The sequence below is a fragment of the Uranotaenia lowii genome, chromosome 3, assembly GCF_029784155.1.
Source record: "Uranotaenia lowii strain MFRU-FL chromosome 3, ASM2978415v1, whole genome shotgun sequence".
NCBI classification, from domain to species: domain Eukaryota; kingdom Metazoa; phylum Arthropoda; class Insecta; order Diptera; family Culicidae; genus Uranotaenia; species Uranotaenia lowii.
In genome coordinates, this window is record NC_073693.1 from 192,374,348 (window position 1) to 192,501,174 (window position 126,827).

Below are 126,827 nucleotides of genomic sequence, written 5' to 3' on the forward strand. Positions count from 1 at the left end.
AACGAGCGCATGGGCCGTGATAGAACATACCCATAAAAAACATACCATTGCGAGTTCGGTATAATTTTTTAGCATTAAATCATAGTTTAGATTCTCCTCTATCGATGTGTCAGAAAATATTGTCTTATTCGTTTTTCTCTGCTTGGTGACACCTTATTGAAAGTGTTTTAAAATTTAGATCGAAATGAAGAAAAACCTAAATTGTGGAATTATCACCACATAGGAGCATTTTAACGAAAAATTCATACTTGCCATGACCAATCACTGCATTTAGAATAAATTGGTAATATTTTGCAGGCTTAAAATGTTTCAGATTCTTAAAAACAAGGGTGGCGCGTATTAGCCACATGGGGCGTTATATGAACTTTTCCCCTATCTCATTTCGCTTCACCCGGATTTTGTGTCCACATCGAATACAAAAGAATGGTTGGGCGCGGGTTTTATTTTTTCATTACGGGCGCTTTATCAACTTGACTCTGTTCACTGTCTTCTTATCGTGTTGCGGAAATGGCGCTTTGGGGAAATATCACAAATCCGATGGCAAACAGAAGCCCCCACACCCAGCTTAGACGGGAACGACGAGAAACGCTGAAAAGTAAAATGAAATGGATTTAGAAAAGCTGTGTCAAACCCAATTTTCATCGTCATTCTATCTAATGCAAAGCATGGTCCTAGCGCGTTTGGAACTGTAAATTGTTTGCTCAACATCCCATGAATGAAGCTTTAAAAGTTAAATGAGTCATTGGCTTATTATTCCATGGTTGAGGTTTGGTTTTTTCGTATTTTTTAGCCACTCTTTCTTCGTAGATTTTCTTTTTTCTGTGCTTCAATGCTTGTTTTTGATTCTTCCTTATGTTCTCACTTCCTTTTTCGAGATTTCCTGCAATATGTCTTACCCAGACGACATGCAATTTTCACTTATAGATCTTGATAACACCTACGGGAATTCCACCGGCAGCCAGAATCATTTAGTATAACGAGTCGTTGAAGCATTTTGTCACCATTATGGAAAATTACTTTGCTCGCAAAAGTTTCACCTGCTGTTTCTCAGCTCGGGATCATGCAGTATGCAGCACTGAGAGCCCGCCAGCAGCGATAAAGTGCTCCATTTTCTAATTACCTTAAAGGCTTATGTACACAGCTGGAATGTAAAATAAATTATTAATGTGTCCCTGGATCCCATCGGCAAAAGAAGTTTCCAGGGCTCACTCACTGTCCAGGACCAAGGATATTTTTTCCTCATGAACCAACCATTGGCATCTTGGTCTAGCAGTGTATAATTCCTTGCACAGAGCATCAAGAAAGGTCGCCTCATGGTTCATATCTTCCCACCCTCCATGCTGAATGAATGGAACAAAAGGCTCGAGTCGAGTGAAAGTTTAATTTTGTCCCGACGCTCGTGGAAGCAAAGCATTTATTCGGTCTTGTCTAGCAAACATCCTCCGGGCTTCTCATCGAGATTTCTCCTCCACCACAGTGTTTTAATAAGCTTATATCAGAAACCTGCCACAGGTTCGAAAGCTCGCCCCAAGAAACAACAGGGAGTAACCATTATCACATCAAAGGGCTCCTTGAGGATTAATACTTTGGATATAACGGCTTCGAAATTTATGAGCACCTGGCAAAACAGCTCCAAACTATGTATACTGGAAGCTTGTCGGAACTAAGACCCTGGAGCCAACGATGAGTGGAAAATTCGCCTCGGTGCAGCAATGAAAGTTTAATTTTCCACTGGTTATGCTGCGGTCGGTCGCTTAATCCAGTTTTCATGACTCAAAATATGTAGGAGCTCCGGTGGAAACGGATTAGCAAAAAATAGCGAAGTTTTTCGTTTATTTTAAGCAGTTGTTTGCATAACATTCGGGTTTTTTTTTCTCTTTCAAAACTATTTTGAATACAGTTCACGTGCATCAACCACCAGTCTGTTCAATGTTTTGCATTTAATTACAATCCCTTAATGGTTTTTGACAGCATATTGTTTGTGGATGCTTGGGGACTCTTTTTTTTATTGACGTTGAATTACGTTTTAAGCTGCTAATTGGAATTTTCTTACGAGATTCTCATCAAGATCTGATTCACTTTGAAAGATATCTCATCCAGGGTACCACGCAACCAGATATTATTTGTATGGCTCGTCTATGATGTACAAACTCGCAAAAATCTTCATAGAAAGTTTTTAGATCAAACGAATGGTTTTAAAATTCACGCATTTTTCAAGTATGGTAGCTTGAGAATGGGAGAAGTATAAAAATAAAGAATACAATTGAAAAAAGATGCCTAGCCAAGTTTTTCAAATAATTCCAAGTAAAGAAAGCGAACATATCAATAAAAAGAAATATTGGGTTAAATTATAACTGCTATAGTGAAATACGATGCAGTTACGAAGGGTACAGTAATTGATCGAATTAACTCAATTTTATCAATTTTGTCAAATTTGTTAATTTTTTCAACTTTATAAATTTTTGTCAATTCTGCCAATTTTGTCAATTGTGTCAATTTTTTCAATTTAACAATTTTTGAAATTTGGTTATTTTTTCGATTTTGCCAATATAAACAATTTAATCAAATTTGACAATTTTCATCAATTTTGTCAGTTTTGAGATTTGAACATTTTTGTCATTTTGACATTTTGTTATTTTTTTTATTCCTGTAATTTTTATCATTTTTGTCATTTTTGTCATTTTTGTCATTTTTGTCATTTTTGTCATTTTTGTCGTTTTTGTCATTTTTGTCATTTTTGTCATTTTTGTCATTTTTGTCATTTTTGTCATTTTTGTCATTTTTGTCATTTTTGTCATTTTTGTCTTTTTGTCATTCTTGTCATTTTTGTCATTTTTGTCATTTTTGTCATTTTTGTCATTTTTGTCATTTTTGTCATTTTTGTCATTTTTGTCATTTTTGTCATTTTTGTCATTTTTGTCATTTTTGTCATTTTTGTCATTTTTGTCATTTTTGTCATTTTTGTCATTTTTGTCATTTTTGTCATTTTTGTCATTTTTGTCATTTTTGTCATTTTTGTCATTTTTGTCATTTTTGTCATTTTTGTCATTTTTGTCATTTTTGTCATTTTTGTCATTTTTGTCATTTTTGTCATTTTTGTCATTTTTGTCATTTTTGTCATTTTTGTCATTTTTGTCATTTTTGTCATTTTTGTCATTTTTGTCATTTTTGTCATTTTTGTCATTTTTGTCATTTTTGTCATTTTTGTCATTTTTGTCATTTTTGTCATTTTTGTCATTTTTGTCATTTTTGTCATTTTTGTCATTTTTGTCATTTTTGTCATTTTTGTCATTTTTGTCATTTTTGTCATTTTTGTCATTTTTGTCATTTTTGTCATTTTTGTCATTTTTGTCATTTTTGTCATTTTTGTCATTTTTGTCATTTTTGTCATTTTTGTCATTTTTGTCATTTTTGTCATTTTTGTCATTTTTGTCATTTTTGTCATTTTTGTCATTTTTGTCATTTTTGTCATTTTTGTCATTTTTGTCATTTTTGTCATTTTTGTCATTTTTGTCATTTTTGTCATTTTTGTCATTTTTGTCATTTTTGTCATTTTTGTCATTTTTGTCATTTTTGTCATTTTTGTCATTTTTGTCATTTTTGTCATTTTTGTCATTTTTGTCATTTTTGTCATTTTTGTCATTTTTGTCATTTTTGTCATTTTTGTCATTTTTGTCATTTTTGTCATTTTTGTCGTTTTTGTCATTTTTGTCATTTTTGTCATTTTTATCATTTTTTGTCAATTTTTCCAATTTTACTACCCCAAATGATCACTGCTTTATGGCTCAAAAATATTCACACGTTTCGATGATAATATTTACTTAAGTAGTTAAGAAACAACACGTATGTAAGGTGATTGAATTCGATTTCTAACGAACATGAAAACCAATAAGACCGAATTTAATCTTGCAATAAAACCATTTTCAATTTAAAAAGTTTTTTTTCGATAAAAAATAAAATCCGTTTTTTTTTTATCAACAACTAAAAACAAATTAAATTAAAAGCGGCATCACCAGCAAACGAAACAACTTTTCCAATGACCGGCCTTTTTTAGTTTCTTTGCTAGTTTAAGATTTGGACTGTGCAAATCCAAAACAGAAATGCTAAATTTTCCCCGGATTGAAAAATTTCCGCTGGTGATCCATTTCTTTTTTTTTTGCTTCCCTACAGAATCGACGAGAATTTTTGCACAAGCTAGGTCCTAGGAGCACAAACTCAACTCGTTCCACACCTTGGAAAGCTTTAGCGAGCATAGCTTTTGACGGGCATTTGGCAGCTGTTATTCAGAACGGTAATATATCTTTCAATCAAACTGATCTGGCATATGCAGGTTTGAGGAATCTATATAGTTGAATGTTAAACCTGAAAATTCATCTTTTCTTGGATACTAAAGCTGTTAAAACGTTGATCCGTGGTTTAGACGAAGGAGAAAAAAAATTGAGATTGATATATTTTTGCCTATTTTTGGTTTATTGAAGCATTTTATCGATGATTCAATCGAGAGTAATAAAACATTTTCTTTCGAAAAGTTGAACACTTTGGCAGTGTGGGGAATTCTGTCCTCCAACTATTGCAAAGTTGTAAAGTTTTTTCAACTACACTCGATGGAATTCTGATTGCCTGTAAATCATCTTATACATATTTTACCTTAAAATATTCGACAAAGTTGTTTAGCAGAAACATTGAAAGTTGGCATAAAAAACGTAAGATGTTTAAATTACTTAGAAAATAAGAGGAAATATGATGATTTTTTTTCAAAACAAAATAATTTAATATGCCGTACAAACCAAAAAGCTATAATTTATTAAAAAAAACGTTGTCTGTATGTAGGTATATTTGTATGTATATATCCATCCAACGACCTCCTGAGCTGGCAGATATGTTATACTAAAAAGCCAATAGCCAACCTTGCTTGATTAACATTGTTCAATTGCGAATGCTGGTGGTGTTAGCTCTTTTGAAAATCTAGTATCCCATTTCAGAATATCAGGTGCACATACCGATGCCACTTTCATTGCCAGTTAGCCCCTCCCAATAAATCCAACCCTCGTAACCAAATGGGTTATATGAGTATGATTACCCAGATTCAAAATGAATAAATGAAAAAAAAAATTAATTTCTCATTATATAATATTGGCACCCTAATATTTCCAATGGAAGGAGGACGTCGATAGTTTATGAATTGAATCATTAATCATTTTTATAATCTTATTGATGATATACACTAGGGCCTTTTTTTACGCGGTTTGATTTTACTCAGTTTTACTAACACGGCTTCTTTTTACGCGATTTTTTGCCATGGATATGATTCTGCTATACGGATTTCGCGAATCAACACGTTTTTTGAGCGAAAATATTCCAAGTCCTATACGATAACAACGGAATTCATACCGCGTAAAAAAAACCTTAGTGTATTGTATGTATATTTTTTGGGCCCTGCTCGTCTTGTTCCTACTGGATTGGCAGCGAACACCTGTTTTGCAAGACAGTCGTCTGGCATTCTTGCAACATGTGCTGCCCAGCGTATCCGGTCAGCCTTCTGGATACTGAGTTCGCCGTAGAGTCGCGCGATCTCGTGTGTCATCCTTCGCCACCACACTCCGTTCTCCTGCACGCCACCAAACTTACTTACTCAATGTTCCCGCGCCGATCCTCCGGTGCATAGGGCCGTGGTAAAAGACCTCCACTGTTGACGATCCGGAGCCAGCGTCCTCACTTGGTCCCAACCAAGATTCTCGTCAACAGTTCGGATTTCAGCGGCTAGGCTTCGCCCCCACGAGTTTCTGGGTCTGCCTCTTCTTCGATGACCTTCTGGATTCCAATCTAGCGCCTCTCTGCAAATCTCGTTTTCATCTTTTCGCAGCGTGTGCCCAATTTAACTCCACTTACGTTCCCGAATCTCGATTTCTAGGGCCCTGTGATGACACCGGCGATGTAGTTCCTCATTTGAGATCCAGTTGCCAGGCCACTAAGCGCCGATGATATTCCGCAGGCAGCGGTTTACACCAAGTTTCACACCCGTACAGCAATACGGATTTGACGTTTGAGTTGAAGATTCGGATTTTCGTTCGTAGAGAGATCTGGCGTGACCGCCATATGTTTCGGAGACTCGCAAATGCAAAACGGGCCTTTCTGATCCGGGTTTCAATGTCTTTCTTGGTACCACCATCAGGCGTTGTCTGGCTACCAAGATACTGGAAGCACTCCACTTTCTCAACCTGTTTTCCAGCTACCATGAAACTGGAGGGACTTCCTGTGTTGATCTCCATCGACTTGGTCTTTTCGACATTGACCTTGAAACCTGCTGCCTTGGAGCTTTCGATGAGGTCGTCGCGTTTGCTCTGCATATCCGGTTGTGTTTGGGTGAGCAAAACATTATCGTCAGCCAGGTCAAGGTCGTTCAGTTGCTCCATTGTTGGAGGATTCCACGGCAATCCTCGGTTCGGTGCACAGTCGATCGATCCAGTCATAATCTCATCCATTTCGATGAGGAAAAGTAGCGATGATAAGATACATCCCTGTCTCACTCCAGCAGTTACCGGGATTGGATCGGACAAGACACCGTCGTGCAAGACCTTGTACGAAAATGCCTCGTACTGTGCTTCGATGAGATGGTATAGTTTCTCTGGGACTCCTCGTCGCCTTAGAGCCGCCCAGATGTTTTCATGGTTATGTCGGTCGTATGCTTTTTCGAAATCAACGAACACCAGCAGAAGAGAGTCCTGGAATACGTTGATTTGTTTCAGTATGATTCGTAGCATTGTGATGTGGTCCACACATGATCGTCCGGATCGGAATCCAGCTTGTTGCCGTAGGAGTGTAGCGTCGATTTTCTCCTGTATCCTGTTCAAGATCACTTGGCAGAGTACTTTGAGGGTTGTACAGATCAACGTTATGCCTCGCCAATTACCGCACTCTGTCAGGTCTCCTTTCTTCGGGACATTTACGACCTTACCTTTCCACAAACTTTACCGACAGTACCATGACACGTCGTGATAAAAGCATTCTTGATTCTACACCAATGTTCTTCGACTGTTCCGTCTGTCGGCAGCTCCGAGGCTCGGGATTCTAGCTGTTCAACGTATGCCCTTTTCACCTCTGGATTCTCCAACCGGTGGACGTCGTATCGACACCCGACTTTCTCCTCGCGCAGCTGGACACGCGCAACTCTTAGTCAGATGCAATGTCTGCGCTTCGTTTGTTGCGGACATCAAAAAGGCTCCTCCTCCATTTTCGGCTGAAGCAGATGTGGTCAATTTGATTTTCTGTTCTACAAACAGCTCTCCGTTTCCGCTCATCTGTCCTGATAGTCGGAGCCAATTTATGGGTTGGGTTTGGCTCTTTCTCCTGCAAATCGGCAACGTCGGTTAGCGCATAACACTGGGCCATTGTAAGGTTTCTAACCCGTGTTCTAAATCTGGCTACGGTAATTCTTTTGTTTATCGGTTCCCATCTTATTAGGGCCGCATGGTCCTGCTGGCTTAATAGGAAACCAAATCTTCGTTCCCGAGTAGCGTGTTCTCCTCGTATGCCTCGTTTGTGTTCTCCAGCGTCAGCCCAACGGACTTCGCTCTGTCCCAGAATTTCAAGCTTGAGGCGGCTAGCTCCTAGCTTCTCTAGCAAGTTGAACCAGCTTGTTTTGTTGGGCAAGGGTTAAAATGCTTTAAGTTCCAAATCATGTCCGTGTTTTCATGCTAAAAGTCGTCGCCAAAGTTCCAGGTCGGTCATTTCTTTCGAAATCCGTAACAATTTTATAAATCGGGAGCAGTAGGTCGTTAGCCTAAGGTCCCTATTCCGAAATGGGGCTGCCATCTTGGACTTAGCTGGTGAGAGCCGCATTTCATAATTTAAGCCGCTCGCTGCGAGACAAATGCTGATTGAGCCGCCCCTGACCTGAGGAACAGATGCGTGCGGCCACCTTTTCAGTCTGCATGCGAACAAAGCATCCACCGGTGTTGGGTACTCGCATCCCAGCCGGCACCACGGGGATAATCATCATGGATAAGTTTTGAACCGAAACGAAGCTTTTTAGACCCCAGCGTTTGAGAAATTCAAAAATGACTCCAAATCGACTCAGTCTAATGCACATTCCTAGACATTATTCATGCGTATTCTTCAATCGTGGGGAAAGCCTTGGAGAGGATATGTAGAGCAGACGGCCACGCCGGGCCTCGACAACGATCAATAACTGAAAGTATACTTACTTAACTGGAACGCGGGAGCTCAGAGACTTCCTCAGGTGCGGTTGCACCCAAGGTTACTGATCTTCGTTCAAAACGATTTTTTACCCCCATCCTAGTCTATATTCATTACAAACGACGCTTTTCAGCATTGAACGCATACCTAGTTTGTTTTTCTTCCCCTCTTTAGTGACCAGTTATTTTCTAAGTTTCTATCGGTAACCATTATAATTCGCTCCTAATGAGTACATTGCGCGTAGACGGCGTCGAATTATTCGACATCTAAAGCATGGATCACTACAAATCTGGACGCACTATTTATTTTACCATAGTGCTCCTAGTTGTCGGATCTGGAATGTTTTGGCAGCACTTTGTAGAGGAATGTTTCTTCTACCCGTGCTGAAAATTTCATTACGATTCGTTTTGTTTCAAAAAAGTTACACGTGATGGAAACCGCGAGATGAAAATAAATTTTGAACACCCACGTCAAAATCCCGACGTGGTCGGGTTCAAAAATCGCGGAATCGTTAAAAATGGTCAAATTAACCGTGTGTAGCATTCTCAAACGTTTCCGTGAGATGCGTACTATAGATCGGCAGGTTCATACCAAGCGTCATAGTGAAATTAAGGACCGGAAACTGCATTTGAAGGTGTTGAGAACGATCAAGGAAAACACAGGGTAGTCGGACTATGACATTGCCAAGAAATTCAACGCCGACCGGTGCACCGTCAGCAGAATTCGTCTACTCGAAGGAATACGATCCTATCGGACCAGTAATCAACCAAACCGAAGCAGAATTTAGTAGCCAAAGGACGTGCCCGCAAGTTATACAAGAAGATTCCAACGAAGTTCGACGGATGCATCCTCATGGATGACGAAACGTACGTGAAGATGGATTTTGGGCAGCTTTCTGGCCAAAAATTATGTAAAGCCACTGCAGTGGTGCACTGCACTGGTCATTGTGATGTCCCCGGCAACTTCAAATTCGTTTTTGCTGATAAGTTTGCAAGAAAGTGTTTGATCTGGCAAGGTATTTGCAGCTGCGAACGAAAAATTCCGGTTTTTGTGAAAAACAAGACCATGGACTCCGAAATTTACAAGGAGGAATGCCTGAAAAACTTTTTTTTTCGTACATTAGATCTTACAAAGGACTAGTTCAGTTTTCGCCAGATTTGGCAAGCTGCCACTACAGCTAGGAGGTTCTACAGTGGTATTGGGCCAACGGGTGGATTTTGTCGAAAAGGACATCAACCCACCCAACTGCCCTCAATTCCGCTCTATCGAAAAATTTTGGGCAATTGTCAAGCAGAAGATGAAGAAGAATGGTAGGACGACTCGGAAAGCAACAGAGATGAAGAGATTGTGGAACAAAATGGCCGCTGAGGTCAGCGAATAGGGTGTTCAAACTATAATAAGTGATACTCAACCAAAAGTTCGAAAATTCATCAAAACAACATCGGAATAATTTTTTTATTATTTTTTCTTTAAAGTGCAATAAAAACCCTACATTTCAAGTACAAAACATTTTTATTTCGTTTATATAGCTCCGAGATAGACCCGTTTTAATGCGTCCAAATTTGTAGTGATCCATGCTTTACTCGACTCGCTGAATCAAAACGATTTAAAGGCGTGCCCAAAAACCAAATCTATGCCAATATTGGCTTATTCTCCTCTCAATTTGTGTAAATTATTCCTTAAATGTATGAGTCCGGGCATGAGTCAACAGCATCCTCATCAACTCGCGAACGAATTGATTCAGTGGCGAAGCGAATGGTTGCTGGAGTAAAGAGTGACTGAAAATCGAGAGGAGAAAATCAACAAGGAACGCTAGGCATCATAAACAGAACGAAAAATCAGCGTACTTAGTTCACTAAGACGGCAGTTCGATTGAAAGTAGTCTTGAAAGATTTTACCGCGGCCCTGAGCCCACCAAAGTTGGGAGATCGAGCGGGAATAAATTTGAAGTTGGTCCCTTCCGTGCAAGTTTCGAATATCACTCCGGTTTGAAATTGTTGGCTTCGGAGTAGTCGCTGAAGTTCTGCTATTTCACGTCTGGCCCCGAAAAAATTTCTTCCGTTGTCACTCATAATTAAGACTGGTTTACCACGTCGACCAATGAACCTTTTTAAGATACAGACCCCGTTCGTTTTTGGCAACATTCGATTTTGGCAACATTCGATTTTGGCAACATCCGATTTTGGCACATGTGCCAAAATCGAACGGTTTTCAGAATCAACATTACCTTTTAGTTTTCGTTATAACAGGACCAATTGAATTAAGACAAACACCATAAATACGTTTTTATATTCTGAAATGGTGATAAAATGTAACAATAAAATCAGAAGTTTTTTAAAAAATGTATAAAGTACTCAAAAATGACAAAAATATGAAAAATTCAAAAAGTTGAAAAACAAATTCAAGCAAAAGACTGAAAATAACAAAAAACAACAAAAATATGATGAAGAATGTCAAAAACAGCCAATATGACAAATGAAAACAAACATTATTAACACAACAAGAAAAGTGGAAAATGTTTTAAAAACATCAAGAAAAAAATTAAAAAATGACTGAAAATGGTCAAAATAGACCAAAAATAACGTGTTTGATAATAATAACAGTTATTTTGTAAAAATAACTGAACACAAAGTTGAGAAAAAAAAACCGTTCGATTTTGGCAACATTCGATTTTGGCAACACAAAATGTACGGGCGTGTTGCCAAAATCGAACGGGGTCTGTACCAACAAACGCTCATGTGGTGAGGCACACAAAAACCGACACAAAGCATTTTATGGGGGAACTTCGACGATGAGGATAAATGATCAAGAAAGGGCCACAGTAGTCTACGTCCACCTTCTTAAATGAAGGTGCAGGATTCACTCGATCAGGTGGCATAGCGGCCATCAATTGTTCCATCACCTTAGGCTTGACTAGGAAGCACTGAACGCAACTATGGATGATTTTTCGGGCAAACTCACGAAGGCTCGTATCCCAATACTTCCCGCGGACTCTGGCAATCAGGAGTTGTTGCCTAACGTGATACAGAAACTCGTGGTAGTGCTGGATGATCATGATCGAATAAGGTCGATCATAATCGAGTATGATGGGGTGCTTGCGATTTTCAGAAACTGGTGCGTTAGCCAACCGACCGCCGACACGTCTTATACCATCGGCTTAATGAGGATTCAAACTGGTAATGCTGGAGATGCTTCTCACTTCTTGGGAATGAGACAGATCCTTGAGTTCTTGGAAAACTTTCAGTTTGAGACAATTGCTGATAGAGGAGGCGTTGACTAAAGAAGTGAAATGTCGAAAATTTTCTTCCCAAATGATTCCAAAATTTATCCGTAAAACTCTAATAAAAAATTTCTTCGTTAAAATTCAGTGACTTTTGATGTGTTAACCTTAAGTGAAGTGATGATAAGTTAAAATTTACGAACGGATAAGTTTTATCCAGAAAGTTTTTCAAGAGATGGGACTGGGCTGGACCCTCGGACCAGTTTTGGGCGATTCATCATCGAGACAGGTTTTGGCTTCGGGAAGGATCCGGATCCATTTAAAGCTAAGTGTTTTTCTTTATTTCTTCGACTTAGTTGCTTAGTTGTTAATTAAACAAGTATTATTGCTATTTTGAAATTTTTGACGGCAAATTTCTCAGCAAACTTGAAAGCCGTCTCAGCTAAATTCACCAAAAGTTTCTTTAAAATGTTATGCAAAACTTATTTTAAAATAGCATTTATTCAGGAGCTTTTGAAGAAAATGCATAAACAGTTGCAAATATACTTTTTGATAAGCATCGACATTTTATTTTCTTTCGTTAGAATAGTTCAATAACGGTTATTGTAAACATAAAATTCAAACCTTTGGTAAATATTTTTATTATTGATTTGAATTAAAACGATTTTCTTGCGTTTGTAGATTTCGGTTACATTAACAGTTGCTGTTGATATGCTGTGGGATATTTGAGAATCTTTTGATATAATAACATGTAGTGTAAAGAACCTTTCCGGTTCGACCGCGGATGATGCAGCTTTTCCAGGGAAACCTCTCAATTACTTAAACTACATCTGGAAAAAATGAATGAAAATGAACTCTTGGTTTTTTTTTGTAATTTTTATTGAAGCTGCTAATACTTGAGGTTTTAAGGAGCCAAACTCGTTGTGTATGTTTACAATTGTGTGCTTAGGTCGAGATCGTCACTTTTTGGAGGGAACAGGAAATTGATAGGAATATTCCCACCTAACCTTCACAACCCTGTTTCATGTAGGACTTTTTTGTTTAAATTAAAAATATTTAAAATTCGATGTACTAAAAATTGAATAGAAAAATTAGATTTAAAAATGTGTCATCTAGTTAAATTCAGAGCAATAATTTTACGATGAGCATTTTGAATTGATGAACTTTTTTTAAGGGATGGTTTTGTTGATATCATTTTTTTTTTTAATTTATTATTCACTCATTCATCACCGCTAAACTTGTTGCAATTTAGGATAGATTTTTGACACATAGATATAAACAAATTAAAAAGAAGGTAAATCTTCGAATTGATATTTCACTGGATATTACGGTTATACTATAGGCTTATTTTTTTACAAATTTATGTTGGAGAAAGATAGTAGGAATGTTCATGAAAAATGGGCACTTAGTGATAGTAGTTATTTTTTGTCATCATTACACTAAACAACCTCATGCCCCCGTATTAACTGAAAGCGTCGAATAGGAGCTAATAGGAGTAAGGAAAATAATTTTTATGGTTCACCGTAACACTTGTCAAAAGTGTCTCCCAATTAATCCCTTTTACCCAGTCCCAACCAAAATTAATTTGCTAGGATGCAGAGGTAACCTCGGTCCTAATGCACAAAATAAATCTTTCATCCCTTTCTTTCATCCAATCTATCCATTGACTACTAGGACGTGGCCGGCGCCGTTATTGACGTTCAAAGAGAGAGCATTAGTTTTGTGCAGTGTGAATGAGTTGCTAATCCCAAGCACCATTCATTTGACCTCTGAACAAAATTGATGGCCTCGGTCATTCACGGAGTAGCAACCATTGGCGATGTGGAACTTGTTCTACTGAGCCACACCAGCGATCGTGGAACTCGAACTGATTGTAATCATAATTTGATTTTTAAGGAAGTAATCCATTTTCTATAACTATGCATTTCGGGTTTAACGGTTTAAAGTGGATGTGAGTAGTTAATCAAGCTAAGCTAAGCTAAGCTAAAACTTTCAGTTTGAGACAATTTGACCAAAACTTTTGAAGCCAATCAAAGGAAATATTACCTCGATTTTTCTCGTAAATGAACGTAAAATAAAGTCATATATCCATATACATTATTTAATGCATATTTATGCACCTGAAATTTGATAATGATCCTTTTCGTATTGTTATTGATTTGGTGGTGCGCACTTATGTTGAAGTGATAAAGTTAAAAAAGCTCCGTTAAAGTGGATTCATACTGAAATGTACCGCAAAAGCAAAATTTGTTCAACCCTAGAGGAGTGGACTGATTCTTTACAATAAAAATGTTGACAAAGGACAGGATGTCGTAATTCTATGCTGAACTTGCGTCTTGTATCGATCGCTCCAACTTTTTTGTTAGAAAGATCCACTTGTATTTTCCTGTAAAGTTCCAGAAGAAGAAATTGGTCTCTTGGCTACAAAGTATTAGATGTGATAGGAGATTTGTTGATGCCCAAACATTTTGGGGAAGTACCAGCACCAGCATCTGCTTGTTATGATTCCACGAAAGTGACTCTTTGTTCCGGCGATTAAGGAGAGCAATTTCGAAAACTGGGAAGGTCTTCAAAACGAGCAGGATCTTTATAAAAGTTGAAAAATAAATCTTTTCGGCCAATATTTAGTACGAGATGCATAAAAATCAAATTTGGTAGGTACTAGTTGAATGTTCTAAACATTTCAATTTATTCTTGGATTAAACAACAAAATTTTGCATATACCTATCTTTTGAAGCATTTTTTTAAATGACATTTTTAAAGGCAAACATTTATTGAACTCGATTTTCTTACATTTAACTCAATATAAACTTAACTCAAATTAAAAGAATATCTCTAGTATCCTTAGGTTCTATTTAATTAAGTCTTCTTTATCTTGAATGACAGAATACAAAATAAAAACATTGAATCGAAACTGGCAACAACAAAAAATTCAAATGTTTACAATGCCGCAATGAGGCCACTGTAAAAGTGCAGATTGCTTTTCCTCTCCGGAAAACCGCTTTTTATTTGGCCCAGCTGGTTCCGGTTATGTTTTCATGCCTTCCTTACTTGCTCGCTAGCATTTTATCAAACTGTAGACACGGAAATCCTTCCGCCTGCGATAATAAAAACAAAAATACATCCTTTTGGGACTTACCTTCCAATAAAAAAGACGCGAAAAAAAACAAGCCGCTCGGAGTCGTTGAGAGCGGAAAAATCTACATAATGTGAAGGTGTTGAGTGCAGGGAAAAGTACGGATGAAATGCTGTCTTTGGGGGAAAGCGTGAAAAACGATGAAAACATTTGCGTTTTTTAGGACGACCAAATCCCGCTGGCCCGAATCAACAAATTAAAATGTAAATTAATCAGAACAACATTAAAGGGTGCTGGATGGAAGATTCTAAAGATTAAATCGAATGAAAAAATGCAGTAATTAGTTAAATCAATCGTCAAATCTAATGTTCTTAATTCGACTTGGTACATTTTGTACCGGAAAAATTCCAAATTTTCGAAGGTATATTTAAGGGAAACATGAGACATCAAAGAATGAAAGAATATTAGTCGTAAATATCATGATTTTTTCGAAAAAGATACAAAGAGCTCGATTTGTCTATAGACATTTTTGACAGAAAAAAATCCAAAAAGGCTAGAATTACTGCAATTGGTGCTTTTTGCGTTATGACATCAGAAATATATCTTAAACTATGAATTTTCAACGTTTTCTTATGATTTTTCATTAAAACAAAGTTTGTTGCTGAAAATCGCATGTTTTTGTAAATTAAATAATAACTCTTAAAACCAATAATTTTTCTGACTACGTCAGTTTGATGTCCCATCACCCTTAAAACTTTTGATGTACAAATGGTATGATTATGTGTGAACATTAAGTTTTTAGAAGCCATAGAAGTTGAAAAGTGTTGCATTATGCCCCAGTTGACGGTACCTAATATCTAACGACAAATTAAGTTTGGTAGGTGATTAAATATCTAACAAAATATGAACGAGCTCAATACTGTTCTCTGATTTTTTTTACTTTCCCCATGAATGGAACAATTTCAAAACTAAACCAGCACCCGTCCAGGGCAGCGAAGCTTAGCTATTTTAGACAAACGCTAAGCAACTCTCTTATGAATATGCAAATTGAATATTCGTGCCGGAAGGTTCCGAACCGAAAGTACCGACGAAATTATCTGCCAGACTTGTCCGGGTAGCAAGTGTAGCCATGTAGATTTTCCAGAAAAAAGGGAAACGACGGTAGAAACCTCACGTTCCTGCTGCTGACAAATTTGCAAATCGATGGGAGAAGATGAAATTTGACGTTGTTTGCATATTTGGTTCTTCTCCTAAGTTAAATGCTTCTCAGTGGCAGGAATCGATTGGCTGGTACAGAACTAATTGACCAGGATGGCAACACATGTTCAGGAACAGATCAACAAATATTGGAATTGGAATGTCCGAGGCTGGAATATATTTTTATGTCCAGATGAATTCACACCAACTTAAGTGAATAGAGATCGCATCAACCATAGACAAAATAAATTTATTAAGCTTGATTTCTTTTCTATTAAATAATATTTCAGGCTATTTAAAGAGTGTGTAAAGTAGAGAACCATGCGTGCCATATTTTTTTTTACAAATGTATTGTACATACCGCACACCATATATGTTTCTAAAGAAAATGTAATTTTTCCAATCGAGAAATGATCCTACTCCCCGAGCAGACTTGTATGCCAAATTATACCTAATTTTGTCTATCATCTTTCAAATTCTCTCAAAAAAAAAGGCTGGCTTAACGAAGAATCAAAAAAAATCAGTGAAAACAAAAATAAGCAAAACTGTTTAATTAGCATATAGAAAATTAGATTCAAATTTGGATCGTTCACCACTTACATTCTGGCAAAATGACACAAAATTTTACCCAAAAGGCATGATAGCAAAATTTAGCATAATTTGCTCTCAATTCGATATAAATTCAAACACCTTAATAATCCTGATTTTTCGCCGCAGAAACATTAGATACTAAACCAAGCTATCATTTTGATCTCATTTTTTCTAGCCTATTAAGTGAATGAAACCTAAAAGAGGCCTGATTTAACTGTTTTTGAAAATTCAAGACCTAATCGTACTATCAATTGGATATTAATGCTTTACTTTGATATTGGATTGTCACCGAATTTCAGCATTTTGATACTTAAATGAAACCTTTGGCACCGAAAAAAATACAACATTACATAATGCTACCATATTGGCATTGATAGCTCAGTTTGGTTACTGTTTGCTATTGATTTAGAAATCAAAGTCTGCTTGGGTCTTCTTTTTGTGAAATTTCACGGTATGAACTCTTTTTTTTGTTGCAAGACATTTTATCAGAGAAATGAATACATTTCTTCCAATGCATTTAGTTTCTGCTCTAACATCTTCAATTTATTGGGGAATGGGGATACCTGATTCCTTTTCTTATTTCATCATATCTTTTTAGAAAAATTCTACAGATCGCCGAGTTTCGCATTTTCTGGCAGCGTGTAATTTCAAGTTTCTATGCTGCAAAAGTAAGATCGATACATGAACCCGTAGATGAACTAGAAGCGTTTTCGTGGAACTAAAAAAATAATCATATTTTGAAAGTTGACCCGAGCAGACTGTTATGGCAAAACTATAGCAAATTGTGCTATCACGCCCTGAGAGCCAAGTTTTTTTTACATTTTGCTTGAGGTGGTACACAGCAAAAATGAGAGCCTAAATTTTCATACATGGTTTGCAAAGTGATACCAAGTTGAGCTAAAACTGAGACCCTAACTCCACCTCATTTTTTGAGAGCTTGGACAGCATAATTATGCCAATATAAGGTATCACATAACTTTCAATTATAGCAAATTTTGGAATCATTATGCTTTCAAAGCTTTCAGAAAACAAATTTGGAATTGTTTCTCTATTCGTGTTTAAAATTTTGTTATTATTTTTGCTGTGTCTACCATCTTAAGTCATCGGAATTTAGAGCAAAATTCAGGGCGTGATAGCAATATTTGATCGCTTTTTTCTAAAATTTAAATGTATCGTAGATTGGACAAATAAAGACATGAAATTATGTCTGATCAAACCAGCCATTAAATTCAAATAAAAATATTTTTATCTCAGTCTCAAAACTTTTTTGATTTTTGTTACAACAGTCCTTCTTACATAATAAATATTCCAAGTTAAAATAATTGTTTTGAAACTAATGAAAAAGCTGAAAGTTATCAATCTTCTCAGAATTGGTTTTCTGATTTGTTCCAACAGTATAAAGAAAAGTATAAAAGGTTCTGTGGAGAATTCCATAAAACGCCTGAATTTATATTATCCACATGATGTCAAACATAGTTCATGAAGAAGAAAGTCAGATAACACAGATGCCACCAATCGTATGTTTTTAATTTACTTCCTGATAAAATGTGAAAAAAACTGCTTAATCAACTTTCAGTTAATTATTTTTTTCATACGCTGCCGTCAGAGTTTAGTACGATTTGATCATTTTCTATCGACATATTTCAATTTAACCTGTTTCCCGCTCCGTCCCGTTGCGCGCGCGGAGCAAAACGTTTTGAAACGAAAAAACAAACTGTGATGCCAGCTTTACATTATTGCGAATATTTAACAAAAATAAAATTAATATGCTGTAAGTATTTGCACAAATAAGTCAGAATAAATTATCAAAAAGTAAGGAAAATTTCGAATGAAAAGCTGTATTATATCGAATTCAAATAGCTTATTTTTAAACATAAGCCATCAAAACAAAGGAGCGTATGACACAAAACCTTTGTATTCAGATTTAGTCTTCGAATAAAAAAGATAGAAAAATAAAATTCAAAAGATCTAAAATTTTCACCAATTGTGTTTGAAATATAAAAACCCTTTTTGCAACACAACCTCAAAATTCATTATTTTTCACTTGAAGAACTTAATTGTGAGAATTCACATTCAATCAAGGGGATCCAAAGAAATAACATATTAAGTAATAACACCTAATTATAAGTTTGTTAGCGGGAGCGTGTGAAAGAAGACAGATTCATTTTGAAGCTGGATTACCAGGTGTCCAGATTTGTCTGGAAAACACAGACTTTTGATCCTTCGTTCAGATATTGGTCAGACACGGATTTTGCCCTGATTTTTGCTCAGAGTGCCCAGATTTTACAGACTTTCAAAATTGAGTGATGAAATCGTATCGGATATGATCCGTCAAAGCCAGATTATACTAGAAACCTCGCTTGTATGCCTTGGTTTTTCACCAATCATTTATTAAAAATATTTTTTTTTAATTAGATCGGCATCACGGAGAAAAAAGTATATTATTTCCAGCAATAATCTACATATATTCAATCATATATCTGTTTTCTAGAACATTTGATCTATGTAAGACATTCCACTTTCGAGATATAGCTCAGAAATCAAGTATTCCCAGGAATCAAGTGTCCTCATTAGACCAGTTCACTTTTCGGCTTTTTTCGCCGTCAAAGCCGGACTCATATGGGCTGTTTCTCATCCATTTTCAAGTATTTCTGCCAAATTTGAGATCTATTGAACTAATCTCTGTTCTGCGCAATGAGTTTTTGTGACAAAAGTTCATTTTTTTGAATTTTTTTTATGAGAGCTCTAGCAAGCCCCTGTTAATATAAAACGATAATTTTAAGATGCATTGTGGTTGATTTTTGTAGCATATTTATGGATCTGTTTTAGATAATCGTTAAAAACAAACCATTATAATTTTTTAAATTTTATCGTTTTTTTTAATCGACTATGTAAAACAGATTCATAAATATGCTAATATCTACCACAATGCATCTTAAAAATTATTGTTTTATATTAACAGGGGCTTGCTATAGCTCTCATAAGAAAATTTAAAAGAAAAATTGACTTTTTCTCAAAACCTCATTGCGCAGAGTAGAGAATGGTTCAATAGATCTCAAATTTGGCAGAAATACTTGAAAATGCATGAGAAACAACCCATACGAGTCCGGCTTTGATCGGCGAAAAAAGTCGAAAAGTGAACTAGTCTAATCCTCATTCTCCCCTATTCATTCATTGCACGATACTTAGGTTTTCCTTCCTTTGTTGCATTCTCTAAACCATGGGTGGCCAACATTTTCAACAGTCGGGCCAAATTTTGGAAATGCGATAGACTGGCGGGCCACACCACCAATTTTTTTTTCATTTTTCGAGCAAATAATTTCAGATGTCGCTACTAAATCGGCAGCGCTGCCCAAAAAATGGAAGATCAGTTATTCATTTGCGAACCAAGTTTTTAAGAAATTTATTTTAAATTAACTAATTCAAAAGTTAACCAGACCTCCTCATTGATAGTTTCAAAACTGAACTAACTTCAACAATTCAAAATGCAGTTTCAAATGAAATGCATACTATAAAATCGGATTTTCAAACAGGCTATAGAAACATCCCAAAAATTCTCGCCTTCAAAATTTGACACTATTCAAACAGATTTCAAAAATTTAAAGTAGGGAATGAAATTCTAATATATGAGGTGATTGAACTAAAAAAACGCAATTTTTTTTTTGAAGATGATGAAAAGTTTGAGAGAAACAAGAGAATCAATGTTTCAAGCGTAAATTTCATGATTTTTTCGAAAAATTCATTGATTCTCATGTATCCTTAATCTTTTCGTCATATTCGAGAAGTTGTTTTTTTTAAGAAATTTTGAGAGCGATGTTTTATTTTTTTTTTTCAATTTGCGCCAGTTCAAAAGTCATGATTTAAATAATAAATTTCAAAAAATTATCAAAGAATAACGGCACATTTTTAACATGTAGATATGCCTATAACAGAATAATTGTTTTAACAGGAGAATAAAAACGAAAATTTTTAATTGTTTCGAACTTTTGCGAAATTATCTTCGATATGGGAACAATTTTATTATCCGACGGGTTTGTTACAAGGACAAGGGTCCTAAATTTTCCATAGGATTACAAAATTTGTGTATTTATGCGACTTTAAAATACAGACTTTTTTGCAGATTTCATTTTTTTCTGAGGCGTTTGAAATAATATTTTTTCGCCAAAAAAAAATAAAATCCACATTATTTTGTAATTTTTCAATGTATATTATAACATGGCACATCAAAACGCAGTGAATTTCAATAGCTTTTTAAATAAAATATTAAAAAAAAAAGTTTGTTTCGAAATATCATTAATAAGCTGCAAAAACTATCAAATAGTACCTTCTGAAAAAATGAGAAAATTTAAAAATTTGGTAAACATCTGGAAATACTCTACGCAAATTGTCATGTAGTGGATGTATCTATTTTGTCGTTATATTTACAGTAAATATTTCATTGATTTCAATGGAAGCTGACAAATGAAGTGTATTCTCTCATCTAAAATGCCCAAAATTCTAAACTTTGACAAATAAGTTGTTTAAGTCGTATATAAACCAATTATATACCAATCAAACTAGCTTTTATTGCTTCAAGAATAATGGTAGGTAAGTGATAATAAAATAAAAAAAAAACATCACAATACACATCTGTTAATCGAAATTACAGTTCATGTATGAAATATTAGAAAATTTAAAAATATACAGGTTTTTCCTAATTTTAATTCGAATTCTTGAATGATTGGTACAGATTTTGATAAATTTCATCTCCAAATGGTACAGAAACCAAGAAAAAACCTCAACTCTTAAATAGAGCTTATACCACATGTAAAATTTTGGAAAAAGCTTCGCGGGCCATAAAAAGACAGCCGCGGGCCATGGTTTGGCCACCCCTGCTCTAAACGATGGATAGCAATGGCATCACAAATCGATTTCAATCAGAACTTTCGAAAAAAACAAGAAACTAATAAAAAGAACCAAATTGCATGTTACCCCCAGTGTTTGGCATCGCTAACTGAAAGATTAGTGCCGCTAATTAAATCACTAACGCATTCAAAGCTAGCGATCGCTAAACAAAACCGCTAAATATGCTGAAAAAGTTATCGCTTCAAGCTTAAAGCGCTAAACGCTTATCGCTAACTGTTTACCAACAATAATGTAAAACGAAAAATTGTGTGTATATATATTTTTTCATATTAAATCAGGTTTTACGGTACACATTCTACTATCCATTTATAAACATTAGGGTCACTAAATCCAAACAGTAGGCTTAGACCTAAACTCGACCAAAGCAACAGCACTGCACATTGTACAATTTTCAACTCGACTTTTTTAAGGACTTTTAAGGATTGGGCCAAAGCTCATGAGATTTGGACCCAAATTGAGGCAGTTCTAAAGCGTTTTACAGTTAATGTAACAAGTGTGTGGTTGCCAGGTTTTTCTCCAGATTTCATCTTGGCCCAATTTTTGTATGTATTAGATTTTTATCAGTGACACTCATTAATGCCACAAATTCGAGTCGAGACTAAAGTCAGTGATTTCATAAATGTGTACGTGAACAACACTTTCAAACTTATTACCAGAAAACATTAAATAATATCCATTCAAAAAAGCCATTGTTCAAAGGCAAAATGAATTGATAACAGCATTTGACAATTCATTGTTCGGCAAAAAGAATATGTACTTCTATCAGTAATTTTTCGTGAGTTTTTAACAAATACATGAGAGATAACAGTCTTCAATTAGCGGAACCATAAATAAGCGGAGCGCTATCGTGATCAAAATTTAGCGGTAAAATTAAATCGCTAACAAAAAATTAGCGGACTTATTAGCGAATAGCGATTTAGCGCTTTTGTGCCGAACACTGGTTACCCCGAAACCAACCTCATATACAAACTGCATAAATCGTTGATCGTTGAAATTAAGATTTAGATACCCGCAAGCCAGGATAGGGATTTTCAAGTTTTTCGTGTAATCGGAGGTTTCACTAATCCGAGGTAGCCCTTCCTCCAACTGCCTTTGATAAACGGGATTATACTGTATTCGGAAAGTCCAATAGCGAAACTCCCTCTTATCACGTCCAGCAAAACTAATCATGCTTTGAGATAATTATGGTTGTTTTGCCTCTCTCACGATGTAAAAATTACCAATTTTTCAAGGATTCAAATTTTTCATTTTTCAGGATTCAAACGAGCGTATGATTTTGTTACAATCATGTTCAACTGAAACAATTGTCTATCATTTGCCAGAGTGGTATATGCTTTATCCTCACAACTTGTTGCACAACAATAAATTGATTTTACAGAAACACGACTCAATTCCAAGAAAAAAATATTTTCAATTCTATAGAGCTATTTCATCAACACTGTAATATCGATGCCTGAGACCTTTTGCAAATTGGCAATCAATTGTTTTGTCTAGCATAAGAAAAAAAAACTTTGTTGGGCAGATTTCAATCCCAAATCATTATCGATTTGAATTGGTGTTTTTGGATTGACCATTAGGGTGTGTCGAATTGCAACTTTTTATTTGAATTCCATAAACCCTGTAGTCTAAATAGTTTCTTTTACACACCCATAGAAGAGGTTGCAAAAATCCAATGCCTATTTAGCACATCTCTGTGCCGATAATGCGCTGAAATGTGCACTGTGCCGAAGATGATATCTAGAGTTTCTTTTGATTAGGTCGCATGAGCCACCTGATGTGTTTTGATAAAATCACTGTTGAAGTTTAGAAACACATTTTTAATTCTGGTATTTTTAAAATCACTGAAAATGGTCTGAAATTTCTCTATACGATTCAGAAATGAATAAAGAAGTGCTACTGTATTCGACATGGCCGTTGGTTCAGTTATTTTCACTGAAGATGTTTTTATGACCTTTTGAATCTCCTACTTGGCGCTAACGTCGTTTTGCAACCGCATAAATTTTATCAGAAAACTTAATCGTATTTACCTGAAATTTCGTTATTGTCTTCGAAATGCTTGTAGAACTGAAATTTATCACAAGAGGAATCAGTAGTGGTATGTAAAGGTGTCCGTTTAGTGATTTCTGGAATCGGTGCTGTAGGGGACAGTTCATAAAGAACGTTTAAGAAGCCTGGGACATTGTTGACTACTTGCTGTGACTCCGATAACTGTGCAGACATTTTCCAATGCTATCATAGCTAATTTGGCTGTTTCTGTTAGGAAAAAAAAGAAGATGATATTTAGCCCAATTCAAAGATCCTTTTATTAAACTTACCTAGCAATGTTTTGATGTCATCTGTTTTATTGGCATAGCTAAAACCACTAGAACTAACAATTTCTTTCAACTACTAAACCTTTTAACATTTCTACTGAATTATTTTCAAAGAAAATACATTTGGTCGCAAGAACCAAAATGCCGAACTGTTGGTTTTAAGACCTTTGTTTTGCACGATAGTTCCGTGCAGTGCAAAACGTCGCAAAAACCAAAATGCACTTAAAAACAAAAAACTCATCATACGTCCTAAATTAAAATCAATTTGGTAAAGTTATTCATTGATCAAATGAAACCAAATTCTTACAAAACAAAGAACTCATATTTATCGATAGTTTGCAGTAGATTACTCGGTTTTTTTTATATTGGTTCATACGACGTAATCAAAAAAAAACTCTAGATATGTTTGAAAAACCGTAACTGGCATAAGGACTCGGCTCCCAACCAAAATGATGACCACTACATTCAAGCAAAACAAGAAAAACATTTTATGGGATTTCGTTCCTATTGGATAATTCATCCCAGAAACAAGAAAATAAAAATATAAACCATAGCGCCCGGTAGGGAGAATCGAACTCAAATCACTAACTAAATGATCTTGCCAGACCGACATCTTAACCAGTGTACTATTTGAGCTTCATGCAGGAAGAGGGATATTTGTCATAGGCATTCTGCCGCCGATCAATCACAAAAGAAACGCACGACAGTGGCTTCCCGGCGTTTGGCCTCCTTTCAAGGTATTCATTTGTCTTGCGATGGAAACGGGAAAGAGAACGGGAGTGGAGGAAACGGGAAACCCATTGAATGAGAACTGTGCTTTGCTTACTGCCTGCTATTACATACACACGCTACATATACACAGCTGCTTAAGCCGGGCAGCTTGGCCGGTGCTTGTTTGCCGGTGAATTGAAGGAATATATTCTTGTTGCTTTTGCTACATACACACGCACAGCTTAGCCGTGGATGTTTGCCGGCGAATTGAATTGAAGGAATGTTTTTTTTGTTGTTGCTTTTACTGCATACACACGCACAGCTCGGCCGTGGTTGTTTGCCTGTGGATTGAAGGGATTGAATTAGAAGGATGTTTTTGTTGTTGCTTTTGCTACGTTCACACGCACAGTGCTCGGTTCGCTGGCTGCCTGGTGTTGGCCGGTATTTATTTCCATCCTTCTTCGTCTTGTGATGCGATAGGGAGGGACGTGAAAGCGTTTTTATTTTGTTTCTTTCAGACATACGCAATTCGGTTAACTTGGGAGATTAATGCCGGTGGGAGCAAATCGAATCAGCACCGATCGTGTTATCTTCTTGTACCAATGACGCTATGTAATTGACTACACGCCATTGGCACAGAGGCTGAATTTTGGGTGCAGTCAAATCAAATGACAGAATTTTTGCATAATTTTAAAATCAGGTTTAGGTATCCGGATTTTGATTTGAAAATTTGTATTGAAAAAACCAACGCGATAATTTAATTAAAAAATGCCCCTTTTTCTGTTTTTTCGCGAATATTTTGTTTTCACGCGGTGCAAATGAAGTTTTAATAAATGGAGCTTCCTGGAAAGTTCTCTGGCTACAATTTTGCCGAAGACTGCAAAGAAGTAGGAGTAGCGAAAAAATAGTTATAGTGCTGCCAATAGAGCATACTTTTTGCATGAAAAAAACTAGCAAAACTGACAGGTTTTCCCGCGCTTTAGAGGTAAGTCGCTTGGTATAGACTTTATTGGGAACAAAGTAAAATACCGTGCGTTCAATCCAACTAAGGTATTGATCCATTCTACTATATTGAAAATGGTTTACTGCACTGTCATGTAAGTCTTTCTCGGCGAAAGTTTAAATTTATGTTGCGAGACGTGTACAGAAAGTGCTGTTTACGAGCAAATGGATTAAATGGTCAAGTGAACATAAAACTAGACATACATATATGACAAACAAAAACTTAGATCCAATTTCCTAACCGGTACAGTACCGAACATTTATTTAAAAATCTTAAAAATTCTGTCGTTCGTTTTGACCCAAAAGAAAACTTTATTGGTTGCAGAGTTTTTGAAATTCGAGAAATGTTGCATTTCGACACACCCTATTGACCATGCCATGGAGGGCAAATAATCTGAAGCTAATTAACCAATTTTGTTCCCAATTATATTTGCAAGCTCGAGGTTTAATTAGCGTGTACAGTCGACTCAAATTAAGTATTTGTTAGATTCAATTGAAATCTTTTTGGGTCGCCTTGTTTGGTGCATGTTTCATGGCTGGTTCTCGTAGCAAGAGAGGTTATTGCTTGAAGCTAATATTCGCTTTGGGATGGTAATGAAAAATTCACGGTTATCGCTGTCATTCCGGGGTACCTTTTATAATTAGCACAAACTAATTCTGGAATCGTATTTCCAAACATAGCAGAAGCGCTGTTACAACATTTCGACCACTCCTTACTCTTGTATTTGTAATTAAATAACCCAATGGAATAAACAATCCTCGGTCTTCTTCCTTCGTCACTAGAAGCTATTGGTTTTTATAAATGTTTCATACTCGAAATCGGCTGATGATTCTATGACTGTTGTTCAGAAACTTTCCCCAGCATATTAGAAAGTAGGTACCTAGTCTAAATATAATCCATGAAATGCAACTTGATTCACAGCGAAAGTTGAAGCATTAATTTTGCCATTACCACGAAAAACAGTTTGCAACGATGACACGATTCACATCAACGCTAATTCGAAGCTCGTTTTTGTCGGTGCTTGATGAGACTTTGAATTTCCGTAGGGCCACAAGAACCGTTTACCAAAATGATAATGATGCGGATGGTTAAAGTACACTGAAACAAAAAATGTGATATTTTCTTAAATGTTTAGATAAATTAATTCTCATCCTTTAAATTTTTAATATAAGAATTGAATAAATCTCAACCAAAACAGTTCAAACCAAAAATATAAAAACAAGTTTTACTTTTGATCCAAATATTCAAATAGCTTCAAACATTGAGTTTTTCAGGAAAAGTAATCAATGTACTATGACACAGTAACTGGATAACCCATTTAAGGGTCCGGTGTCGATTGTCCGACGCATAGGGCCAAAAACGAGGTGCTGTTAACTGAGATTTCTTTTGTCAACAAGAAATTTTTTCACATAATCATCAAAAACTAAGTCTGAAGAATAAACATCTGAAAACTCCCGTTTGGAAGCCTATTTGTTGACTTTCAAAAAGGCAAAATTTGGTTTGCTTTCAAAAAATAAATGCGGTTAGTAAAAAGGTTTTTTTTATCAAAATCTTTAAATATCTATTTTTTTAAAGCTCGTAAACAAACGCCTATCCTGATAAAGTTTGAGCATTTAGAAGCAAACAGATTGTTTCATGTGAAAGTTCATCTATTTTTTTTATGTATACTAGCTGATCCCGTACGAACTTCGCGAACAATGTTAAAATTTTTGTCAGATTGGATGTAAAATAATAATAAAATCTAAATATTTCTAACACTGAAGAAAAATACTTTCGTTTTAAAAGAATCTTTATTGAAAAACATGGAAAACAGTTTACAGGTATTAAAAACTGTAGAATTAGTTATTTATGATTATGTAGAACAATTTCAAGTTTAGCTTACGGTACCTTATTTTACAGTCAAAAAATAAATTTTCTCATTAAGCTACCGAACAAACTAGAAAGATTATTGGAAAACATAAAAACCTAGCTGGTAGCTACTTGTGTGTAATTGATCTATCGATAGCTATCCTGAACAGAAATAAGAACCAAATCTATCATTTGTCTTAAAAATTATATCGGTTCAAAATCTTTTTCGGTCTTTCTTACCATTTGCATACTTGTTTTACATTAAAGATATCGTATAAAATTGTTCAGATATTAACATATTTCATCAAATCGTTCGCCCCTTCCGAAATCCATTACCTACTAAGCATTTTCATTAAGGGTAAACATTCCCGCAACACATTTTTCCGTGTAAAAGGTTTTCATCCAAGTGCTCCGATTGCCGTTAGCTGCAGGTCATAAGACAGTGATTGTTTTGCACAAATTGAGCACCAAACACCGACAACAAACCACGACGTCATAACCACATGAAAGAAGCAGAGACCTAATCGCTGCAAGGTGTATTAAGAATTTCCTGTTTCCCGGGCTTCTGGGCTTTTTAAAACATCAACAGGCTAACTAAACTGTTGTTAGATCCTCGTTTATTATCTAATGACATTCATTTATGCTATTTTCTAAATTTTAGTCACGATTGATTCTGATTTTCAATTTTTTTTCTGGAAGCTTTTCTTAATGAATTAAAAATGACAAAGTCATTTGAAAGTCCTAAAATGGCGTGAATATATCCGACTCAGTTGTGTGAATCTGAACAACCCTGAAGCAAGAAATAAAATAAAATGCAGGAAACCAAGGAGGTCTGAGTTTCAAATTTTCGAGGATGCAAAGCTAAGTATTCAGTTCTTATCTTATTTATTTTTTAATGCCATTTTTCCAAGTAATATTCTCAAATCTTGAAAAGCAATCAATGTGTCTGTTATACTTTAAAATTTCCTATATAATGAAAGATTTGAACTTAAAAAAAGTTGGGATTGTTTTAAACTCCCAATTTCTATGTATGATTTTTTAAATTACGTATTTTTATCACTTTTGTGAAAAAATACAATCCACAAACAAGTGCACTAAATATTTAGAAATCTGCGCAAGGTTATGAAGTGCCTTTTGACTTTTTTTGATTTTTGCACATTTATTTTCCGTTATGTTAGGTGTTATGATTTTCCGACTATCTGTTTTGTAAATGGTTAACTTGATGACATAATAACTTTTTGACTTTTTAGTTTTCTGGCCTTCTGCCTTACAAATATTTGAAGTTCTGGTAGAGTTGGTCATAACAACATTAAATAAAGTCGGATTTATTGTGGATGGCCGCGGTAATTTTGTACCCAGGTTTCCGAAGAAACCAAAAAAGGTTTACAGAGTTTAAATTATATACATATGCATATTTGGTAAGAATATTCCAGGTTGATGTGATCAAATTTGTAATCTTCTTCTCGATTTTCGGTTGATTTTTCTCGGTGATTTTGAAATAACTTCCATTTAGTTTACGTTTCGGTTTACTTTATTAAAAATTTTCAACCATCTTCAGAACTGTTTAAATAACGGAAAAAAAATTACTTATCAATTAAAAAATTTAAAAAAATTATCTTCTTACACTAAAGCTATTATACGCCTGCTGGGGCAATCAAATTTTAATTTTCGCAGTCACTGTTGTTGCTGCTGCTGCCGCTAACTGTCGACGCTACTATTGTTTTCCGCCTGACTTCCGCGTCGTCTTTTTCTCGTAGCTTTTTCCACAGACCGTTGTAGACACTTGAGATACCTTTGGTATCCTGTTGGATGTTTACCGCTCGATTCTCTCGCATTTTGATGTGTAATTTTTCGGCTATCCGTCGGTGGGTCGTGTTGGTAATTCTCTCCAATATTCTCGTTTTAGAGAAACCAAAAACATGACCAGGACCGTTGTCTAAAGCGTGTTGCGCCAACCCCGTGGATTTTTGTTTTAGGCGTACGTTATTCTCGTGCTGCTTGATGCGTTTGAATAATGTTTGAGAAGTTTGTCCAATGTACTCGTTACCGCAAGAGCATGAGATGGCGTACACGACATTCGTTTGTTGCATTAACGGTATTGGATCCTTGAGCTTCGTGAAGATGTTCGACTTAATTTTATCACACGGCTTGGGAGCAGCAACCAGATTGTATCTCCGCAAGATTTTGGCAACTTTTTCAGTCAAACGTGGTATGTACGGGAGCGATACGAAGCGACTGCCGTCCGGTTTATGTTCTTTGTTTTCCAAAGTGTTGAACATCAGATGTACTCTTTTTTGTATTATGTTGTCGACCATATTTTGCGGATAGTTGTTTTTCTTGAGAATTGACTTTACTGTTACTATGCTGTTTTTCTGTTTTTAGCATCGGACAGTTTTAACGCACGATCAATAAGCGCAAATGCTGTATTGGATTTGTGCGTATATGGGCTTTCAGAAAAGAAATCTAAATAGCGCCCATCCGGTTGCTTAGGGAACCAAGACTTTTCAATCTTCTCCCCTGTTCTGTGCAAAGTCATATCAAGAAAGCGGATTTTCGCATCATTCTCCCTCTCGATGGTGAATTTCAGGCTCGTGTGTGCGGAGTTAAATGTATCGAAAATTGTGTCCACATCTTCTTCCCGTGCAACGATGAAGCAATAATCGACATAGCGCCTGTATATCGAGATGTGAACATTCTTCTTCTTAAGTTTTTCAATACGCCATCCGTGTACGCCATCTCATGCTCTTGCGGTAACGAGTACATTGGACAAACTTCTCAAACATTATTCAAACGCATCAAGCAGCACGAGAATAACGTACGCCTAAAACAAAAATCCACGGGGTTGGCGCAACACGCTTTAGACAACGGTCCTGGTCGTGTTTTTGGTTTCTCTAAAACGAGAATATTGGAGAGAATTACCAACACGACCCACCGACACACAGGGGAAAATGATGTAAAAAGGTGATCAAAATTGTTTACGCCAAAACGGAGCGTTTTAGACCCATAGTGTCTTCGGGACATTTTACCTACATTTAAAGCACTTTAAAATGAGCTTTTGAAAAAAATGATTAAATCACCTAGCGCACAGTGGTCCAAAATGCGAAAAACGTGATCGTTGCTTATAACTTTTTTAGGTCACATTTTAGCATATCGGTGTCTTCGGAGAAGTTTGTCAGTAAAATCAGCTCTATAATAAAAAACTATTATTTTTTTGATTAATCCCCCTACAAGTGAGATAAAATTTCTAACTTCTTTGTTATAGGGTTTAGCTCTTTGATGTCTTCGACAAACTTGTTAAAAATCAAATTTTCTACAACTTTGTCTCAGATGTCAAGTTTCTAAAATAATTATTATCCGAGATATCGGCCAAATAAGAAACTTAACCTCTAAAAATCAGTTTTTTAATAATAACTTTTTTCAGTAAATTTTAAGTTTAATAAAATGTTCCACAAAGTTGTTTTTCTGACTAAAATACACCGCTTTGTTTAATATTTTAAGTTTGTAAAATGTGATACTGCAGAGCTATGTTAAAAAGATTACCGAAAATAGGGCTGTTTCACGCTTTATTTTACAAACACCGGGCAACATCGGGCAGCCCGCTTTAGATGCAAAATAAAGCCGAAGATTTCGTCTACAAGATGCAGGTACAATTGTCAGTATCCACTTGTATCCAAGCAAGATACATCAATTTTACTTTTCCATGTTTGCATTAAAAACAACGATTTCTATGAAAGCATATACAGCGCATTCTACTAGGTACGTGTGTTTTCTTCTAGCTTTTCCCTGCGCGATGTCAGAAGCAAAGGTTTGGAAGCGCATTTGTATTATTAGCATCTCCAGCTTGTAGAGGATATCTATTTCAATTGAACACACAATAACCTGTACCTACTAATGCGCTTCCAAACCTTTGCTTCTGACATCGCGCAGGGAAAAGCTAGAAGAAAACACACGTACCTAGTAGAATGCGCTGTATATGCTTTCATAGAAATCGTTGTTTTTAATGCAAACATGGAAAAGTAAAATTGATGTATCTCGCTTGGATACAAGTGGATACTGACAATTGTACCTGCATCTTGTAGACGAAATCTTCGACTTTATTTTGCATCTAAAGCGGGCTGCCCGATGTTGCCCGGTGTTTGTAAAATAAAGCGTGAAACAGCCCTATTTTCGGTAATCTTTTTAACATAGCTCTGCAGTATCACATTTTACAAACTTAAAATACTAAACAAAGCGGTGTATTTTAGTCAGAAAAACAACTTTGTGGAACATTTTATTAAATTTAAAATTTACTGAAAAAAGTTATTATTAAAAAACTGATTTTTAGAGGTTTAGTTTCTTATTTGGCCGATATCTCGGATAATAATTATTTTAGAAACTTGACACCTGAGACAAAGTTGTAGAAAATTTGATTTTTAACTAGTTTGTCGAAGACATCAAAGAGCTAAAACCTATAACAAAGAAGTTAGAAATTTAATCTCACTTGTAGGGGGATTAATCAGAAAAATAATAGTTTTTTATTATAGAGCTGATTTTACTGACAAACTTCTCCGAAGACACCGATATGCTAAAATGTGACCTAAAAAAGTTATAAGCAACGATCACGTTTTTCGCATTTTGGACCACTGTGTAGCGGTGAGATAGAAAAATTATTTTTTGTATTTTTCATTTTAGAGCACTTATGTCTTCGGCAAGTTTTTAGATTGTAAAAAATGTAGCAATTTTGCTCAAGACGTCAACATCGTAGAAGCTAACCCAAAAAAGTTAGAAGGGTTCAAAATAAAAAAAAAAATTTCTATCAAAATTTTCAGTATTTTAACGATATCTTTTCAGGTCGAGCTTATTCAAGCAAGATATGTTCGAAAGAGTTTTGAGTCACTTAAAATCGAACAGTTTTGTGGAACACACTTAATAAAAATATTCAGACTGAAACGAGTTAGATCGGAAAAACTATGAAAAAATAGCTGTTTTCGAACACCTGTATCTTTCTAGTTCGGTTGAGTTCGGTTCATTTTTTGGTTGCATTAGAATCAGGCAGGTTTCAACGTTATAAAAACATGGAGTTTACAATGTTAAGTTGTTTATTTTGTAGCTTAATAATTGATTAAAGTTAGCTATTTTCAAGGAATCTAGAGGAAATATTTATAGCATTTAAAATTAGCTAACCGAAAAACAAACTCGTCAAGTATATTGTATTCTAAGCGAAATGGTAGATGGTAAGGTTCGTCAATGGAGGCTTAAAAACGTCATACGCGAGCGGGAGAATGATTTGGCTAAAGTTTCACCAAAATAAAAACGGTTGCTAATTGTCAGTTTAAATAAACTTGGAACTTGTCCTCTAGATTCATTGAAAATAGCTAACTTTAATCAATTATTAAGCTACAAAATAAACAACTTAACATTGTAAACTCCATGTTTTTATAACGTTGAAACCTGCCTAATTCTAATGCAACCAAAAAATGAACCGAACTCAACCGAACTAGAAAGATACAGGTGTTCGAAAACAGCTATTTTTTCATAGTTTTTCCCATCTAACTCGTTTCAGTCTGAATATTTTTATTAAGTGTGTTCCACAAAACTGTTCGATTTTAAGTGACTCAAAACTCTTTCGAACATATTTCGACCTGAAAAGATATCGTTAAAATACTGAAAATTTTGATAGAAAAATATTTTTTTATTTTGAACCCTTCTAACTTTTTTGGGTTAGCTTCTACGATGTTAACGTCTTCAACAAAATTGCTACATTTTTTACAATCTAAAAACTTGCCGAAGACATAAGTGCTCTAAAATGAAAAATACAAAACATAATTTTTCTATCTCACTGCTAGGTGATTTAATCATTTTTTTCAAAAGCTCATTTTAAAGTGCTTTAAATGTAGGTAAAATGTCCCGAAGACACTATGGGTCTAAAACGCTCCGTTTTGGCGTAAACAATTTTGATCACCTTTTTACATCGTTTTCCCCTGTGTGCGACGGATAGCCGAAAAATTACACATCAAAATGCGAGAGAATCGAGCGGTAAACATCCAACAGGATACCAAAGGTATCTCAAGTGTCTACAACGGTCTGTGGAAAAAGCTACGAGAAAAAGACGACGCGGAAGTCAGGCGGAAAACAATATTATGTGTATAGCACCAAACCGAATAGCGACAGTAGGACTAGCGACGCTTTTTTACTAGCGAAATTCCTGTCATTCACAGATTTGTTTTTCTTTTTTCAGTCCAGTAGGCGATTTTGATGAAGTACTCGAACATTGTTTATGTTATTTACTGTACATTTTCCTTAGGTGATCAATCGCATGCTTCAAGTCTCCTAGGAAACTTGCGCTGCGTCGTTATTATTTTCAACGTCGCGACGTATGAGACGTGTCGCTAGTAGGCAAAGCTGCTATGATTATTAGCGCTCATATTTTGGATTTTTTTCTGCATGCAGAATAGTAGCGTCGACAGTTAGCGGCAGCAGCAGCAACAACAGTGACTACGAAAATTAAAATTTGATTGCCCCAGCAGGCGTATAATAGCTTTAGTGTAAGAAGATATTTTTTTTAAATTTTTTAATTGATAAGTAATTTTTTTCCGTTATTTAAACAGTTCTGAAGATAGTTGAAAATTTTTAATAAAGTAAACCGAAACGTAAACTAAATGGAAGTTATTTCAAAATCACCGAGAAAAATCAACCGAAAATCGAGAAGATAAAAGGAACGGTGACCGAAACCCAGTGTATGCAATTTGTAATCTTACCTTTCTTCTTAAAATATTTTGCAATGTACATTATCAAACTAATTGAAGGTTAGGTAAGTTACAGAATTATCGTATTCCTCACTATTTTAATGAGTCTAATTAAAAGCCATATTTGGACTTAGGAGCACAGGTTTTAATATAGTGGTTTATCACTTACCAAGGTGATTTCCTTGCCACAATACCCTTACCCCTTGACACTCAGCATGAGATTTGTGGAGGGATGGCGTACAGCCGGTCTCCGCAAAACAAATCATCACATGTGCTGCACTTCCCTTTCTCTTATCGACTACACGGACTTGGCCGGCGTCCTTATTGGTTCTTATTGAAGTCGGAAGAGATTGTGTAGCTTGTTCCCAGCTCCTTTCATTTGGTTCATTATGCAATGTTGATTATTTCGAACCAATCACGGACCGTAGTTGATAACAAGCTCAAGCTCAAGCTCATACAAAATGAACGATTTTCTCGGCATCAATACCATATTGGAAGAAGTTATCACGCAGAAAACACAATTTGTTCACGAAAATTTGCAAGTCGTGTTGGAGAATGGTCGAAAAATCTATTTGAATCATCGATGAGTTGAGATACGTCATGTTTGGGATCAAAAGGCCAATCATTTTTGGTACCTTTTGAGGCGGAGTAGAATTTCGTTTCTGAAATCAGGTTACAGGTTTCCTACACAATGTCTGCAAACTTTCTGATCCTAAAAGATTTCTAACTTTAAGCATGAGTTTAACTTGGTTTAGATTTTTTAAATCATTAACATGGGCCCTAATGGCCACTTCTATTTATTTTTTAACAGTTTCTTTGGGAAGAAATTCAACGTTATGAGTGCACGAAAGGCTTTAATGTTTAATAATATGACATTTTCCAACTCAACGATGTTCCAAATGGATTGTTCAACCATTCTGCCATGTCCTGCAACTTTTCGTGTAGATATTGGGGTTTTCTCGAGGTAACTTTTCCTAATATGGTATTGAAGCCTAGAAAATCGCTCATTTCGTACGAGAGTAAATCTCCAAAGAAATTTTTTAAGCACGTTAAGAATTATCTGAAAAACAAAAATTTTCAGAAAAAATTGGAGAACTGGAAATAGCAGTTAAGCAGATCTGAGGGTGTACTCTATTCTAAAGTTGCCAGAAATTTTCAGCACGTAACCGGGCCGGGAAAATACCAGCAATTTGATATAAAAACCGAAATTGTCGACCAAAAATCCGGGCAATATCTGGGCAAATTTTGTCAAAACCCAAAAATTACTCAACAAAAATCAAAATAAAAAAAATTTAAAATAATTTTTTGCTTCAAAATTTATCGACAGATTTTAAAACGTATTTTAGGCTTCAATTTATGATTATTTTTGTAAAACTTACTCACAAAAAACTAGTTTTTCAATGAAATTCAGGCACCCGGGCCGAGTCGGACTGTTTCCAAATTTCCACGAATCCACTAATTGCACTAAATAAACCCGGATAAAACCGGGCAATCTGGCAACCTTACTCTATCCATAGTGTCCAATCTTTTGATTGTTGTTGCTATTTTCCTACTAAATCTGATGATAAAAATTAAAATGGGCCTGACACATTTGTTAATAAATTTTTCCATGAAATGGCTTCTAGAAACTTAATGTCAACAGATAATCTTATCGCTTGTAGATCACAAGTTTTAAGGTTTATGAGACATCAAATTGACGTAGTAAGAAAAATTATTGGTTTCATGAGTTATTTTATAATTTACAAAAACATGCGAATTTCAACTTACTAAGAAAAAAGGGTAAGTTGCAACATCTTTTGATTTGAATGAAAAATCAAATGAAAACGTTTGAAAATTTATAGTATTTTGGTATATTTGTGATGTCATAACGCATAAAGCACTAATTGCAATAATTTTTTGGTTTTGGTCAAATTAAATTATACATGTTTTCTGTCAAAAATGTTTTTAAAGAAAAAGCATAAGGATGCTGTATACATTTTGGGGTAAAAACAAAAAATTCTACTAGCTGAGATAATAAAAAATAATGTTTGGACGAATTAAATTTTGAAATTTAAACACGCCTAATGCGAAACAATTATTCTCCAGCAGCATATGGAAACGAGATTAAAAAGGGAAATCTATTAAAATATTCAAATATTCACCGACAGTGTTGGCATGAGATAAAAAAGCAATATAACGTTTGTAGGTGATATTATTAAGCCAATCCATCATACTGGGGAAAGTTTTTTTACGGCATCGAAAAATGATAAAATTTGTAAAATAAATTTATTATTCAATTTTTTTTAAAATTATTCTATGAGATTCCAAAATTAAAAAAAAAAAAACTATCACAGTGAGAAACTGTGTAATCATCATTTTATTACTATCATATGATAATTTTATTACATTAAATAAAAATAAAAATTGAATAAGTTTTGTGGTATACAAATTCTGCCTCTAACCCTGCTGTTGTATGATGCCCCGTTTGACGGTACCTTTTATGAGTTCGAATATAAATCCGGGAGCTAAGCAAATGATCACTTTTTTGTTCCTTTGAAAACCCGTAAAGACTTTTACCCATTTAACCTAATTTTACGGGTTTCACCCGATAATCTAAAATGAATGTGTGTGGGGAAGTTTTGCTCCCATGAATCACAATTCAAAGCAGATCGAGGTCATTTCCGTTATTTTTTGGTAAGTTATTGGAAGCTAATTTATGCAAACATACAAATAAATTAGTTTCGATTACAGATGCAGGGACTAATCTAATCGCGCTAACGGATGCAACGACGGCTATCTTGCGATTGGACATTCTAGAAATTATGATAGTTTAACTCGAGGAAACCTTGACCATGGAAGTTGGAATTGTTATTTTGCTGAACCACATAATGACTTTATGATAGCAAGTTGAAAATTTCTTTCAACTGTCATTGCTAAACAGTAAAACAGTAAAATTAGAAAAACTTCCATTAGTCCATTAAGTAAACTTCCAGCCAAAATGCATTCCAAGATTCTTGAGGCCACTTGATCGAATTTCCTGCCCAGTTTGAATCGAAGTGAAAAGTATGAGTCCCCTATCTAATGCAACCAACCTTTGCCAGCCGAGGTCGCACCGAAATTTACAACACTTGAGAACGTCATCCAATACAGTATTTTATTCGGCGTCGTCCCCTGCGAGAAACTTTTTGTCCTACACCGCCAGTATAAAATGAAACAGATTTTATCGGATTAGGTTCGCCTGCATGAACTTGGAGCTGTCTTTTTCAACTTCTATTTTTCTTCTTCTATACATTCACTTTCTGCCACTGACATCTTCTGTGTTTGCGAAGCTCTTGTGTCCACGCCACGTTTTCTGCTGGCAGACGCAAATTTCTTCATTTCGTCTTTCGCCCGAGGGTAAACTTCTTTCATCCAGGATTTGATCAAAAGTGAGGTCACAAAATCACAGCTTTTCATTGATAAAGTTTTTTTTTATTCCTTGCTGGAAAAATTACGAGCTTTCATTTTATGTTGGAATAATGCGATTTGAAACAATTTTTTACGATCAGTTCATTCGTGTCCACTTCGATAACACCCCCAGATAAAGTAGACTTAAGGAGAGTATAAATTCAATGAAAGTTGAAAATTTCCAGCATGTGAACTGATGCTTGACACATTTCAGAACAGGAAAAATTGACCACTGGAGTCTGCTTCTGCTACCAGCAAACCGTTTAACGACCTATAAATTTGATTGAATGTCCTATGATGGGTAATTAGGAAATGAATTTGGAAATGAAAATGGAATAGAAAGTTCTTCGAATCGTTTTTGATCTGGTAGCTATTTGTATAAGAATTGCCATTTGTATACATTCTGAGGATAGAAAAGGGATGAATCATCCGCGAGAATGAAAATCCCGGAAAAAAGAAGAACAACAACCCGATCAGGATGGAAAAACTAAATTATATCAAAATGAGATATTTTTATACTATTTTATTTATTTATTTAATGTCTTCGAAGGATAATTTCGCACAGACTTATTGAGCTAAAAATTGTCTTAACCTATTTTTATACATTTGTTTTGAAATGCCAAAATCAAAAATGCTGGCACACTCACTGAAGTAACGGCTGCACGTGTCCATTGGGTTGAAATATCCATACGTTGTTCGGTGAGCGGGAATCCAAAGGAGCTGTTGAGTTCGAAGTGGGCGTGTAGGAGCAAATAGATGGACATTTTGTAACAACTCACTATTTTCGATGTTGCCGCTCAGAATGTCATATGTGAAAAGACACTGTAAGAATTTCCTTCTACGGGACAGCGTTTCTAAGTGTATAAGGTTACATCGGTGTTCGTAAGGTGTTGCGATTTCTGGATTCCATCCTAATTGCCGTAGAGCGAAGCGAATAAAGGCTCGCTGGACACCTTCGATGGATTGGCTAAGAGTTGATTGATACGGGGCCCAAACAGGAGCTGCGTACTCGAGAATGCTTCTGACAATCGAGCAATAAAGAGCTTTGTAAGCATAAATATCGTTGAAATGAACAGTGTTTCGACGAAGAAAGCCAAGCATTGCGTACGCCTTTGCGATTGTGGTGGCAACGTGTGTGTGGAATCTCATCCGACTGTCAAAAATTACACCTAGGTCCTTAATTGTGTCGACCCTTTCCAAAGAGCAATCATTCATGACGTAATTATGGAGAAGCAAGTTGCGTGATCTTGAGAAACTCACTAGTTTACACTTTTCCACATTCACCAACATCCCGTTCAACTTGCACCACCTTAGAACAGCGTCTAGATCATTCTGCAGTAAAATACAGTCAAGTGGTGTCGTGATTTGGCGAAAAAGCTTTAAATCGTCTGCGTAAAATAGCTTTTGTGAGGTCAGCTGATAGCACAAATCGTTCACGAACATGATAAATATAAGTGGCCCAAGATGACTACCTTGGGGAACACCAGAAGGTATCACGAAGTTCACAGAACAGACGGAGTTTACTCGGACGTAAGCTGAGCGGGAGTTTAGATACGACTCCAGCCACTTAATAATCCATTCAGGGAGTCCCAAGTGTCTGAGTTTCTCTATCACAAGTTTATGAGGCACTCGGTCAAATGCTTTAGAGAAATCTATGTAAGCTACGTCAACTTGTTGACGTCTTTCGAGCTTTGGCAAAACGAGATTAGTGAATGACATCAAATTGGAGGTGGTTGACCGTTTTCTCATAAATCCGTGTTGAGCATCGTCAATTAATTGTTTAGCGGATGGGTAAACAGCATTGTACACTAAAATCTCCAGAACTTTTGCTAAACAGTTGAGGATCGAGATTGGCCGATAGTTTTCTATACAATGTGTGCTGCCGCTTTTATGTACTGGTGTAATCGACGCCGTTTTCCAAACTAGCGGGAATGTTCCGGAAGACAGAGATAAATTAAAAATCCTAGTAAGAGGCATCGCTATAGCAGATGCACAATTTTTAAAAAACAACGGTGGCAGATTATCAGGTCCTGGTCCTTTGGAGGAGTTCACTGCAGTCAGTGCATTGTAGACATCAACAACAGATAAAACAAGTGGAGGCATGTTTACGCTGTATGACGGTAAAGATGCTGCAGACGGAGGGAGAAGTCCATTATCATTATGGAAGACCGATCGAAAAAATTCAGCGAACAAATTTGCGCAATCCGTGAGACATTCTGCGGTTTTTTTCCTATCTAAATGAGTTATTATTCAGTACTCGTAGGATGTTAAAATATCTTGAATTATACCAAAAAATCTTTTAAGTTTCTCCAATCCAAATTATATCCTATTCTGATTGACAGACTTGAATGGGGTTGAGCTCATTTTCAATTATCAAGATTTTTTTCGGATTGTCGTAAAATAAAATGATAATATCTTATTTTGACGTAATTTCTTTTGAATTTTAAGTGATGGGTCAAGTGAATTCACTTAAGTGCCGGTCAAGGGAATTACACTATGACGCTCAAGTGAAATTTATTTGAATTTCTAAGTAAGGACTTGAGGGATGTTCTACACACTCCTGAACTCCGTGATAAATCAAACGAACTTTTTTTCCCACCGGTTGGTTCGTTTCCGGATCCGATAGTTGTCCCATTTCGAAAAGATCACGTATAACGTTTCTGGTCATATGAACAAAGCCTTATCTCTAGGGTTTTTTAATAAAAGAACATTTATAGAACACCACTTCGATTTCAAATACTTACATTACACTTTCGCCACAAATTTATTGATTGGAAAATTCCATCTTTATCTCAAGGCAGATCGGTTACTGCGGATAGTGCGGATCACATTACGTTTAACACAATCTACCGCCAAAATCGCCTAGTAAAGAATTGGGAAAATCCAAAACCAGCATCAGCTTTAAACGCTGCTCTTTAGAATTAGCCATTTCGAACTCTGAAAATAAACACAATTACAACTCGACATTAACTTGAAATTCAAGTGATGGGGAAGTGGATATTTTTCTCACTTCAAATTCAAGTGACGACTAAAGTGAATGTGGATGAATTCACTTGAAATTTAAGTGACTGCCAAGTGAAATGTATATGTCTAACTTGAAGAAAATCACTGGATCATTGTTTTTAAGAGAAAAATCATATGTATTTATTTCAAGAGTGAATTTGGGTTCAGTGTAGAGTTCTAACTTATGAATTTTTCTTTAAACCTTTAAATCCAATTAAAGTTCAATTGTATACTTCGCATGAAGAAGAAACTTGAAGATTTTAATATTTTTACAAAAGCAAAATAATTGTAACTGCTTCGGCAAAGAAAAGATTTAAACTAACAAATTATAAAGAAATAAATTTTCATAAAATTATTAAGCTTTTTTAAGACATTCCCTAGATTTAGCTTATCATTTCCAAAATCCAGAAGTATGAAGTAAAATTCAACTAAAATTTATGTCGTCGAAAATTTCAATCTTCAAAAACTATGAACATGAAAACTGGTAGAATATTCATGTCATTAAGCGAACGTGTCTTTAGAATTTTATGCATCTGAAAAATTCTTAAATCTCATTTTATGTCAAGTGTGATTCTTCAGTATTGTGTGTTCAATTGAATGGAAAATGCAGGTGCTGCTGCGTGACCAGTATAATTCTGTAATAATGTGATTTTTTAGCCTTTATAGAAAATTCGTGACAAATAGTAAAGTAAAAGTACACTTTAACTGACAAAATCAGGTCAAGGACACTTTTTAAGTTTCAAATAAAAAATTAATAAAAATAAAATATCGGTGATTAACTCTTAATCAAAAATGATAAAAAAAAATTATGTCCGTTACCGAATCTTTGATCAAAATTTGCGTACTTTTGGTAAATATTGATGGACGCATCACACTTGAAGTTTTAAAAGTGTTCAAGATTCAAAGGTTCACATTTTTATTTTCAATACATACAATATAATTATAAAAAACTGATTTGGGGTCAAGTAAGTTATTGATAACAATTATTTAGCCTGTGATCAAGATTTCATATAGATTTTCAAAATTGAAATTTTAATTCATTCTGAATGCTGATTCGAGTTTGAAAATTTTTTTAACTTAAATTTGTAATTCTGAATTCTTAGTTTTGGAATTTTGTATTTGAATTTCATGTATCTATTTATTTTTTTAACCTGTTATTTATTTAATAAGCTTTCCAGAATATTTCTAAACGTATCCAGGCAGGGCAAATCCGGGCATTGGGTTTCTAAATTTTAAACTCAAAACCGGGTGATGTCCGGGCAAATCCAGCAAAAATCTAGGATTAAAAAAAAGTCAAAAGAAAAGTTGATGAATAAACAAACGAACATTTTTTACCAAAGCACATCATCAGCGTTCAAATCTTATTTCACAATTCAAGCCTTTCTCCTCGATATCTGGACTACCGGACTAGACCTGGCATCTTCCAATTTTTTCTTTGAAAATCTGGGCAGGCCCCGGGTAAATCGGACAATCTGTAATGCTTATGAAGTATCAATATTCAGATACATTAAAGTTGTCGTTTTCAATGCAAATAAATATGATAGGATTGAGGTAGTTTATCCAATATTTTTAAGTTTTTACGCGTCAAAGCTGTAAATATTTTTCGAATTAAGATTTTGGAAATTTCAACTGATTAATTTTCATAGAGGAGAGAAACGTTATTGCAGTGCTTAAAATATAAAATTTGATGAGGTTGTTTGATAAGAAAACAGATACTGTTTAAGAACAACTTTTTTTGTAAATGATAAACTATGATTTTCCTGTGTTTTTGTTGGATTAGTTCAAAAATATACACACGTTTTTTGGGAATAAATCATAGTTTGATTTAAGTTCTGTTGTTTTAGAACAACAGTTATTTTTTGAATTTACGTTAAATGATAAATGAAATCTTGATCTCAAAGCTGATGCTTAGAAAAAAAAGATATTTTGCCATTTGGTCCATCAAAAATCGCTTGAGCACCATTTTAAAGATATTTTATTAAAAATATATAGGTATAATATTAGCACAGTGAACTAAAGAGCCGCAACTTTACATCAAAAGAGCCTTATGCGGCTCGCGAGCCGCATGTTGCCGACCTATGGTCCAACTGAATAATAAAAAGGCCTGACTTCATTTCTGCAAGGTAAAAATGCTGCCCACCGGTAAAATAAACAGAATACAGAAATATTTGAACCCCCAGTGTGTGGAGATATTTTGAAAAATTTCGCAGTTGACAGCTCAACGAACTCTTTAGTGGGCACTTGGTAGGTGTCCAGACAGAAAATTTTCGTTGAAAAGTCGCCTGGATGTTCCGGAGATAAACAAGGAAAAAAAATAGAAATTTTATGTCTAGCAATTGCCATGGCTGACGATCTGTGAAAGCTGCAAATCAGTCAATGTTACAACACGATAGACACAAAGAATACTAAGAATAATTCCTCCAAATGCGATCGTTTGGAATAGAGTAATTACGCAAAAACGGGGTTAAAGTGATAAAGAGTCATATATGTTTTTTTTTACCGAAGCTGAACTATCTGCTAAAATTGTCGTAACGGTGGAAGAAATGGCCGTAACGTTTGATGTTACCACTTTCCACTGTGCAGAAAATGATTAGAAATGTTCGATGAAAAGTTCGAGAATAAATCAGAACAGCAAACATATATTTTTCTTGTATTTTTTCAAAAAGTTAAAAAAAAATACTGCAAAATAATTGTTTATGCAACAAATTGCAAAAAAATGAATTTTCAGCATTAGTAATTTTATCCAACAAGGCTTACTGGGTTGGATACTGGGACAAGTAATTTATAAAAAAAATATCCGCGAAAAACAATTTATTTTACCTTGAATAACGGTTTGCAGTTTTCAATTCATAATTAACATATAGTGTAAAAAATCAGCACGATTTGACACTGTTTTGAGAATTGTTTCGAAAAGCACAAACATTAGTTGCAAAAACATAGATGTAACAGATTTGTAAATTATTTCGTTTCTAAGGAATCAAAAATGAATTGCGATTCTAAATGGTACAAACCTAAGATGAGAATACCAAATACAACTGAATATTGTGTTTTACATAAATCGGAAAAAATCATATTGCTTTCAATTATTCTCTTGAAAAAAAAAATTACTTTTTTGTGCGATAATTTCTCAGAGCATTCCAACTATCAACTAAAATTTAAAGCTCAAATGTAGAATCGATAAAAATAATTTGTAATCTGTAAGTTCTGTAAGTAACATAAAATCAATGTCAAAAAGATTTGCTCTTCCGAAGGAAATTCCTAAAAACCCACTTCAACCATCCTGGGAAGAGTTGAGTTTTTCTGTGGTTTGGTCTTTTCGAAGTATAAGGGCTTATTGCTGAGTTGTTACGTGGCCGTTTGGTTTGAAGATTTTGCAAACGCACTTAGATAAAATCCCACGAGACGCAACAACGATGGTTCTGTTTCGGATCTTTGTCTTTTCACTTGAGTGGCCGTCCCTCTTCAATCAGAAAAACAAATAATATTTAGTCTCAGAAGAAAATTGGAAGGAAAATTATTTTCCAAGATGAACTAGCTGCTTACTCAGGACCCCAGAAACGGACAAAAGCGCCAACAGTGTACGTTTTTCCATACCTTTCCTCCTTCGTTTCTTTTTGTCCACAAATAACAGACACGTACCTAGTTGTATTATTTTTGTATTTGCTTTGGAATTCGAGTGCTATTGAGACTGTTTGTAAAGGCTCGGTATCGATGTTGTGCTGCCGAGTGTTCTTACTTCCTATTCCCTTTTTGGGACGTGGGGATCCTTCAGACGGCAATTGCCATCGGCATGTCGTAAAAGTACACCTCCTCGTACGATTCTTGAAGAGCCTTCCGCATTTCCTGGGAGTGGTTCCAGTCACGAGTTTCACATATAACTTTCACCTGTAGGCGAGGTGCAAGAATACAGACAATTAGTAGAGAGAAAATTCAAATCATTGAACCATCACCAATTTAATCTATGTTCTACATTGTATCTCAGGGGCAAGAGCAGAAAGATGAAATTGTAATTATTGGGAATGTTCCGTTAACGCGATACGGTTGCAGAGATAAATAAGTAACTTTATCACAACGGGATGTACCCGGGAGGATGCATCATGTGGTCACGTCTGCACATCGACTGACGATTTTCATCTATTTTCCCATTAGTTTTATCATTCGCATCTGCTGCGGAGGTTCTGGCTTGCCAATATCCTTTCGCTCCAAACTCACATTTTACGTTAAGGGAAACGGACAAGACGACCTTTCAACGAGGTCAATGAAAAAAAAAAAAACTATATTTAGATTCAATTTTTGACAAAAAACCAACATGAAATGGATAATTGCGTTTGAAGTATAAATAAGAATGTTCAAAAGCTGTCATATTAAAGGGGATTTCCTTCAAGTGGAACGTTCGCTTGTCTATGTTTCCCCGTGTTCATATCGTGTATCGGGAGCAAACCAAGTTTTAACGCGCTTACCTCAACAGTGTGCACATCCCGGATGAAAGCACGTTCATGCATTATATCTTTAATGGAAACGCCAAGTTGCGCCAGCAAATTGCACAGCTTCGCAACGCCACCGGGGCCATCGCTGACGCGTACCGTAAATCTGTGAATGGGAAACGGAAATCAATGAGTGATACTTGCTTGCTAGGAGGAGTGAAGGTGCTTCCTAACCAGTGCATCCCAATGACATTTTAAGACGCGAGGTCAAACTGTAATTTTTCTTTCTATTTTGTGGCCAAAGCAATCCTATTGATCTTTTTGCGTATACATGGAGCTTAATTTTGTTTAACAAAATATGCATAAATGAAATGGGAAAAATTTACCTCACTATATGTAGGGAAGAGTGGGGATACTTGATCCCCTTTTCTTATTTTCACCATATCTTTTTGGAAAAATTTAGCAACTCGCCGTCTTTGACATTTTCTGACAGCTTGTAACTTCAAGTTTCTATGCTTCAAAAATTAGAACGATACTTGAACTCGTAGATGAACTAGAAGCATTTTCGTGGGAGTAAAAAAATTGCGATTTTTCAGAAGTTAGGGGAGACTTGATCCCCTATTGAAAGAGACTTGATCTTTTATTCAGTAAGCCCTTATCCTTGTATAAAAATCAAACAAAACCCCAAGATAGAATGTTAATTGACTATTTTGGTCATGTTTGTTCTCATTTCACAATTTATAGCAGACATAAGAAGAAAATTCTATAACTTTGTCTCAACGCTAAAAACATTGCATACTTAAAGGCGCTATTTTTCATAATTATGAGAAAATTAATTATTTTTGCTCTTTTCTTCATACAATTGTTTGATAAATATTAGTCTTTGGATAAATATTAGTAATCTCGTAATCAGCACTCATAACGATCAATTCAGAAGAAGAATATGCCGTTTGGAAGGGGATCAATTGTACCCATAATCAACATTTTAGAAAACTTTTTCTGAAAAAAGTTGAGATTTTTCCATTGCTTTGAAAATATGGCATTATGAACTTCATTTTACGCTCGAACGATTGATACATTGGAACAAATATTTTTTTCTTAATTTTCCCATGTTAGGAACATTTTAAAGTGATGGAAAAAGATCTTCAAGTTACATTTTGTGAAATTTTTCAAACAAAGTTCAATCACTCAAACAATTATTTTGTTAAAAAAATTTAAACTACAAGCATTGTTATTTTGCTCATTTTGGCACATTTTTCTAGAACATTTGATCTTTGTAAGACATTACAGTTTCGAGATATAACTAAGGAATCAAGTATCCCCAGGGATCAAGTATCCTCATTCTCCCCTATTTGTTTGAGCATTTCATTTATTTTTCTTCAATTGTTGATGAGGTCGGAAAGCTTTGTTCGATATTGATCTAGGAGATGAATCGTTTATGACCTTTCATTTATCCTGAGAATTAATAAGTATTTAAAATGGATGCATCGAATTTTCAGCTCAACAACAACATAATTCTTAATGTTACAAGTTCGAACTACCAAAACTTTCTCAAAAACATAATTTATCTTGATCTTTCACGCCATTTACGGTTAAAAAGAGAAAAAGTTTGAAATGATTGGTCGGTTGATTTGAAATAAAAAAAAAAATACTGCCAGGGTGCGTGTTGCAGATAAAAAATGAAAGCAGTTCTTTATCTTAACTTAAAGTAATTTTGATTTTGTCAGTAAAATTGTTTTTAAAAATCATAAAATAATCATGAAAGTAAATGTATTCTATACAGAACAGAATTATTTGAGGCTAGGTTTAAGGGGAACGGATATTGTTACAAGTTTTGAAAATACCTTAAATACCGCTAATTAAGAAAAAGGGCTTAACAAAAAGTATTATTTTTAACACATAAAAGTAACTCAGTATCATTGAACTGATCAATTACAGAACAAAATCAAAATGTCATGGTTGGTTGGCAGTTGGTTGTTTATCAATTCGAGTCTTACAGGTATAAAGGGTATGGAATGGTTTATTAAAAGCATTACATATTACCCGATTTTATCCGGGCTTGTCCGGATTTTCAAAGAAGAAATGAGAAAAGCCCGGTCATGCCCGTTTGCCCGGATATCGAAGAAAAAAGCTCGGATATTTCCCGGATTTATCTACTATACTACCAAAATCTGACTAGCAAAAAATTATGTTGACTATTTTTCCTAAATTACCTAACTACCGAGTAGAGATGTACCGAATATTCGGTTGGCCGAATATTCGGCACCGAATACCGCCTAAAAACCGTTAAGCCGAATATTCGGCTCAACGAATAGTTGAGCTGAGTATTCGGCCGAATATTTATTTTTAAAATTTATACAACAACAGATTTGTCAATTTTTTTTAATAAATTTGGATAAATAACAAAATATTCCAAAGTAATATTAAAAAATCTAAATAACCATCAAAAACTTATGGTTTCAGTAAAATATCTTTGTTGTATCCGGTTATTTTTCACTGTAGATCATACAGAAGAAGTATCACTTCATCCTTTGGTCATCGTTTGTTCCGGATTTTCTTGATATATACAGACTTGCCCATAAATCAAATAAGGAATTTAAAATAAGCCAAATCTGTACGTGATGCCCAGGTATTGTTAAAAGCTACCCGGACTTTACCCGGGTTCTAAATCAAATAAAAAACTCAAATTTCTCTTAGAAATTTTTTAAATTTTATGTTCAAGAACGACTTTAAAATTAACATAAATATTCGTTGAATCCTTAAATACAATTTTAACGCTGCTGTGATTCAATGAAAGCTATACATTTTATGTGATTTTAGTACCTTGTATGTTTTAAAATATTGCCTAGATTTTGTTAAGACCCCCCCCCCCCTTTTTTACAATTTTATTCAAAAATTATCCGGAATTGCCCGACCGTGTGGATGCATGTGGTTGAAAATATGGTATGCGTAAGATCGTTGTTTTAAACAACTGTTTTAAAGATGCATCATATTCATCTATTTCTATATCAAATAAGCAATTTCAAGTTCATTGGCACCTGTTCCGACATATTTTGTCCAATATTTCACAGAAACCCAATCTATTTGATGATAACCACCCTAAAAGCGACAAGTCATCTGATGTCCTTTCAGTTAAACAGATGACTCAGTAAAATTTTGAAAATCAGAGACCCCTACTTGAGAAAGACCTTTTATTTCATCATCTGGAAATATTATCTGGTTGAAGTTAATCGGCTCAAAAACATGAGGGGCATTAAAATGGAAGGAATAGAAGGAAATTGAAATAATCGCTTATGTTTTTTCATTAAAAATGCAATAGAATATTCGACCGAATATTCGGCCGAATATTCGTTTGGCCGAATAGTTGAAAAGGTCACTATTCGGTATTCGGCCGTTCGCCGAATACCACTATTCGGTACATCTCTACTACCGAGGCTAAGGAACTTAACTTTCAGTACTTTTTCGGTGGTAATTTGTATACACTTCAGCAATTTTTTTCCTAAATTTTGGAACAAATTAACACTGAGCCATATGAAGTTTTAGTTAACATTAGTCAACAAATAACTTAGATATTTCAACGTACATGAATAGTAAATTTTGTGCATATTTTTAGAATAGTTGTCGTATTTTCCCAAACCCGCCTTTAAAGGGGGTTTATGTTTCATCTTTCCCTCCTAACCAGAAGTGCGAAGAGATCTTTACATGTAGCATGCAGCGCACGACTTTTAGCCGATTCTAACAGACCGACGTCAGCCACGAAAGAATCGTCTTGCAAAGTTGCAAACTGATTCTTTCTCCCTTATGTGCAGAACGTCGAACGTGTCTGCAAGTAAAAGTCAACCGCGTAACACTTTCCCGGTTTGGGGATCGAACCCAACCTTTTTGGTAAGAATCGAACACGCTACCATATGAAAACACCTAGATGTTGTTCTAACCCAAACTAAAACTCGAAGAAATGATATAATTTTATAGCATACCTGCAGGGGCATCCGCCCAGCCAGACAGCCAACCAGCCGGTATGTGATTTAAGTCCCTTACAACGTACATATAAATCATTTTTGCGACTTTCAAGATCATTAATGAGAACATATTGTTCACTAATGAAAATAGGGCAACTCAAGTCACATACATCGTACATATTAATCACTTTTGCAACTTTCAAGATAAAAAATGAGTACATTAAGTTCACTCAAGGAAATTGGACAGTTGATTCTCTTTGTCAGCCAATATGTAACTCTCAAAGCCTTCATTTAAGTGAATATGTGACTTTTCGTTGTTGGGAATATTACGATTCGAGTTTCTGGAAATATTAAAATAATTTATTCTCCTTTCATGACATCAAAGTTGTTAGTTTTATAGCGTAACAGTCAATAAGAATTGTTGCTAAATAATAGAAAAATATTTAGTGTATACTCAAAAAATTCGAAAGTGTTGCCTGAAAACGCTACACAAACTGATGTTCCATTTCTGCAAGCTTCATTAACAGTGAAGCATACATGATTTTGGCGAAATAAGAAACCCAGAAAAAAAAATTAAATTCCTTTGATAATTTTTGCCCCTGGAGTTAGGCTCCATTACACTGTGGTCCAGAACGGAACTTTATCGTGATAAATTAATTACGAAGATACTATAAGAGATATTCAAACGATGTCTTCAGCAGAAATGCTCATCAACCATGCGCTTTAATAATCTTAAATCAATTATTAGGGCGTGTTATTTTTGAATGATTTACACAAAAAATCTTTTTCCTGTGAATAGATAGAGCCAAACTATTTTCATTCAACTAAATGTGAATCGAAGAGACACTTTGTAAATCTCGCTTCCATGTGCTGGAATATGAATGTTTTGCATCACGCATTTGCCAACATCGAAATTTCATTCATCTATACTTTTATTTTTATGATTTCAGCTAGTTGAATTTTTTGTAGTATTTTTTTTAACACCTAAATGTATGCAGGATCGATACGTTCAGAAAAAATGCAAAAATTAGTTTCAACAGATCCAAAAATTAATGCAATTGGTGTTTTTATGCGTCATTATTTTATGGCATCAAAAGTTTATCAAATACTATAAATTTATGTACGTTTTCTTTAGATTAACGACTAATTTTGTTGTAAGTTACCCCTTTTTCTATACAGTGAAAATCGCATGTTTTTTAAGTTCATTGTGATGCTAAAATAAGCGAAACACGCGTTTACTCTTATAACTGACTATATAATAAGAACGTTCAATCAGTTACCAGCTGGCCAGGTGTATACACAGATGTCGGAATACCTGTAAGTAAAATAGCCCACCCGATTAGCTTGTACATACATACTTAAATACATCAACACACGCAGTACATTAACTCCGTAACCGATCATACGACGCCATAAAGTCTAGGTAAATTTTAAGAAACTGCGGTGAATCCGTGCACCCATGTTGGATAATCAACATGCATACATTCAGTAGTGGTAAAAAATACTTGCGATTTTTTGTAATAATAATAAGTTCACAATCTAAATCAAATAGAGGAATAATAGAGTTGAATATGACGGAAATATTACGAAAATGGTACGAAAACTGTCCCGGTTCACATGATTTTACGGTACTATTAAACTTATTTGTTAATCATGAGAAGTTAAATGTAGATAGGTTGAACACAAAGAAAAACATCTTTCGAAGCCATATTTTAAGGAATTGAGGGAATGCACCATTTGACGCTGAAGCTTTTTATGAATATTTTCATCACCTATTATTTTTTTCTTTTGTTTTTTTTTTTAGTTCTGAATAAGCGCATGGGGTTTTAGTTCAATTACATGAATTAAAGAAATTTTGTACTACTGTTCCAAAGAACATTAGTCGTTGGTCATTCAAAGCTTAACATTTTTCTTAATGAATCTTTGAAAATCAACATGATAGTTTTTTATACGACATGGATAAGCGAACGTTCAAGTGTATAAGTACTGAGTAGGCATACCTATTTGAATAGAAAAGCATGCATATGCTTGACAGTTTTTCATTTTCAATCGCATTGTTTTAAATTTTGAAGAAGAGGAACAGGTTGGTTTTGTTGTTGTTATAAATTATAAAAAATGAAAAACATTCATTGACAAGATAGTAATTCTAGTGTAGAATACGACATTGTTATTGAGTGATTTAAGTTGTTTTTTTTTACTTGAATTGTAACTTTTAGTAAGCATTTTTTAAGGAAAATAGGAGAATAGGATGCTCAGAATCAGATCACACCAGTCAAAAGTGTCTCCAGATCACATCCTTTTACCAACTTCCCAGAAAAAAAATTATTTGCTAGGATGCAGAGGTGTCCTCGGTCCTAAAGCACGACTATTTTCTTTCATCCCTTTCTCTCTTTTCCAAACTGTCTATTGACTACGAGGACGTGGCCGGCGCCGTTATTGATGATTAAAGAGAGAGCATCAGTTTTGGGCATTGTGAATGTGCTGTCAGTCCCAGACACTATTCATTTGACCTTTGAACAAAATTGGTGGCCTCGGTCAATCACGGAGTAGCAACCATTGGCGATATGGAATTCGTTCTACTGAGCCACGCCTGCGATCATTTGATTCGAAATGCATTTGATTGAATATCATTGTTTAAACAATAACGAGTTAAAAAGCATACTGAGGAATTTCAATGGAATTGTTCAATGTGTATTTATTACTAAAAAAAATAATTATAAAGCATTTCGGGTTCAATGTTTAAAGGTGAATGTGAGAAGTCAATCAAGCTAAGCTAAAATTTTAGGTTAAAAAATTATGGTGCGCCCTACACACCAAAATAAACTCAAATTGGTATTTTCTCTAAAAAATTCACAGAAGCCAAGTTTTATAATTACAAACAACTTCTGTTCTACGAAAAACTTTATACGTAAAGAAACTTATTTTACAAATTTTTATAAAATAAGATAACCACATGAGGCTAAAAAAATTGACTTTAAGTACTTTAACGATTTCAGTACACATTCCAACCGCTGTTTCATGAATCTTTAAACATTTTAAGTCTGACTCATAGTTATACATTTATAGAATTTCTGTTAAAATTGTTCCACAAAAAACTCAAATATTTCAACTGATTTTTCCAAATTTTGTCGCTGTTCTTCAATTCCGCCTTTAGTTGGGCATTATGTTTCATCTCTTTCACTTAACTTAAGATGTTTTTCATGTTGTTAATTTTTTTAGCTGTAGGACTGAAGCTTTGGACTACTGCTTGTCAAACAGTTTCCATCAGTCGATGCGTGAATGCAGTTATCAATCAAATCATCTCATATTTTACACTGACGCTGGTTGACCCAAAATGTTACAAAGGATCATATTGGATCTAAACGCCAATTTTTGCAGTAGTCTAATGGACCTTCTTACCCTGCTGATGCATCTTATTCTTCCCTAAATCTTTTTTTTTCTGTTCGAAAATTTTACCACAATCAAACCCCTGTGTGCAATTTTTTTGAACTATTCAATTCATTTGGGCGCCCCTGGGATTGCTCTATGAACAAGAAGATTTTCCGATTTACCTCTGAAGTCGACCTTCTGCGGCCATGCCTCGTTCCAAGCAGCGGCCAAACATTGTGGTGTCGATGTTTCCTCCGCACACGAGTAGCACGACTCTATTATTGAGAATGAAATAAAAGAATTTAATTATCTGAGCTAGCGGAATGTTGTTCATTGGTCATTGAATTTCTAAAACCGACCTTTTCCCTTTGAACTCGTCCAGATGCCCGGCCAGGATGGCGGCCAAACCGGAAGCACCGGCACCTTCCACAACGCATTTCTCCAGCTCGACCAGTCGAAGAATGGCAAGGGCAATCCACTCTTCTTTCACCACTATCATCTTGTCCAGAAGAGGAACAGTAGTGGCAAAGGCATTGTAGCCAACCTGGGGCACTGCCAAGCCATCGGCCAAGGTTTCCTTGTTCGGAACGTAGATGGGAGCTTTGTTCTCCAGTGCCTTTGAAAAACTAGGACACTTTTCCGATTCCACACCCTGAAATTTGACACAAGGCAAACATGCAGCAGAATTGCAGCACAGCACAGCACATATATGCAAAAAAGGAGAAAGGATGGGGCTAGATTAGTGATTTTGTCGTTTCAAACGTTCAAACGAGCCGTACGATGTTGTTGGAAACATAACGGATCACTCACAATGATTTTCGTCTGGGGGCTGAGATTTTTTATGGCCGTCGCGACGCCCGCAATAAGGCCTCCACCTCCGACCGGAACGACGACGGCATCGATATTGCTCACTTGTTCCACGATTTCCAGTCCAATAGTGCCCTGGCCGGCCATGATGTGCGGATGATCGTAGCCGTTGATGTACGTCAATCCGGTATCGTGCGCCATTTTCAGCGCAATCTTTTTTGCTGCTCCCATGTCCGAACCCTGTAAAAATCGAAGCAAAAACAAACTGTTTGATAGGATTTCTCGAAGCTCGCATCAACTACTACACATTCCGTGGACCGACCGTACCGGAATCATTTCCGCTTATTAGTATTTGCATGATTCGTTAGATTAATGAATGAGCAAAGAAGCATCCTGTTCTGGCGAAATCCATTGATTCAGTGTTCATGATTATATGCACTAGGCGTAGCTAAACAAAAAAAAAAGCTTTCAATGTGGTGCCTTTCTATACATTTTTGTTAGAAATGGAAAAAAAAGAAAACATCTGGCAAGGCAGAATCAAAAGATCCTATTTTCGGAGTATTGCAGGCAACACGTATGAATGTGAGTTAAATTTTTGAAGTACAGTTTGATATACAGTTTGATATACCATGAAAACGCGGGTTTCAGTGGTGGAATAGAGTTATCTTTATTCATGTTTCGTCAGTCCAGTCATTACATAACTACACTTTTGGTTTGCAATTGCTTTTGCCGCACTCTCAACTTATCATATTCCCTATCCGGAAGAGAATGCACATATGCGGTGACGACGCGAAAACTTCAAGTTTTTGTGAATCGCTGCCTGCGGAACATCATCCGCGCTTGGTGGCCTGGCAACTGGATCTCAAACGTTGAACTTCATCGCCGGTGTCATCAAAAGGCGCTTGAAATCGAGATTCGGGAACGTAAGTGGAGATGAAAACGAGATTTGCAGAGAGGCGCTTGACTGGAATCCAGATGGGCATCGAAGAAGAGGCTGGCCCAAAAGCCGGCGGCGAAGTCTAGCCGCTGAAATCCGCACAGTTGACGAGAACCTTGGCTGGCAGCAAGTGAAGACGCTGGCTCCGGATCGCCAGCAGTGGAGATCTTTTATCTCAGCCCTATGCGCCGGTCAATCGGCGCTGGACCCTTAGGTAGGTAGGTAGGAAGACAATTCATTCCTGAATGAGTAAATAAAAAACTACTCATTTCTCATTTCACCTCTTATCAAGAGTGATCGATTTATTGTTCCATTGCGAATCGATCAATGTGGAGCAAAGCCAACTCAATCTGTAATTAGCAGTTACACTGCAGTGTTGGCAGGTGATAATGAGTAGTGACCTCATTTTACTCATTGAGGAATGAGTAGTTTTCCGGTTAGCGAGCCCTGGTGTGTAAAAGTTAGAAATAGTTATCGCTTTTCAAGAAAGTAGTTATTTAAGGACACGATAATGATTACGAATAAATATGAACTCTATTCCACCACCGAAACCTGCGTTGAATCTTTCTTTTCAACATTTCCGAATGTTGACGAGTTCAAAATATTAACTCAGGAGCAGAATTATAGGTCATTAGTTTTCCCGGATTGTCTAAAGATTTCGACAGTTATTCCTGTTTTGAAGGCTGGCGATTCGATTGACGTCAATAACTATCGTGCTATCTAAACCTTGCGCGATTTCAGTAGGGGGGAGTGGGGATACTTGATCCCCTTTTCTTATTTTCACCATATCTTTTTGGAAAAATTTAGCAACTCGCAGTCTTTGACATTTTCTGACAGCTTGTAACTTCAAGTTTATATGCTCCAAAAATTAGAACGATAATTTAACCCGTTGATGAACTAGAAGCATTTTCGTGGGAGTAAAAAAATTGAGATTTTTCTGAAATTAGGGGAGACTTGATCCCCTATTGAAGGAGACTTGATCTTTTATTAAGGAAGCCCTAATCCTTGTATAAAAATCAAACAAAACCCCAAGATAGAGTGTTAATTGACTATTTTGGTCATGTTTGTTCTAATTTCACAATTTATAGCAGACATAAGAAGAAAATTCTATAACTTTGTCTCAACGCTAAAAACATTGCATATTTAAAGGCGCTATTTTATATAATTAAGAGAAAATTAATTATTTTTGCTCTTTACTTCAGACAATTGTTTGATAAATATTAGTTTTTGGATAAATATAAGTAATTTCGTAATCAGCAATCATAACGATCCATTCAGAAGAAGAATATGCCGTTTGGAAGAGGGATCAATTGTACCCAACTCTAGGGGATCAATTGTACCTATAATCAACATTTTAGAAAACTTTTTCTGAAAAAAAAGTTGAAAGTTTTCCATTACTTTGAAAATATGGCATTATGAAGTTCATTTTTGCTCGAACGATTGATACATTGGAACAAATATTTTTTTTCATAATTTTACCATGTAAGGAACATTTTAAAGTGATGAAAAAAGATCTTCAAGTTACATTTTGTGAAAGTTTTCTAACAAAGTTCAATTACTCAAAAAATTGTTTTGTTAAAAATTTTTAAACTGCAAGCATTGTTATTTTGCTCATTTTGGCACATTTTTCTAGAACATTTGATCTTTGTAAGACATTCCAGTTTCGAGATATAGCTAAGGAATCAAGTAACCCAAGGAATCAAGTATCCTCATTCTTCCCTAAAGTTTTCTTGTTAGAAGAATTGTAGAATATATTCATCGGAACAATATACTCTGTAGAGAGCATTGTGAGTTTAGATCAGGTTCGAGCTTTTAAATTGCCATCTCAGAATAAGTTGACTCCATCGCATATAAAAATGAGTCGAAAAATATTGTTAGTGCATTAGTTTTGGATCCCAGAACAGCCTTCGAGATCCTAGCTGATGACATATAATTGTCGAAATTGTATAAATACGGAATAAGAGGAACAGCTAATAATATCGATCGTAGTTACCGTAAAACGGGGTAACATTAATTACCAGGGTATTTTTGATCAACATGAAATTTTTCCACATAATCATCAATAACTAAGTCTTAAGTTCAAATACCTCAAAACTTTTTTTCTACGTTCAAAAACTAATAAGTTGAACTTCAAAGTGGAAAAAAACTAGGTTTGTTTTTGAAAATTTCAATTGTAAGTAAAAATGTTATTTCAAAATCTTGAAATATCTGTTTTTTCAAAGGATCCCAAACAAACACCCTTTCTGATAATATCAAAGCGTTTAGAAGCAGCAGGTTGATTTATGTAAGAGTTTTACTTTTTTTCTCAGTAAATGAAGGGGAGAGTGGGGATACTTGATCGCCTTTTCTTATTTTCACCATATCTATTTTGAAAAAATTAGCAACTCGCCGTCTTTGATATTTTCTGACAGCTTGTAACTTCAAGTTTGTATGCTCCAAAAATTAGAACGATACTTGAACCCGTTGATGAACTAGAAGCATTTTCGTGGGAGTAAAAAAAATTGCGATTTTTCTGAAGTTAGGGGAGACTTGATCCCCTATTGAAGGAGACTTGATATTTTATTCAAGAAGCCCTAATCCTTGTATAAAAATCAAACAAAACCCCAAGATAGAATGTTAATTTACTGTTTTGGTCATGTTTGTTCTCATTTCACAACTTATAGCAGACATAAGAAAAAAATTCCATAACTTTGTCTCAACGCTAAAAACATTGCATACTTAAAGGCGCTATTTTATATAATTAAGAGAAAATTAATTATTTTTGCTCTTTTCTTCAGACAATTGTTCGATAAATATTAGTTTTTGGATAAATATTAGTAATTTCGTAATCAGCAATCATAACGATCAATTCAGAAGAAGAATATGCCGTTTGGAAGGGGGATCAATTATACCCAACTCTAGGGGATGAATTGTACCCATAATCAACATTTTAGAAAACTTTTTCTGAAAAAAGTTGAGAGTTTTCCATTACTTTGAAAATATGGCATTATGAAGTTCATTTTACGCTCGAGCGATTGATACATTGGAACAAATATTTTTTTTCATAATTTTCCCAAGTAAGGAACACTTTAAAGTGATGAAAAAAGATCTTCAAGTTACATTTTGTGAAATTTTTCAAACAAAGTTCAATTACTCAAACAATTATTTTGTTAAAAAATTTTAAACTACAAACATTGTTATGTTGCTCATTTTGGCACATTTTTCTAGAACATTTGATCTTTGTAAGACATTCCAGTTTCGAGATATAGCTAAGGAATGTTGCTTGCTACAATGGCACTCGTATACTTATATTATTATTCCACCCTATCTTTATCGCATGACTGTTTCATTCAAAGAAAATCCAACTCTTAATTATTTGATCTACCGTTTAGATACGTTACGGTTATCGTATATTATTCATAGCAATAATCAAAAGACATGAATAGTTTGAAATAGCATTTTACACGTCAATACTTTTTATAAACGATCATAACAAATAATTATATTGTTGACACAATTGCAAGGATTTCTAATTGAATATTCCCTTGCAGAGATAGGTTAAACAGATTTTCTCATCATTACCTTGCCTTCTGCTACCTACTGCCGCCTCTGCTCTCAGCACGCCGTCTGATGATCCAGTCACGATTGTATCGCCTCAATCAGCTGATGCCCTTCTAGATTCGGTCCTACTTAGGGTAAATGTACCCGAACTTGGCCCCTAAGGCATGGTTGACTATATTTCCCATGATTGTAGTCTTCCTGTAATATGTACCTTCAAAAGTCCTTAGACAAATATGATTGCTTACAAGCCTGAAATGTAGTTAAAATATATCCTAGCTTTAAAGCGGTGGATAATTTGAGATAAACCTGATCAAACTATTGATTGAAATGCTCCTTATTGTGGCCCCCGTTCCGAATTGTGGCCCTTTATGAGTTCCTTAAATTGGCCGCCTCTAGAAGAAATTTGCCTCACTAATACAACAACAGCCCCCACGAATTCGTTGATAATATCCTGGAAGGAAGCAAACAATGTTCTGTGTTGTTTTCAAAAAGTCGAAAGTACGAAATGTCAACCAATTTTTAGAATCGATATTTGCGTGCAGAATTATAATCTTACGTAAAAAAGTTTCACTTGTTTGTTCCAGTTTTTGGTGTGTTTAAAATTTCTATCATCAGAATGACAATCTAGAACAAATAGGTTCCACAATATTGCATTGGTTAACATAAATATGTTTATTAACCGAGCAAACAAATCGTTTGTTCATTTTTTTAAAATGAAATCTTGATGGATCTGTTCCCATTGAAGTTAACATACGATAGTGAATGTTCATGTTTTTTTTTATTCCACTCCCATAAAAGAAGGAGAGACATTTTAAAAACCATTATGACCGAGGCAAGGAGCAAGCTAAAGCTAAAACTCAAGTAAGCGAACGATTCTTTGAATCATACCTACATATTTAAAATGTCGCCCTTAGGAATTTTCTAGCAATCGTTTGAGTACACCCGGATAGCAAAACAAGACAAACTATCGCTCACTCCAGCCGGCCTGATAGAAATAGATTGCATCTCACTCGTTCGTTTGGGGACTATAGCCAATGGAAGCGAACAACAAATTTACAAGCTGGGTGAAATTCAAGCTGCATCCCACTCGCACTCATGCAAAATCATCATCCAAACTCGGCAGCGCTTCCTTCGCATATTCCTTTCCTAAGGAAAACAAACGTCGTCACCTCTGCTGATGCACAGTGATCCATAATATAAAACAAACTTGGTCAAAATATTATTTTTGATTCACATGAAATTGAAAACAATAAAATTTAGCTCTTATTAATATAGTTTTTCAACATTGTAATGCAATTACTTTTTTTTAATCAACATAATATTTACAATGTCATAATTTGAACTTTGTAACCATTCCTTTCAAAGCGACACATATACAGCAAATGTTTATCTCCAGGACAAATAAAATGAAATCAAAATACGTTGAACCTTATTTCCAATTGTAGATGTTTTTTTGGGTATGGATAAAGTTACTTCAACGTTGAGATCCAAGATATCGATTCGGATCCGAATCCTGTTGATTTCGTGCTCAGAAGTTGAGAGAAAAAGTTCTAGAAATTTACCAAAAAAAGGCAGCTAAACTTTTAGTATTATAATTCCAAGAAAGATGCCAAATACGCTTGAGAGATAAATAAATTGATTATAGTCCAAAATACATTTATGGTATTTTTAAGTTATTTCAATTATTCTTTTTAATTTCGACCGGTTTTAAATTTCCAGACCACTGTGCACTAACGGCCGACGATTCGGCTGCCGGCTGCCGGCTACCGTCTGCCTGCTGATTTCGTTCTCACACATACATACAAACCTCAATTAGTGGAATTTCATGCCAAGATTAGGCGAAAAAAATGTTTATATTTTCTTCAATTTTAGATCAAATATGTACGTTGTTTGGAGTAGGTTATAATTTTATATTTTTTGCCACGTTTTGCTGTAACCAACGGTATTTTTTAGTGATTTTTTCATAGGGAAGTGTGTTTTTAAAATCGATCCGAAGGTGGCAGATGCACTAGCAAGGTAGGTTCATTTCAGATTTTTTCGGAAAATCGTAATTTTACTTCCAGTTCGTCATGTGAAAAAAAATTATTACGCAGTAATTTGGATTCGATTGCGGACAAATGCTATGCAGAATGTAGACAAATGCGATTTTCTTTTATGTTTGATTTATTTTGTATTTTTAGGCATATGTTTGACATATAAATTTCCAAAATGCATTTTGGCATGCCAAGATAAGGAGCATGCCAAGTTAAGGCTCACTTTCCCTATACCGTATTTTTTTTCACCTGGAGGCAAACTAGAGGCAACCTAGGTTCGCTCTAACTGCTGTCATCGTGCTCATTTATTGCTCGAGAGGCAACCTAGGTTCGCTCGAAAATCGGACGGAGTCGCCCTGAGAAGAAAGTCAGTTTTGCGAGAAGTTCACCAATACTCTCAACGTTGTTGTCAAAACATTAAACAGCTGTTGGTGGCTGAAAGCAAAACAGTTGAAATAATGAACGGCAAAATGATTATTGCCGCGATTTTGAACCTCTCAGCCAAGCAAAATCGTACTATCTGCTGTCCAGTGCAATCCGGACACGAAAAAAGGCAATCCGGATGTGAAGAACCAAATGAAGAAATCTATAAGGGAGAACAAAATGACAGCTGCATGTAAACATTGCGCTCGTTCTCACGCACACCTACGTATGGAATAACTCGAAACCCGAAAATCATTTTTTTATTCTGACGGTTCCATAGCCAAATCCGGAATCAAAAAACCCGATTTAATACACTTAACAGTGGATTGGAGCCTTTCTAACAGAGTTTAAATTATATTTGGAAATATATAAAATAATATAGAATAGGGGAGAATGAGGATACTTGATCCCTGGGGATACTTGATTCCTTAGCTATATCTCGAAACTGGAATGTCTTACAAAAATCAAATGTTCTAGAAAAATGTGCCAAAATGAGCAAAATAACAATTCTTGTAGTTTAAAATTTTTTAACAAAATAATTGTTTGAGTGATTGAACTTTGTTTGAAAAATTTCACAAAATGTAACTTGAAGATCTTTTTCCTTCACTTTAAAATGTTCCTTACATGGGAATATTTTGAAAAAAATATTTGTTCCAATGTATCAATCATTCGAGCGTAAAATGAACTTCATAATTCCATATTTTCAAAGCAATGGAAAACTCTCAACTTTTTTCAGAAAATGTTTTCTAAAATGTTGATTATGGGTATAATTGATCCCCTAGAGTTGGGTACAATTGATCCCCCTTCCAAACGGCATATTCTTCTTCTGAATTGATCGTTATGATTGCTGATTACGAAATTACTAATATTTATCCAAAAACTAATATTTATCAAACAATTGTCTGAAGAAAAGAGCAAAAATAATTAATTTTCTCTTAATTATAAAAAATAGCGCCTTTAAGTATGCAATGATATAAGCGTTGAGACAAAGTTATAGAATGTTCTTTTTATGTCTGCTATAAATTGTGAAATGAGAACAAACATGACCAAAATAGTCAATTAACATTCTATTTTGGGGTTTTGTTTGATTTTTATACAAGGATTAAGGCTTCCTGAATAAAAGATCAAGTCTCTTCAATAGGGGATCAAGTCTCCCCTAACTTCAGAAAAATCGCACTTTTTTTACTCCCACGAAAATGCTTCTAGTTCTTCAACGGTTTCAAGTATCGTTCTAATTTTTGGAGCATAGAAACTTGAAGTTACAAGCTGTCAGAAAATGTCAAAGACGGCGAGTTGCTACATTTTTCCAAAAAGATATGGTGGAAATAAGAAAAAGGGATCAAGTATCCCCACTCTCCCCTATACATGATAGATTCCTTCCCTCTGAATCATATAAGTATGATTTCAGATATTCAAACACGAAAAATTCCAATCTCAATATAAAAAAATGATGCCTGATACGTTTTTTTGGGGAAAAGCGAACTGGTATGTAAGGAGCTCATTTTATGTATGGAAAGAATGGTATTTAAACAGTAGAATTTCCAAGATTTATAACACGCTGAAATGGTGCCGTGGTAGCAACCAGAACTTTCACGTTGCTGGTCACGGTTCGAATCTTACTGTTTTTTTATGCTTTTTTTTACTGAATAAGTAAAACCAACTACAATATTGATGGATAGCCGTGACGCGTGCCCTAGCATGATACCTTTTTTAGAGCTCAACCATGCATAGAGGAAAAATTCCCACAAAAGGAGGGGAAAGTAATATGACTATTAAATGATTAATCTAATTCTGAAAACTAAATCTGAAATCTTATTCTGATTCTAAAGTTTGAATTTTGAGTTACAACACTTAGTCTAATATTTGAATATAAGTTCCAATTTCAAATTCCAGGTTGATCTTTAATCCAAATTCTTAATCAGAATTCTAAATCTGAATTCTCAATCTGAATTCTGAATTTGAACTCTGAATTTGAATTCTAAATCTGTATTCTGAATCTGAATTCTGAATCTGAATTCTGAATCTGAATTCTGAATCTGAATTCTGAATCTGAGTTCTGAATCTGAATTCTGAATCTGAATTCTGAATCTGAATTCTGAATCTGAATTCTGAATCTGAATTCTGAATCTGAATTCTGAATCTGAACTCTGAATCTGAATTCTGAATCTGAATTCTGAATCTGAACTCTGAATCTGAATTCTGAATCTGAATTCTGAATCTGAATTCTGAATCTGAATTCTGAATCTGAATTCTGAATCTAAATTCTGAATCTGAATTCTGAATCTGAATTCTGAATCTGAATTCTGAATCTGAATTCTGAATCTGAATTCTGAATCTGAATTCTGAATCTGAATTCTGAATCTGAATTCTGAATCTGAATTCTGAATCTGAATTCTGAATCTGAATTCTGAATCTGAATTCTGAATCTGAATTCTGAATCTGAATTCTGAATCTGAATTCTGAATCTGAATTCTGAATCTGAATTCTGAATCTGAATTCTGAATCTGAATTCTGAATCTGAATTCTGAATCTGAATTCTGAATCTGAATTCTGAATCTGAATTCTGAATCTGAATTCTGAATCGGAATTCTGAATCTGAATTCTGAATCTGAATTCTGAATCTGAATTCTGATTCTGAATTCTGGATCTGAATTCTGAATCTGAATTCTGAATCTGAATTCTGAATTTGAATTCTGAATCTGAATTCTGAATCTGAATTCTGAATCTGAATTCTGAATCTGAATTCTGAATCTGAATTCTGAATCTGAATTCTGAATCTGAATTCTGAATCTGAATTCTGAATCTGAATTCTGAATTCTGAATCTGAATTCTGAATCTGAATTCTGAATTCTGAATCTGAATTCTGAATCTGAATTCTGAATCTGAATTCTGAATCTGAATTCTTAATCTTGTAAATCTCATTTTGATTGTTTTGCATCACGCGGTTTTCAACATTGAAATTTCTTTCATCCAAAATTTTTTTTATGATTTCGGATTTTACAACTTTTAATAGTATGGTTTTACCCCTAAAAGTATGCAGCAAACTTAATTTCAGAAAAATTGTGAATAAAAGTTTTCACAAAACAAAATCGTGTTTTCATGCGTAATAATTTTTAAGTCATCGCAAATTTATCAAAAACTGTGAAAATTGGTATTCTTGGAGAAACAATTCCAGAATTGAAAATTGATAAAGTGAGGAGAAATTTTACGGATGATGAAAAGAGCGAAAGAACATTTTTGCAAGGAAAATTTATTAACGTACACCATACTTTACCTCGCAACATCCAGCTTCATTAATTTTTAATTCTGATATTCTTTCTCCATGAATCTAAATTTTTCACCGATATGCCGAAAATAAATTTACAAAAATTCTGAATCTGAATTCTGAATCTGAATTCTGATTCTGAATTCTGAATCTGAAATCTGAATCTGAATTCTGAATCTGAATTCTGAATCTGAATTCTGAATTTGAATTCTGAATCTGAATTCTGAATCTGAATTCTGAATCTGAATTCTGAATCTGAATTCTGAATCTGAATTCTGAATCTGAATTCTGAATCTGAATTCTGAATCTGAATTCTGAATTCTGAATCTGAATTCTGAATCTGAATTCTGAATCTGAATTCTGAATCTGAATTCTGAATCTGAATACTGAATCTGAATTCTGAATCTGAATTCTGAATCTGAATTCTGAATCTGAATTCTGAATCTGAATTCTGAATCTGAATTCTGAATCTGAATTCTGAATCTGAATTCTGAATCTGAATTCTGAATCTGAATTCTGAATCTGAATTCTGAATCTGAATTCTGAATCTGAATTCTGAATCTGAATTCTGAATCTGAATTCTGAATCTGAATTCTGAATCTGAATTCTGAATTTGAATTCTGAATCTGAATTCTGAATCTGAATTCTGAATCTGAATTCTGAATCTGAATTCTGAATCTGAATTCTGAATCTGAATTCTGAATCTGAATTCTGAATCTGAATTCTGAATCTGAATTCTGAATCTGAATTCTGAATCTGAATTCTGAATCTGAATTCTGAATCTGAACTCTGAATCTGAATTCTGAATCTGAATTCTGAATCTGAATTCTGAATCTGAATTCTGAATCTGAATTCTGAATCTGAATTCTGAATCTAAATTCTGAATCTGAATTCTGAATCTGAATTCTGAATCTGAATTCTGAATCTGAATTCTGAATCTGAATTCTGAATCTGAATTCTGAATCTGAATTCTGAATCTGAATTCTGAATCTGAATTCTGAATCTGAATTCTGAATCTGAATTCTGAATCTGAATTCTGAATCTGAATTCTGAATCTGAATTCTGAATCTGAATTCTGAATCTGAATTCTGAATCTGAATTCTGAATCTGAATTCTGAATCGGAATTCTGAATCTGAATTCTGAATCTGAATTCTGAATCTGAATTCTGATTCTGAATTCTGGATCTGAATTCTGAATCTGAATTCTGAATCTGAATTCTGAATTTGAATTCTGAATCTGAATTCTGAATCTGAATTCTGAATCTGAATTCTGAATCTGAATTCTGAATCTGAATTCTGAATCTGAATTCTGAATCTGAATTCTGAATCTGAATTCTGAATCTGAATTCTGAATTCTGAATCTGAATTCTGAATCTGAATTCTGAATTCTGAATCTGAATTCTGAATCTGAATTCTGAATCTGAATTCTGAATCTGAATTCTTAATCTTGTAAATCTCATTTTGATTGTTTTGCATCACGCGGTTTTCAACATTGAAATTTCTTTCATCCAAAATTTTTTTTATGATTTCGGATTTTACAACTTTTAATAGTATGGTTTTACCCCTAAAAGTATGCAGCAAACTTAATTTCAGAAAAATTGTGAATAAAAGTTTTCACAAAACAAAATCGTGTTTTCATGCGTAATAATTTTTAAGTCATCGCAAATTTATCAAAAACTGTGAAAATTGGTATTCTTGGAGAAACAATTCCAGAATTGAAAATTGATAAAGTGAGGAGAAATTTTACGGATGATGAAAAGAGCGAAAGAACATTTTTGCAAGGAAAATTTATTAACGTACACCATACTTTACCTCGCAACATCCAGCTTCATCAATTTTTAATTCTGATATTCTTTCTCCATGAATCTAAATTTTTCACCGATATGCCGAAAATAAATTTACAAAAATTCTGAATCTGAATTCTGAATCTGAATTCTGATTCTGAATTCTGAATCTGAAATCTGAATCTGAATTCTGAATCTGAATTCTGAATTTGAATTCTGAATCTGAATTCTGAATCTGAATTCTGAATCTGAATTCTGAATCTGAATTCTGAATCTGAATTCTGAATCTGAATTCTGAATCTGAATTCTGAATCTGAATTCTGAATCTGAATTCTGAATCTGAATTCTGAATTCTGAATCTGAATTCTGAATCTGAATTCTGAATCTGAATTCTGAATCTGAATTCTGAATCTGAATTCTGAATCTGAATTCTGAATCTGAATTCTGAATCTGAATTCTGAATCTGAATTCTTAATCTGAATTCTGAATCTGAATTCTGAATCTAAATTCTGAATCTGAATATGAGTTCTGAATCTGAATTTTGAATTCTGAATTTTGAATCCTGAATTCTGATTCTTAAACCTGTATCCTGAATTTGAAAACTGAATCTGAATTCTGCATCTGAAATTGAATCTAAATTATGTATGAGTATGTAGAAATGAAAAAAAAAAAACATAAATTCATTCTTCAACACGGGTAAAAAAAAACGAGGGTCATAAGATCTTCATATAAATTCCCCCCCAACGCAGTTTCCTGTACGGCTCTGCATTTTGTTGACACCCGGCATGGCTTTAGACACTATAATTTCATAAATGAAATTATAATGTCTATAGGCATGGCGGACTCTGAAGGAAACGCCCATCCGCCATTTGCTGCATTGAAAAGCAAGAAGTGTAAGATATAAACACTGTTGCCGTATTTGCCCCAGCAGACTGAGAAACTGCCCAGACCACGGTGCGTCTTAGTAATGCCTTTTACATATTTGAGTTTGAGCCGCTCTCTATCAAGCGTGCCGATGGTTTATTGGATAGCGCTTGAAACTTTGAATCTGAAGGGTTTTGGTTCAAGTCTCGAGTTAATAAATATTATTTTTTTATTTTGATTATCTCCAATTTATAAATGATTGCTGGTGCTGCTGCTTCGAGGCGCCACTAGCAACTTTTTTATATGCCATAATAAGTATGATATGTATTTGGTAAAGAAAACGGTTTCAACTATTTTGTTTTTTTCCCGTTTTTGAAAGGGTTGTGTAGAAAAAAAAATGCATTCTTTTGAGACTAAAATCATTTTAATTGTGCAGCCCAGTTTCGCAAAAACGTTCTTGACATTTTTAAAATGGCACATACAAATCCACGGACATCAACAGAACTCGTCGAGCTGAGTCGATAGGTACCTATAAAGGTATGTCTAAGACCCATAATTAATGATCTCTCAAATCGACCGATAACCAAACCTTTCTGTTAGAAAGGCAAAAAAATACGCCATTAGGTATGCTTCAAAGAAGGACGAACCAAAACAAACAACGGTGATTACACCGTTCGGGTACGTGCGGAATCTTCTTGCTCTCACGAACACCACTGACGGGTAATGAAAATAAGATATGGAGATTACACCGTCCGGACGTGTGAGCAATCTTCTTCCTCTCACAAATACTACTGATGGCAATGAACACAAACTTCTACGATGCCAGCTTTCAAACGTATAGCTGCTTTTCCTTTCTCACACACGCACACTATTGACGGGGAATGATCATTCACCCACGTCGCTTTGCAGCACTGATCCACCCCTTGAGGGCCACTATGATTTACTCGGATTCTTCAGCACATTGGTGTGCTCACACACGCGCCACCGCGAAGATAATTTCGTTCGGACTCGTAGACCTTCGTTGATAACAATGCGGCGGCACGCCGTCTTCCCGCGGCGATGGGAATTCCCGTTCAACTGAGCACTATCCGACTGAGCTGCTAGCTGTACTGCTGCACGTACACATTGATGAATGTTCATCCAGTATATCTGGTTCGACTGATTTGTGATCCGAGCTCTGCGCGCACACCAGCATGAATGTTCACTTGGAGGTTCGAATGGGTGTGAGCCGAATTGGTGAGTTCGATTCTACGACCACTCCGTCACCGATGCAAGATTGGACCTACACAAAAGCCCTCCAGTGAGGGCTTGTTTACGTTTCCTTTCCAGATCCAATTGGGTGAGGCATGGCAAAATCCAATTGGAATTTTTTTAGCGAACTTTGTACGCCTGTCTTAATTCCTTCAGTAGTTTTCCTTATTTTGCTTATCAAATCCAGCTGAACAGCATGTGAGCTCTCCTTTCGAGTGCCTCTTCGAACTCTGGTTGCCTGCACGACAGTTCTATGATTAGGTTGAGCTTACTCTGAGCGAATGTAAGAATTTTACCTTTCTTATCTCGTTACTTTGCTTAGCAGCTTTTCGGTCGCACCTAGCGGATCTTGGACCGTTCGCGGAAATCGCTTTATCGAAGTATGTTCGCCTGCGTGTGAATTGTTTGATTTAGGTTAGGCTCAATTATTACAGAATAAATCATACCCTTATTCTCCTGTGTCAACTCTACCTAGACTCGATCCCGATCATGCACATTTGGGGCTTGAGTGAGGAGAGATTCTTAACCCGTGTCCTAGCTGTTTCGCTACCGTCCTATCGCATGCTTCTGGCATGCCTCCACTCGCCTTGGATGGTTGGTTCCGGACGTGGTAGCACTTTCAACGCGCCGTATCGACCTTCCTTAAGGTTGGGGTTATTCGTATGATTATTTTCCATCACATATGATTGATTTCATTCGAAAACCTTTAACACAGGAATCACTCTGTTTGCGTGGAACCGAATTTCTCTAATCATGCAGAGAAGTTGCTTAGGATCGGATTGACTAATTGGTTTTACGACAATCTGCATGCAAGATGTCGATCATAGACTAGGAATACGAGAAATGAAAGTTACTAAGCGGAAATGCTGCTTCTTGGTTTTGACAACTTGACAAGTGTCAGGGCTGCTTTCAGTAGATGGTGATGTCATTACAGGCTGAGTTCGATTTCTTGAACGAGTGATCCTAATTTGTAACAAATTGTGTTATTTGTTCTGCATAATTTGATCTCGCTCAAGATACGGTAATAGGAATCAAGTATCCCCAGGGATCAAGTATCCTCATTCTCCCCTATAGTTTTGGTGTAGTTTTTGTTGTATTTTGAGGTAAATTTTTGAAAAATTAGGACATTTTCCATAAATAAGCCAGTCTAGCACAAAAGGTTACAAACCCTAGCAAATGGTAAAGTTTGAAGGAAAAAAATAAAGGAGAATATTTAGTGCGGCGCCTAGAGAATCGAATGAAGGCAAAATTTAATTTCCATTTTGGAGTTAAAATTCTACAAGTAATGTTAATAAATTTAGCTTCTTGATTTATGCCGTAGCATTGTCCATCTTTCGATTTTAATTATTGTTCGGCCATAACACATTAAAGACCACGATATTGTTTTCTTTGGACCGCGAAGAAATCTGCACCACGGAACACTGAAATTCAGCACGGTTTATTTCAGAATTCACTGGACCAAAACTTTCATATTTAGTATCTTTGAGCCACCGACAGTGTTGTGTTCAGTTTTGTGAAGTTTCATGATAAATTATAAATCAATTGAGTGTGTTCCGAACTGCCTTAGCAATTGTTAAACTAGCATTTGTAAATATTATGAAGGAGTTTTGTATCGTTGATGATCAAGAAAAATCGTTAAAACCGTCGAAATAGAGACTGACCAATGCTACCCCAAAGCATCAAACCTTAAGCTAAGACGAAATCGGTTTTAAAATAAAATTTTAAGTAGTCTTATAAATTTCTGCAACCATGTTTTACGTTTATAGGAGTCCAGTACTGGTTTTAAAAATATGAAGCTTGCCACATTCCCCTTAACAAAAAAATATTCGAAAAATATTGAAAAAAGTGATCAATCGTACCACGAATTACGGTACTTAAAAGGTCGCAAGCAGTTTGTGGCAATTTAAAATACAAAAAAAGCGAATAAAGAAATATCGATATCAAGCTAACACAAGGATGCAATATTGGGCCATCACTATGTACCCAGACCATTCGGTGGGTATTTCGAATTTTCAACGCAAATATACGTGCAAATATACGCGTAAAAATATCGTATATAATGCAGCAAAACCAGTTTATACGTATCATTTTGGAGGCAATATAGGTACATTAGCACGCATATTCTTGATTTTGATTGTATTGAATTACGATTTACACGATTTGTCATGCGCATCATTTACGACTATACCCTGATTCTTTTTGGAATATACTATGCCAATTTACATCATCATATAGATGAGAGAGGTTGTAATCTTGCAGGTCATCGCTCAATACGCGATTGGGAATATCTTTATATACGAAAATTTTCGTAACAATATGGAAAGTTTGACGTCTTATTTGGTCGTCTTTTGCGACTTGAGTACAGGGCTCTCATTTTCCGTCAGTTGAATAAAAATAAGATTTTTTTTTTGGGATTTTAAACTAATTGGTTTATTCATCCGAAAAAATAATAAAAATAAGATTATTTCAAAGAAATGCGTTTTAGCTGTCAAATTCAAGTTTATATCGTACAAATTTATTATTTGCCAGATTGCTGATTTTTTTAACGTTCATGAAGTTATTGTCAGTACCTGGACTTGATCCCCTGACGATACAATCTGCAGCTCATGATGGTTCCTCGACGCTATCTGGAATATATAAATTCGAGGGGATTTGCTTGAAAGGCATTAAACCAAAAGCAAATCGTTTATTTCTATAACTAAGATCTTTTAAATCGTAGAACACGTCATCGATGATCCAAAAATAGACCAACATTTTGAAGCCTCCTTAAATCTTATTCTAATAATCGATGTCTTATTATCATAAACGATTTTATGGAACTTATTTGTATTCTTTTACGATTGCCAGCAAATACGTTTTACGAAAATCAGACATGCGAATAAATTTGCAGAGGTATACGATTGCATGCACATTGTTACGAATCAATGCAGTTATATACGATTTTATTGCATACTAGCTGATCCCATACGAACTCCGTTTCGCTTCCAACTTGAAATATGTCATGAACAGTTTGTATGAAAGTCAATTGCCAAGCATTTTCTAGATGTACTTAGAAATTCATTGTGAGGTCATAATTGCAAAAATATTGGACGATCACTTTTTCTGTCGTCTGCTACTAAATTTGAAATCAGGAATAAATTGACCGTGTCAAAAGCCTCCGTGTATAAATTTCGACTCGATCGTTGCATAACAATGCAATTATTGCCAAAAAGTTAAACTACTTTCGGTGGCATTTTATAAAATCATTAATATCTGAAATCGGTTGCCCTTCCCTCAAACCTCCCGTGTGCAAATTTTAAAAGCAATCCATTGCATAATAATGTCAATATTGCTAAAAACAGTGAAAAATTAACTAATATGGATGACCCTTTCGTCGACCCCTGGAAAAACATTTTACATCTCGAACCGATTGCTCATCCCTGAAAACTACCGTGTGCAAATTTTCATCCATATCCGATGTATAATAACGACGATATTGCAAAAATATTGAAAGGTTAATATGGACGACCCCTTTTGCCGGCCCCTTACACTGAATTTGATACCTCAAATTGACTGCTTGTCACTAAAAACTGTCGTGTACGAATTTTCATCTTAATACGATGTATAATAACGTCAACATCGCAAAAACAGCGAACAGTTAATATGGACGACCCCATTGGATGACCCCTTACACAAAATTTGATACCAGAAATCGATTGCTCGTCTTTCAAAACACTCATGTGCAAATTTTCAACACAATCCAACGAAAAGTAATGTCAATATTGCGAAAACAATATTTGTCTTGTATGGACGACCCCCTTCAGAAAGGGTCATCCGAAAATGTGAAAACATTTTTCATCATTCCTGGTCCTAATGAGCTCCATGCCAAATTTCAGACCTCTGGCTCTTAAGACGGCTGAGTCTATAGAGGACAAACAAACAAACATACAGAAATTGCTTTTGGGAGAGTTGGGATACTTGATCCCCTTTTCTTATTTTCAACATATCTTTTTGGAAAAATTTAGCAACTCGCCGTCTTTGACATTTTCTGACAGCTTGTAACTTCAAGTTTCTATGCTCCAAAAATTAGAACGATAATTTAACCCGTTGATGAACTAGAAGCATTTTTGTGGGAGTAAAAAAATTGCGATTTTTCTGAAGTTAGGGGAGACTTGATCCCCTATTGAAGGAGACTTGATCTTTTATTCAGGAAGCCCTAATCCTTTTATAAAAATCAAACAAAACCCGAAGATAGAATGTTAATTTACTATTTTGGTCATGTTTGTTCTCATTTCACAATTGATAGCAGACATAAGAAGAAAATTCTATAACTTTGTCTCAACGCTAAAAACATTGCATACTTAAAGGCGCTATTTTTTATAATTAAGAGAAAATTAATTATTTTTGCTATTTTCTTCAGACAATTGTTTGATAAATATTAGTTTTTGGATAAATATAAGTAATTTCGTGATCAGCAATCATAACGATCAATTCAGAAGAAAAATATGCCGTTTGGAAGGGGGATCAATTGTACCAACTCATGGGGATTAATTATACCCACAATCAACATTTTAGAAAACTTTTTCTGAAAAAGTTGAGAGATTTTCATCGCTTTCAAAATATGGCATTATGAAGTTCATTCTACGCTCGAACGATTGATACATTGGAATAAATATTTTTTTCATAATTTTCCCATGTAAGGAACATTTTAAAGTGATGAAAAAAGATCTTCAAGTTACATTTTGTGAAATTTTTCAAACAAAAATCAATTACTCAAACAATTATTTTGTTTAAAAATTTTAAACTACAAGCATTGTTATTTTGCTCATTTTGGCACATTTTTCTAGAACATTTGTTCTTTGTAAGATATTCCAGTTTCGAGATATAGCTAAGGAATCAAGTATCCCCAGGGATCAAGTATCCTCATTCTCCCCTACATATCTCCAAGCGGCAAGCAAAGTTGCGAGCTTACTTTCTTTCTACTAAGATCTAACATCTGGTTGTTATGATAATATATATCGTATTCCATGTTGAAAAAATCTTAATTTCGAATTATTTTATGCATAGCACGACAAACTCTGTCAATCATGGCTGGTCATCGTCCCAGACAACCATTTGGTGGGTATTTCGAATTTGCAACACAAATATACGTGTAATTTGCATTACATATCGTATATAATGCAGCAAAACCAGTATATACGTGATATTTTGGAGGCCACTAGCACACATTTTCTTGATTTGGATTGTATTGTCGTAATAAAATCATGCAATGTATTCAAATACGATAAAGAATATGCATTGGCCGCACATTGTAGGTGCAGATATACGAAAATGAGATTAAATAAAACTCTATACGATATAAAATTCGACTCCTGGTTGTATGGGGTATATCGGTCGTTTCACAGATTTTTTTTTGCGAATTGTTGTACACGAAGGTCGAGTTCATATGCACATGAATACGTGTCTGTTCTTGTCGTAATAAAATTATGCAATGCATTTAAATACGATAAAGAATATGCATGGTCCGCACATTGTAGGTGCAGATATACGAAAATCAGTTTAAATAACATTCTATACGATATAATCTGTAAAATAAGATACGACTTCTGGTTGTCTGTGTAATAAAATGTAATGAAAAATTTTTACACCTTGTAAACGCTTCAAATAAACATTTGAATACCCGTTCTGAGTATTTAAAACTTACAATCCCTGTCAGTATTGCCAGCAGCACAATGATGAGAACTTTTTTGTATTTATACAAGTATATGCTTGAAGCTTCCAAAAATGTTTAAATTCTCAACATAGGGTTTAAGTTATGAAAATTGGCCCCCTTTTTGATTGGTTATAATTGAAACAAATGTTTTGGTAAGGTCGGGTCTGAAAACGTTAAAGTCGAAAGTTTTCTACTTTTGGTCTCTTTCCGTTTTTTTTTTTTGGAATTATTGAAAGATATTCCATTATTTTGGTAAAAAAGGTATATTGTTCATATTCTTCACAGCGATAATGGCTTCTTTTTCTCTTTTATCACTTAGAACGCCTCTCACTGAATTAGCTGTTTTTTGCCACTGAAGTTTTTTTTAAACAATGTACCGCCTCATAGTAAAAAACGTTGAGAACTTTATAAGAGTAACTCCTTATGGACATACGTGGTATGTAGGAAGATTAAAACTTCATTGTTTGCATAAAAGTATCTAAAATCTTTATCAGTGTAAAAAGTCTAAAGGCTCTAGCTCCAAAGTAATTCACCCTAAATTAATCATAAGTTAAAAAGAAATGTTCGCGTTTAACCAACCTCATTCAAACATGCTAAGGTTTTATCTCTTGAGGATTTCAAATGTTATCCAAAAACTTTTCCCAGTTCGAAACCTTTTCCGACTGCGGTCGTTCAAATCAATCTGTTTAATGGAGGAACTTTAGGTTACAGTTTGTGCAATTTCCCGTGGTTTAGGTTATTCATTGAGGCGGAAAAATATATTGACAGAATTAATTAAATTGCCTATGCCAAATCTGTTACTGCTCAAGGAATGGCAAAGTTCAAACTGAATCAAAATCTGTTTGCACAGAAAACAATTTGAAGCGACGCGAAACATTCCGATCCCATTTCAGCCGAATTCGAAAAGGGTAACAACATTCAAAACAAAGATGTAACTTCCGCGAAACAAAATGTTTTACAGTGGGAAAACAATCCTCAGCCCTCCGGCATAGGTACATGCCATGTTGCCACAATCCCAGCCAACCTTCAGACAGCATCAGAACAGGATGGCCTAGCTAATGGGTGCCACTGACCTTCCGCATGGCTCACGATTCGAGTCTTGCCGGTTTTTGGAAAAGCGAGAAAACTCGAAAATGGTAGCAGCTGTTTATGGCGTTACAGTATCAATCCGGTAGGCTGTTCAACAAACTTAATAGACAACGTTCTAATCAAGGTATTTCTCGAAATTGCCAAACCAACCGACCCAAACTGTGGGACAAAATACGGATTCATTCGTTATGTTCTATCTAGGATGAAAATCACTTCCACTCACCTGGACAATCACATTTGCGTGGTAATCACGGCACTTCTGGATCTTCATGAGCGAAGCCTTCAGCGGCATAACAACTGTTACCGGGATGCCCAACTTCCAACCATGATAGCTCAGGCCCTGTTTGAAAAAAAAAAAACAAAATAAAGCAAGATAGAAAATGGAAAATTACAGCACGTTTCCAGGTAAAAGAGACTCGGCAAGTCATGTCTACGGTCGGTTGAAGCTTTCATGACACGTGGCGAAATGGGTTTGTTAGTATTATTGCTCGGATAGGTGAAAGTTGAAATTATTTTGAAATTAACTGGCGGTTTTTGGCTTCCCCGTTTACACTTTTTGTGCCCGCGTTTTACAGAACAATTTATGGTCGAGCGAGGGAAAAATTTAGATCTTCATTTTGATTGTTGAATTTGATTGAGATTCTAAAACAAAAGAATTAAAAATTCCGGAAAAAGACACTACATCTATATATACATAACAGGGAGAGAGACAGATTAAACAGAAATGTACGAACACGCAAAACTCTTCGCTGGATCATCCGATTTGCATGCGATTTTTTTTTTGTTGTGTTCGTCTTCACGCGAAGAATAACAAAACGGAGAGATAATTTCAAAAATGCATTTGTGGAATTTGAAAATTAATTTTTAGTTTTTATTCGTATCAAATAAAAGTCATGGCACCCAATTTCCATTTTTTTCCCATTCGAATCACCCAGAGTAGGAAGGCGCCAAAAGCAATCAAGGCTTATTGATGTGCATTCATCTCTCTATCTATAGGAAGTTTTGGGGCCCATTTTCGTTGCAAGTGTACTTTTCACGTGGCTCCAGTAAAATGGATACTTGGATGTGATTTTCCCTATGGGGTTCCGCAACTACGAAGCATAGTAAAGCCTGTACGAAGAATATTGACAAAATTTGTAATTTTTTGCATCAGAATCAAGCCAATTCTAAGATTTTTTTAGATGTTTGTTCATTCACCGTTAATTTTTTTTGAAATGTCATATTCTTTTAGCAACTCAAGTAATATGGCAGTAAAATTTTCAAGAGACTCAAAACAACTTAATGAGATTGAATTGAAACATTCCATTATCAAATCATTTTTTATAAGTCTTGGTAACACCAATGGAAAGTCATATAACTGGTAAAAGATCACCTTAATTTATTTTTTGTTGATTTTATCCAGTTAGTTTGAGAATTGAAGGTAATTAATTTTGTGATTACAAGTAAATTGAATCATTATCATAAAAACGGATTGGAGGATCAGGAAACATTGGAAAATCCACACTACCTTTCATGCTCAGAGGTTAATCGGAACTTTTGAAAATTTTAGCTATATAGGACTTTATCTTGATATAAGATCCAACTATCGAATCGTAATCAATAATATCATCAAGTACTAAAAATTTTAAAGAATATAAAAATTAAATTTTAAGTAAAAAGCATGCCACTTAAAATTTCGAACATTTAAGTATAGAGAAAAATCTGAACCAATACACAAAAATACACGTACCAGATAGGTAAGATCTAAAAAAACAATCTGTCAAGCATAAGTAAATTAAAGAATATAAACACTTCAATTCGACCAAAAAAAAAATAAAATCAAGATCAACGAAAATCCAGCTTTTAAATTAACGTTTTAATATAACTGAAAACCTAGATTCATAATGCCAAATTTAGAATATTGATTCAAATCAACAATAAAATTTAGAATTAAATTTAACTGGCTGGATTATAGTTTTTTATCTTACGATCATAAACTATAAATTTAAGTAATTTGTGAATATTTTGAATTTTTATTCCAAATACTCAAAATAGATTTGCTTTCATTCAAGGTTTGCCTGTTAAGAGAAAAATAATCTAAATACAAGAAAGTTTGAATTCTTTTTTTTTCTAAACTCTTTAATTCTTAGTGCAATTTGCCAATCCCTAACTGAAAATAAAAAAAAAGATAATGATGATGCAAATTTCGAAGACATTTTCAAACATTATATTGATTAGAAAAGTGTTGCTGTAAAATGAAATGAATAGTAATTTTTTCTGAATTGATAAATATTTGTCAAATTCAGCTCTGTAAATTCACAATAAGATTCAATTAGTGTATTTAGAGCAAAGTCCGAAAAAAAGGCATTTGAAATAATTAAAAAAATTAAAAATTAATTTTATATTCATTATTCTTTAAATGTTCTGGGTCCATTTTTTAATTTTTCTATTCTGACGACCATGTTTAAAGAAAACTGTAATGTATTTAAATACAGAGGTTAACACAAATCGAAAATACAACTCTATTTATGACTCCAGAAAAAAAGATCCATTTTCTGTTGAAATCAATCTTCAACATTTTTAAAATACTTTATCAGATAGGAGTTTTTGAATAGGAATGATGACTAAACTAAATTGAAACTTGATAGATTAAGCGTTCTTAAGTTACCGGAACTAATCATTAGCAGAACTTTATTATACGCTACCTCAACAAGAAAATAAGTTCGCTAAACAAAGGTTAGCGAACTTATTAAAGCAAATCGTATGGGCGTTTTTGTGTCACGAACTGCCGGATTTGAATATAAATTTATGTATGATATTTTCCATTCCATTAGCGGTTTTTGAATGAACTTAAAATAATGAAATTCGAGTAACAAACCATAATTCTGGATTTTTTCTCCAAAGCAAAGGTATCCACTAGATTTTAAACACTTAAAAGAAAGGCTGACTAAGGAACAGTGCTGAAATATAAAAAAATACTCAAAAATTACAGGCTTAACAAAATTTGCCGGGTTTATAACCAATATAAATGATGAAAAAATGGTTTTTCACCTCAATTTCGATAAAAACAATGTACAGGCATTTCTTACTGACAATTAATTTGACCTTTCGACAAATGTGGTTTGAAAAAACTTCAAACTTTTTTTTTTTTGCCACTCCAACTAGACACCATCGATAACCTTTTTCGGATTCAAGCTTATGTGATGAAAAATGTTTAGAGAGATGAGGAAAACCAGGAGGATTCATAGACCAAAAAAGAATTAATGAGAAAAAACAAAACGAAAATACTAAACGAAAAATAACGCACTAAATACATTTTAAGTTATGTAAGTAGGTATAAGGTTTGTTCCAATTAGTTTTCGGCCGCATTAAATTAAGGATTTCTAAATGAGGGCATATTTAATTTACAAAATTGATAAAAACATGTTTTTGCAAGGTTTTTTTTTATCGAATTTTAGGAATTCATTGTCTACTATTTTGATGAACTCTCGAACTTTTCGTCAAATACCTACAATTAATTTCTGCACAGTGGCAAAATCAACCGTATCGATGTCACGATAATTAGAGCTTGTAGTAAATAAATGAAAACGGTCAAATACTAATTGAAACGAACCTTTTTGAAGATGTCCTGTTACACCTTTCAAGTAATGGTAGATTTTTTTTTAAAAGAACATTTTTATCGTTTTTTTTACTTAGCTGTAAAGTTGCGACTTCCACCATTTCAGCCTAGACTTTAAATATTTAACCGAGAGTCCCCCCCTCCCCATGAGGGTCCAAAAAGCCAGCGAGGTATTCTACTCCAGACTCAAAATTTTAAAATCATAATCAAACTATGATGATGGAACAAAGATATTCAAGAGAAACTATCTGGACTAAAAACTAATGCAAAAACCTCAAAACCCCATCCCATCAGCACGTATCTGGGTCGGAAAAATCCGGGCTGTTTTATATAAAAACCTGGCGAAGTCCGGGAGTTTGATTTCTAAATTGTCGACTGAAATCCAGGCAATACCGTGCAATTTTGGTCAAAACCTAGGAATTGCTCAACGAAAATCTTGAAAAAAATTAAAGAAAAACCTTTCATGATTATTTTTTTTTAAACTTGTTGCAAAAATTGGGGTTGCATAAATAAACAAAATTACAACACAATTTGTTTTTTTTTTGTTTGATTTAAGAATGAGAATGAGAACAAACCCGGGCCAAATCCGGGTTTTTCCAATGAAATCCAAGCAACCGGGTCGGCCGGACTTTTCCCAAATTTTATATTAAATATCCGGGCCAATCCGTTTAAAACTGGGCAATCTGGCAACCATATCACAGAAATCCAGGTCTGAAAATTAAGTTTTAAATTAAACCCATTTTGGAGATTCTGGTTCCATATTCCCATAACCAAAATTGTATTTCGACATATTTTCGTATTTCTGATTCTGTATCAAGTTTAGGGTTCTTGATATTCAGTTCGCATAATTATAAGAAATAAGAAATGAAAAGCTGCTTTGAAATCCTTATTCAAATTCGGTTTTGCATTTCATATCAAATTTGAGTCATGTTTTTCAAAAATCACATGCAATTTCAATAATTTGATAAAAGTTTTGTTGAAGAACACTGTTTTGTATTCAAGTTCGAAGTTATTAATTTTTTTCTAACGTAAAATTTAAATATTTAAAGCTTCTAAGTGGCGATCCAAAATTGAAAATTGAGATTCAAATTTAAAGTTCAGAAAAAAAATTAAGCTTGTGAATAAATTTTCAATCAACAAAAAATTCTTGAGAAATTTAAGAGAACATGAACTTCAAAATTTGCTCGTCAATTAAATTTCCAGATTTCAGAATTAGTTAGTACATACAATTAATCTGAAAATCACAAATGAAAAGTAGAATTTGAGTTAATTTTCTTAGTTTTGATTCATGCAAAATATCTCAAATTTTATTTAGAAAATATTATCCACAGGATTTTTGTTATGGAATTGATTCTTTATGAAAAATAATTCCTGTTAAAGGAACATGTACCTGATCTCCACCTACAAAATCTGCACAAAAATCTTTTTTTTTCTCAGTGTATTGTTTAACATTATAAATATTGTAGTTTTTTTTTAACTCAAATTTCATACTTAAATCATATATTTAGTTCAAGTTTGCATCAAGCAAATTTGATCCGATTTTTTTATCTATTGCTGTTTTTTGGAAAATTTTATTTATTTTCATCAAAGGGTTGAATCCTGGAATTTGCAAAAGAGTTCAGAAGATTGGGCTTTTTTTATTTGATTATAGAATAAGTTTTTTTTAAGAAATTAAAGGCTTCCCTAAAAATAACTTGTTTTTGCTCAAATCAAATGACTTTGATCTACCAAACACAACAAAAAAATCAACTAATTCAAAAAATTGACCCAATAATGAAAGCAAATTTCATATTTAGTTTCTAGAGGTTTCATTTAAAAAAATTTAGCTCATCCTTTAAGGTAAAGACCACTGTTCCAAAGTTACTATTTTTAAGGTTTTGTTAATGACACTATACCATCTTTGTGGCATTCGTGTTTTCTCAAAAGTTACGATTTCATACGAAAACCGAAAACTATTAAAGAGTACTTTAAATTGAATATTCATATAGTTACTAACATACTTTGTTTTAATTTTTTTTTTCATTCGTGTGTTGTTGGGCAAGACACCCCCCCCCCCCCCCATGAGTCGGTTCTTCCTACGGCCCTGGTCTAGACCATAATTTTATAATACTTCAGGTGAATGACTTCGATGTGTTCGAGTTATTTGTAGCAAAGGCTTTTTTCCTACAAGATCAAGATAATAAATTTGTTGTGATGCTTGAAGAAAACACATCTAGAATAGAAAATGTAGAAATTTTCAAACAATTTTTGCAATTTTCCGAGTGGCATATTAGGCTAAAATCCTTAAATAGAAATGTGATTTCAGAATATGGCAAGGTATTTCTAAACTTTCAAGAAATAAAGTTTTTTTTTACAAAAATAAAGAAATTTTTTGAAACGTTTTTCCTTTTCTTGAATAATTGTTCAAGTTGTTTTCATGATTGTAAAAATATTTCTCTCTTGATCGAAGAAATAGAAATCATGAAAATATTTTCAACTCAATTCATGTATTACATGTAGCTATTACAAATTTCGATTATATATAATTGTAAAATCAGTGTCAATTCTACCTATCCAAATCAGTAATATCCCAAGCAACCAAAAGTCAAAACGCTACAAAAACGCTTACTCAGCCCCATCATTGATATGAAGTACGTTCTATGCAGCTCAAAATTTAAGTTCTTATTGATGCTTTAAAGTTCCAAAACAAGTCTTAACGATCTTTTATTCAGCTTCCAGCGGCCTCTTAATTCAGCTTCCAAAAAATCGCAAAATGAGCAAAAAAATTTCTCTCTATCTCAACTGAACCGTTGGTTTCGGTTCATATCACCTTCTCTTGATTATTTACTGTATTCTGTACCGGTGCCGCCATGATGCCACGCGCCGGATTTCAAACTCGCCAAATTGCTCAATTGCCTCTTTCCTACATTTCCTACATTTATCGCATCAGAATGGTCACTCAAGTACAAAATTACTTATTGAAAAAAAAACTTGCCCGGCTTGGGGATCGAACCCCGACCTTCGTGGTGAGAATCGAGCACGCTACCACGAGACCACGCCTAGATGTTGTTCTAACTGAAACTAAAACTCGAAGAGGTGATTTAATTTTTAAAGCACTTTTTGTGACTTATCAAATCCCGTTTGAGCACTTTTGTGCCCTTTATGTGACTTACCAAATCCCGTATTGAGCGCTTTTGTGCCCTTAATGTGACTTAAGTCCCGTATAACGTACGTATAGATCACTTTTGCAGCTTTCAAGTTCGTTAATGAGCACATAAAGTTCACTAATGGGAATTGGGCAAAACAAGTCACATACAGCGTACATATTAATCACTTTTGCAACTTTCAAGTTCATTAATGAGTACATAAAGTTCACTAAAGGGAATTGGGCAGTTGATTCTCTTTGTCAGCCAATATGTAACTATCAATGCCTTCAGTCAAGTAAATATGTGACTTTTGGTTGCTTGGGATGTATCTATTACACTACTACCCTCTTAAAATCATATAATTTCCCCATTTTTTTTATTTTAACCTTCCTTAACGGGTAAAAAAGGGACAACTAGCCGGTTAGGGTCATATAGACCCTAATTTTTTGGCAGTACCTTCAAAACTTCTGAATCGATTTTCAAAAATTATATCAATTTGGAATTCTCTACGTGTTTATTATCTATTCATAAAAAAAATTTATAGGGGAAAGTGTTACTTAAATGCGCCTAGAGGATTAAACGCGCCTAGAGGATTAAACGCGCCTGCGGCCGTTTCTCGAAATGGCTGACAAGACAATATATTTAATAAAAGCATTTTGAGGGTGATACGCTTGAAAATAAGGTAAGAAATAATTTAATTTTATGAATTTAACAAATCGTACCATTTGATGTAACATTTTGACTTTCAAAAATTATACCTACAGAAATTTGGGTGGTTTTTGTTTCTTATTCAAACAAATTTAGGCTTATATGAAAGTTTCATAATAATTAGAAAGTGGAATAAGAGAGTGTTTTTGTATGTCCCCATCATGTTTGTAAAATGCCTCTATCCTAAAATAATAGGTTAAATAGAATAAATATATGATTTTCATCATTAAAACTTCGAATCTAATCAATTCTTAACATGTTAAGAGAAAATTTAAGATCTCAAAACAGATTTGATAAAGTTTTTCTTATCGATGAACTGCCTTCATAATATGGCAACAAAAACTTTTGTTTTGTTCCATTAAATTATTTAATAGGCATGGATTTTTATAAAATTACAGCTTTGTCGTATGGCAGTTAATAATTTCTAGCATTTTCAATCAAATTATAAATACGGAGAAAATTTGCCCAAAATACAAATAGGAGCATTCAGCCCGCACGGTTTGACGTTTAACGTTTTGAACAACAGTTATAATAAAATCGATTTCTCGAAAACTGAAGGAGGTATCAACATAAAAATTACTCCAGTGTATAGAAACAGATGCCTGCTCATTAGACCGCTGCAAAAAAATGACGTTTTGCTCCCATATGTTTTTTCGAAACCTTTTGGGTCACCAAGCATCAGTGTAAAATTTGAGATGATTTGGTTGATTCCTGAGTTAGCGCAACGCGTTTCAATTTTGTATAGAAATTTGTATGGAAGTAGAAATTTTTGCACATTAAATCATCCAGAAAATTCAAATAAACTTGAATTGAAGTCGGTCTTTGATTTTTTATTTTGACTATTCTGAAGCTCCATTTTTTGCAGCTAAGCAGCTAAGAATTTCATGAAAAAAGTTGCCGTTTCAAAATAAAAAATCTGAATCCATTGAAAAGTATTTAAAAATTGCATACTTTGCTTGCTAGAGCTTTTAATAATTTCATGAAATGTTTTTGTAAATGTTATATAAATAAATAAATTTCCTGATTTTTTATACTCATCCTACGGTTTCACAGCTTTCAAACAAGCAGTCAAAAACGCCAAAAAATTATAATTTTGAAAACAAAAATTTTGTATAACATCGAATATCTTTCCTGGGGTAAAAATTAGGTTTGTGGTTTGTTCACATGAATTGTACTGCAAGAATCAAGAAATATTTGTCATTCTAAGTTATATTTTTTGAAACTTTCAGTACAGGTTTGGCGAATTTTGAATGAAAAATTTTGATTGCCCATACAAATTTTCATACTAAATTAAAACTCTTTTTTCAAATTCAGGACTGGATGGATCGCTTAGAAAATTTTTATTGCTAATTTTAGCAGCAAAAACAACCAAAAAAGTTCAGGTATCAGGTATCAGAAAAAGGGTAGGCTTGATAGCGGCACGTTATCCAAACAAACGGGAAAATTGTGCCTAGCCTTTTTTTTACAGATTTCATCATATACCTGAGAAACCTGAAAACCATAAAAGGATTAGAAAATAAATAAATATTAAGGGCATAAAGCCGATCCACGTAGGGATTTTGAAGCATTGAAGCTTATAACCACATTGGGTGAAAATGACAGATTGTTATTTTAGTTTAAATTCTTAGAATTAGATACACTTATCACAGGATAGGCGAGAGTACATAAAAGCTTTCTAGCAAACGAAAAACTGGCGTATATGAGCTAAAAAGAATCACACATTATTGATTCACAACTACAAAATTCAGGAGATTTGAGTTTACAATGATCAGAAAATGTTCTAACCAGGAAGCTACAATGAGGGCAAATAAACGATTTTATAATGGCAAAGTTGGCATTTAGCCTATCCACATAGGGATTTTTAAGTAATGAAGCTTTTTTTTTTTAATCATAATATTGGGAATAAGGACTTTTTTAAATTTCTTTGTTAAATTCTGACATACATAAAAAAAAATGAAGTCGGGCAAAAGAGGGTCATGTACACACTAAGTGGAAGGTAATAATAGGTACAATAGTACTTCTGAATCATAGCTTGACCATACAGGAGGTTCAGAGCACAAAGTCTTGATTTTATATATTTTTATTTAACTGACCAGTTAGCGCTCTGGTTAGACGACTACAATGAGCTTCTGTGACGCCAAATTTGAAACAAGCGATATTAACACTGCACGAAGCTGTAACAGTGATTGACGATTGACGTATGATACGAAATATCAGAGTACGATATTAAAGGAGCTTTGAACTTTCCTAACACTATAACCATTCTAAAGCTAAGGGAACATATGTCAATTCAAGAGAAATGACATAAATTAGATGAAACAGATATGACTGTCGACATGCGATACAAGTTTTGATCAAGAACTTGATTTAATAGGGAATATTGAAGCCTTTTGGCAACCCTTAAAAAATATATATATATTTTTTTGAAATTTTTTCCACGGAAACGAATTGAAGATAAGTTACCTTCACCAAATTCTGTTACCAATCCAAAGATAGAAGGGACTTAATACTTGTCCATTATAAGGAAAATACAAATATTTTGCACTTGCCGTAACAGATATAACTGATGTAATTTAGATCATATTCTTCTATGATTTCAAATCAATTAATATTAACAGATAGCCAAAAGCAATGGGACCATAAGCGATGCGTTTGCGATTCACATTTGAACACTTTTGAATAGATTTTATTGAACGGAGTTACTAGAAGAGCAAAGAGATTAGTTAAATGAAAAATCATATTCCAAATTGGTAAAACGAGAAAATATGGAAGAATACAGCTTGTGCAAATGCATGTACTACATATGCACTATTGGCATACCCTTCTCGAGAGAAAATACGTACAAAGGTTGAAAAATACTAGCAAGAATTTAAAACTGATTCAGATTCAAAACATTTTCTTCCAATGTTTTGAACTTGAAAAACTTCTGAACTCTGCATGTTATAATTGACCTTGACCTATTTTCTCCCCCGCCCAGATACAGCCTCATTGATTTCCAATAGACAGAAATATGAGATAAACGTATCTGGGAAGTACTGGAAAAGTCGCCTCGTACGACATGGACCAGTATCCCAGTGGCAGTATTCTTTAGGCCGCTGCCACTCAGCCAAATGGATCGCTTAGAAAATTTTTATTGCTAATTTTAGCAGCAAAAACAACCAAAAAAGTTATGGGAGGTATAAAAATTTAAGAATTTGAATTTTTTATACAAAGCTTGCAGCGGTCTACTGTCCACGTGGACATGACCCAAACCCCCCCCCCCCCCCCCCTAAGTTGTCCACGTGGTATGTGAACGGCCCCTAGATGTTCAACTGAAACCTTGAGTTTTTGATGATTGTGTAGCTTTTTCAACATAACTTTTGGATATTTTATAAATTATCCAAAATCACTTTAAAAAAAATTTAAAAGTCATTTTGGAATAAATTTAAAAAATATATTCGGTCTATTTGGCTTATTCGGCCAAATACTTAGCTCAACTAACGGTTTTTGGGAAGTTTTCAGCGGTACATCTCTAGTTCTAAATCTGCAGCTATGGAAGTTTAAACTCAATTTATTCGAAATCAGCCGATGGTGTTACGGAGCTGAAAAAGTTCATGGCTTGTTTGGGCTATTTGAATCCCAACATGCGAATTTCCGATTAGGCAACAAAAACCAAGTGCAACTTATACATTTTCCCAAAGCCCAAAAAGTAATACTCAGTGAGACATTATAAGTCAGATGGTTGGTTTTTTTTATTTATTAGAGTAGCTAAGTGGGAATACCTGGTGGTTATTATTGCCACCTAAATTGTCACCTTAATTGCCAACTAAATTGTCACCTAATTATTACCACGTTGTTGGCGGCGTACCACTCCATGGCCTTTTTACCGTAATGGCAAGATGCCAAATCCGGCTAAAACAGTACGGAACAACCGTGTTCCTTCAGGAAAGGCAGCAGACATATATTCAAACACTCCTTCACGTAAATTTTTTGGTTGACAGTCCCGGAAACTATGAAAATGCTGCTTTTCAAGCCACAATTACAGATGGCTCGCCAAACCAGATATTTCTTCGCGAACTTTGACAGTTTCATGTGCTTGAAAATATCGCTACCTTTCCCCTTCTTTTGCCGTATAAAACTCCTGTCCCGGATGCTGCTTGTAGTCGGCTTTGACGTAGGTTTCGTCGTCCATTACCACGCAGTCAAACTTCGTCAGCATCGTCGTGTACAGCCTCCGGGATCGCGCTTTGGCCGTCGTATTTTGTTTATCATCGCGATTTGGAGTCACTACCTTCTTGTAAGTCGATAGTCCGGCTCGTTTTTTGGCTCGATGCACGGTTGTAGACGATACACCCAGCTTATTTGCAGCATCTCGGAGAGAGAGGTTAGGGTTTCGCTTGAAACTACCGGCAAATCTCTTTGTCGTCTCAGCGGCTTCCGGTTTTCGATTTCCTCCCGATCCAGACTTCCTGGCTGTCGACAAACGTTCCCCAAACACTTAAATTACATTTGTAATGGTTGATTTGGCAACTTTTAGCGATTTTGCTAGCTTTGCGTGCGAGTAGCTTGGATTTTCGCGATGCGCGAGCAAAATTTTGATACGCTGCTCTTCTTCCTTGGACGGCATTTTGACAACTGAAGAGTGAATTCCAAAATCAAAATAAGAGCAACATTCTACACACACATACCTTCCAAATGAGGGGTGTTCAGGTTTTTTAAATGCAAAACTGAAAGAAATACGTCAAGTTGATATTGACCAAATTTTGACCGTATCACCCTTTAAGTGTTATTTTCATGATCATTTGTTGATAATTTTTGGATATTGGAAAAAACGGCGATTTTCCATGAGAAAGCGCGTATAGTAAAAATGGCTAAAACAAATGGTTCAATTTGAAGAAAAAAAGGACATGGGAACAGCGAGGACCTAAGGAATTGCATGAAGGCAAAATTTCATTTGTTTTTGAGGCCGAAAAAAATTGAGAAATGTTTATAATTTTTACCCCTAGATGTATGCAGCAACATAGTCCATCTTTTGATTATAAATGTGTTTGAAAAAACAAAAACGTTGATAAACCTAGTCTTAACAAAAATAACTGTTCTTTATAATTATGATTTTTGTGCTAAATGGCACCATAAAAATAATTTTGAAGATGTTGAGGTACGTAAAAACAATAGTGATCAAAGGGGTAACTTTGAACTCAACTCTGGTTTTGTAACAAACATTTAATTATAACCACCAATGTTTTTGAATTTACTTCAGTCAATGATCATGTTTTATACTCCTCACCTCAGTAAGTGTTTTAAAACTTTTAGGTATTACGAAAAAGTAGCCCCTTCCAAAATATTCAAAAATGAATGAAAAAAGTGATCAAAGTTCCCCCAGTTTACGGTATCTGAACAAAAATAATCTGCCACCATCCCATGTTTCAAAACTATTAAGGCTTCCCTCCCGTGAAATCTATTCATTGAGCTCCCGTACAAAACGTTTTCCCTGGAAAAATGGGAAAATGATTTTGTTCAACCGAAAATTTCATAATGATTAAAGTAACAAAGTACTCTAATTTATTTATAGATAGACATGTCAAGTCGCGGAATAGTTTTGGATTCGTTTGATAAATGAATGCATCAGGAAACCTTTCCATGAGGGGGTGTAAAATATTTTCTGCTCAGAGTGGAAAATTTTCGCATCATTTTGACAGCATAAATTCAGGTGCTTTCTCGCATCATCTGTCACGTCACCCACACAGCAAACGACGAACATCCCATATCAATTTCCAGTGTGGTGTGAATTTGCTCAAATTTCGTGATTGTCAAAGCAATTGCAGCAAACAATTAGGCTAAAAATGAATTAACAGGGAAAGCTGTAGCTGTTTGTGCTCAATGAAGTGCCTACGTTTTCTGCGAAATAATCCTTATATTTGTGGGTAGGTATAAATTACCTGTGCAATGAATGATAAGATATCGAATGAAGGATATTGATTGGTTTTTAACTATGCTGTTCCCATATGTTTTTATAGTGTAATTTAAAGTAGTGTTCTCTCGATTTGAACAACACTACAAACTAATTTCATTAAGTGCGTATCAGAAAATCCGAAGACTACAATTAAAAAAAAAAACTTTTCCGTCAGTATTAATGAATCCAGAAGAGCATCATAAACTCTAGCTGAAATGTGAGAGTTTTATCCATAAATTGAAAGTAACAACCAAAAGAAGCTCCAAAAAGAAAACGGCGGAAACTCGCGAATCGAACAAAAAATATTTCACCCTCGGGCAAACCAACAAAGTGAAAAAAAAGAAAAGGACTACGATATGATATCCTTACCTGAGCGTGATTTCCCAGCGATGCCGAAATAACTCCCTTCTTCCGCTGCTCCTCGGAAAGCATAATCAGGGCGTATCGGGCCCCACGTTCTTTGAAGCTACCGGTGAACTGGAGGAACTCCTTTTTCAAGTAAATATCCATGTCGGCCATCTCCGAGAGATGAGATTTCTGTGCGGGCCGCAAAAAGGCAAAAGTTATGGTCAGTTAAGAAAACACCTGTCAATTAGTGTCGGTATCATTTATCATCAGCATGGCATACAGTCTCGGGCAAAGTTGTGAAATCATTCCTATTTTCTAGAATTGATAGAATTTTTGTTTTTAGTCAATTTTTATTTCAAAACTCAAAATTCTTATATTAGGTGTAGTGAGATTTTTTATTCTAACGGAAAATTCCATCAATTTTGAAGGTTTAAATTTTAAATCAGAGTCAAAAAGTTACTAGTTACTGTGAAATCATCGCAAAGTACGTTTAAATACAGCACACAATAAAAGAAACAGACGAAACATTTTTGAAAAGAAATTCCAAGAAAATAGAACAATTGAATTGTATCATTGATATACGATAATTCCTAACTTTATATCTAAATAGGAATAGTGAAAAAAAAATATGCCTCATACTTTTGCCAGGAAGCGTAAAATGGCAAAATGTATTAAAAAGACCCTTTTCGTTTCGCCTGGAAAAAATATTGTAGGTAGCACGTCCACGTTTTGAATGATGCAAGAAAATGCAATTCCCTTGTATGGAACGACACGATTAAAGTTCGTTATTATGTATGATACAGTAAATAATTCACATAGCAGAATGTTTCAAAAAAGAACAAATTGTGACCAACCATTCATGATCAAGATAGTAAGATACCTATGTATAGTAACTTACCGGGCATGGTGTGTACTCGATTCCCTTCTTGATCCTGAATGCCGCTGACGTCACGTCTTGGAAGGAAATTATCTGTGGACTATCGGCACTGCAAAAAGGATCCGTAATTTCGACTTCCGGTGTACCGGTGCTGATTTGAGCTTCCATCAGCTGACTTGTTATCGACGTCACCGTCTGACTCATTCTGTTATCTGTAATGAGTGGAAAGAAGTTGAAATGAGATTGAAACAGTTGTAGCACCAGGGAAAAAAGTACATTTTTTTCAAGCTCTTGGTCGACATGACAAACTAGTCTGGTTTTTGCGAGAAAAATCATTCGGCAGATTGAATCAAATTGATGCTGCACAATGTTTTGTTTGTACATCAAGCCAAGACATCGCAAAAGCTTTTCTTCCCCAGAAAATTAATTGCACCATCTCGCTGCTGTTTTGTAGGAAAGAAAAGTTTTTTCAATTGTTTTTTGTGTCTTCACGTTATCAAGTTTTCCTTCCTGCCAATGAATGTCAGCATGACAAAACACATTTAAGATTGCTGCTTCTTGAATCATGGACTTTACGACAAAGAACAAATTTCTCGGAAAGACTTTTTGTGGAATTTTTGACGAGCAATAAACAAAATGCTGACTTCAGTTTTTGTGACGTCCATGTTTTACCCCGCAAATTAAGAGCAGAGATATAACTTCCTACATGATGGCAGAAGAGGCAGAAGCTTAAAATAAGATTTTTAATCCCACTTAAGCGTTCTCTTATAAGACTGTTGTTTCCATATTTTCCAGGGTTACACAATTCCTGGTAAAGATTCATCTAGTCTTATTTACAAGTTTAACTTAAACGAGTTTTTTGAGTAATTCTGGCCAACAATTCACAACAATTCAAAAACTTTTCGTGCTTTTTCTCTACTGCATTGGTACCTATTTAATCTACTTGTTTACGTCATAATCCGATGAGCAAAATACGTTTAAAATAGGTGCTCCAATGGTAGAATAGAATCTGATGATTTTTCTACTGTCCGAGGCCTCTTATATGTCGGAATGTTGACATTCCTGGTTAAATTCAACAGTTCGGGCAAGCATCCGCAATCTACTTTTTTCTGGTTTACCACAGTTTTCTAACCCATCAAACAGGATTTTTGATGTTGCATTGCAGACTGAATTCCATCCTTCTTGTGGTAGGTCAGAACTAACAGAAACTCTAGCAGAGGTGAGATTTAAAAATCCAAGTGTGTTGTGTTTCAATCAGCGATATAAATGTTTCTTGAACCTTAAATAGGTATTATCAATCAATACGCTGTTAAAAATGTTACAACCGATTTCATCAAAACATTTTTTTTTTTAATTTCATAATATTTTCTTAACCAGTTTTATCTCATCAATCGAGATGTGTACCTTTATCGGAATAAAGAAGATATATTGATTCAGAAATTCGTATCCCATCATTTCGTTTTTTTTTAATTTTTTATTTAATTTTACTTTATAACCATTGAAACTATTCGACATGTGAATAGAAAAACTGTTTTGGGACCATTCAAATATTACGTAATGCGTTGAGGGGGTGGAGAGGGTATTGAAAATGATCGAAAATTTCGTTACGTAATATTTGAATGGCCCTTTTACACTATTTTCAAACAAAATCTTTTACAATTTTTTTACTTAAAAAAACGGATGGTTAACGTAACTTCCGAAACATAACAAAAATGGTCGTTTCTCTATCACCACCAGCGTAGCCAGATCTACGGATTTTAAGCACATCTACGGATCAATGCTCAAAATCTATGGATTTACGGATTTTCGAAAAAATAGAGAGATTTCGCGGATAAAAGAAAATTCTATCTAATGAAAATAAAAGGTCATCGAGTTTTATTTTACCCAAATCAGTAGGGGAGAATGGAGATACTTGATTCCCACTTCTCATTTCCATCATTTCATTTTTGCAAAATTTTGCAACTTGCCGTCTTTAGCATTTTCTGACAGCGTATAATATCAAAAATTAGAAAAAACACACGAACTCGCAGATGAGCTAGAAGCATTTTCGTGAGACCAAAAAAATTGCGATTTTTTTTAAGTTGCAGGAGACTCGATCCTTTACTAGAGGAAACTTGACCAAAAGGATTGCTCTGCTCAGTTCGAAAAGTGCGTAAATTGTGTTAACTTCAATCGCACAACGAATGTAGGCATAATAGAACAGTTAGATACTTGCCATTCCGCATGGAGTTATGATTGCGAGCTTTATAAGCGAAAAGTTTCAAAGGCAAGAAAATTCATCGACTACGGGAAATAGCAATCACATAATGATATTTTGTATTTTAATATTTGTGGATTGAGTAACAATTTTGACGAGGTATGCTTAGTAGCTCAAGAGCTTAAACCGTACGTTATAGTTTTGGTCGAAACTCACCTTACGGTAGACTCGAACTCAAAAATGTTGGATATAAAAGATTACACTATGATTAACTGTTTTTCGCACACAAGACATACTGGAGGAGTTACAATGTATGTACAGAGTATTCTTAAAATTGAAATTTTGCTTAATTTATTTGATGAAATGAACTGGGTTCTGGCAGTAAAATTAAAAAAAGGAAAAAAAACAATTCGTTATTGGCGGAATATACCATTCTCCGAGTGCAAGCAAAGCTCGTTTTCTGGATATCTTGGAAAATACTTGGTTAAGTGAAATTGTTATAGATGAATTCGATAACTTTGTTTGTGGAGACTTCAATATCAACTACAATAGCGAAGCAGAGTGCAGAAACCTTAAACGTGTTATGGAGGCAAACGGATTAAGACAAATTGTTAATGAAGACACTCGAATAACTCCTTCCAGCAGCACTAGAATTGATTTGGTTTTCACGAATGTGAACGGAGCTGAAGCGTCTGCAATTCCAGATTTTCGCATATCGGATCATGAGACAATAAATATTTATGCTGGATTTGAACTGGACAATTTCATATCAGAAATTCAAGAGACTGTAAATGATTGGAGTCGGTATAATGCCAATGTTTTCGCCAGCTTCTTGAGGCAGGTATGTCAACCTTGAGAAACACAGACTTTAATGAGTCAGTAAAATGTTTCGATTTATTAATAAAGGATAGTGTTAATGCACTTGTAGTTCAAAAAAAAATTCGTACTTAATGGTACAGGTTCGGGTGCTAAATGGTACTCCAGAAACCTCAGGGATATGAAAAAACAAAGAGACAATCTGTATAAACAATTTTTAAGAACTAAAAGCGAAAGAAGTTGGCGAAAATACAAAACTGTAAGAAATGAATACTCGCGTAAAATAAAACAAGCGAAAAACCAATCGATTCAAGATGAACTGGAAAGAAACCAAACAAATGGTAAAGTACTATGGAAAACGATCAAACGATTAACAAGTTCAAATGCTGCCAGAGAAGACTCCGTCTTCTTCGACGGGGTTGAAATCACGGATGAATCAGAAATTGCAGAGAAGTTTAATGACTTCTTCATTGACAGTGTCATGGAAATCCATGACAGCATTCCGACTGGTTCTAATTTCTACTCAGATCATGTGATTTACAATAGTGGAAGTTTAAGTTCATTTGAAACAGTAAGTAATGAAGAGTTCTATGAAATCGTAAAAAATATGAAGTCCACTGCTTGTATCGACAATGTTTCTTTGAATGTATTTAAAGATTCTCTACCGGTAATAGCAAATCAGTTGAGACATATTATAAATACCAGTCTACATTTAGGGAAAATACCTTATACGTGGAAGCGTTCGACTGTTATTCCTATTCAGAAAGAGAAAAATGCGAGAGATGCTAAATTATATCGACCGATAAACATGTTGGAAATACAAGAGAAGGTACCTGAACTGGCAGTTAAAAAGCAATTTCTACTTTTTATTGAGTCAGAAGGAATATTGATCGACGAGCAATCTGGATTTAGAAAGCAGCACTCAACGGAGTCCGCAGTAAATTTGATACTTCGAAATTGGAAGATCAATATGGAAAACGGTAGTTACACAGTTGCAGTATTTCTGGACTTCAAAAGAGCTTTTGAAACAATTGATCGGCTAAAGCTGGTAGAACTATTGGAAAGAATAGGTATCAACGGAACGGCTCTAAACTGGTTTAAGGACTACTTAAATAGCCGAATGCAAAGAACAAAATATGGTTCATCTTATTCGAGATTTCGAGAAAATAAACTAGGTGTCCCACAAGGAAGTGTCCTGGGTCCCTTGTTATTCATATTGTATATTAATGATATGAAAAACTGCCTAAGATATGGTCGTCTTAAACTGTTTGCTGATGATTCCGTCTCATACTGGAATGGTAATGACTTAGAGCTTGTCATTCAAGAGGCAAATGCCGATTTGAAAAATATCGCAGAATTTCTGAAACGTAGAAAATTATGTCTAAATATAAACAAAACCAACTGGATGGTTATTGGTAACCGGAAGATTGGAGTTTGTCCAGATTTGCTCATTGATGGTTGTGCCATCGAAAGAGTGCGCCAAGTCAAATATTTGGGAATACAAGTCGATGAAAAGCTTAATTTCATAGCCCATATCGATTATACAATTAAGAAAATCGCCGTGAAATATGGTATACTCTGCCGAATTAGCCGATACATGACTTTCTGGTCAAAAATAATTTATGTGAAATCAGTTATAATGCCACACTTCGACTATTGCGCCACAATATTGCTCAATGCATCTGATACACAAACAAATCGACTGCAAAGAATACAAAATAAAATAATGCGAGTAGTAATACGTTGTAATCGATACACTCCTAGTGTTTTAATGCTGGATATTCTTCAATGGTTGTCAGTTAAACAAAGGATTGCATACAACAGTTTAATTTTTATATACAAAATGAAAAATGGAATGTTACCATCTTATTTGATGGAAGGCCTGCAGTACGGGATCGACATACACAGATACAATACCAGAAGAGCACAAGACTTCAGACTGCCCAACACTAAAAAGGAGATTAGCAAACGCTCTCTTTTCTACAACGGACTGAAAATGTTCAACAATTTACCGCAGAGCATCAAAGACAGTGTCAATATAAGCACCTTTAAGAAACTAACAATACAACACATAAAACAGACTATTTGATAAAAGGACCAATCCTAAAAAGGATCATAAGAAAGTGATGAAGATCTGAAAAAAATCAGATATGAAATTGTACGGTGATGGACATACGCGGGAGTAAGACGAAAAAGTCGTACAGAATAAGAAAATAAATGTTAAATTTAAATATCCAAAGGATAAAATGTCCCTCCCACTTCTAAAGCAGCGTATGGGGTGGAGGAAGGACCCAAATGGGCCTAAGGGACCATCACAAAAAAATTCAGGGTGCCCTGACCATTGGCAAAAGTTTTTTGCCATATTAGTTCTCATTTCACAGTTTGTAAGTACAAGACAAAGAGAATTCTAAAAGTTGGTCTACTACCCTAAAGTCATTGCATACCTTAAGGCGCAATTTTTTAGTTTTAGATAAATACAGTGTTTTCGTCATTTTTAACAGATAATTACTGGATAAACATTAGTTATTGGACAGATATTAGTAATTTCATGATAACCAGATCACGATCCATTCAGAAGATAAATATATCATTTAGGACTATAGGGTTCAATTATACCCATATAATACATTTTGGAAAACTTCTTCTTAAAAAAATTGAGAGTTTTGAAAATATGGAATTGTGAAGTTTATATTTAACTCATACGATTGACATATTAGAATAAATATTTTTTCATGTAAGAAACATTTTAAGCGATTAAAAAATATCTTCAAATAACATTTTGTAAAATTTTTCAAACAAAGTTCAATAACTCTAAAAATAATTTTTTTAAAATTTGTTGGAATAACTGCACTGATGTTTTATTATAGTTGGCGCATTTTTCTGGAACATTTGATATTGTAAGACATTCCTGTTTCAAGATACAGTGAAGAGATCAAGTATCCCCAGGCAGGGACGGGATAATGTCATAGTCATGAGCCAAAAACTGCGACTAGTGACCCATTCTTTTTCTCACATGTCGTTAGTTTAAGATTTTTTTGAAATGAAAGCATGCTATGAATGATTATTTTGGTAAAGAAAGATTTTTCCATTCTGTCATTGATCATTGAAATCTCCAATATATCGGTCATGACATGATAGTTAAAATGGTTCATGAGAAATATCACCAATGTAATTTTTTGCAATTTTGTTTGCCAAACAGATTTTCAAATATACTACGGCAAATTCTAACTAACCATAGTGTGTGGCCGAAGATTAATTCTCGGTTAAACGAAGTGAGATGACGCCCATTCGGCATTCGGTTATACATTCGGCAGGCACAGCATCACCACCAGCCAGTCGAGTTGTACCGTCGGACAGTGAGGACAAGAAGTGATTTAGGCTCAATACACATGGTCTCCCGATGCCCCATTGAGGCAGACCTGCATAAAAAGTATAAAAAAATGACCTTCCTAGACGCCTTTTATTATTTCCATTTGGTTCCCAAATTTCATTCATTGCCCACTCTTCTCATACGTGACATATATTTACATCACGTGAATATGAATGGTATTTACATTCACATTATCGGAATATTTCTGTCATGACATGACCCATGACTGATCATATTTTCTTGGCTATAGTGATCCAAAATAAATTTCACCGTCAACGTGAATGAATGAAAATTTCCATGCCTGTCTCCAGGGATCAAGTATCCTCATTCTCCCTTTCATTTTTCGTTTTTTGTCAAAGTTACGGATTTGACTCGGGATTTTAGCTGAGCGCGCACATGTCCGATTGCTTCGGGTTTGCCGCTACTTACGGTCATATGAAGAAGAAACCAGTACAGCTCAAGGTTCCGAGAATTAGATATTTTTAAAATCCTTAATTATATTAAAAAGCTTATTCTTTGACCAAATCAAATAAGGTAAATCTTCAAAACTCTTGAGTAAATTAAATAATAAAACTATTGCGCTTTGGCAAAAATATAACTAATTTTCAAAAGTGAAAGTAAGAGATATAAATTTTACGTTAAAATCGGATTTTTGGGAACTCGATCCAAAACTAAAATTTTGGCTTGAAATTTTGTTCTTTATTTTAATTTTATTATAAGTTGAACTTGCAAATATGAATTTCAAATTATGAATCTGATTATGATTTTTTTTTTATTTTGGATCGCAATTTCGAAGCATTGTTGTGTTTGAATTCTGCATAACAATTAGGTTTAAGAACTTTGAATCTGAATATGAAACCAATTTTCATAGTGGTTTTTTATTTTCATACTTAACTCGGAAAATACTTTTCATAATGAAAAAATAAAAATCATATTTTGAATGAAATTCAAAATCAAATCCCAACCAGTCTTTCAAAACGGCTATACATTTCTAATTTTTAAATTATGATGATTCGAACTATCAATCAAATATTTTAAACTGGATAAAGAATCGCAAATAAAAACAGAAACACGAATTTAATTGAAGTAATATGGAATCAGAACTTCCGGAATGATTTTAATGTCATTTGGAATCTATAATTAAGAACTTGATTTCTATTAACAAGTTAGAAAATTCTTGAAAAACTGTAGCAGAATGCTGAATTTTTTATTAGTTTTCTAGGGTTTCGCATGGGTTCGCATGGGAGTCAAGATGGTTACTCTTAAATATCGTATCAAAATTTGATAATAATTTAAGATTTTGAGTGTAGAGTAGAAAACCACGCTTGCTTATTCTGGTCCCTCATGGGATGCCATACGTACTCTTCCCTTCGTTTCATGATTTTTTATTTTTCCTTTAAAATTATTTTAAACAGTTGGAATTGATGGTGATCAGGAAAAAAAATAAAATAAAATACGATTTTTCAATTTTTTCATACATTAATTGTTGCAAATTTGTATCTTTATGAAACGAAGGGTTAAGAGAACATGTACTCTTTTTCGATCGAGAAACGGATGTAATCTTCTTTTAGTGACATTTTACCAAATGTATTCTTTTTTGTTGATCTTTTTTGTTTTATCAGAAAAATCTATGATTCACTTCCATTTCATAAGGTTGTTTAACATCTAAAAAACTACGGAATGAACACAGTTTACAAAAAATTACTTTTACATGTTGTTTTCATTAACATGCATTTTTAGTCGTAATAAAGTGAGCGCTATAAACGCCTTTGAGTATGCAAACAGTAATTCATATGTACACAGTTTAAATAATATGCTTAAATGCTCACACATCTAAAATAATGATTGTTAAGAAAATGTACACGTCAATAAAAAATGCTCGGTTATCACGGTTTCGAATTACAGTAGAACCCCGCTCATTCGAGGTATTAGAGGCATCTTTAGAAAATACGAGTTTGTGCATCGTTTTCCTTCTGTTTTGCATACTATCCAAGCGCAAAGCTCAATAATAAAATTGATCTTTTTTTTTGTTTGCGCATATATTACACGACTTATGCCTAAGACAAATAGGTCCAACTTGGCGAAATGGATCTTGTATCAACTTGATGGCTAGTTATGTAGTTTCTCCGGACTTTTGGGTAAATGAGCTCAATGTACCTTTTTAGGTGTTGCAGGATTTGGTAACCCTAGTTAAACCCCCAAACCTCCCCTCGCTCCTATGGCCATGGCCCGACAGACTTTTAAAATCAGCCGGTTTCATTAATGGGCACTAGAAATCGAGATTCAGGAACGTAAGTGGAGATGGATTGGGCACACGCTGCGAAAAGATGAAAGCGAGATTTGCAGAGAGGCGCTAGATTGGAATCCATAACGACATCGAAGAAAAGGCAGACCCAGAAACTCGTGGCGGCGAAGCCTGGCCGCTGAAATGCGAGCTGTTGACGAGAATCTTGACTAGGACCAGGTGAAGATGCTGGCTCCGGATCGTCAACAGTGGAGGTCTTTTACCACGGCCCTATGCACCGGAGGATCGGCGAGGGATCATTAAGTAAGTAAGTAAGTTTTAAAAATGCAATTTCAGAATCCTAAAATATCTATTTTTCCAAAGCTCGCAAACAAACAGCTCTCCTGATGATGCCAAAAAGCAAACGGGTTGTTGAATTGGATAGAACTACTTTTTTTCTTTGTATAGTTAGAGTGCTATTTTTATAGTCATTTAATGATAAATTTGTGATATTTAAAAAATAAGGACATTTTCATTTAGTAAGCCCGTATTGGACAAATGGATGGGAACACTATCAAATGGTTAACTTTGAAGATGGAAATAATGGGAGGGCCTAGGGGAATGGGTGAAGGTAAAATTTCATTTTGTATTTTTAGGCTAAATTTATTTAGCAATTGTTATAATTTTTGCCCCTAAATGTATGCAGTATCTTTGTTCTTTTTTCGATTATAAATGTTATTGAATGAAAACGTTAAAAAGCAAGGTAAAATTGATAAACTACCATTCGTTAATATTATGAAGGTGTTTTGTATCCTTTATGATCAAGAAAACTCGTTAAAACCGTCCAATATTACCCCAAAGCATCAAATTCTGAACAGATAGGAAATCGATTTTTAAATCAAATTTAAAATAGTCCAATAAATCTCTTCAACCATGATTTACATTCAAAGGAGTCCAGTACTGGTTTAAAAATATGAAACATTCCACATTCCCCATAACAGAAAAAATGATCGAAAAATATTGAAAAAAGTTATCAATATTACCCTTGATTACAATACATTAAATATATTGAAATTCTTCAAATTAATAAATATTTTGTTGTGGAAGCATCATCATAAGGAAAAATAATGTAAGTAGTTGGGAAAGAAAACTGTACAAAATATAAAATTAATTTACAGCTTTGAGCTGACTGCAACTAAAACCATACGGGAGTTTGCCCAAAAGAGCTCCGAAAAATAATATCCCAACAGAGCTGTTATTTGATGATTAAAATGAATTTATAATGAAATACACCTTTTGTAACGATTTTTCTCCTGGCTTCTAATTCCGGAAATATTTTATTATGAAAATGATGAATTTGACTAATCGTGAAAAATAGAAAGTACTTGAAGGAACGAGGGTCGTCGAATCATTCTCAAATTTGAGGATTTGATTGGGTTCACTTGAGAAGCCGTTTGACCAAGTTTGGCGACATTCAAGTTTTCGTCCAAACAAGATTTTACGCTATGCCTTCACGCATGTTTTTTTAAGTAACACCTGTTGCCTATCAGGAGTAAAAATAAATAAGAATTCACCCTAAAAATGAGTGTGTCCACTAGATTATATGGTTAAAATGTGTATTAATTTGAAGGTATATAAATGAACAAGCGCATTGTTCTTCGTTGTATAAATTTGAATAGTATGTATTTTTCACTGTCACACTTCCAGAAACTATTCAGTATGGTTGTTTATCCAAGTCTTATTTGTCGAGGATTATAATAGTTTATTGACAATGATTTTTAACAAACCTTTAGAAAAAACTCAGCGTATTTTTTTAACTCATGGGAAAGAAATCTAAATAACGTCAAGACTTGACAATCTGTTTTCATGACATCGCAACCATTTTTAAATTTTTTTATTCACTTGTGTTTTTATTGCTGATAATTTTTCTTTTTGGTTAGGTTTGAATTCACGTCGTTGAATATATTTATCAGTTGAATATCAGTTGCTGTTTCAGGAAATTGTTAGGTGATATCTATATTATTTTTCATCCTATTTTTGTGTACCATAACTGTTATATTTCATACAAAAGTCCAAGGAAACCTATGAAATATGAATGTCAGCACAGTATATTCGCGTTTCCCAATAACGTCAAAATTCTGGTGAAACGTTAATAGATCGTATCACTGCGCGTGCACTTCCTCGAAAATATCCGAGCCGCACATTTAATACTTACGATTGATGAATATGAAGCAGTTGGAAAGCATTGCAATTCATCAATTCGCGTTCTGATGTTTTCGAGAGGCTCCAATAACGTTCAATCGTCGAGATCGTTGTTTACTTTATATACATATTAAAAAATGGAAAATTTCGGCCGGGAGAGAGTTTGGGAACCCTGGATCGAGAAGAACGTGTTTTTTAATCGAACTAATTTTAAGTTGAATTTTGTACGTTAAAACTGTATCTTTGTTAGTATCATTGGGGTGAAATAACGTGTGAAGTGTGGGTGCATCCGGATATAATGGAGTTTTAGTGTTTGGTTCAGCAGATTGCAGGTAATTTATGTTTTTATTTTGTATTTTGGCATACTTTGGATCAACGATGACGACGTTTGTTTGGATTTTCGAGTTCGAGCTATCTAGATAAGCTCGAAATTTAAAAACAAATAGAGATGGCGCGATTCAAACTTTGAAAAGCTCATCACATTTACCGATATCATTACAATGCGTTACATCATTCGACATTCGCTTATACCGACATCTGGTGAGTAAAAATATATTTTTGTTTAACGACATCTGGTGGATAATTGAAAATAAGTTTTGAATTTCTAATCGACTAATAACATTTTGAAAATTATGTGATTCTAGATAAAAAGTATACGGTTAACCATTTTCGACTTAATTATATTTATAACAAAAAGTGTGATTACAAAAATATGACAGTTTATTAAAGCTAATATACCTGGCAGATACTTTAATTTCAAAATATTAGTCTTCGGTTTTTGGTAATGAGTAGAAACTTTCTGATGATAACAGCTTTCCGAAATATATATTGGCAAAACTTAAAGAACGAATCATATTTTAAAACGGATACACCGTACTATTCTGTTGACAATTTCTTATACTGTCGGAAAACCTGTTTCGAAAATGTTTTGCTAACAGCAAACCTAAAAAGCTATAGTTTATCGGTTGCGTCGTTTTACTTAAATGTAAGATTGCATTCTATGTTACATCGTGCACGGCTAAAGTGAACATTACTTCAGCTTAATCATTTTAATTAAATAGTTTAAAATTTTGGGGTTTAATTTGAATTTAGGTTTACATATGTTTGTAAGATCTCTCCAAAAATAGAATATCCCACTCCCTATCAAAATCTATTACTGTTTACTTTCCAATAAGATTTTTTTCCATACACATAGTAGGTAGCATGACGAAAAAATGTCACGATTGTGTGCAGCCACGGAGAATAGTTGGATCTACAGATTGAGGAATATACAGAGGACAGGTAGCAAAACCATACTCCAGGTGAGTGATTTTTAATTTTTGTCCTTATCAATATTAGGTAAATTGTAATGATTGTGAACAAAAATATCCACAGTTTATGACAGTTTTTTAATTGAAAATACGTTAATATGACGCGATTATTTGTCCAATATAATATTTAGTATCATGTCATGATCATATTGCTCTTAATGTTTCCCAAGTAACAATTTTAGCTTTATTATGGTCAGCAAAATATCGTTTGGACTATCGCATTAATCTTCATAAAAAGCTAAAGCGCATTCTATAACATCACCTGGACTCTAATAAAGCCAAAATCAGGCTATTTGGCCCTACCCTAGAAACGTCATCAAGACATATAATTGTTGGTCATAAATGTTGGTCGCCAAAGCTTTTAAAAAGCTATTATAAAACATGCTAGAATTTTTTGTTTTTTTCGGTTCTGTCAGTTCTCGGAGTTTTTTTTTTATTTTTTCCAGCAACCATAATGGTTGATGAATGATGATTGCATTATTCAGATATGATTTGGTAAAATTAATAGCTAAAAATCCAATGTTTTAACCATATATTGAGCTTCTTTTCTACTGCCAGTCAAGATTTTAGGTAAAATGTATATGAAATAGTATCTTAAAATAAATGCGCCTCGTCAAATCTGATGGTCAATCATGATGGAATTCATGGAAAAAGGCCTGAAAAAATATTTTTCAATGCTTGCATTGTGAATCCATCAACATGGCGTCATTTTGTGCCCTTCGATTTTGCAACCAACATGGCGTGAGTCAATTCATAGTTTTATTATGGTTTAATGATGACCCCAAAAAAAGCTACGATTTGACGTTTCTCTCGCAAGCCAACCAATTACACGCTTAGGATGAGTTCCTCATTTCTGAGTTGTTAATCATTAGTACAGTAAATGAGGACAGACTTTTTTAATAAATAGGGATTGGTTGTGAATGACCCGTGGAATAAATCATGAGTTGAAGTCAAATTTCGTTGTCTGACGCCATCTTGAAATCCAAGATGGCGGCTTCTGCTGAACTTTAAAATGTTGTAAATGACTTTAAATCGCATGAAACCCCAACAATATGGGTATTGAGTGAAAGGGCTTAACGAGTAGAAGTCGAATTTCGCTTTGAGACGCCATTTTGAAATTCAAGATGGCGGCATCCGCTCATCTTTTAATGCTGTAAATGACAAAAAGTCGCATTAAACCACCTCTATGCGGGTATTAGGTGAACGGGCTAAACTAGAAGAAGTCGATTTTTTTTCTTTCCGACGCCATCTTGAAATCCAAGATGGTGGGTTCCGATAAACTTTGAAATGCTGGTAATCACTGGAAATCGCATGAAAGACCCACAATATTGGTATTTGGAGAAAGGGCTAAACTAGAAGTCGTATTTTGCTATCGGACGTCATCTTGAAATCCAAGATGGCGGCTTCCACTGAACTTTAAAATTCTGTTAATCACTGAAAATCACATGAAACTCCCCCAATATGGATATAAATTGAAAAGGATCAACGAGTAGAATACAAATTTCGATATCAGGCGTCATCTTGAAATCCAAGATGGCGGCTTCCACTAAACATTAAAATGATTGAAATCACTGAAAGTCACTTGAAATTCCCACAATATGGTCATTGGCTAAAATGGATTAACCAGTTTAAGAGGAATTTCTCTATCAGACGCCATCTTGAAATCCAAGATGGTGACTTTCGCTGAACCTTAAAATGCAGGATTAACTAAAAATTGCATGAAACCCCCACAATATGGGTATTGGCTAAAGGGCTTAACTAGAAAAGTAAAATTTCGCAATCAAGTGCATCTCGAAATCCAAGATGGCGGCTTCCACTGAATTTGAAAATGTTGTTAATTACTAAAAATAGCATGAAGCTCCTACAATATGGGTATTGGGTTAAAGGGCCAAACGAGTAGAAGTCGAAGTTTGCTATCAAACGCCATCTTGAATTGGGGTATTGGGTGAAAGGGCAACACTTAAAGCATTTCAGAGAAACGCGAAATAAGATATTCGACTTCTATCGTTTAGCCTTATTATCGAATACAATATATTTTGGGGGTTTCATACCTTTTTCATTCATTTACAGTATTTTTGAGTTCTGCTGAAGCCACCATCTTGGATTTCAATATAGCGCCAAAAAGCAAAAATTAACTTCTTATAGCTTATCCCAATTCAAAAATATCCATATTTTGAAGGTTTCATGCGATATTCAATGATTTATAGCATTTTAAAAGTTTATCGTAAGCCGCCATCTTGGATTTCAAGATGGCGTCAGATAGCGAAATTCGACTTCTACTCGTATAGCCCTTTTACCCAATACCAATATTGTTTGGGTTTCATATCATTTTTAGTCATTTTCTACATTTCAAAGTGCAGCGGAAGCCGCCATCTTGGATTTTAAGATGGCGTCAGACAACGAAATTTTACTTCTACCGGTTGATCTCTTTCAACTTATACCCATATTGTAAGGGTTTTATGCAATTTCCAGTCATATACAGTATTTTCAAGTTGAGTGGTAGCCGCCATCTTGGAATTTAAGATGGCGACGGACAACGAAATTCGACTTCTACTCGTTTATTACTTTCTCCGAATAACAATATTAAAAAGGTTTCATGATATTTTCAGTTATTTACAACTTTGAAAATAAAAGCGGAAGCCGCCATCTTGTATTAATGATGGCGTCAAGCAACAAATTTTGTCCCTCCTATTTGAACCCTTTCACTCAATACTCATATTGTAGAGTTTCATTCCACTTCCGGTAATTCGAAGTTTTCTTAGATTTTTATAATTTTTTATTATTTCAACTCAAAATCAACACACAGAACTTATCAAAAATTTGTAAAAATGGGAATTCCTATTCAAATATGTGCTATCTAATCTGAGCGTGTCCTGTTTTGACGTCTTGATCGAGAACTGTCACTAAGTTTTATGGCGGTTTAATAATCAGGCACTGAGTGCTATTATAGAACATGCAAAAAAAAGCTTGGAGCAAACTTCTAAGTTTGTGTTTTATTATAGTTTAAACGTAGCATTCCTAACTCTTTCTAAATAACTAAAACAGTATGTTTAATGGAAGGTTTATGAGAGTTTTCAGAACTATCTAAAAACAGATGATCGATTCAAGAATATAAGCATTTTGCATGACCATAATAAAACCGTCATAAAACGAGCTGCACAAAAAAAGCCATAATAAAACCATAATAAAACATCGAAATGCTAGTTGGCTGAATCTGTGTTACTTGGGTTCTGTTGATGTAATCTTACTCAATTTTAAACACAGAGTTGTTTGAAATGCTTGAAAAATAATACATAGATGAAGGTTTTTTTTCTTTCTTGAAATATCTCCTCGCGTTGATTCAAGAAACATAATCGGATGATATTTTCCGAGATATATTCTTTTCCTTTTTATTCACGATTCGATTCAGTCTAGCCACAGCTGTCTTGCTTAAAATCCTTAAATATCAAAGGAAGTGACTTAAACAATTAGATATCTGTATTCGGCCACTCGGTTAAAATCTTTGTCGGTACACTGAATGGGATCAGTTAACAATCAATATTAAAAAATTGGATATGAGTTTTTTTTAGTACGTTGTAGTAACAGTAAAACATTAGTTTGATAAACGCCGCAAAGTAGGCAAGATTTTTATTTTACATTAACTTTCGAATCTCCCTTTCGGGCGCTTAAAGCAATGAAAATATTTATTAGTCTCCTGAGATCTGGTTATCTATCATTATTTATATCAATATCGTTATATTGTTCAAATATAACCAACTATGATTTTAATTGCAGTTCAAGGTTTTTTAGCTGAATAATGCGAAGTCATCATGAAAACGAATTATCTATTGGTCTTAGTTTAGCAATGTCAAACAAGTCTTGTGATTGCCAAATGGAGAAAAAAATTGAAAATAGTTAAATTGATTTTCATTTCAATTTTAAATGGAGCTTAAAAATTAACAACGAAAGTCAGTTTACTGTCTTGATTAAAGTTTAAAAAAAAGATCAATGCTTTAAGGAAAAAATGCCTTTTTTTAGATATTTCGTTTGGTTAAAATAATGATAGTTTTCACTTCAATAACATAGCTCAGATTCTTTTTATTTAATTTAGAGCCTAGCAGTAGAAGAAAATTATAACATAAGATCACAACACAGTCAAAAGTGTCTCCATGATCATATCCTTTAACCCCTATTCCCAACAAAAATTGATTTGCTAGGATGCAGAGGTGACCTCGGTCCTAAAGCATGATTTATTCTATCATCCTTTTTTCTCTTTTCAATTCTATCTATTGACTACTAGGACGTGGCCGGCGCCGTTATTGATGCTTAAAGAGAGAGCATCAATTTTGGGCATTGTGAATGTGCTGTCAGTCCCAGACACCATTCATTTGACCCTTGAACAAAATTGGTGGCCTCGGTCAATCACGGAGTAGCAACCATTGGCGATGTGGAATTCGTTCTACTGAGCCACGCCTGCGATCATGGGATTCGAAATGTATTTGATTCAATATAATCGTACTACCAATAAACAGTTTTTATGAAGTATACTGAGGAAATTCAACGGAATTGTTCAATATTAATTTATTACTAAAAAATATAATGAAGCATTTCGGGTTCAATGTTTAAAGGTGGATGTGAGTAGTCAATCAAGCTAAGCTAAGCTATGCTATTAGAAAATGGAAAATTTCGGTCGGCTAAAATAAATAAGAAACCCCAAAAGATGACTGATTTATTGATGTGATTTTCTCGGCACGAGGGACTTTGATTTTAGGAATTATGATTAAAAGGGCCATTTCCTTTTCCCGGCCCTTTACAATCATGCTTGACCATCGTTCTATGCCTGACCATTGTTTTTTCCTATTTTTTGACGCTGGGACGTTTAAAACTGAACCCAAAACGACGTCACGAATAGAAAACTTTTCAAAGCAAATTTCTTCTTCTATATTACTTGGATAAACGTTTTAATAATTTCACGTCGAAAAGCATAATTGTCGCTGTTTTTGGTGGTTGAAGAAATAGAATAAAAGACAAATGGTAATTTTCTATGTTGAATCCTGAATCAAAAATCAGCAAGCGGAAGAGGACCGAAAAAAGGTTTTCTACAAAGCCGGCCGAATGAACCTCATCCAGAAAGCGAGACCCTTCCAGGAATCCGTTCGGTGTTCTGGTGTTTTTCATACTCCGGATTCAAGTCAAGCTTCTATTTTTTAAACGAATAGCTCTCAATCTAGATTCTTTGTATGATTAGGAAAATATCACATAGCTACCGTAGGAAGAATAAAATAAGATTAATTAAAATTGTTCTAGTTGAAATTGTTTCCGCAGATCTTCTTAACAATCAAATTGTCATGGTTGCATAAAAAACTGAGCCATAATTGGTCCTTACTGTTAATAACATTAAATCAGTTTATTAGTGAAAGGAAACTTTTCTCAGCGATTATGCAGTGAACGAAACGAATAGCGAAATAAAGATAACTGTTTCAATTCTTGAAATAATGTCTTCAAAACCCTGAAATGGTCTTCGTGTTGCATTTGTGGCAATTGCGTTTTAGACAGTCAACTTTTTTCATTCAATTTTCGTCCAAAAATCTCTTTCCTGAATTGGTTTCAATACTTCTAACAAGTGAGTGCTCATACCATTAGCAATTCACGTAACCATTAAGCTTCGAATCAGCGAAAAGGCTTTTGAAATTCCTCAGTGCCGTTTAACGCCTCCACGTATCAGTGAGCATTCGGCAACGTAATGGCATATTAGGCAGGGTAATCAATTGCAGACTCTCTGCGCCGTGAGTCCAATCAATTGCAAAATTGATGATGTGTTCTCCGATAGCGACATTATCCAAGCATGAATCAATTGCAGCGGGGTGTGCTCATGTAGCCGCTAATTAGCAAGCAATAAAACTTTACCCGGAAAGCTGAATGAAATTTCTATGAATGAACATGTTATGTATGTATATTTTATCATCATACAGTCCGTAATTTATTCACAATGCCAATCAGGAACATTTTAACTCATCAATACGTACTTTCGCCCGCACTAATTGGCAGCAATTTCATATTTCAGTGAGTTGCGGAGTTCGACATTTGTGCCCGACATTGGCAACAACCATCATTCGGATGTTTTTAAGAATTTGTTTTTTATATTAGCCTTTTCTGAATCGTTTCGTGCATTCAAATGGAAAAAGTTAGCGAGCATTTGTTGCATTGGTACTTCGCTGCTGATGTCCGCTTTTGTTCAATTTTTTTCATGCGAAATTAGTTCAAATGATAAAATAGCAAATAATGAATTTCCAGTAATCCACTGTTTTGAAAGAATTCTGGGTAGTAATAAGTTGATTTGATTAATTCAAAAGATCATTTCAAAAATCCCATATTTTCTCCCGCTTTGGAAATTACATTTTGGCTGAACAAGAGAAACAACTATAGGGTGTCCCAATATGTCCAAGCGCGATTTTGATACAACCCTGCTTTTGTGGAAGACGTTTAAACAGCTGATTTCTGCTGGGTGTTGTTTTTTTACAGTTTAATTTAAACTCTGTGTATCGTGAGCTCCAGTTTTGATAGTTTTCGAGAAAATGAGAAGCATTTTTCCGGAAAAGCGCAAAATTTTTTCTCTAAATTTTACTTAGTCACTTGGCGAAAATAAAAGAAGTACGAATTGGCGCGGTCCAAATTCCATTCAGAAGTATGAAGAGAAAGCAGCATCGTGGGTCGTGGACAAAAAAAAATGGGTGAAGATCGGGTCCGGTGAACAAAACTTTGGACCGGAATGTCACGCGTGCAAACGCCAGTAAGAAAACTGTCTCAGTTGAGGGTGTGGCGAAAAAGTGGAATTCTCTCGCAGCACCGTCCATCGTGCCAAGGTAAGATTGCGTCTAAAGACATATAAGAAACAGAATAACCAGAAGTGGAGTCAAAAAAAGCTGCTTCTGTCAACGACGAAACCTATTGCAAGTTTTATTCCGGGTGACAAATACTACACTGTTCGGGATGGCCAAATTGTTCTACAGACGGAGACATCAACTATTACGGAAAAATTAGTCAAAAATTCCGTATGCAAGTGCGAAATCAGACCGAGTCGATTTGGAGTAATTTTTGTAGTTCTCAAACCCTGGGGTCTCAAAAGCCTCATCTTGGTCCAAAACTCGTCCATGATTTTCTACAGAATTTTTCAGTATTGTTTACACGAGTAAATTTGAACGTTTAGGTTTGTATGGGAAAATTCAATATCTTGTACTGAAAAATCAACATCATTTTTATTTCTTTTGTGGAACCAAGCCAGCTGATGGTTTTTGTGCCAATTTATAAATTCTTAAAGGAAATTTTCCGCTTAACAACTTGTATCTTATTAGGCAAACAAGTTATTAGCTATTTAACAGGGGTTTGTCTTTTGGCATTGATAAACAATCAATTCAATTGATATCACTGCTGGGTTCCTAACGAAATATTGCATGACTACTTACAATGCAATACTTCGCAAGGCACAAGCAGTTGTGTCAATTGAATTTATTGTTCAACAATTCCAAAAAACATACCCCTTTTGAACAGCTAATAACTTTTTGCCTAATAAGATAGTTATACTCTTCGACAAAGCTGTTCAGCGGTGAATTTCCTTTGAAGAATTAATAAATTGGCAGAGAAATAATTGACCGTATAGGTTCCACAGAAGAAACAAAAATCATATTGATTTTTCAGCACAAAATATTCAGTTTTTCCATTCAAGCTTTAAAGTTCACGTTACTTAAAAATTCTGCAAAAAATCATGGATCAGTTTTGAACCAAAACAAGTCCCCAGGGTTTGAGAAATTCGAAAATAATCCTAAATCGACTCAGTCTAGTGCGGCATGCTTTTCGAGCTATTGACGTCCTATAGTGCCTGAACCATAGTCTGCCGTCCATGATCCGCAAACATGATCACCCAGTACTGTTTTGGCCTAATTTTTCATCAGTCCACTATCCAAACGACACGAAGGATTCCCAAGCAACCAAAATTCACATATTTACTTGAATGATTCCTTTGAAAGTTACATATTGGCTGACAAAGAGAATCAACAGCCCTATTCTCATGAGTGAACATTATGTACTCATTAATGAACTTGAAAGTTGCAAAAGTTATTAAAAAGTACGTTGTATGTGACTTATTTTGCCGAATTCCCATAAGTGAACTATATGCACTCATTAATGAACTTGAAAGTTGCAAAAGTGTATGTACGTTGCATTATATGTACGTTGTAAGGGACTTAAGTCACATAGAAGGGCGCAAAAGTGCTCAAAACGGGATTTACTAAGTCACATAAAGAGCATTGAGGTGCTTTCAAAATCACATCACACTTCGAGCTTTTGTTTCGGTTAGAACAACATCTAGGCGTGGTCTGGTGGTAGCGTGTTTGATTCTCACCACGAAGTTCGAGGTTCGATTTCCAAGTCAGACAAGTTTTTTTTTCAAGAGGTAATTTGATACTTGAGTGACCATTCTGATGCGATATATGTAGGAAAAAAGCAATTGAGCAAATAATCGAGTTTGGAATCCGGCGCCTGGAATCCTGGCGGCACCATATACTGAACATAGTAAATAATCAAGAAAAGGTGATATGAACCAATGCCAAGGATGCAGTTGAGATAAAGAGATAATTGTTTGCTTAGTTGCGATTATTTGGAAGCTGAATTAAAAGGTCGCTGGAAGCTGAATAAAACTTGAACTGAACTGACTTGAAAGTATCAATAAGAACTTAAATTTTGAGCTGCTTGCTTGGGAAGCAACCAAAAATCCCATAAAACAGGTACAAAAAAGCTTACTCAGCCCCATCATTGATATGAAGTACGTTCTATGCAGCTCCCTTACAAGAATCGCAAAATGAGCAAAAATCTCTCTCTATCTCCACTGAACCCTTGGCTTCGGTTTATATCACCTTCTCTTGATTATTTACTGTGTTCTGTACAGCGGTGCGTAAACTCGCTTCGAAAAGAATCATTCGGCTGATTTCTTCTGAGTTTAACTTGTTGTGTGCAGATTGATTTTATCTTCGTTCCAATCATTACGTGATTGCACATAAAACGAAGAGAACAGTTCTGCATTGATGTTTTCCATGCCTCGCAGGAATAAAATCACACCAACGAAACAACAGAACGAAGCTTACCGTACACGAATGCACACTAGAGTGCCCCAAATGGCCCGACTTTTAAAAAAGTTATGCGCTGCAGGCTAAAATTGAACCTTGGCCTAGTTCAAGATCTCATGCCAAATTTGGGCCAGATCGGATCACGGGTAGGGGTCGCTCAACGAGCCTGAAGTTTGTATGGGATTTCGAGACATTTTGTTCGGGAGAAACATGAAAAACCAGTTTTTCATCAATAACTTTGGTTCCCGTCGGCCGATTTCTTTCAAAAACGGGTTTTCTTAAAGCCTAAATTATGAACAATATTTCATTCGAAGACTGCATTTCGATAAGAGTTAAGATGAAAAAGTTATTAAGCATCTAAAATGCGCTAACTTTTTTAACGGTGGTATTCATCACTGTTAATTAGGCGTCAATATGTTCGACCGCCTCGACTCATTAACAGTGATGAATACCATCCTTAAAAAAGTTAGCCCATTATCGAAGCTTAATAACTTTTTTATCTTAACTCTAATTGAAATGCAGTCTTCAGATGAAATATTTTTCATAATTTAGGCTTTAAGAATACCCGTTTTTGAAAGAAATCGGTCGAAGAAGACAAAAGTTATTTACGAAAAACTGGTTTTTCATGTTCCTCTCGAACAAAATGTCTCAAAATCCCATACAAACTTCAGGCTCGTTGAACGACCCCTTTCCGTGGTCCGATCTGGCCCAAATTTGGCATGAGATCTTGTACTCGGCCCAAGATCAATTTTAGCCTGCAGCGTAGGACACTTCACAGGTTTTAAATTTCCCATACAAATTTGAGGCAGTCTAATTTACATGCAAAAAACCGATGATTCTCAGGTTGTGCAGAATACTATGGCCGGGGTTAAGGCCAAAGTACGGGCGCTAATAGACTGTAAATAAGATACGAGTAACATGGTAAAATGAAGTTTAATAGTTATTTTTCAAACCCTGGAAATTTGATGGCAATCGGATGAAAACTAGAATTAATTTTGTGTATGGCAATTTCATCGTGTCACCCTTTTAGCAGCCAATCATAGGCTTTCGATCGAATTTTTGATCGAAGACTTCTTATTAGCTTCAGACTGATTTGCTATGATTTTAACCACTTTTTTCAGTCTTTTGCAAAGTTTTCGATAGCAACTGCAGGCTTCACATGTTTTCTTAAATACGATTTAATATGATGCCAATAAAATGATAATTTTTCGAAACGAGGTCCTTTTAAATTTTTCTCACGTTTTTATTAGCTGTAGCTTTCTTTTGATAGAGAATGAGGGTGAATCTTTTGATTGGCATCACAAATCGTCCAGTCATGTTCCTAAGCCCCTGTTGTTATGCTATTTTTATTTTAAATTGTCAAGCATTTTTCCACCCTTACTTCTTTCCGAACTATCAAGTGAATATCATCCAAACTCAAATATTAGAAAAACATCAAAAATTGGTCATTATTTAACGAAACGGCATGTATTTCACATTGAGTGCTCTGGTCGGACATTTAGTCGCCTCATTAAAACAGTGATGAATATCACCCTTAAAAAAGTTAGCCAATTTTTGAAGCTTAATAACTTTTTTATCTTAATTTTAATTCAAATGAAACCTTCGGATGAAATATTTGTCATAATTCAGGCTTTAAGAAAACCCGTTTTTGAAAGAAATCGGTCGAAGAAGACAAAAGTACGAAAAACTGGTTTTTCATGTTCCTCTCGGACAAAATGTCTCAAAATCCCATACAAACTTCAGGCTCGTTGAGCGACCCCTTTCCGTGGTCCGATCTGGCCCAAATTTGGCATGAGATCTTGTACTAGACCCAGGATCAATTTTAGACCGCAGCGTATAACTTTTCCAAAAGTCGGGTCATTTGGGGCAGTCTAATGTAAACCCATACTTTCTTCAGTTCCTCGACTGTCTTCACTACCTTAGGTTGTTTAAGAAGGTGCTGCTTCATAATCGCCCAGTACTTCTCGGTGTAGCGAAGCTCCGGAGTGTTGAGAGGGTTGTGGGACGTTGTGGGTCTTCAGGAGAGAAAGCAGCCGCTTCTGGAGGCACTCTTTCATGCACACCTGTTCGTTCATCGTGTCCTGGGTCACGAGAGGTGCACTACGCTAGATGGCTTGCCAAATCAGGAATTTATTCGCAAATTTAAAGATCTTCTAAGTGCGGACATGCTCTGGAACGCTGAACTTATCCTTGGCCGTGAAAAACATGTTGCCGGGGATCTGTTTGAAGTCGGCCTTCACATATGTTTTGTAGTTCATGTGCAGCATTCAACTTTCGGCAGCATGTTGAGGTACAACTTCCTGGCACGGGTTTTGGCGGACTTGTTGCATCTCGTCGCCATTAGGGGCCTTTTGTACTTTGATCGTTCGAAGTACAGCCCTAGTTTTGGCCTTCTGGACAAACTTCGGCTTTAGTGAAGCGTCTTAGCCACATCCCGAACGAAGGCGTTCGAGTTTCAGATGAAGGCCCCAACTACGCGGTTGTGATTTTTGGTGTTGTACGGAATACTTTTTCCTTCACTTCTGGGCTTCCGATCGGTGGTCAATCGTTCCCCGAACCGCTTAATCACTCGCGACACCGTGGAATTCGCGATTCTCAACGTTTTAGCGATGGAACGATGCGATAGATCCTTGTTCTCGTGATGAATACGCAAGATTTCATCACGAACGAGCTGTTCTTTCGAATCCACTCCTTTCCGTTCCAGTTTTGATCACAGGTCTTTAAAACTTGCAGGATGTAAACAGTGCACTATGAACTTAATTCACCCAAATTGATGCTCCAAATTGGAGCATCAAAGTTGAACTTAATTTTGATCAATGATGGAGCTGAGTTAGCTTTTTCGGAAAGTTGCTTGAGTAGTTTTAGTCATTGGGCGACAAAACTCTCTAAAAAATTACGTCAGCGTGATGTACATATATGCTAATGTCTTAAATGTATGAAAATAATGATTATTCAACTGCATATTTCGACAGAGAATTTTTCAGTCAAAACTATGATAAAACACAACTACGAAGACATAGGAGCACTGGTATAATTTCTCATAACTGTACATAGCTTTCCGGATAGGTACTTATTGATGTCTAGCGCGAGGAAACAAATCTCATTTATTGGATTGTTCACAATCGCCTACAACGTGCTTTCCAATACTGATTTACATTACAGCTCAACTAGATTACAACTTAACAACAGTTAATCATCAGGATTAGATTTCAACTTGCATGCCATGCTGATGCTTCGATAATTCGTATGCCTATTATTACTGCCTATTCTTTATGCCAGAGGTGTACGAAGTGAACGTTATAGTTAAACTTTACACGTCTGTCTTTATGGGAAAAACTTTTATCTTTAAATCAATATGTAGAATCTAATTCAAGAATGCAGGGTAGATAAGGGCATAACGAGCACTCCTCTTTTCTACAAAAGTACGTATCATCTTAAATAAATTTTCATAAGGATTTGTTTCGCACTTCCTATAGTATTATTTTCCACCAAAAAGGAATCTCTTTATAATCTCTACAGGGATATTTAAAAAAACCAGCTGGGTTTTCAAGGGACTAAAATATTATACATTTTGAGCACCACGAAATAAGCTCTTATGATCTATAAATCACCTTGATCTTTAATGTACGCACTGCAACATGATGTACGCACTGTTTCTCAACTTTCACCATCATAAACGTTATGATTTTTCACTTTAATCAAATCCGAATAAATGTTAACAAACATGTTAGAAAATTGGGTATGGAATTAAATCCTTATTTTAATTGGAATTACATTGTTCATAATTTTAGACCCAAGGCATAATATGTTACGACAAAATATGACACTAACAAATCGAAATTTGATTTATATTCTATAGAACTAAGTATAATACTCATACTCAAATCTTAACACTCCGAAACTCTACCTAGAATCGAAAACAAGTTCAGAATTCCAAACAACCAACCGAACAACAACCTTCACAAATTCACTCACCAAGTCGAAATTTAACACATCGACAAGGTTGTAACTAAATACCAGATATTTACTATACGTGACAGTCATAAGAATGTCCAAACCGAAGTCAAAATCCCAGCATCAAATATTTGGTCACTTATCACCTTCTGTAATTAAAAATCCGATAATGTTATAACAAATTTTCTTTTCATTCAAAATATTCTTGAAAAATCCGTTTTCAGCCTCAAATTGTTTTTTTTTGTTCTTCTCTATGCTCATATCTCCATTTAAAGGGTTCTGATAAATTATCAATTTAATTTTATACATGTACTAGCCGCCCCGGTGTGCTTTGCTACACCTTCTTAACAACAATAAATTGCGTGAAAATAAATTACCCATAAATAAGTTTTTGATATATTTATAATGAGAGCTTTCACATTAAATTATTATTGGAATGCACAGAAGATTAGACAAATGGCATATTAAATGAGCGTGAAATAGTAGAATCATGTCACCAATAAGGTGATTTTTGAATATTAAAATCTCGTTTAAATGTATTTTACAGACATTTTAAAACCCTAGGCTTTTAGAGAAAATATTTTTCAAGACGTGAATTCAGTTAAAAAAAAGTGTTGATTAAACCGTGTAAATTTAGGTCAGAAATTAAGTGATGTGTTTTTTTTTCATTTATCAACAATAATTTTCAATTATTTCACCTTGATATTTCATTTAAAAGTATTTCTGAATTTTAATTATATACCAGAGGACAAACCAAGAGACAAGACTTATGAAATGTTAGGAACAGAATCAGTAGTTTTGAGTTATTTTTTATTAAACATGTTTTTAGTGTAAATTTAACTTTTTTTTTTCAACTATCTTGGCGCATTGAAGGCATTGAAAATATGAATTGAGCAGCTGTGCCAAAAATTCCCGATTTCTTGGAGGAATTCCTGACTTTTTCCGTTGGATTATAAATCCCGACTTTTCTCCGCATTTCCTGAATGAGTGGCCACCCTGCAGTTCAATCTTGTGGAACTTGCCTAAAACGTGTACTGGTAACGAGTAAGTTAAATTTCAACCATTGGGTAGAAATCAATCAAATTTTGCACACTTTCTCATTGATGTATATTGTTTACATGCTGTCAAACTCGAGGTCGTGTTTTCCGATTAAACGGAAATGAAAGTAAACTAACGTGAGTCGAGAGAACAAATTCTTTCCAAACACCTGGAATTTCCTGACCTTTCGCACTGGCAGTTGGGAAAAATGTTAAACATTCACCATTCAACCGTCTCCAGATTGTTGAAGCGGTTGACGTTGGACCACGGCAAAGAAACTGGAAGAAAACCGGGACCGGAGAATAAGAAAACGGAGGGAAAGGTGGAGCGGATGATTAAAGCAAATCCCAACGTCTCAAGCCGTGATTTGGCTAAAATGATCGGCATGTCGCAGAGCTTCGTCCAGAATGCAAAGAAGGGAACTGGACTACAGACATACAAGGTACAGAACTTCCCAAACCGCGATGAGCGGCAACAATCGACGGCTAAAACTCGGGCACGGAAGCTCTACGAGAAGATGCTGACAAAATATGGCTGCGGTGTGATGTACGAAGAAACGTATAGAAAAGCCGATTTTAAGCAAATTCCGGGGTTGGAGTTTTTCACCGGCAAGAGCAAGTTTGATGTTTACCACAAATTTCGTGTTCGCCCTTCAATACCCAAGGGCCGTTACCTCAAATCAGCTTTAGACACAGTTTTTACAAATCTTGATAGTTCTATCATAATTGATGTTTAACATAATTAAAAGCCAGGCAGAGAAGGATCTTTCTACACTTAGGAATGTAATTGGTTAATACACTTTTCTCGACACCATGCGCGGATCTACGGGGGTGGGGGGGGGGGTTTAATGGGGGTGATCACCCCCCCAAGCGGAAAAAAATTATTAAAATGGTCACAAATTTATCAACTCAATTTAGATGAAATATAACTTTTTCATGTAGCAAAATATCTTCACATTGACATATTGACATTACCATTTTAACGCGTGCATAAGAATTCAATAGCTGCTAAAAAATATGCTTGAATTGAGTATAAACAGTATGCGCATGTAAAACTTCGTGTTGGTTTCGGGCGTGCAAAAAGGATAAAGCTTGCGCCTCACTCTTTAAGGAATTTCCTCAAGCATGACAGCAGATTGGTTTTCTTTATTTATCGATATCCAGAGTTGTTTTAAGAGCCAGTACCAGAAACGTCGGTTGATAGTGAATAATTCTGAATGATTTCTTGAAAAGGCCTGGAAGAAACCAACATTTATTTTCAAGTTGATCATAAAGTGATTTCTTAAATGTTTACCATACTTGATGGTTTTCTTCAAAAAAATATTATTGGGTCCAAAGATGAAAATTTTCAATAATTGTTCTATTTTCGGCTAGAAATATTCGTGACATAATTCTGACCTTTTCAATAACACTTTTTAACTGTGGGAAAGTAACCTCAAAGTGATAATATCCTTGAACGGACATCAACGTTTTGTTAACTTAAATTTTGGAGGTTATTTTTCCTTTTATTATCCATGTATGGGGCAAGTGTGCGTAAGAACTGTCAAAAAAAAAACTCTATAGTTGATATTACTTCCAGATGTAGCAACCGAAAATCTGATCGATCAGATTGCAGACATCCGGATCTGCTACCGTTGGTCTCTGAAACATACATGCCACCGAAGATTATAAGGGGAACCATAAAAGCATCGAAATGTTTTCAAGTTTTAGTCTATGAAATATATAGGTGCTGTTTTAAAGGCTCATCCTAAACCTTACTCAACTATTGATGATATAACAAAGCTTAACGTTTTAACTAGACACTGGGTACCTCCACCACAATTTTCGTTCCCATACTCCGAGCATTTGAAAAGTCGTAGTACTGAAAAAAGAAAAATGATACGCAAGTGCAATGCATTTGGAAACATTCAAAAGTTGGCTAGTTTTTTTTCCAAAATTAAGCAGGGATATTTTTGTAAAGTCTGTCCGCTCTTAGTAGTCAACCTCACTGGTGGAGTTAATAAACCTGTTCAATTGTTCAATCTTGTTACGAAGCCACTGACTTTTTTTCAAAATTCAATGAAAAAAAAGCTGTAAGTATTCGATAAGATATAAAGAAACGAAGCTATTCAGCAAACCTCTTTAAAAAAATTAAATATAATTATAAGAAATCTAAAATTTATTTGTTTAGATACTTGCTTATTTGTGTTTTAAATGTTTATTTGTTTTAGATTGTTTTTTTGATTCACGTCTACAAATTGATATTTTAATGTAACTTCAAGAGAAAAATATGTAAAATTATTGAATAAATACATTGACGGGTTTCGATAAGTAATGAAGCAGCAGATGGTTTAAAATAGAAACTCAAAAGAGAAAATTTTCGATTGAATATAACTGAAACTTATGTGAAAGGCTTTTTTACTCGAATATTGTAATAGTCAAAATGAATAAGACGTAGTTTTAACCATAAAACCAGAGATGCTCATTTGAGTAAGATAAATCATACCATCAGATTTATTTTTGACTGAAAATAAATAAAGTACGATTTTCAAAATTAAATTGCTTATGGATTACTAATTTGATAAAAATAAACAAATGGTCATTCCATATCCCCAACTTGATAAATAAACGTAAATTAAACTTCATACCAGTGAAAAAAAAACCTTTGTCTGCTTTTTGCCTAAGACTAAGCCAGCTACAAACAGATGTACAAAATTCTATGTACAATTTTATAAATTGTTTTTAACATTATTTATATACATAATGCTGAATTCTCTTCATCTTTATCATCAACATTTTTCCTGCCACAGTTTTTATTTTTCCCAATCACTCAAAAAATTTGGACATATTTTTTTGAAAATTTACTAAATCACCCCCCCCTATGAGCAATCTCTAGATCCGCGCCTGCTCGACACTTGTAATTAGAGGAGTGTTCAAACAACTACTCATAGAAGTTGCCCGAGCGCTTGATTTCCATTTATTTGTGACATTTTCCAAACATCCATACACATCTTTTAAAACATTGAATTTTCATTCGTCAGTTTCATATTTAAGATATCACAAAACAGCCACACTTCCTTCCAGCCCACATCCTAGAGTCCTTACGCCACTGGTACGCAATCAGATTAGACGTCATAAAGCACTGTAGGTATTATTTGCACGCACAGAGCATAGTTTTACTCACTGTCTATCTAGCGAAATATCCCGGGTATCCACTGAGTTACTGATTCGCGAAAAGCCTTTTCGCTCGGATCCTATCTGCTATAAATACTGAAAATACTGAATAGTAATTCGCCATCAACCAGTGTGGAATCGTCAACCGATGGCAATTATCAATTACACGCGAAAAATATATTGGATTCAGTTGTTAATCTGATTTTCGTCCAATTGGCTTTATTCTCCAGCGCTGCTGGCACGTAACGCAGTAGGTATCATGTACCTTCACCGAAAATTGTTTCCCATGAGCGAACGAGCGAAAAATTCGAGGCACACATCCACCGGCAGAATAATATTTTCGTTCGGGTAAAGGTGATAATAATTAAATAAATATTGCCCCGGTTCTTCCTACTGACGGCTAACACAGCAAAACAGAATTTAATCCGCACGAGTGTAGTTTATATTTACCAGTACGCTCGCTTTATTGATCACAGTATGCTTTGCGTCTGAACCGTTGCACTCCGTTTTTGCACTGAATGACGTGCTAGTCGTTGTTGATGCTGCGCCCTTTGCAAAGCCTACTGCAACTCCTAGATTCATCGGCCCTAGTTGCATTTACGCCATGACAGTTTAACAATGATGATGCCATCGCCTCTGGGGCACAATTTTCGGTCTGCTTATCGCTCAACTAGATTATAGTACCGATTGTGTATAGTTTTAACCCAAATATTATCTGTGCCGAGTCCCTTTTGTACCGGCCAGCATGATCCAGTAGGTACCTATGTTGGAGATTTTTGTCCGTTCATAAAAGTTCAACTCTATTTTGCTCTAGCACTGGACAATATAACAATACAATGACAATCGGAGATAAGATTGAAGCATAAAATGCAGTGTGGTAGCACATTACAATGACTAATATACATGTAGACTGACGACAAAAGGGAACTTGACTGCATGCTGACAAAATATGAATAAACCCAAAAGTTGTGCCCCGGGAGACACCAATTCGTTGGGATCTGATAACACAATTGACTTTGGCATGTTCCGACAATTTTGTCCTTTTTATCCCCACAGAGTTATTAAATAGTTCTTCAATTGTGAAGCCGCTTCTTCACAACTTATTGGCGTTTCACATGACAGCTGTCTTAATTAAAAATCGTTATTTTGTTTATATTTTTGAAGCCATTACATATTACAAGCATAGTTTTTTTTTTCAGAGACAAAGGCTGAATATTTGTCTTGTGGTTCGTATAAACGTATTCGTTAATCTATTTCAACATCATCGATAAATTATAAATAAGAACATAAAAGAAGTGATATTTTGCTTTGGTCCAGTTACACTATAAAATCGTTCAACAAAAGAACCATTCTAGCAGGAAGTTTAAACTCCCGCCAGATACAAAAGAGGACGTTTGAAGTGTTTTCAGTTTCCTTTGGCATTTTTATTCCGGGCCATTTGCCAGTCATTAAATCCAAACAACTGCGCGGTTTTCGGTGCCATCGCCAATGAAGGTTGCCATTGCCATTGGAATGATTTAAGGCGTAAATAAATGTTTAGTTCCATATCCTATTCGGTGGAAAACGATAAGAACTGCCAGCAGTAGAACCATCGTCGCTGCCAGGCCTGCAACGTTTATGAGCGAGCATCAACGCTGGACAGTTAAATGTTGAACGCTGCATAACCCGCTCATTCTTCTGAAATACCGATAGGTAGCAATCGAAAGCATGGGCGGAGCGATTTTAATTTTAAATCTAACTCAAAAGACACTTTATTTTAGAAAATACCAATATCAATTATAATATATTTTTTTACAGAGAACAAGAAAACTTAAAAATCGTTTATAACAGAATTGGAGATAAACAAAATGAATCAGACGATTTCATTCATTCTTTTGTAACAAATTATTCATGCCTACACACTACCAAAAAAATCTGTAAAATTACATCACATGTGATGTTAATAAAAAGAAGCATCATATATGACGGAATATTCAGTGCTACACAGAAAAAAAATCTGAATCCTTAACAACACTGAAATCGAAAACCTTTATCATTACATGACGTGTAACGCGATTTATTAATGTAAATTTACAAATTCAAAAAAGTTGAATCCTTAACAGCACTGAATTCGTATGACACAAATATTACTTGACACGGAACGCGATTATTTGATATAAATTTACATCACATATGATGTAAATAAAAAGAAGCATCACATACGACGGAATTTTCAGTGCGAATGAAATATTACACGTCTTCAATATTTTACATGTCTTTCAATTTTACACATCTTTCAAAGTTTACAGACGTGGAATATTCATCTCGCACTGAAGATTCCATCATATGGGATGCTTATTTTTCGTTACGTCATATGTGATGTAATTTTACCAATTTTTTTGGTCACACGCAATTCTTAACAACACTGAATAAGAAATTTCTTAAAATTACACGTCATGGAATGTGATGAGGACATTGAATTTTAATTTAATCAATATTACAATACACTGAACGTGATAATGTCATGTAAAATTATGGACTGTCAAGAACAGGATCAGACAAATGAAAACAAAGTGGTAAGTCAAGTCAAGTCATGCACCAAAGTATTTTTTTAAGCAGTTTTCCCGCGAGAAAGGTTCCCAGAGATCTTCGTGAAGCAGGATGTGGTTCTGGAAGCGGCTCCAAGATATTCATCTTTGGATCCGGTACTTAGGGGAAAAAAATTAAAAGTGTGAAAAACATTGTCACTAAATAAAATAAATTAAATTTATTACAAACAGGTTTTATTTTTATTATGAGATGAGATAATTCCATTATTGAATCATAAATACCAATAAATAAAACAAAATAGATTCCAATTGGAATTTTTCCTTCCAATATTCAGTGATTTTATAATTTACATTATTTTTATTTTACATGTTGCCGAATTTTACATCATTTTTTATTTTACACGTTGCAACATTTTACTGTCGTGTAATTTCCAACTAGCACTGAAAATTCCGTCATATATGATGCTTCTTTTTATTTACATCACATGTGATGTGATTTTACAGATTTTTTTCGTAGTGTGTAGTTGGAAATTACACGTCAGTAAAATTTTGCAACGTGTAAAATAAAAAATGATGTAAAATTTAGCAACGTGTAAAATAAAAATGATGTAAATTATAAAATCACTGAATGTTGGAAGGAAAACTTTCCAATTGGAATTTGTTTTGTTTTATTTATTGTTAATATGATTCAATACTGGAATTTTCACGTCTCTTAATAAAAATAAAACTCATCTATAATTAATATGATTCATTTTATTAAGCGGCAAAATTTTTTTTAACACACATTATATTTTATTTCTTTTATTCTTCCGCGAAGTACCGGATCCAATGTTGAACACCGTGGATCCGCTTCCAGAACCGCATCCCTGCTTTTCGGATATCTCCGGGAACCATCAACACCGATTAACTTACTCGCGCGCGGGGAAAATATTTTGGCGCACGACTTGACTTAACAGTTTTTGTCACATATGTCTGGTCTTGTTCTTCACAGTTTATAATTTTACATTACATTATCATGTTCAGTGTATTGTAATATTTCATGTCGTGTAATTTTGAGAAAATTTCCAATTCAGTGTTGTTGAGAATTTCGTGTGACCAAAAAAAATTGTAAAATTACATCACATATGATGTAACGAAAAAGAAGCATCACATATGATGGAATTTTCAGTGCGAGTTGAATATTACACGTCTGCAATCTCAACAGACGTGTAAAATTTGAAAGACATGTAAAATATTAAGACGTGTAATATTTAATTCGCACTGAAAATTCCGTCGTATGTGATGCTTCTTTTTATTTACATCATATGTGATGTAAATTTGCATCAAATAATCGCGTTCCGTGTCAAGTAATATTTGTGTCATTAGAATTCAGTGCTGTTAAGGATTCAACAGTTTTTATTTTGTAAATTTACATCAATAAATCGCGTTCCATGTCATGTAATAATAAAGGTTTTCAATTTCAGTGTCGTTAAGGATTCAGATTTTTTTTTCTGTGTAGCTACTGTTTTTTGTATTTTGAATTGACCGTTTGAAAATTCATATCGAATTTACTCAAATCAAATTCACTATAATTGATCATTGACCACGAGCTTCTTGCCTGCCTTTTTTTTATGCCCATCTGGATTCCAGTCAAGCGCCTCTCTGCAAATCTTGTTCTCATCTCTTCGCAGCGTGTGCCCAATCCATCTCCACTTACGTTCCCGAATCTCGATTTCTAGCGCCTTTTGATGACACCGGCGATGTAGTTCCTCATTTGAGATCCAGTTGCCAGGCCACCAAGCGCGCCAGCGGTTTACAAATACAGTGAGGGGCAAAATAAAGATTCCAAATTATTTATTAATCATTTCTTTTATTTTTTCTGGTTAAAATTCAACGAAAACACATCGTAGTCATTTTTAAAATATTGTTTATTATGTTTTTTTTTAATTTTTGTTAATGTTGCGCTGGTAAAAAAGAAAGTTTTTCTGATAGAAAAAAAACAGTTAATATTAAAAAAAAAATGGGCAAAAAAAGTGTCTCTCTTAAAAATCAATATAATTTCGATAAGTTTCCATCGCGAGGCCCCTCGAATTTGTTTGTTTTGTGTATTTTGTCGTTTCATAAACAACTGGCTTGGCTATGGAGTATTCAAACATGTGTCTACATTCGAATAAGTTGTAAAACAAAGAGAACATCAATTTCTGGTCCCATTACGTTGTTCATCCGGAAACTGGTTGTTCGTGATGTGAATAACGGTCAAACGCACCGGGAAGTGGCCAAGCACTACGAAATCAGCAAGACAGCGGTATCAAAAATCATGAAGAAGATGAAAACGTTCGGATCGGTGGTGGATCGCCCGGGAAGAGGACTGAAACCCAAGACAGATGCCAGAACGGACAAGAAAATCATTCTTGAAGTGAAGAAAAACGCAATAATAACGATCCGGCAGATACAGGTAGAACTCCAATTTTCGGTATTGCGGCGTACTGTCCGTCGTCACATCCATGCAAAGGAGTACCATAGCAAGATCGCAGTGAGAAAGCCTTTCATCAGCCAGGTGAACAAGGCTAAGCGGCTCAAGTTCGCCAAGGAACACGCCGATAAACGGCTCGAGTACTGGAAAACATTGTTGTGGGCCGACGAATCCAAATTCGAGCTATTCAAACGGAAGAAACAGGATCATATGTGGCGTAAGTCGGGTGAGGAGCTCCAAGACCGCCATATCCAAGGAACAGTCAAGCTCGGAAGAGGTAACGTTATGGTGTGGGGGTGTTTTTCTTGGGATGGGGTGGGCAATTTGTTTTGGTGACGGAATCATGACAGCTGAGTCGTATTCCAATATCCTGCGGGAAAACCTCGAGGTATCATTCATCAAGACGGGCTTCGAAGAGCGCTTCGTTTTACAGCAGGATAACGATCCGAAGCATACGGCCCATCCGACGAAAAAATTTTTCCGTTCCTGCCGCATCATACCCCTTGAATGACCCCCACAATGTCCTGATCTGAACCCCATCGAAAATCTGTGGGCCATCCTCGATGCTATGATTGATAAGACTGGTGTGACAAATAAAAATACTTATTTTGATGCCCTGGAGCATGCGTGGGAGGAACTCGACCCACAACACTTGCACAACCTTGTTGAAAGTATGCCGAAGCGCTTGCAGGAGGTGTTGAAGGCTGAAAGAAGGCCATGCCCATTAATAAATTGTTTTTGTTTGCCTTCAGTTTAAATTATTTAAACTATATATATATATATATATATATATATATATATATATATATATATATATATATATATATATATATATATATATATATATATATATATATATATATATATATATATATATATATATATATATATATATATATATATATATATATATATATATATATATATATATATATATATATATATATATATATATATATATATATATATATATATATATATATATATATATATATATATATATATATATATATATATATATATATATATATATATATATATATATATATATATATATATATATATATATATATATATATATATATATATATATATATATATATATATATATATATATATATATATATATATATATATATATATATATATATATATATATATATATATATATATATATATATATATATATATATATATATATATATATATATATATATATATATATATATATATATATATATATATATATATATATATATATATATATATATATATATATATATATATATATATATATATATATATATATATATATATATATATATATATATATATATATATATATATATATGACCCCTTCTGAAGGGGGTCGTCCATAGAAGACAAATAATCTTTTCGCGATATTGACGTTACTTTTCGTCGGATCGTGTTGAAAATTTTGGACATGAGTCTTTTGAAAGACGAGCAATTGATTTCAGGTGTCAAATTTCGTGTAAGGGGTCAGCCAAAGAGGTCGTCCATATTAACTGTTCGCTGTTTTTGCGATATTGACGTGATTATACATCGTATTCAGATGAAAATTGGTACACGATAGTTTTGAGTGACGTGCAATCGATTTGAGGTATCAAATTTAGTGTAAGGGGCCGGCAGAAGGGGTCGTCCATATTAAATTTTCAGTATCTTAGTGATATTGACGTTTTTATACATAGGATTGGGATTAAAATTTGCACATAGGAGTTATTAGGGACAAACAACTGATTTCACTTATCCAAACTAAAATCAGGGGTCGGCCAAAGGGGTTGTCCATATTAACTATTCACTGTTGATGCGATATTGTCGTTATTATACATCGGATTCAGACGAAAATTGGTACACCAGAGTTTTGAGAGATGAGCAATGGATTTCAGGTATTTAATTCAGTGTAAGGGGCCGGCAAAGGGGGTCGTCCATATAAACCTGTCAATATTTTTGCAATACCATCGTTATTTAACATCGGATTGGGATGAAAATTTGCACACGGCAGTTTTCAGGGACGAGCAATCGATTTCAGATTTCAAATGCAGGGGTCGACGAAAGGGGTCGTCCATATAAATTAATTTTTCACTGTTTTTAGAAATATTGACGTTATTATACAATGGATTGCTTTGAAATTTTGCACACGGGAGTTTTGAGGGAAGGGCAATCGATTTCAGTCTTCAAAGATTGTATAAGAGGCTACGAAGGGGGTTTAGATTTTTGGCAATAATTGCGTCGAGCTTTGTACACGTGGTTTTTTGGCACGGTCAAAGGATTTCTGATTTCAAATTTAGTAGCAGACGACAGACAAAGTGATCAACCAAAATTTTTGCAATTATTACTTAACAATGAATTCGAAAGTGCATCTGGAAAATGCTTGGCAATTGGCTTTCATACAAACTGTTCATGACTTATTCCAAGTTGAAAGCGAAACGAAGTTCGTATGGGATCAGCTAGTAAACAATATTTTAAGGATGATTACGATGTGTTTTCGTTAAATTTTAACTAGAAAAATAAAAGAAATTGAAAAAAAATTGGACCTTTATTTTGTCCCTCGCTGTAGTTTCAGACGCCGCACGAGCTTACAAACGGAGTTATAGTTTCTTTTTAACCCCTTACTCCCCTATATTTTGTAAACAATCTGGAAAAAACCTATTAAGAATGCTTCTACAAAATTTAAAATACCGAATCCAAATTGAACAAATTGGAAACTTCACGAAAATCATCGCCGACTACGCCCGAAAATGACAATTTTTCTCCTCAATAACTGACCCACGGCCCCTAAAAACTTGTGAAAGTAAAAGCCTAAAATAAAAGTTATTTGAATTTAAAAACAAAAAAAAACTTCAAACCAAAACTTAATAAAAGTAGTATTCTGTAGAAAAGTTGTATCTTACAATTTGCAATCTAGTAGTTCAACGTTGAGTTAGTTTTACGTATTTGTTGCTTAAATATTCACTGCGTGTACCTGTCATTATCGTCCAGCTCTATTTTTACCTGAATTAAAAAAAAGAAAAAAGCAACAAATTTGTTTTGTTTTTTTGGTTTTGTGACGTTGACGTAGTTTTTTTTATTGTTTTGGTCATTTGTGTTTCTTCCACCACTGCTAGCCGGGAATGAAGCAAAAGAACTTCAACAACTATTTGAAAAATGCAAGGGAATTGAGGGTAAACAGCCATATCTCCTGTTTTCCAATGTGTGCGGTATCGCAAATAGGCTTCGTTGAATTTTTTTTGAAAAAAATTACGCAAGATACATCCAATTTGATTCAAAGTGTTCTAGTCTGAACATGCTTTTTCAGAAATATTTGAAAAATGTTGGGAAATTGAGGGTTATCAGCCATAATTCCAGTTTTCAATCCGTGCGGTGGCTCAAATACGCTTCGTTGGATTTCTCGAAAAAAAAAATCCCATAAGATACGTTCCATTTGGTTCAAAATTTTCAAGTCCCAACATGCGTTTTCTTAACTATTTGAAAAATGTAGAGAAATTGAGGATAAAACGGCCAAAACTCCATTTTTCGCAGCTTCCGATGATTCAAAAAGACTTCCTTCTATTCCTCGGAAAAAATCACACATGATACGTTCCATTTGGTTGAAAATTTGGAAGGCCGAACATGTTTTTCTCTCAAATAATTGAAAAATATAGGGGAATTGAGAGTAAAAAAAGACATAACTCCATTTTCCGAAGCGTGCGGCGACTCAAACAGCCTCCATTTGTTTCACAGAAAAAATTACACAAGATAGGTCTATTTTTGTTCAAAGTTAAGTGTTTTTTTGGATTGTTTACTAAATATAGGGGAATTAGGGGTTAAAAAGGCACTATAACTCCGTTTGTAAGCTTGTGCGGTCACTAAAGGAAATTACTTTTTCATGGATTTATTTTGAGTAAGAGGGAAGATATAGAATTTCTTCGCGGTTCATACACTTTTTCCCCATTGTGGGATGGTGAGCTTTAAAATTTTTAAACAGCGGACCAGTGAATGAAAAAAAATTGTGATCTAGGCTTTCGGCACCATATTGCATAAAAATCTCAAACCCACATTTCTAAAAAGACAGAGACCGACGTCTATGGACTTCCGACACCGGCAAACTCGTTATTGTTGGATAGAGGTGAAAGTCTAAAAATCGAGAAGCAGTCCCCCGTGCAGTTCCAGCCCCATTAGCGCAATTTATGGCTCCGAAATTGAGCAATATTCTCGAAGAAAACGGTTTGCGTATTGACATCGTTTCAC

At 34.7% G+C, this 126,827-nt stretch overlaps 1 protein-coding gene across 3 annotated transcripts; it reads right to left on the reverse strand.

The window, feature by feature from the left end:
- Positions 1-43,853: 43,853 nt before the first annotated feature.
- On the reverse strand, positions 43,854-118,180 carry LOC129757287 (L-threonine dehydratase catabolic TdcB-like). Of its 3 annotated transcripts, none has more exons than XM_055754455.1 (9): positions 118,050-118,180; positions 88,260-88,450; positions 87,383-87,550; positions 73,874-73,990; positions 52,776-53,012; positions 52,325-52,617; positions 52,148-52,240; positions 44,674-44,803; positions 43,854-44,098 (listed from the first exon to the last, which is right to left on the reverse strand). In XM_055754455.1, exons 2-9 carry the CDS (start codon positions 88,440-88,442, stop codon positions 43,982-43,984), a joined length of 1,338 nt encoding a protein of 445 aa, XP_055610430.1. In that variant the 5' UTR covers positions 88,443-88,450; positions 118,050-118,180; the 3' UTR covers positions 43,854-43,981. The 3 variants fall into 3 exon arrangements, with proteins under 3 accessions (XP_055610430.1, XP_055610428.1, XP_055610429.1); XM_055754453.1 differs by lacking the exon at positions 118,050-118,180 and adding an exon at positions 117,865-117,986; XM_055754454.1 differs by lacking the exon at positions 118,050-118,180 and adding an exon at positions 117,610-117,819.
- Positions 118,181-126,827: the final 8,647 nt, after the last annotated feature.

Excerpts from the sequence above, each read along its gene's own strand:
- LOC129757287 (XM_055754453.1), bottom strand. The coding sequence starts at position 117,919 with ATGTGTGCCTCGAATTTTTCGCTCGTTCGCTCATGGGAAACAATTTTC. Across the intron at positions 44,804-52,147 it reads GCAGAAGGTCGACTTCAGAG|ATTTACGGTACGCGTCAGCG; the intron begins GTAAATCGGAAA and ends TCCCATTCACAG. Across the intron at positions 44,099-44,673 it reads GGGATGTGCACACTGTTGAG|GTGAAAGTTATATGTGAAAC; the intron begins GTAAGCGCGTTA and ends CCTCGCCTACAG.